Genomic DNA, 144,179 nt, shown 5'->3' with positions numbered 1-144,179 from the left:
CATGGGAACAGCACATTTCCACCTGCTGTAGAAGGTACATTTACAGAAAAACATCTCTACTGTCAGCAAAGACACATTTGTATTCAATACTGAGAACATTAGCTATGTTTACCAACAAATTTACGTGAAGAAGGGAACATTGATAATCAAAGAAATACCTATACATTACTTTGTTTTAGTTATTATCACTTGAATTTTAATTATACTCCAGATCATTTGAATTTCAGTTATAGTCCAGAAGGAGAATTTTTACTGAAAGCAAAACAGAAGTCATGCTTAATATGTTAATCCACTCTAGATGCTGGCATATACTTACTGACTGTTACATATTTTGATTAGTCATGGGATGCTTAGAAGCAGCTCAAGCCATGGGTTAGTACTTCTATAAAGACAAGGCTAGAGGAAGGTATTAGAGGTTGCATTTTTGATAAACATGCATGCTCAAGTCCAAGTACACACACACACACACACACACACACACACACACACACACACACACACACACACACACACACACACACACACACACACACACAGATATATTTATATGTACACACAATCACACACACACATGCACACGCGCGCACGCACACACACACACACACACACACACACACACACACACACACACACACACACACACACACACACTTACCTATGGAGGTCCTGTGAATACATCCAAAAATTCCGAACTTCCCTTGGTGCTATAATACATCCACAAAGTCCGAATGTATGGAAGTCTCAACAAACAAGTCCAAATATCCTGTGCAAGTCCCAGAAACATACATCCCACACTAAGAAGCTAGTCCCACTTGCGAGAGCACTATTTCCTATGGCTAGTCCCGCCCGCGAGAGAAAGCTTAGCTCCTCACTGGTCCAGCCTGTGGATGATGCAGACCGACGTTCCTCTCGTCTGTGCGGTCATCACCGCACAGACTTCTGAGCATCTGCGGGGCAGAGATGCCTTTCTCCATATCTGGACTGCTGTCAAAGCTGTCTGGAGTCCTGTCTAGGAGCTTGCGTGCGTGTGTGCATGCGCGGAATTCCAGGACTCGTAAATTTTTTTTTACCATTTTTTATTTTTTGTTTTTATGTTTTCCATTTTTTTTGTTTCTTTACAGAGGTGGGAGGGCTGCAGTCCTATAGCATGAACCGCCCCTGCACATTTGGGTTATCCCTGCTACGGTAGCCCTCAGTCAGTCCGAATACCAGAGGCTTAGTATTTCTGCATCGGTTGTTGTCACTCCAGGACTGACATCAGGTCGTCAGTGGTAAAACAGGCAGCTCATGCCATTACATCAGTTTTTCTTGCCCTAACTGTCAGGAGCCCCCAATAAGGAGCTAGGTTATGGTGGAAGAACACCACCAGTAGAAAGTAAATACCAAAAATTCCTTGTAAGGAGAGACAAAGAGAGAGAGAGAGAGAGAGAGAGACAGAGAGACAGAGAGAGAGAGTGAGAGAGAGAAGGGGGAAGGAGGGAGGTAAACCAGGACTGCAACAATGAATACACTTGAACATCTACATTTATGGTAAGTGTACACAACTGTACTATGTTCTTCGTGTTTCACTGTTGCAGTCATCACATTTGGGTTTATTCCCAAAGCTGAAGAAAAAGGTAGAGGCAGTCAAGAAGACTGGGGGCTGACTATGATGCCCTGGAAGACTGCAGTGGCAAAGCCTGCCCTAGATTTGGAGAATATAGGCAGGTGGTAATGCTTGGTGAAGGTATGAACAGAAGTCCATGTTGCAGCCTCCAGGATGTCCCTGGTGGGGACCTCTCTGAGGAAAGCTGTAGAGGTGGAGGTTGCTCTGGTAGAATGTGTCCTGACCTCCTTGGGGGGAGGTTTTCTGTGCTGTTTGTGGCAGAAATGGGTGCAATGTGCTATCCATTTGGAAATTGTTTATTTGGATATGGCCTTGCCCTCTGCTCCAATTGATCAGTTTTTCTAAAATATGTAGTCCTGTCTAGGTAGAATCTGAGCAGTCTGTGCACATCTAGAGAGTGCAGAATCCTTTCCCCCTTGTATTGAGGGTTAGGGAAAAAGGTGGGCAAATGAATGGATAGTTTGAGAGCCACACTGGACACCACTTTTTGCATGTAGGATGAGTTAGTCCTGAGGGAGACCCTGTCAGCATGGAAAATGATGAATGGCTCTGCAGCCATAAGTGCTTGTAGCTCTGATACTCTTCTAGCTGAAGTGATGGCCAGAAGCAAGGCTGTCTTCCAAGAGAGAAATTTTAACTCTGCTAAAGCTGCAGGTTCAAAGGGGGCAGGGTGAGCTTTTCCAACACAAAGTTTAGATCCCAAGCTGGGGTAGGAGCTCTTCTGGGTGGCCTCAAATTGTTAGCCCCTCTTAGGAACTGTTTGATGACAGGGCATGAGAAAAGAGGTGGCTCTGTGCTGAAATAAGCACAGATGGCAGAGGCATGAATTTTAATAGAAGAGAAGGATATACCCTTGTGTAGTAGGTCTGCCAGGTAATCCAGGATGAGAGGTAGGGTGCGCTGTGCCATTCCGGCTCTGTTAGCCTGGATCCAGATGCAAAACCTTTTCCACTTGTCAGCATAAGACTTTCTAGTGCTGGGGCGTCTGGCCTCATGTATAACATCTACAACTTGTTTGCTTAGACTGGCAGCTTGAGGAGAGGTCAGGGAATAAGCCAAGCTGCCAGATTGAGGGTCTGCAATTGGGGATGCATGAATTCTCCATTCCTCTGGGTCAGGAGTGTTGGGATCTGAGGTAGGTGCCATGGTGGCAGGGGTGACAAGCTGCACAGCAGAGGGTACCAGTGCTGCTGTGGCCAGTCTGGGGCAATCAGGATTGTCCTCGGTTTTTCCTCCCTTATTTTGAGAAGTACCCTTGAAATGAGTGGTAGAGGGGGAAATGCATAGATCGAGAGGTTTACCCACTGGAAGGATAGAGTATCCTCTTTCCAGGTTTTGCTGTGAGGTTCCCTGGAGCAGAATTTGCTGAGTTGATGATTGGAGTGGGAGGCAAAGAGGTCTACCTTCGGGGTGTCTCATTTCTGGGTTACAAGGGTGAAGGTTCTTTGGTCTAGCTGTGACTCATGCTGGTCTAGCAGGTCTCTGCTTAGGTTGTCTGCCAGAGAGTTTAGAGACCCTGGCAGGAATTGTGCTAACAGGTGTAGCTGCATGGCTGTGGCCATGTGCCAAAGGGTCATGGCAAGCCTGTACAGAGGATAAGAGTGAGTTCCTACCTGCTTGTTGATGTACCATATCACTCTGGTGTTGTCTGTTTTGATCAGCAGAGGCCCCGGGGAGAGTAGATGTCTGAAAGCTGTCAGGGCATGCTAAACAGCTAACATCTCTTTTTGGTTGATATGCAGATGTATTTGACTTGGGCTGCATTGGCCCTGAATGCACCTGCCGTCCAGGTGTGCACCCCAGGCATAGTCTGATGTGTCTGTGGTAAGGGTCTGGGTGGCGTGGCATAGTGAGAAGGGAAGTCCCTTGTTGTGGCAGCATGCTGCTGCCCACAAAAGAAAATCTTTCCTTAGGCAAGATATCATTGGTATAGGAGTTTCCAGGTCTTGAGACTGCTGACACCAAAGGCTTTTTAGGTACCATTGTAGTTCCTCATATGCAGTCTGGCATATGGAATGAGTAGAATGCAAGTGAGAGCTTGCAGGATTTTTCTTGCAGATAACTGGGTCCTGGTGGCCAGTTGAGAGAAGTAGGCTGTCAGGTAGGATTGCTTTTCTAGTGTAAGGAATGCCATCTGGGATGCTGTGTCCAGGCTTGCTCCCAGGAATACAAATTTTTGTGTGGGTACTAGTTTTGATTTCTTTTCATTGATAGTATACCCCAGGGAGGTCAGTAGGTCCTTTACAAAGGTCAAGTGCTTTAGCAGCTTTTCTTGACTGTCATCAGGCAGTCATTTAAGTAGGGGTAAATTTGAGTATTTATTTGCCTGCAAAAAGCAATGGCAGGAGACAGACATTTTGTGAAAACACTGGGAGCAGTGGATAACAAAAAGCAGAAGCCAGCAACTGTGAGCTGTATAAACTAATTTAATTAGTTATAAAAATAAAACACCACAAGAATAAACAGACCAGTTTCGGCTATGGTGTTAACCTAGCTTTTACCAGTGTAAATTCCCAAAACATCTTGAGGTTCGTTTATACACATGGAAATAATTAATCACAAAGTTTCATTGGTGAGCTCATGAATATTCATTAGTATACCAAATCATAGATATTCATTAAGACCAGGCTGGAAAAGTCCACCTAATTTCACAATCCATTTCTTTTCCTTTGCATTTAGTTTGCTGTGCCAACCAGATTTGTTAGATCTGTCGCCTATTATTTTATCAATGATGGTAAAATGTAATTTTGCTGTAGTATGTTTAAGAGTATGTTTATACAGGGCATTACTCATTCTTTTACATTTAACATCACTGAGGTGTTCAGAGATATGTAACTTAAGAGGTCTAGATGTTTGTCCTATGTAGAATGCATGACAACTACAAGAAGCCATGTAGATGATCCAATCTGTACTGCAATTTGCCAATTTGACAATATCAGAGGCGTATCAGGGTGTATCAGTGTGTTTAACATTGGCAGTTTGTTCCTGGTTGCAAAACCTTACAAATTTCTGTAAAGCGCGAACACACGACTTCGAAAAAAATGGCTGTGAGTATGCCTAACTGGATTTTTATATCCAAATAATATTTATGGACAACAAATGGTTACAAAGCTTTTGGATAACATCAGCAACTTTGTGCAAAATTAATTTTACTATCAGCCATTTGTTGGGTTTTCTACATTGTCATGGGCAATTTTTCATGATACATTAATATAGGAATATTACTCATTGAACTTTATCTTTAAACAACTTTATTTCTTCTACCTTTTTTACTGCAAAGATACTACTCTGTGTTTTGTTTGGGACTATAAAACACATGTATTTTTACCACTATTGGAGACAGATAGCATTCAATATTGTGTGGCAATTTGATTTACTGATACGGAAAGTTGTGTCATCCGTTGCAGGTTTGAAGGGGCAACTCTTTGTGATTCAACAAATACATAGGGCCGAGGGCTTTCTTAAAAACTGTGATGGACAAAAAAATGACTGTGTGCTCAATTGTTATAACGGCAGTACATCTACATGATTGGATAGAATAATACTATTCATACCAAGGCCATTATTATACCAGCATTACATTCCTTTGTTCTATGAATCAGGATTTATCGGACCTGTAAGGTGGTCAGGCAACCTTTGGACTATCAACTAACAAACGGTTTATATTTATTGGACTCATTTTGTTCAAAAAAAGATATTGGGACTAATATAAGTTTGGGACTCATATATATGATTTATGCTGACAATTAACATTGTATTGTGCATATAATAATTGTATACCTGACATGATCTAAACCAATGTTGTTTTTACTACAAATATTTTTTTTGTCTCATTAATGAATATATTTTGTAGTGATTTTGGACCTGTGATACAGTAAGGCTACATTTGGATATCTCCCTAATTGACAACTTTTATGGCAAGTATATCTAGGCCACTCACACTGACACAGTTTTGGGAATTTATATATTACATTGCAGATGCTAACAACAATATTGTGAATCATTTTGGATTTGTTTGATATACTAAGACCATTTATATGCATATTATATTATATTTATCAGTGAGGTTACACTAAATAATATTATATAACACAGTATCATTCTGTACGAAATATATTGGACCTATCTTCCCATTAGTTCATTCTACAGTGGGTGAGTGAGAGATATATATACATGTGATATATTATAAATTTCAACAAACTTCCCCACTCGATTTATTTTATTTTGGTCCAACTGATAGGACTCCAATTTAAGTAGAAAACGGGCCTTTTTGATGGACTCATTAGTAGATTACAGACAATTATATCTTATTGATTTACACATGTTTATTTAGCCAAACTTGGATTCTATTTTCTACAAACATATTGCTATTTGTTAAGGGTTGTTGTTGTGATACAATTTTATTGCAGTTACCATTATTGTCCTAGATTTGGTATTCATTCATAAGTGGATCTGGACGTAGCAAGGTTTTTGCTAATGTGAAACTTATATATATTTATATGATATATTTAATGTAAGCCGACAAGACTTATTTATGAGTACTCTTGTCAGGGCTGACTTCAACCACCTAGACATTATGAGTTCATATTGTTCAAAACTTTTGGTTTTGATTCAATAATTGATTTGTCTCACTGGCCATTATTGTCCAGTTTCCACGTATAATCTTTTCAATCACCAGGACGTGGTACTGCATTTATTTCATTTTTTCTACATTTGAAATTTGTCTTTGGCTAATATACATGTGTAAACCAGTCTTCTGACTTTGATTAAACATTCAGTTTGATGAAGTTTCATCTTTGATATTGTCTCCTAGCTACATTTGAGTCTGTGTGGCTCCTTTATATTCTTGTATCCAATATTCTCTTTTATATTCTTTTTTTATTTTCATAATGGATCTAAATCGGATTTTGGTTGGGCTTTCTTCTGATAAAGAAGACTTGGGCATTTTTGGAATAGGGGAAAGACCCAATGATAATAGTTCCAATATCATAGACAATCCCGAAACTCACTGTGAAAAGCTGTTTCAACAACTGAATAAAAACATGAGAACATTAAGGTCCAATGTATGGCATCTCAAATTATTTAAAGCGTATATGGCCAAAGGGATAATTCCCAGAGGGCTTAGAGTCAAAATTCAGCCACTAGTTACTGAAGCAGATGAACAACTAATTAGTGAATGGTCAACAATACAACAAAACTGCTCCATGAAATTTGTTGAAACATTATCTAGATATTATGAGTGCATTATTGATAGGGAAATCCTTAATGTTAGCAATTATGTGACGACAGCAATCAATATAAGGACCAACCATTTTTTTCCACCCAATTGTCCAAACTTAGCTCAGATTTACTTACCTTTGAACAACAACTAAAGGATAGAAAACAAAAAATTCCAAAGGGACCAAACAAATTATGGCAAAGGTCACCCCTTTCAACATACCAGACATGTTAGGTTTGAAGGTGGTTATCATAAAACCAACACCACCCCCAAATGCAAATGTCCTAGGTCCATTCTTAGAAAATGCAACACATATATTGATTCATTGGGGGGTGATTCTTCTTCTGGTACTGATTTGGACACACAGTAAACCTCAGACTCCCCCATCCCCAAACGTAACAATAGTGTGGCCCCTTTAGGTCTTACAAGAGGGGAGGCAGGAAACATAAAAAAATAAGAAGTTTGGAGGGCTTAATGGAACTGTTGATGAACAAATAAAAACAAATAAATAAGGGTCCTAATACAAATGTATTAAACATTCTGATGTAACATTATCTGACTCTCAAACTGCTTTGTTAAATAAAGGTCTTTCTTTTATACCTGTTTTTTTTTTGTTTCAGAAGACCCATTTGCACAAGATGTGACAGCATTTTGAAGATTGCTTAATTTAAAACTGTATTTTCATGATAAGAATTATGATGGTGTTACTGTTGATAATTTCAAATACCACAAATCTACCTTTGTCCCGCCTATGCATCCTTGTGTGAGTCTTTTTCAAAATAGTGTTGTCAAAGATCTATACTTTACATCGTGTATGACTCACCCTAAATCTAATAATCTCTCAAAGACAGATATGTCAACTTTACAGGAACTCACCAACAATAAAAATTTGGTTATCATTTCTGCGGACAAAGGTGGTGCTGTGGTAGCCATGAATTGGGCCCAATATGATGCTGAGACCCAGAGACAGTTGGACGATGCCAGATATTATACCAAAATGCCTCTTGATCCATCATCCATGTTTAAACATCAAATAGATACATTTTTGGATTCAGCAGTAGAAAATGGCATCATTACACAAAACACCAAAAATCATCTTACTATATCTGATCCCAACAGCCAATACATCTATTTTCTGCCCAAAATTCATAAAGATCCTCTGCATCCTCCCTAACTGAACCACTATCTGAATTCCTAACCAAACACCTTAAACCATTATTGAGATGGATAAGATCCAGAATTCAGGACACCACAGAATTTTTAGGTATCATAAATGATATGCAAATAGAAGACAACTGGTTGCTATGCACTTTGGACGTTAGTGCATTATATACCAACATACCACATTAGACAGAGCTAGATGCAATAGAATATTGGCTATACAAATCAGAGCTATATAAACCCGGCTTTAGCACTTTTCTTATATGCCTAACTGAACATGTTCTCACCAAAAATGTTTTTTTCTATGGGAAACAATGTTATCTCCAAATACGGGGTACTGCAATGGGCGCATCATTTGCACCCATATATGCAGATTTATATATGGCATACATAGAAGAACAAATCATTTATGATGTTACAACATTTATTTGATGGAAATTGATATTTGGCGTAGATATCTGGATGATTGCTGGATGGTGTGGAGGTCTGAAGTGGAATACTTGATGGAATTTGTTGAGTATCTCAATGATAATAAATGGGGCTTACAATTCACTATTAACTATGACCCACACAAGATTACATATTTGGATGTGCTGGTCACAAAGAATAAAGATAACACCCTCCATACAGAAGTATTCAGAAAATACCCAGAATATAAAACCTTACTCCATGCATCCAGCTTTCATCCAGCACATATCACTAAAAACATCCCCAAGTCTCAATTTATTAGGATGAGACATATTTGTTCAGAAGAAAATACCTTTGAGGTTTTTTGTAAAGATTTGTCCAATAGGTTCCAGGAAAGGGGCTACAGTATGGGTTATGTACATACAGCAAGCAATTATGCTGCATATTTAGACAGAGAAGACCTTCTTAAGTACAAACATAAATCACAGAACACAAACAACAATCTATGATTTATTACTACATATGGTAGAAATATCAACAGAGTCATTGATGCCATCAGATGACACTGAAACATTCTTCTAGCTGACAATGTTTTGTCACAACACTTATCCGAGACCTGCATGTTCTCATTTAGAAGGGGGAAAAATCTTGGATCTCATTTCAGCCACTATAAACATCATCATGACTCCATTAATAAGAATATGACCCAAATCTTAATTTCTGGAGATAAACTTGTGGGCTGCATGCCATGTGGTCATTGCAGCCATTGTAAACATGTGTTAAAAAGCAAACAATTCTCCAGTAGCAATTGCAGTACCATATATGACATCAGGGTTTTTTCAAATTGCAGTATGGATTGGATCATCTACATGGCTTCTTGTAGTTGTCATGCATTCTACATAGGACAAACATCCAGACCTCTTAAGTTACATATTTCTGAACACCTCAGTGATGTCAAATGCAAGAGAATGAGTAATGCCCTGTATAAACATACTCTTAAACATACTACAGCAAAATTTCATTTTATCATCATTGATAAAATAATAGGCAACAGATCTAACAAATCTGGTTGGCACAGCAAACTAAATGCAAAGGAAAAGACATGGATTGTGAAATTAGGTGGACTTTTCCAGCCTGGTCTTAATGAATATCTATGATTTGGTATACTAATGAATATTCATGAGCTCACCAATGAAACTTTGTGCTTAATTATTTCCATGTGTATAAACGAACCTCAAGATGTTTTGGGAATTTACATTGATGAAGGCTAGGTTAACACCATAGCTAAAACCGGTCTGTTTATTCTTGGATTTTTTTATTTTTATAACTAATTAAATTAGTTTATACAGCTCACAGTCGCTAGCTTCTGCTTTTATTTGACCGTGTGTTTTTGAGCCGTGCAATCACTTCCATGCAGGGGAATTCCTTTTGAGAGCATTGGATAAGCCAAACGGAAGCAGAGAGAACTGAAAGTGCAGTGATCTTGCTCTGAAAAGTAGGCATTTCTTGCATGATTCCCTGATTGGGATGTGTAGGTAGGCCTCTTTTAGCTCTAGAGTGGCTAACCAAGTATCCTTGGAAAGCATAGGAAGAAGCTGCTGTAGGGTGAGCATTTTGAATTTTGGTATCACCAAAAAGATGTTTAGAATGGATAAGTCAAGGATGGGGTGCCATTTGCACTCTTTCCTGGGTACCAGGAAGAGTCTGGAGTAGAAACCTTGGGCTGTCTGTTCTGCAGGAACATGCTCTATTGCCCTCATAGAGAGGAGGGAAAGGACTTGCTTTTTGGACTCTGCCCATTGGTTTGGTGGAAAATTTAGGAACCCTTTTGGGGTTGGCAGAGTGTGAAAATAAAATTTGTATCCCTGGGACACTATGTTGAGGACCCAGTGGTCGTTGGTAATGGTGGCCCAGTTGCTTGCATGGAAGGAGAGTTTTCCTACTAGGAGAAAGTGCAGGTGGGCAGAGGGAGGGGGTAGATGTGTAAAGTCATTGTGAGCTCTTACCATAAGGGGGGTGGCTTTGCACTCTCTGATTTTGAAGAGGAGAAACTCCATTGCTTAGATCTCTGCATTCCCTGGGACTGTTGTCTGGGGGGCCTGCTTCCCCTGGGTCTGGGCTGAGCTGATCCGAGGGGGCAGGAAAGGACCAGTGCTTGGAGGACCAATGCCTACTGGACCTTGGTGGCTGGGACTGTAAGAAGTCTTTAACTGTCTGCATAGATTTAGCTTTTTCTTCCATCTTTTTTAGGACCTCTTCTGCCTTGGTGCCAAATAGGTTGTCTTTGTGCAAGGGTGCATCCAATAATTTGGATTTGACATGGTCTGACAAGGACTGTTCCTTAAGCCAAGCATGTCTTCTAAGTACAGAACCAGTAACTGCTGCCCTGCAAGATGCATCTAGGGTGTCAAAACCACATTGTAAGGTGTACTTAGTTACTTGACTTGCAGAATGCATTAACTCTTGTAACTCTTTATTTTCTGCACAAACAGGTAAAATAAGATATTTTTTGTTTGAGGAGTTCCATGGTATGTTGCTGATATTTCAGCATATGGAACTGACAATATAATGCTCTAATAGCAGGAGTAGCAGACCCCATCTGTCTAATGCTCGGGAATCCCTATCTGAGGGGGTGGGATTCTTAGCTGAAGTTGCTTTGATTCCTTTAGGTCCATGAGAGATGACCTCGGGGTTAGTGGTAGGATTTTTGAAAAGAAATTTGTGAGAGTCAGGGACTCTATAGTACCTGTCAGGTTTCCTGGGAGCAGGAGGGAGGGTGTCAGGGGTCAGACTGGATTCCATAAAAACATCATCCACAACATCCAGGACAGGAGGAATGGCCAGAGGCCTGTGCTATGGAAGATCTATGAATTCCCTGATTCTCTTTTTTGACTGAGGATAGCCCTGACATTCTCATTGGAAATGCTCCCTTAAAGTAAGTAGGGTTTCCCCAAAGGAAGAGTCCTCGGGTGGAGAGGCTGAAGAGATGGAGTGCTCTGCATCAGAAGCCTCATAAGCAGAGAGGGATTGCATATCTTCATATTCAGATGCATCAAAGTCATCGGACTCCTGGTCAGATAAAACTGTTGGGGACAAGTCTCTTTTTCTTTTCTAAAGGGGTAGCCTGGCTTCCCCTGATAAGCATTATAAGGTCTTCCTTCATTTTTAAGCATTTGTGACTGAAGCAAGGAAGCAGGGGCCTGAGCTTGGGTCATTGTTTTTTTGGGTATGGTTCATACCCTGGGCCTTAGAAACTCAATAGTTTTTGAAAAAACTGTAGACACGAAAGACGTTGTCAGTCTGTGTCGAGTATTGGTCGTGCGAAGTACTTCTTGGGAAGCCGGTGCCTGCTCAGTGGCTCTGGACCCATCCAAGGTAGAGACATCCGCAGGATCTTTATTTGAAGAAGAGTCTTGTGACATACCAGACTCTGGGAGGGTCTAGTTAGCGGCCTGTGGATCTACAGAACCAGGCATCAGGGGCTGCAAAAGCTTCTCACTGAGGACCGGAGAACTGATGACTAGCTTAACGGAAGCATCATCGGCAGTTTTGGACCTGTGCGGTCTGTCTCTGTCCTTATGTTTTTTCAGAAGATCGGTTGTCGGATGGCTTACTGAAGCCATATCGGAAGTTGAGGACTGTGAGCAAAAATATCTAGCTACAATAAGGGCCAGACAACGTATAGTTCTGGTGTTGAACAAAGCACAAAAGCGACAGCGGGGGACATTGTGGTCTGGGCCTAAGCAAGTGACGCAGTAGGAATGGAAGTGTCAGTGTGGTATTTGCTTTCCACAGGTGAGACAATTGTTAACTTTTTCTGACATTGGTTAGAGCAAGAAAAAAGGATCCCCAATGGGGTATTTAGCATTAGAAGACTTCAACTTCAATTTGGAAATGAAAAACTAAGGTAGCGGCCGACCTAAACTAGTCCAAACTGCTTCTGCTTTGGGCTCCTCGGCAAGAAAGACTGATGTAATGGCGTTGGCTGCCTGTTTTTATACCACTGCCGACCTGACGTCAGTCCTGGAGCGACAGCAACCGATGCAGAAATACTAAGCCTCTGGTATTCGGGCTGCCTGAGGGCTACCCTGGCAGGGATAACCCAAATGTGTTGACTGTAACAGTGAAACACGAAGAACATCAAAAAAACTTTACTGTTTTACCTTTCATGTATGAATAGTTAAGCATAGCCAGAAATAATATACACAGTTGTGGCTCCAGCTGTAATAAAAAACAATATTTCCTAAATGCCTCCTCACTAACTCAAACTGAAGGAAAGTGGTAACAACTCTAACCATGTCATCCTTTCTTTGCTCAGATTTGTTTTGTAGAATGTCATATTTCCATCCTGCACAAACCCGTTTTATTTACAATAAAAGAGTTTAGAACTTTAATGCTGTTAATGTTTGCTTTTTTTCTGCAGTTTTCTGATTGTGTGCTGGCCTGTTATGCAGCAGATTATTTTGTTGGCAGTAAATTGGGCCTCACTCATGGTTGGGTAGTGAGTATTAATGTAATAACCACTGCCTTTTATACTGTGCCGTATAGTTATCTACCCAGAGTAAATTCCACATGGTCAGGTGCTATCACTTACGCTGATTTGTTGTAGTATTCCTGTAGTGTTACCATTTAATAGTTTTATATTTCTTTCCTTTATTACTGAAATAGACCTCTGCTGCAGACATATCAAAAGACGAATGAAAAAATGTATTTCCTATAATTGTACAAGCAATTAAGTGTTTTAGAAAACAGCAATGTGAACATATCTGTAAATGTTTCATAACAATATAAAGGACATCTAACTATGCCATTATACTTCCCTCCCATCTTTAAAAAAAAGGACCTTTATTGAATTATCTCTTCTGACATATGCAATCTTACATTTATGTTAAACTAATCAAACCATATTAACAAGTTCACATTTCCAAACATTATTTATCACATATATTGTTCTATACAGTATAATCAAACCAGCACTACATAAATTGTTCAGTTCCTTCCTTCTCTTAAACCTCATTCCACCTCCAAAAAAGTTTTTTGTATATATTTTTCCCAGAATTTCCACTTTTCTATGTAATGTACTCCTACACTTTTCTAAAAATCACACTTCCTGTTCTTTTATTTAAATTGCAATATTCACTACTTCAAGTATGGTTGGTTTTGACTTTGATTTCCATTTTCTAGTAATTGTTTTTTGGCAACCAACAGAATTAAACTTAACAAAGCTTTACCATATCTAGGCAGTTCAGATCCTGTATCCCAGCTCAGAAAATAATTTCCCTTGTAAAACTCATATGCTTGCCCAGTATTCCAGACAGAGTACTCTGTAGGAAATTTTTAAAGTCTGCCAACTCGTTACACTCCAAGAACATAAGCTCCCAGGTATCTCTTTCTTCCCCATTACACTTCCAACATTTACCATCTAACTGAGGAAAATTATTTGGAGTTGCTGGGGAATAAAAGTACCTATGCAAACACTTCCAGGAAAAAAATCCTTAATCTTCTAGATTGTGTTGCATATTTGGGAGACATACGTATATCCTCCCATTGTTTTTTTTTTTTTTTTTTTTGTGAATTGCTTATCTAATCTCTCTTTTCAATCTTTTCTGACCTCCTCTGATTCATTCCTATAGTTATTGTGTAATATTACCCCTTTTATCAGCAGCTTCTGTTCTAGACACAGCTAAAAACTCACCCAGTGCAGGTCTTTCATGTAGGAATCCCCTATTCCCTTCTTTTTGTGTATGATGTGATATCAATCCCAGATAGGGAAGGCAATCTGTAGCCTGCAGTCCAAATGTCTTCTTGGCCTCTTCCCGTTCTGTTACCTTTCCTTGTCTTATTGTTTGTTCCCAATACCTTGGTTCTTTTGCCAGCTTCCTCCAGTAAATTCCACCCCCCTTACCTCTTCTCTGTAGCCCAAACTGCAGTCATCCCTATTGGCAGAATCTTTTTCTCTATTCCTGTGTTGGCTTAGTTCCTAGTATACTTTCTGCTACTTTATGAATATAATATTCTCTATGACTGTAGTTATTCTCCATAAGGATCTGCGTTTAAAATCCCATTGTTTTCCTTATTTCTTGAATTACCCCACCTGGATTGTTCTTCATCATCATCATCATCATCATCATCATCATCATCATCTTCATCTCTTCCCACTTTGAATTATTTCTTTCTCCTTGTGCTATGTATGCTCTGTAGCTCTAAAATATCCCTTCAAATTAGGTAATCCTAAACCACCTTGTTCTTATGGAAGGTTCACCTTATCCCACCTGACTCTTGCCATCTTCCCCTCCCAGATAAAATCCTTCAATTCTGTGTTAATTACTGTCCACAACTTCTCTGGTTGATAAAAATAAGCCTGACCTCTGTATAAAACTAAGGGCACTAAAACATTTTTACTGCTTGTATCTTGCTATATATCCATAACATTTTCCTTCTTAGCAATAAGTGTATGAGTATCTTTAAGCTTTGATCAGTCAACTTACTTGATTACACACATTGCTGTATACCCTTTTCAAAAATGTTTTCAGTTTAGCTGATTAATGTGTTATGTCTTATTTGTTATCTTAATTCTCTAAATGAAGGCAAATATTCCATCTTCATGTTTTGTAACTGAAAGTCTCCATCTCTGCCTGCTATTTGCTGAATCATTTGATAGAAACAAGATGCTGATGGGTAGTTGGGGACTCCTTACCCAAAAATTCAGTGACTTCAGATTTGTGTGTGTATATATATATATATATATATATATATATATATATATATATATATATATATATATTTATATTTATGAAGTAAGGAATGTATGGGCTCCAGTTCCTGTAGGATGAGGTAAGAGGCTTTTGTCCCTTTACAAAATATAAGCTCCAATAACCGTGTAAATGCTGTATAAAACTGTTTCTCATAGTTTGCATTCCTATAGTAATTCAGCACATTATTGTGTAGCAGGTAAAGGTGATAAAGGATAATGAGGGAAACATACACAAGCGGGGAGAGTGTGTTGAGGAGATGGAAAGAGTACTTTGAGGGGTTGATGAATGAAGAGAATGAGAGGGAGAGAAGGTTAGATGATGTAGGGATAGTGAATCATGAAGTACAATGGATTAGCAAGGAGGAAGTAAGGATAACTATGAAGAGGATGAAGAATGGAAAGGCTGTTGGTCCAGTTGACATACCTGTGGAAGCATGGAGGTGTTTAAGTGAAATGGCAGTGGAGTTTTTAACCAGATTGTTTAATGAAATCTTAGAAAGTGAGAGGATGCCTGAGGAAAGGAGAAAAAGTGTTTCGGTAACGATTTTATTTTTAAGAATAAGGGTGATGTGCAGAGCTGTAGTAACTACAGAGGGATTAAACTGATCAGTCCTTCATGAAGTTATGGGAAAGAGTAGTGGAAGCTAGGTTAAGAAGGGACATGATGATTAGTGAACAGGAGTATGGTTTCATACCGGGAAAGAGCACTACAGATGTGATGTTTGCTCTGAGTGTTGATGGAGAAGTACAGAGAATGTCAGAAGGAGTTGCACTGTGTTTTTGTAGACTTAGAGAAAGCATATGACAGGGTGCCTACGGAGGAGTTATGGTATTGTATGAGGAAGTCAGGAGTGTTAGAGAAGTATGTAAGAGTGGTACAGGATATGTATGAGGGTAGTGTGACAGCGGTGAGGTCTGTGGTGGTAGTGACGGATGCGTTTAAGGTGGAGGTGGGGTTACATCAAGGATCAGCTCTGAGCCCTTTCTTATTTGCAATGGTGATGGACAGGTTGACAGACGAGATCAGACAGGAGTCTCCATGGAATATGATGTTTGCAGATGACATTGTGATCTGTAGTGAGAGTAGGGAACAGGTGGAGGAGACCCTGGAGAGATGGATATATGCTGTAGAGAGAAGAGGAATGAAGGTCAGCAGGACTAAGACAGAATATATGTGTGTGAATGAGAGGGAGGATAGAAGAATGGTGAGGATGCAAGGAGTAGAGGTGGCGAAGGTGGATGAGTTTAAATACTTGGGGTCAATAGTTCAGAGTAATGGTGAGTGTGGAAGAGAGGTGAAGAAGAGAGTATAGGCAGGATGGAGTGGATGGAGAAGAGTGTCAGGAGTGATTTGTGACAGACGAGTACCTGTAAGAGTGAAAGGGAAGGTCTACAAGAGGGTAATGAGAACAGCTATGTTATATGGGTTGGAGACAGTGGCATTGACAAAAAGGCAGGAGTTTGAGCTGGATGTGGCAGAGTTAAAGATGTTAAGATTTGCACTGGGTGTGATGAGGGTGGACAGGATTAGGAATAAGTATATTAGAGGGTCAGCCCAGGTTGGAAGGTTTGGAGACAAAGCCAGAGAGGCAAGATTACATTGGTTTGGACATGTGCTGAGGAGGGATGCTGAGTATATTGGGAAAAAGATGCTAAGGATGAAGCTACCAGGTAACAGGAAAACAGGAAGGCATAAGATAAGGTTTATGGATGTGGTGAGAGAGGACATGCAGGTGGTTGGTGTGACAGAGCAAGATGCAGAGGACAGGAAGAAATGGAAACAGGTGATCCGCTGTGGCAACCCCTAATGGGAACAGCCGAAAGAAGATGATGAAGATGATTGACCCAGAGCTGGCATTTTATAACTTCCTTTTACAAAGCTCTTCTCAAACGTCATGTCATGACTATGATAGGACATGATTGCTTATATGGATCCAGAGCTTTCATGTTTTGCCTTAAATAATACACCTTGGTGTGCTTTTTGTAGGTTCATTGGCACTTACTAGGTTATTGATATATGAGAATCTAAAGTAGGTAGATATAACTTCCACTAATAGTTTTTTAGTCCTTATTTTTTATTTATCTTTGTTTACTGGGAAAGTCTGACTGGGATAAAACTCTTTTTCAGTGCAGTAGGTGTACACACATGAGAGAAAAAGTTTCACAATAGCTTACATAAACATCATATAGAACAGAGCATGTGCATAGCAATGTTGACCATTCATTACAAATAGCCACAGGTTTGTACATAGCAGAGATATTTTCAATCACAAAAGATATGATAATATTACCTGTGATTTCTTTCAGTTAAAATGATGAAAAGAAATGGCAGCTTAACTATAGAAATATTAGAAAGTGGACGAGGAGGGTGATAATGTAATATAGTATTATATGTTAGTAGTAGAGTAGCTACGAATGTATTGTTACATTTAAGACTGAAAAGAAAAGTCATTAGGAATGAGGGAATAGTTGAGGCTGCTTGGACTGCTATAAGGAGCATTAGTTTTGGATATGTGAGGAGAGAAAGTTGTGAAACTGTGACATAGGGGGAAAGTGAGACAGTGGTTGATCTAATTAGAGAAAAGAAGAGATTCAGTCTTGTCACAGAGCCTGTGATTTATATAAAATGATATTGGATATGAATAACGCAGAGGTGGCTGAACAAGGATATGTTGGGACATTTACTTGTTGTTTCCATTAGTGAAGGACATGGGTGCCAAACCAGGGATGAATTTATAGTTTCCCTTCCAGTCATCTGAATAACTTGAAAAGAGTAAGAGTAGTACCTTTCTTTACATGGAGTGGACGATGGGTCCGTAGAAGCAGTATTCTCTGTGATACACACCTATCCAACATGTCCTATTTATGTTGCAAAAGAGATTGAGATCCCCTGAGAGGGTGTTCATGCTCCTGTTGCAACTGGGAATGTATTATAGGTCTGACAGGATAGGGCCTGTTGAGGCTTTATACATGAGGTAGTGGCCTGTATAATACAGAGAAGAAGGGCAAAGTGTTGAGATTGTCTGCATAGTTTTTATGATTTAGGCCCTTGACTTTTTTAGTGAGAAAACATTCATTGTCCCCCTATGTCACCGTTTTACCACTCTCTCTCCTCATCTATCCAAAAGGGATATTATTTTCAGTGACTGGCCTAATTATTGCTGCATACAGTGGAATGATTACATCCTTGGACCTGAATGCCATATCTTTAAGTATAAGCAGTTCAATGAAAATGTTCTTCCTTACAATAGTGGATACATGGTGATCAAAGGACAGTTCATTGCTGAGAAAGGACTCCAGATCCCCGACTATGGGATCAGCTTTCAGGGGTATGTTGTCAATGTGATAATTACAATGGAAGTCATGCTTGCTGAAGGACACTATTATACATTTCTTGGCATTTAGTTTTAGTCCATGATTTTGACACCAGCTATTTGGGAAAGGTCTTCTTGGAGGATCTTGATGTCCTCTGAGGAGTTCATGATGGCACCAAGTTTACAGTCATCTACAAATCTGGTAATCCGTAAACCTTTAAAATTTGCTTTGCCCTCCAGGAAGTAAATACTAAGGAGGAGTGGCCCAAGGAGTGAGTCTTGGGATACACCTCTAGTGGCAGATCTTTTGGAGGAGGTAGAGCCACCCATCCTAATTTCCTGGATTCTATTTTGTGAGCTATTTTGTTATCTGAGGAGTTACACATAAATTTACATTTAGCTGGGAGAGTTTATCTTCAATACCTAAATATGGGATGTTGTTGAACACCTTTGCAAGGTGTAGTGTGTACTGATTTGCCCTTATGTATTTATTTGGTAACCTTCTTGAAGAAGTTAACTGCTTATACAGGATCTGCTCTTGATGAACCCGAACTGGCTTGAGTCAAGAGTCTGTAGATTGCCTATGCCTTTTTTTTATTAATTCCATAATGATAATTTCCATAGCTTTACAAATCAAGCTGGTTACGCTTGTGGGTCTATAATTACCTGGGTCCATTGATGCCCCACCTTTGTGCAGGGAGATGACTGTTGCTATTCTCCATTTATGGAGCACAAAGCCTGTTTGGAGGTTGATATTGATTAGCTACTATGGAGATGGGGGAGGTCTTACAAGTTCTGTTTGAGGCTGACCAGTAGACAGCCAGCTGTGTTATCAGCCTCATGGCAGTAATGCTTCTGACCTTAGGGCTTTGAGGACTTATTCTTGGGAGATCTGCGGGGGTGTAGATGTGGGTATGCCATCTGGAAATATAGGAGGGGAAAGGGGTGTGATGTTTCAGCTAAATTTTTCTGCTAGCAGATTGGCTATCTACCTCTGAGTCCGAGTATGTGATATTTACTATTAGCTCTGTGCGGTGCTGGCCATTATTCTTCTCTTGAGTGGCTATTTTTACCTCATATCTGGCTTTGGTTCATTTCATCAAGGCCCAGAGTTCCTCTATAAAATTTTGCGAAAGCGTTTTTAGCATTCTGAGAGTTAAATTTATTTTTGTGTGCAATGAGGTTTTTTTTCTATTTTATTAAAGAGCCTGCTTATATTTGGGTTCCACCATAAGGGTTTATTCTTAATTTTGGTATTGTATTTACTTCATAGGGGGACAGTTGAGTCTATGCAGATGTTTACATATACATAGAAATTGGCAGCAAAGGATCCTGCATAAGTAATGGGGTTATCAGGTTGTAAGGGGATTTTGAATGTAGCCATGTCATCACTCAGTATAATTAGATTAACCCTCAAACTGTATCCGAATACTAAGTTATTAGAGGTTGCTTCAAGTTTCAGTCTTATAATGACTGTGATTGATTTATGGTCTTATTTTGACCAAGGAGGAAGTGACAATTAGTGGGGAGCAAAGCTGACCTGCACTGGTAGGGACCAAGTCCAAGATTTTATCTCCCATAGTTAGGGTGAGGACTAACTGGTCCAGAGAGTTTGTATTGATGAAGTTCAGAAATTTCTAGACATACATATCTGAGAACATATGTCTCCCAGTTAATGGAGAGGTAGTTGGAAGCTCCTTGGAGAATGGTGTTTGGCTTAATATACAGGGACTCCATATTAGTTAGGTAGAAAATATGGGCTGAGGGGGACATAAAGGGGTCCTACAGTTAGCTATGATATGATAAGGGGTTTTGTTAACAATAAGCTGGATATGGAGGAGTTCCAATTTCATTATCTTGTCTAATGTGTCTAGAGGTGAATTTTTATTTTTAAGAATATGGAGTGACTACCACCTTTAGCACCTTCATCTATCGCAGTGGGCCTAAACATGTGCTAGGCATTACAACTCTGCACTGATGGAGTGCTGTCATCTCTGTGACAATGCATATGTAAATGTTTTCCAGGGTAAGGAGTGCTGGTTTTGAGCAGCAATACCTCTATTTTACCTGGATTCTGTTTTTGTTATGCTGGAAGCTTTAGAAGACCAATGTAGCCTAAAAACAGGCACAATGGGGGTGGACAAGGATTTAACCAATATATGAAAGCCTTTGGGATAGGTGGAGTTTATCCCTTGCAAAGCAGATAGGACTGTCTACAGTCTGTTCCCAGGCAGATATATATAATCTATGACTAGCATATACTGTGTGGACGTTTGCCTATGGGCTTTTGAATTGAATCAATGTGAACCTTACATGTATATTTCATTGTGGGTGCTGCCTGTCTTTGTGCATTTGTGAGGCTGCTGAGATTACTTGTTTCTTAGGTTACATTTAGTCGGCCTTGTACTTTAGTTTCTTTTAATAGTAATAAGTAAGTAGTCCAAAATCTTTCCTTGTTGCAATACCAAGTTATATTCACATCTTAAGTTCCATATTTTTGTCTTTTGTTTCCCGAACAACTTTTCAGCTCGTACTACTTTTATTGCACTTTGTCCATGTACCTGCTCATCACTTTAATAATACTTGAAATATCATCTGGCTCTTGCTGGTTTAGATCATGGCCACATTTTTATTTGCTTTATTTACAGTTTTATTTCCCTTTAGGATCTTATTCATGTTGGAAAAAAAATTCTCTGTGTTTGTTTTTCAGCAGGTCCTTTAGTATATAAACCTGATTCACATTTTTTCTGAAGAAGTGTCTCTTGCATTTTATTCACATCTCAAATCAGTCTGTTTCTTCACACCTTGCATTGCTGATTTTGATTACCACCATTTTCTTTTTGCTTTACTAAGACAAGCATAACCAGATTTTGAAAAATATTTTACACACTTTCCTTTGAGTTTATTTGGCTCATTGTCCATAACTTATGCTGGACCTGTTCCTGTCTCAGCCATGGGTATAGCCACAAATCATATACTTGCAAAATATTTTAGTCTCTTTTCTTAACTATTATTTAAACTATTCTTATATAAACATGACTTGGTTTTAAAAACTTAGTCTATATATTAGTTAATCATGATTCTCTTTAATTACTTTGCTTTTTGGTTTCCCATTTATTAGAATTTATTAATTATGCATATATTTGTCTGTCTATATAGCTTTTCTTCTGTTTAAATATTAGCTATTCTATTTTTTTGCTGCATGTTTTCTCTTGCTTCATATGAAATAACTCCTGCCACATTTATTGAACACATCTGAATGCCAAATTGCTGCATCAGCCTTCTTTTATAAAACTCTGTTATTTCATATTTCCTTTTTGATAGCAACATTTTACTAACATAAGGTAATCAAATTTCAGACTGATACTTGAAACATTTGTAAGTGCTCCTTTCACTCATGATCATTTCACTTTTCCAAACATTGTCTGTGACATTTATTCCAAGAATTCAACCTTTTGAACCCTAAGCTATTTTGACTGAGTTCTGTGCACTTTTATTTAAACAACCTAGTTTTATCCTGCTCTTATATGCAATTATATCTCAGTATAGTCAGTTTACAATTGACATACTGAAGACAATGAGAGCTACAGGCATTTGAATGCCAAGCACTCGAAAACCACTCTTAAAGCCAAGGACTTGTGTCTTGTAGCTGAGACAGACTGCTGCTCACGTTTGAACTCAAATATGAGGTCAGGTAAGCAGCAGTGGGGGCTGGGAGTGGGAGGGAGAATTTAGGCTTATAGAGTGGGAAACAGGGTTTAGTTTTAGGGAGCAGGAAGGGGTTTTTAGTTTTAGGGAGCAGGAAAGGGATTTAGGTTTAGGGACTGAGAAATGGGGTTTAGTTTTAGGGAGTGGGAAGTGGTTTTAGATTTAGGGAGTAGGAAACAGGGTTTACTTTTAGGGAGCAGAAAGGGGTTTTAGATTAGGGAGTGGGAAGGAGGGTTTAAGTTTAGGGAACAGGAGGAGTATTTTAAGCTTAGGGAATAATTTGAGGAATTTTGATTTGGGGAGGGGGGTTGGAGTTTTAAATTTAGAGAGCAATCAGAGATTTTAGAGTTAGGGAAGAGGAGTGGAGGTTTACGGTAAGGGAACGAGGACTCATGTTCTAAACTGGGCAAGAGTTTTAGGGTTAGAGTTAAGGTTGGGGTAGGGCTATTCCACTGTATAGGATCAGGTGTGTGGAAGGCTATGTTCAAGAGAGAAATCGTGCTTGTGGGAGTTCAGGCACTTGTTTTTTTAGACAAGTGGGAGCAAGCAGGTGTGTAGCGAGCTATTAGCACATGACCACCCATAGCAGACCTCTGAAATTAGCCTCAGCACTATTTCCATTTCTGTCATTTTACTAATTATTGCTATTAACTTCTTAGTTGCTTTTTCTCATAAAGCAGCCTTTGTACCTCCACACTATAGATCATGCTTCTTTTTATTAAAAATCTTCACAGCTCAGGAGCATTACTCTTTGCATTTTCATACTTAAACAATAAGCTCACAAGCTGAATTACAGTACTCTATCACTAAAAATACTGGAATGAAAGCAACAGTTGAATACTGATCTTTGAATGGCTTACACTTCTCATTCACATCTGAACCTACCCACACTATTTATTTTTCTTTTATTTTGCTGATTTAATCATTTCTCTAATATACAGAGCAGAAGCTATTCTCCATTTTCTGTGCACACTTTTTTCTATTACCGTCACTATAATTTGTTTTGCATTTTATATACTACCATCATATCAGTCATCCTGTTACTCATATATTATGCTTTTATACAAATAAGCTCTATTTAATACTTATGCAGGCCATTCATGTATAGTAAAGTGACAAAACAAAAAACTAATTCCCTGATTTCTTATTTTTATTATTATTTCAGTTAATCTCTCTCTAGCCACGTTTGTAATGCTATCCTGCATTGAACACCCACTTTTTCTGGAATGCTGGAACCTGACATTTATCATCAATCTCTGCTGTCTCTCCTGCATGTGACTATTAAAAGAAGCTGGCAAAATGCACATCAGTTCATATGTTACTGCTACATTTCTTCCACCAATACTTCTGCTTTTCCTTAGAGCTTTAAATCATTGTTCAAACTATAATGCCCAGTCCTTGTGGATCAATGACTTTCTTTTTAGACTGTTTCTACCAACAAACCTTTGTTCAATGAGAGAAAATCCAAATACACTCCCTACACACACACACACACACACACACACACACACACACACACACACACACACACACACGCGCTCTCTCTCTCTCTCTCTCTCAAAGGGCACACTAATGAAGAGCACAGAGAGCAGTTGTGAGAGCTGATGGCTGAATGATTACTGTATGGTATTTCCACACTGGGGTTTGATCAAGCATGTGGTCTCTTATATTGGGGTTACTGATAGCATAACAAAACTAAGACATATGTCCTTGTGTGTTATATAATAACCTTATAATTGCATTTCACTTATTTATTTATATTTTGCTTGTATTAACTAGGTAAAACATGTTAGATACAAAAGTTTATCGGAGATGACAAAGAAGATTTAGCTTACTTACGTGAATTGATCATATTTAACAGTACAGAAGCAAACATTGTGAAAATCAGTTTAGTTTGTATAGTATGTCACCATTTCTAACCTATCTTACTTAATGAACTACATTGTTTCCAAAAATTATAGCCTGTATACTCAAAATACAAAGGAAAAAAATGAACACCTTATTTGTGACTTCAGCCCTATTTGTCTTGAAGTCACTGCTTTTACCAGCTTTAAAACATTGGGGCGACTTAAAATCTGGCTTGCATTTAGTTCTTGTGCAGATCACTTTTTACAGTGCTCAGTTTGCTTTTGCATGGTTACACAATCACAGTGTAATGATGGCAGTGAGGCTGTTGTAACAGGTGTGTGTGTGTGTGTGTGTGTGTGTGTGTGTGTGTGTGTGTGTGTGTGTGTGTGTGTGTGTGTGTGTGTGCATGCAAACGCATTGGGGGTCAGAAAAGTGTGCCAAAGGAGACTACTGCTTAGAATTAGACCAAGCTGTCAGGCAAAATAATTGCTACCCAAAATATAATGTTCTGGCAGTTAGTGCAGAAGACTAAAGGCCTTCTTCCTGTGCAAAAGGTATAGGGTTTGAATCTTTCCACCTTTATTTGCCTACTGTATGACCTTTAGCAACTGGGAATTAAGCTAAACTACAAACTGGTCTCCTGGCCTGCATGCCTAGTAACTATCTATGAGCTAAGAGCCACCAAAATATATTGCACTTGCAGTGATGGCAGAGCTTATAAAATAAAGGATTCAAGTCTCAATGGAAATATTTTTTCTTTTCTAATTTGCTATCTGTTACTCCTACACTGCACTTATCTGACCGAGGTTTCTGATTATTAATTACAGATGTGCATAAGTATGGTGCATATGCTATGGAACACAAAGAAATGTAACTGAGGAAGAAATCAAATGTCTTAACTAGGGTTTGAACTCATTAAAAGGAAACTATAATTACCCACACATAGCAAACTATGACTTGAATTGTGTGATCATGCATGACACAAAAACAAAGAGCAGAGAACCTAGGCACCAAAACTGTATCACAGTTTTAAAAAACCCGTTTTCAAGACTTCTTAGCATTTTATTCTCTGCTTCTACAGTTATGACCAGACACAGATGAATTACCCTCTCTGAATGTTGCTTTATCAAAATAGTCACTGATGTGTTGTCATCCATCATAAAGCATTTAACAGCATGAATAATCCCTTCATTAACAAATAATATTTAGTTATTTTTACAGTATTTCTTTGCTGCCAAAAGCAGTTATTGCAAAAGTAGACCTCATCCAACTATAAAGGAGAAAACAGGAGAAATACTGGACTACATTTATATTTGACCGGTATAATGTTATTAAAAGTTCAGACTATGAAAAGAGTGCACAATGGGGATTATTTGACTTGCAGTCTACCCACAAAACAACATCCAAGTAAGTCTTACTATTTCAGTCTAAATCTAGTAAGGCAGGCTACAGAGCTACTAACAAAAAGAAATAAAATATGCTACAGCAGAAAACATTTCTGTGATGAAGAGAGATGGGTGGGGAAGGCCCTGGTCTGACTGATTATGAATGTAACAGCCAATACAGTTTTATGCTGCTAACTGAATATCAGCTGGGCTAAGATAGCACTGTGCTTCCAAAAATAAATGATGTCTTCACTGACTAGTGAAAAGCTATAGTCACAGGAAAAGGGTACAAACATTAAGACTGAAATGGCTGCCTATTTCAGCGAATTGCTACCTCATAGCCTGTTGTTGGAAAATTGTATCCCAGGAATTGAAGCTCAGGAGTCCATCAAACGTCAGAAATTGTATTGACTAAGGTAAAAGAGATTTCCTTACTGAATGCATTTATTTTCATGTTTCAGGCCTCTCCAATTTAAGCTGGCATCTGCTTTGTAGAGACATCCCTGTGGCAGGAAGGCTTTTTTGCCTTAGCCCTAATTGTGATCCAGCCCATATGTACTGATTGCAGTGATGCCAATGCAATCCGTTTGCTCCTACTTTCATATCCATACCCACCACTGGGCGTAATCAGTCTCTGTTCCCTGTGAGATTTAGCTGTTAGAACTCCTTGCCTTTCCCAACAGTTCTTGGCCAGGCATAGTAAAAACTGCACTTTTTGTTCAAGAGAAAGGAACTGACAGGAAATGATTAGTCTTCACCCAGCGGGGCATCTGGTATTAACTTTGCTGAATTCAGGTTACCAGCTTCACAAAATACTGCTATAGACGTACCCAGAGCTACAGGTCTTTCTACTTAGCTATCCTAACTACTTTCCTCAGCCTTGTGTAACCACCAACAATCTTCCTCTTCTTCTTCTTTCGGCTGCTTCCGTTAGGGGTCGCCACAGTGGATTATCTATTTCCATTTCTTCCTGCCCTCTGCATCTTGCTCCGTCACACCAAACACCTGCATGTCTTCTCTCACTACATCCATAAACCTTATCTTAGGTCTTCCTCTTTTCCTGTTGCCTGGCAGCTTCATCCTTAGCATCTTTTTTCCCAATATACTCTGCATCCCTCCTCAGCACAAGTCCAAACCAACATAATCTTGCCTCTCTGGCTTTGTCTCCAAACCTTCCAAACTGGGCTGACCCTCTAATATACTTATTCCTAAACCTGTCCACCCTCGTCACACCCAGTGCAAATATTAACATCTCCAACTCTGCCACGTCCAGCTTTGACTCCTGCCTTTTTGTCAATGCCACTGTCTCCAACCCACACCAACAATATAAGTGTTAAAATATACCACTAAGTGAACAGCGTGTACAAGCACATTTACAGTGTACACACACACACACACACACACACACACACACACACACACACACACACACACACACACACACACACACACACACACACACACACACAAACAAACATACAATGCACCTAAAGTACATCCCTGAGACATAGGAGGAAGCCATCACAAACTGATACAGACAGAAAAGGACATGCAGACTCCATATATAAGAAGGCAATCGATCCAAGAACTGAACTCAGAAAGCAAGACGTGTGAGGCAGCACCACTAACCAGCTCTAACCCTGCATCATTTCCAAATTTTCATGTGCCTCTATTTGAGCATATTAATGAAAAACACTGGTGTGTTTAGTCAAAGATATTTCTTAAACACAGACCCCCTGGTACAAACTGAAGGCATTAATGCTGGTGACCTGTATTCAGAGATTGGCACAGGTTGTCAGATGACCCACAACAGAAAGAAGGACTGTTCATCTATTGGCCACCTTTCATACTTAGTGAAGGGAATTAGGGAGTATGGCAGATCATAAATAGAATGTTATCTAGTGGAAGTTAGTTGTCATTGTATCATTGATATGGGAGGGACACAGTAGCTGCATTGTCTTTGTGTACACCAGCCTGAATATAAGGCGCTACTGCCCCTGCCATTTTGGTTTCTAGAAGCTGAATACAGAGGGTTGACAAATGGTTGAGCTTTCAGAAATGATAGTAGGCCACATAATAACTACCATGATCACATCCACAAGCACTCAACTGCATCATATACCCTCAGCCTCCTCAGGGACTACTTGCCTTGAAGACATGCATGCCTTTGCCTGTGAAACATATTCCAGGGATAAGACATGGAAAGCTTAAAAATGCATATTAAGGAACTGCTATGACTTGATGGTACTGGGGGTCAAATCTGCAAAAATCAAACATAATAAAGAAATAAACAGCAGTTAACTTCTGAAAATCTGTGTAAACTAGTACTGTGTTACTAATTTAGAACACATAAGAATTATTGCTATAATAATTTTTCTCTAATGATCCCTCTTTCCAAAATCTAGAAATAATTCTGAACTGTACAAGTTTACAACTATGTCAAGCACTAAAGACATTCTCTGGTATTCATGAAGATAATTTGCAGATGAATAATGGCGTTCTGTGCATGACTTCGGTAAGCTGATGGTGACTACCATGATTCATCAACATGGACCTCAGTAGTCCCTGGGGGTGCACAGTCTCAATCCTAACCTCTTGTCCGGTGCAAACCACACTCCTGTGCATTGGAAGAATACTTAACACTGAAGGTAACATATTAAACTAAAAACACAAAACTCACACAGCTGCAGCCAGCTTCATGCTTTAACATGCAGCTTATGCTTGCAAAGGTATTTTGAAGTTTATTGTCTAGATCACTGCTGAGAAAGATGTGCAGGATATAGGATACACAGCAACATTACAGAAGTATATGTGTGATGCAGGAATAGAGCAGAATGAAGACATACTGATCCTGATGTTGATTTCAACATTGCAGGGTACTTTTTCTCCACATTGCTATCACACATCTCTATCTATCTCCTCTGCTAGTGAGAGTAGCAGGGCTGCCTGGTGCTTGTCTGGCACAGGCTGGTATAGAAGGCAGGGACTAGCAGGACTGGATATATTTCTGTGTTACTAGAACCTTCTATTTTTTGTGGTAATTAAACCCCACATTTGAGCTGGTTTGGGCTTGTTTGCACATCACGCACCACAGCTGCACTGTTTTTAACCCATTTTGAGGTATTCCAGCTACAAATATTCCCTAAGTAGCACTTGTGTGATCACCTAGAAGCACTCCTCTTAGACCTTCCATCCTTTACCCCCTTAGCTCTCTCTGGCCTCCCTCCCTCAGATTCTGACAAATATGGATGGACAATTCCCTGCAGTTTCTCCTGGCAGTCTGGTTGATATGGGTATCCTGAGACAGTGTAGTAACTGCCATATGTACATGGACAGCCCTCTACTATTACCACCTCGGAACACAATTTATGAGAGATGCAATTACATTAAAAACTTAAAGTCGATAGTCTCTCCCTCACAAGTCAGTATATCTGGCACTGAGAAGGTTGTCAACACAAACACCACCCACATCTACACAACACGCACCCACATATGTGGGGGTCCTCAACAAAAAACATACCCAAACAAAAGAGACTTCTAAGGCCAAAATGCATGCAAACTCCACTGCCCACCACACCATACACCACACATAGTCCGCACACCTGTGTCTCACAGCCACTAAGGCCTAAATATAAAATCAACATATTAGTCATAGGAGACTCCATTGTGAGACACACAGATGAGCCCCTCACCAGGCTGGATAAGGAGAAAGTCACGGTTAGTTGTTTGTCAGGTGCAAGAATCTGCCACAACACCCATGCACTCAAGTCTCTCAGCAACAGATACTGTTATGAATCTGTCAGAGTCCATGTTGGCATGATTGACTTGAGACATACCTCCCTGGACTACATGAAGTGAGACATGATTGAGCTAGATGAATGTGTGCCCCAAGCAGGTATGTGCCTAGCCTTAAGCAGCATTTTACCATCACCCAGAATGATGCCTCAATACAAACAGACAATGATTGACTTTGACAATTGGCTAAGTTTCTGGTGTCATTCCAAGGGGATCCAGTACCTGACAGCCTGGGAAGGCATGATCGACAGGCCACAATGCTTTGCCAGAGATGGCCTGTATCTGTCTCCCTTCAGCTTTAGGCTTCTGGCAAAGGCTCTTGCCTCCCCCATAGTGCCTTTTTTAGGCAATGCCATGAGGTCAAAACTACCAACATGAAAATTTCATCAAAACGCAAATTAAAGTTCATGCTGTTAAATGCTAGGAATCTAAACATGAAACTGCACTAATTGCAAGCATTCATAACCCTGGAAGATGCTGACATTTGCACAGTCACAAAAACCTGATTTAAAGCTGTGGAGAGCACCCTAGCCATACCAGGTTACTCATCCTATCATACATTCAGACCTCAAATCATGGGCAGCAAAGTAAAAGGAGGTGGAGTTGCAATATATATCAAATACATACATACCCCCAGGCTGGTCAAACAGTATGATGAACAGGAGACAATCCAGGTGCAGTTAACCATTGGCAAGACCCCTATTAAAATCATAGCTAGCTACAGCCCCCCAACTTTGACTCAAGATATCCATTCCACCTCTGTGGACCTCTTCGAATCTATCAAGATTCAACCCTTTACCCTGATCCTGGGCGACTTTAAACTATCCAGCCATAGATTGGAAGAACTACTCATGCCAAAACACAAATGCCCAGAGATTCCTTGATTTCATCAATGCAGATACCTTGGACCAGCTGGTCGACACCCCCACAACAGGTGATAATATCTTGGACTTGGTATTAACCAACATGAGTAACCACTGCAGCATCCCTACAGTGTCATCCTCCCTGGTAAGATCCGACCACAAAGTGGTCACTTTTGAAGTCACCATCTCCCCTGACACCCCCAGCTAGGGTAAAAAAAAAAAACTTCTCCAAAGCTGATTACAACCTCCTAAGGAAAGGTATAAATAGCTTCACAGCCTCTTCCCCCTCCATAGGAACTGGCACATATTTCTAAACCTACACCAGAGTACTATACAAGCTTTTATATAGCTGCATGGAATCAGAAATACCAGACAGGACAAAATCCTCCTCCGCAAGGAAGAGTAAACCTGTCTGTTGGACATCTGCAATAAATAAACTCTATAATAAAAGGAAAGAAATTACTGTCCAGGACCAAGAAGGAGCAGATGCCTAATTGGAAGCAATCTCTCCTTAGCCTGAACAAGCAAATAAGAGCACTAGTGAAATCTCCCATAGCAAACTATGAGTCCAAACTGGCCACATCTGGATAAAAATAAAGATAAGGCCTTCTTCATCTTTGTCCGCAATCTCAAAGGAAGCACACAGATCTGCTCAGAACTGGTGGTCAAGGACACAACATACACAAACGCCATATATATAGCCAACCTGCTGGCAGACAGGTTCAGTGAAAACTTCACTCCTGTGTCCCCCCCCCCCCCATCAGTAAATCAAGACATCCCCAGCACCTATCTCTTATCTGTAGGGAGCAAGTCATCACTGTTCTCTCAAAGGCAAAAAATACCACCTCCATGGGACCCGATAAAATCCCAGGCTGCATCCTACATGAACTCAGGCAGGAACTTACAGCACCATTAGGCATCCTATTCAACCAAAGCCTGAGTACTGGCTCCATCCCAGCCAAGTGGAGGACAGCTACTGTCAACCCTTTGCACAAAGGTGGCGCATACACTGATCTAGGAAATTATAGACCCATCAGCCTAATTAGCCTGATCTGCAAGGCCATGGAACGGATTATCATGGACCTCATTAACAAGGGCATGGCAACCTCCAAACACTTGATTCCACACAGTTTGGTTTTGTCAAGGGGAGGTCATGCCTGTTAAATTTGGTCAACTTCTTTGAGACAGTTACCAAAGGAATGGAAGAGGGGAAGACAGTGCACACCACCTACCTTGACCTGGCCAAAACATTCAATACCATTCCCCACTCAGGTATAATAGATAAACTCTCTCAGCTAGACATCAATCCTTACGTTACCAGATGGGTAGCAAACTGGCTCACTGATAGAACCCACCTAGTCAAAATAGGTGAAGCCAGTTCAAGCAGTAGACTTGTAACAAGCAGTGTACCCCAGGGATTGGTCTTGGGGCCTCTGTTGTTTGGGATATACTTTTATGAGGTGCATGCCAAAACCAGTGGGGTACGGCTGACCAAGTGTGCAGATGACTGCAAGCTGGGCATTGTCATCAATTCTCTTAGTGATGTGGACATCCTCCAAGAGGGTCTCACCCAAAAAATGACTGGTGCTGGAAACATGGCCTCAAACTGAATGCCAAAAAATGCATCATCCTACCCTTTGGGGAGAGTGACGTCCCCAAATAAGCACACAATCAGTCGTGAGGGACTTGGGCACCCAGGTTGATAGCAAACTGACTTTTGACAGCCATATTGTCTCTGTTGTATGGAAAGCTTCTACATGGCTCACCTCATTAGTAAGAGTATCTCATCCAGGGACAAGGAGGTCATAACATCCCTGTATTCTTACCATATAAGACCCATTATTGAGTACAATGCCCCTTTTGGCATGTACCTCACAAAGCACATGCAGCAGCTGGAAAGATCACAGAGGTTCCTCACCAGGAGAATCCAGGGCCTCAAACATCTACCCTTCACAGGTCAGCTAAAGGCCTTGTCCCTCTACTCAGTCTCATACAGACTCCTCAGAGGTGAGCTCTGTCTGGCATACAAAGCAATCTCAGAACCAGCCTTGATGGGACTGCTGCATATCCGCAAGTCAAGCTCCACTCGAATAACCCACATACGTGACCTCAACATGGTCTGTGACATCAATAGGACTTGTTGGCGGGACAGATTTATGTCCCAGAGACTCCCCCTTTTGTGGAATAGACTCCCTCTCCACGTAAAGCAGAGTACCTCACTAAACCTTTTTAAGTGCAACCTGGATAACTAGATGGGGAACAGAAAATACACCCGTTTTTAATTTCTCCAAGGCTTTTGGGTTTTTAATACCATGACAGGAATGGACCCCAGTCCTAAGTCAAAGTACGATTAATGTTCATGAAATTAATATTGTTTCACTCTTTGATGTCAGCCAAAAGTGCTCTTTGCAGCACCCGCAATGTGCCCACTAATGATTCCTTCTGCAATTCGTACAGTGTTACATGAATTGGTAACCTATCTAAATATCTAAATATGATTGTAAATTCTTTTTTATAAGACCTGTTGCTCCTAGTACTATTGGAACGGTCAGGGTATGTTTTTTCCACATGGCTCTCATTTCTGCCTGCAGATCCATGTATTTTATGACTTTGTGTCTCTCTGTACGCAAGACACTGTAGTCACTGGGTGTGGTGATTTCAATGATCAGTGCTACTTTTCTCTTCTTTTCTTGGACCACTATATCACCCCCTGAGATTCCACCTGTGTCCCTGCTGGACAGGGGCATCGGATGCTGACTTGTCAGAACATGGGCTAAATTCTTGGCTAGGCTTGTAAGAGACTCAGGACCAATAGTCTAGTAACTTCCTATGATCCTATGATCTATGCCTTAATCTCTCAGCACTAGTGAGTAAGGCAGATATGCTGTACTTAGCCGCCTTTCTCATTAGCACTGTCTGCTGCTGCCATGAATGATTGTGAATCACAGTCAGTATATATATATATATATATATATATATATGAGTCATTACCATATGATGGAAATAAGGGGATCTGCTGTTATGAAAACTCCTATTGAAGAGAGCTCACCCGCATCTCAATGGGGGAAGGGGTGAGACAGGACAATGTCTGGTCCTAGGTTTGCCTACACCACATGTGGGCTTTGGCAGACATATCTCTATGGTACAAAGATATTGTTCCATTTCTGGATTATCACATTTTAGGCTGCTGGTGTTGTTCAGCTGTTTTTATGCTGATCTGGGCTCTCTCTTCAAATGTTAATGTGAAACATCAAAAGAGGCACTGAGATACATTTGACTGTGGCAGAGAATGTTTCACAATGTGCCACAGCTTTGGGAATCATGTTACACTGTTTAGCTACACCTTTGCATATCTACACAGTATGCAGCATTGTAAACCGACATATGGAGGGTCTGATGCTGCTTTATGGGTTCTATACAGCATGGCTTATAGGTTTTAGCCCTATGTTATTGCATTCTATGTTTACAAACAGGATTTATTATTATTATTATTATTATTATTATTATTATTATTACTATTATTAAAGACTATCTTTTTTATACTTTTAAGTGAACCATAAAAAATGTTCATTTTACCCACCTCCCAAGAAATATACCTCCAACAGATTACAGAGTCTACAACAGTTTTAAAAAACCTGATGAATTATCGTGTGGAATGATTTAGTTTTAGGACTTGCAAACTGTAAACACATTCATTAAGTCATGCCCGTGCTGCCTAGGTGGTTGGTATATCTGTCCCACATGTCATTTTAAGGGAGGGCACAGTACCTTTAAACAAGTTTTTAAGCTTGCAGGCTGTTATTAAATTATCACAAGCATTTATAGATGGCTTACAAATTGTCTGTCAAAGTCTTATTTTTTAAAGTTGAACTACCTTTATAAAATTGAACACTTTGATAGTGTAAAAGCTGTCTATAAATTATCACTTAATGTCAGCTTATAACCTGTTAAACTGTTCATAAGAAAGTTTTGACAATTTTAAAGCTGTAATTTATTGATGGCAATTATTTGTAGAAAGGGCTACCAAATGGGTGTGTTGAGAAGGTTGCCTAATTCCCTTGCTACAGATCTGCCTCAACACACACATGAATATACACACATACACTAAATGTTTGCAGATCTGCCTGAACACACACACACACACACACACACACACACACACACACACACACACACACACACACACACACACACACACACACACACACACACACACATGAATATTCACATACACTAAGTGTTTACAGATCTGCCTCAGCACACACATACACTTGAATAAACACACATACATTAAATGTTTTGGTGCTGCGGTAGCGTTGTCACCTCACAGTAAGACATTGTCCCGTTCGATTCTCAGCTAGAGTGTCTTCTGTGTAGAGACATGCGTGAATGGGTGTACCTTCGTTGAAGGTTGTGCGTCAGAGCTGGCAACTTGGCATGTAAAAATCTACTGCCAATCATTAGCGAACCGGAGTTCCGCTGTGGCGACCCCTAACCGGGAAAAGCCAAAAGACGCAACAACAACAACACTAAATGTTTTCAAAATAGTTTTAAAAGGAAAGTGAGCTTTCCTGTATTATAGTTCAGAAGCATCATCAACATACTAATTCATAAATAAAATAACTAATTAATAAAAATTAAAATTAACTGGTTATAAAAAATGTTTCGATGTATATTCATGCAGAATATGAAGTGCATTCTATTTGAACTGCATCAGTTTCTACAGACTTTAAGTGTGGGAATGGCATTTATAAGCTTAAAGAATGCCATCATATTTACTCCCCACTTTCATTAGTGTCTTTCCCATAATTGTTATATGTGTCATCATTGTTTGTGAAAACTAATCTGTATAATATGGGCAGTGTCTTAAAAATGCTATTGCTGATCCTTTTGGAAGTTCATTACTGCTTTTAAATGTACACTGAGGTGTACAGAAGTTAAAATGTGTTTTCCTGTCATCATTGTTTTGAGGCAGTGGTGAAAGAGGAGTATTTGAAGAAAAAGTAAGTAAAAGGAATTTTTGTAAGGACTACATTCTATAATGACTTCTGCAGAATAACCAACATTTCATTTTACATTAAAATGTTTCTGTTTCTTTTTATATATATGGGTCTACTTCTGTTCTTTGAAAGCGCACTTTATCAAAGAACAGAAAACCACACCCACTTTAGGGAAAATGCACTTTCACGAATGACAGTTTACTGAAGCACAAAAACAAACAGCAGAACATGCTAGAAACACACCCCACACTACTTAACTATACTAACTCTGAAATTGCACTACTGTGAAGAAAAGGGTATATTTCCTTATCCCCACTGTACCGTGCTTCGGTAAACTGTCATTCGCGAAAGTGCAATTTCGGTTAAGTGCACTTTCACTAAAGTGGGTTCGTCTTTCTGTTCTTTGATAAAGTGTGTTAGTGTGTTTTTGAAAAACAGAAGTAGACCCATATATATATATATATATATATATATATATATATATATATATATATATATATGAGTTTATGTATTATATGTATGATTGCAGTATATCTTATGTGTATATATATATATATATATATAATTTTTTTTTTTTTCCCCTCGGTGCACTCTGGATCTTTTAATCTTACCCTTACTGCATTCAGTCTTGCCATTATATTCTGAATTTTCTGTGTACTCATTTACTCATTTTGTACATAATATTGCTGACTGATAGACCAAGATGAATTATTTGTTTTTTGAGCTTATGTCATGACTACAAAGGGTCAGTAGACTAGTCCACTTACTCAGTGTACAAACAGTAAATAAATAAATAAATATTGAAAAAGACACATGAAAATTATACCAAGAAAAGATTTAATACACCTTCAATTGGATGGGTTCACTAACTTCATTTCAAAGACAAGAATCCTGCAGTATATCTGGGAAGAAGGGAAAACACAGACCTACATTAGAAATAATATATCCAACTTTGTCCATTACAAAAATTTGTTGAGAAATTAGGTTATTGGTTATGCAGTCCAGGAGACCATTAATGAGAATAGCCCAAATTTCCAGTTGCCCCTAAGCACTGTCTGGTTAAGTGACTTGCTCAAGTTCACTCAGTAGGCAAATGAAGGCTGAGGGAATCAAACCCTGCACCACAGGAAATAGCTCATAAACAGCTCAAAATCCACTCGTCAACTGTAACATTAACCAAACAACATCAGGGGAAACATAATCCTCAATTTGCACTTTAGACAATTCACTTGTAGAAATTACAGAAAAACACACAGTTATAAAATGTTATCTTAACGGGAACACAGTAAATGATTTTGGACACTTGAAGCATTGTACATGTTTTGACAAAATCTTCCATTCTCAGCTCTTCAGTGCATTGACTTGGTATTTTCTATATAACATACTAACTCTGTGGTTGGGCAACTTGGGATAAAGAGACAAGGTAAGTTTGATTTGTATTTGCTTTTCGCTGTACTCTAACTTTGCTTAGTACATAGAGATCAGGGGTATGTTGTGGGAAAATACCTACACTGGAAGTTGCAGGGGAACAACTCCCCTGAAAAAATGCTGTTACTACTTTGAGCAATATTTTACATTACAACATTTTGGGTTATGTATTTTTTTTTTGTCAAGCTTAGACATTTAATTTCAGATGTTTTGATTCCCAATTAAACTATACTATTTCATTATGAGTACCTATTGTCACATGAAAATGCTTCTTTTACCTTTATTGGTATTGAAAGTATATGCATGGCTATGATGTATAAATCACAGTGAAAGCACTGTATAGATATCGAAGAATGCTTCTGAGTAATAACCTTGGGAGCATTGTGCAAACATGGATCGAGCGAACATGTGTCATTTACTTTAGTACTTTATTAGTAATTGTGTCTTTACCCACTGGGGGTGGTACTGTACTATTTTACCCCTCTGAACAGTAAACACATCAGCAACAGCAACTACAGGAACAGGAACAAAAGAATAGTACTGGGCAAGTAGTCACAGGGACCAAACGATGCTTAGCCATTAATACCTTAAAACTTCTTGGCACCCTTTCCAATCATTTTGAAGTGTTTTGCTTCTAAATTTAGCAGGACTATACATGATAACTCAGGGGTAAATCTGTGTCTATCCATCCATCTATTTACTTATTATTTGTTAACAAAGTGGCCTGGTACAGGAAACTTTTCAGCAACATCCTGGGCTGCAAGGCTAAGACAAAACAAATACATTCACCACAAATTCCAGAAGAACATAAGAGATAAGAGATAGATACATAGAGAACACATTTAACACTTTGAGAGAAAGATAAAACAAGATCAGGTATGAATAAATGCAGTTGATTGTGCACAGATTGTGCACAGTAAAGAAAAATAATTAAAATTATTGTTTTGGTCAGCTGTGAGAATAATATAAAAATATTCATCAAGGTTTGCATAAAGGTATTTAAGATAGTACTTTTATTTTATCTGTAGTAATAACTCATTTCATAGGCCATGAAAATTTTAAATTAGAAAGCTATCCCTCAAGGACTCTTGTTTATTTGTTGGTGTAGGTTTAGTTCTCTAGTGTGGGTGTTTATAGAGTCACTGGCTTTGTGCAAATGTATGAGGTCAGATAGGATTGGGTTGTTCATGATTTGTCTGTAGGTCATCTTGGAGCTGCTGGCAGGAAACTTGAGCATAAGTAGAGCTGTCCTATCTAGCTGAAGGACTCAAAGGCCTTTAGTTTTCTTACTTGGATATCTCTGGGGCCTTTCCAGCTAAGCAATTTGTTTGGATTTGTAAATACCAAAAAGAGGATTGTATTCCATGAGGGATCTGATAACAGAGAAGTACATTGGTATAATGACTTCATTAGAGTTTTAGGTTCATAGGCGTTTACTAGGCTAATGACCACAAGGGCCTTTTTAAACCTAGCCATGCATTCCAAATCTCTGACAAGTTCTGGTACCCTTGATAAGTATAAGCAGGTGCTTGGGAGATGAAACATTTACAAGAAGGGGCCTAGGAGATGAAGCATTTGAGATACAGGTCCAAACCAGGGATGGATTTCCTGTTCCCCATATAATTGTCCAAGTTACACTGAATTGGGTTAGGGAGGAATTCTGCTTCACATGGATGGGGAGCCTTTTCCAGATATGGGGTAGTCTCTGGGATACATACCTGTCTATCCAGCAGGTCCTATTTATATCACAGGTAAGGTTTAAGTCTTTAGAATGGGTAATTCTGGTGCTGTTTGTTTTGTGGATATGCAGGGGGTCCATCAGAGTGGGGTCTGACAATGCCCTGTATGCCAGGCATAGATCTCCCCTCAACAGCCTGCAGGAGACAAAATACAAAGATAGGGCCTTGAGGTGGTCTACATAGGACATGTTACTTACACCCTGTATTCTTTTAGTGAGGAACCTCTATGGCGTTCCATTTATTGGATATACCTAATTTGGTGTATACAAAAGGGGGCACTGTACTTAGTGATAGGGCTGATAAATCCCAAATACAGTGGAACAATGCATCCTTGGACCTAGACGCCATACCTTTGTTTCTAAGTTGCGCAACATAGAATGATTTCCTCACTACTGTAGACACATGATGGTCAAAGGCTAGATTTCTATCTATGTGTGTCCATAAGTCCTTGCCTACTTGGTCAGGTCTAAGGGGTGTGTTGTCAATATGATAGTTACCAGGGTGGATGACTTCCCGAAGGATACTTTTATGCATTTATTGGCATTTAGTTTTAGTCCATGGCTCTTGTAAAATATTATTAGCAGTAACCAGACAGACACCGTACTACTGTATCCGTTAATATTTATTTGTATTAGAACAAATTCTTGCCAAACATTTAATTCTGTCAGAGTTATTTCAACTCTATTATAACACAGCTAGACATATATAACTATAGACCGATGAACACTCAATCCAAAAACGTCACTAGAGTGAAACATACTGTCCAGTTGATATACTTTTTTAAATGTCAACTAATGTTATTTTTAATGTCCTTGTGACTTGTTCTTCTGGTTTGCATGATTTATGTCCTTCTTTGGTTCCGTATCTGAAGACTTCACAAAAAATCTCTCCACATAATCTTTGCGTAAAGTCCCTGTTGATGCAAAGTTCCTGTATGTGTCATGAAAAAGTTCATTAGTTATTTCTAGCCTGGACAGTTTCTGTTGAAATGACAAATATAAAGTCCAAGTTATTCTTGAGATGAAAAAGTCCCTGTAATGCAATGTTTCTGTTTAAGATGTCAATGTAACTTCCTTTTTTCTATAACAGGATGCCATTTACAGTAAGCCCACAGCTATATGTTATTAATATCTAAGCTGAACATTTACAGAAAATCTTAACTGTTCTTGCAAAGCAAGCCATATTATTTTGAAAACTGCTGTTCGGCCTTGCGTTTTCTTTTACTGCACACACAGTATAATTTTGGGGAAAGCATTTTAATTTATACAATCTCTATCAATTCCCCATTTTTAATTAAAACCAAGAAAATTGTAAGACAATTTACAACACAATACGATCTTCAGTACTTTGAATCCCTTGGTCCGTTGCAACATATGGATCCCTTGCATTTAAGGCTATCTCTTCAAAGAGTGTTACATTACCGATGGCTGTTAATTGATTGATACTTTTATTAACACAAATCTTAACACACATGCAAACTGTTGTAATTAAGCAGATAATGATGATAAGAGCAATTAATATGGAAGTTATAGTACCCCACCATCCTAAGAACAATCCACTTAGCCAATCTGACCATTCTGTACTCCATGTTTTCCTAACCTTTGAGGAAATTTTGGCAATTCTATCTAAATGTTGATGTATGGACTCTAATTTATCAGGAATATATGTACAGCAACAATACACCAAACAGCCGATACTTCTCTTCTCCTTTATTATGAAAGATCTGGTACCTCGGCAGTTCGCCTTCAAGGATCACAATTAATGACTGCACAATGTTAGCTTTTATAATGAATATTCAAACCACCAATTAATCAATTTTTCAATAAATTATAAAAGAAAAACATTTAAAGTGACCTTGTAAATAACAAATATCACAAAAATACATGTTTTAAACAATGCATTCTACATAAATTAATATGAATTTAATACAATATTTTTTTAAATTATAAATTATTTATACATTATTTCCAAATATTTTGTAATAATTAATTAAACTCCATCAAATACCCAATTCTAAATTTAAGCCAAAAGGTTTTAAAGTATTAAACTTCAGAATCATCCTTGTCTCCAGCTTCGTCTGTGGAACAAAACACTGCTGTTAAAAACGTGTCTTTTGCCAGAACTGTTACAACGAATCGGGCTTCCAATAGGGATGTTTCTGAAGCCACTAATGAGGCTTCTAATTCCACCTTAACTAACAATGTGAATTTTCAAAACGATAACCGTAACAAGGGAAGGAATGGGAGAAATGGCCGCAAGGGTCGAGGCCGTTACAAGTGAAGGTTTGACAACAGAAACTTTACATAGAACTTTTCTAAACACATTTTCATTGCAATGTATTAATTTATCTGATTTGCGTGTGGATAATGATATGTTGAACGTATTAAGCAAAGGGAGCAAATTTGTTCCTACTTTTTTTCCTACTTTTGCTGATATTTATTTGGAAGTTAAGGCATTTATTCGTAAACTGTTGTTGAGAGTTTACTTTAAAAAATGTGGTAATTTGAATTTTTTAAGTGAACAAAATGTTAAACATTCTGAAGAAATTGAACTTGATGACAGTTTAATGAACTTATCCATATACAACTATGAACATGATGAATGTGTTTTTGATGAAAACAATGATTGTTCAGCATGCTTTGAAACTGATAGAGTTTGTAATGCAAACTACATGACTGGTTATGGTAAACTGGAGATGCCTAAATTTAAAAATGTAAAAAGTAATTTTACACCAGCCATTTCAGTTCCAGCTATTACAATCTTCCAAAAGGTGCTTCTTAAAGAAATAGAGGGATCATTTAAGGAATTTTGTAAGGAAAAAAAACATTATAATCTCAATAGAAAGGAATGGCAAGCCTTACAAAATCTTAAGGGCTTAAAAGACCAATATATTTTCAAGTGTGCTGACAAGGGGGGTAATTGGGTTATTTTAAGTAGACCCAATTACTGTAGGATGGTTTATAGACTACTTATTAATGGTGATGAATATCAAAAACTTGAAGGTGATCCCCTCAAAATTTATAATGAAGGATTGTTATTTTTATTGGAAAGGGGAGAACGACTAGGATTTTTCTCACATAGTGACGTCAAAAAGATGTATATCAAAGATCCTACCACACCTATATTGTATGCTTTACCCAAAATTCATAAAGATTTGGCTGAGCCTCCTGGGAGGCCGATAGTTTCAGGGATAGGCTCCTTTATGGAGAATGTCAATATTTTTTTGGACTCCCAGTTAAAAGTTCATTTAAACAAGGTCAGTGCCCACATTAGTAATACTCAAGATTTGATTGATGTCATTTCCAAGATTAGTTGGTATTCCGATTATTATTGGGTGACTATTGACGTCAAATCTCTGTATACAAACATAGACAAAAGGTGGGGACTTGAGGCTATTAACAACACATTAGGTGAGGGACCTAGGACTAATTTTTTGATTACATTATTAGAATTTTGTTTAACCCATAATTACTTCATGTTTAACAATGAATATTTTTTACAAATCAAGGGCACAGCAATGGGGGCAGCTTTTGCCCCCGTGTATGCTGTTGTATACATGGATTCCTTTGAAAAAAGATTTATATATCCCACTGAATTTTTTAAGCACAAGGTAGTTTTATACAAGCGTTTTATTGATGATTTAATTTTTATTTGTAAGGGGGATATGCATGAATTTTGTGACTTTTTTGAAATTCTGAATGACAACGAACATAATCTTTCATTCTCTTATGAAATGAGTAGAAATGAAATCAACTATTTGGATTTAACTCTGTTCATAAGAAATAATGTAGTAGAATTCAGACCTTTCAGAAAGAGCACGTCAGTTAATATGTTTTTGCATGCTTCCAGTATGCATCCCCCCCATTTGCTAAAAGCTCTACCTTTTGGGGAATTCAAAAGAATTCATTCACATACTAGCATGAAGAGTGAGATGGGTCATGAATTAAATGAGGTTTTTGTGAGATTAGTGGAAAGAGGGTATGATAAAAAACAGTTGTTAGATGCCATGAACAAAGTTATGAACAAGAACAGGGACAGACATTTCATAAATTTTGAATCTGATATTTCTGATCCCTTAAAAAAGGAAAGAAATGTGGAGGATCTATTCTTTGTGACCAAGTACACAACTTTTTCTGAAAAATTTGTTTCTCTAGTGAAAAGATTTTGGTACTTGGTGAGTGAGGATGAAGGCATAGGTGAATTTTTTCCACACCACATCACATTTTCTTTCAAAAAAGGAAAAAATTTAAAGGATCTATTAAATAACAACTGCTGTAGTAAAAAAGTTCCCCGGGCCACTAATGTAGGAACATTTAGATGTAATTCTTGTAGTCTTTGTGATAAGGTTATTAATATCATCTCTATCAATAACATCAACCATACCCCTAGACATTATTTTAATTGTAAATCCACCGGGGTAGTATATGCCTTAACTTGCAGTTGTCATAATACTTGGTATATTGGCCAAACAAAGAGAATGGTTAGAGTTAGGATTTTGGAACATTTGAGAGATGTTCGAAATTCGAATTTATTGAGCCCTGTAGCCAAGCATTTTTTGGAAATTCATGAGGGAAAGACTGATTGTTTAAAATATGGAATTTTAGGGAGGCCCTTTACTTTTAGTGGTGAAAACATCTCTAATAAACTTTTAGAGCTGGAGACAAGGATGATTCTGAAGTTTAATACTTTAAAACCTTTTGGCTTAAATTTAGAATTGGGTATTTGATGGAGTTTAATTAATTATTACAAAATATTTGGAAATAATTTATAAATAATTTATAATTTAAAAAAATATTGTATTAAATTCATATTAATTTATGTAGAATGCATTGTTTAAAACATGTATTTTTGTGATATTTGTTATTTACAAGGTCACTTTAAATGTTTTTTCTTTTATAATTTATTGAAAAATTGATTAATTGGTGGTTTGAATATTCATTATAAAAGCTGACATTGTGCAGTCATTAATTGTGATCCTTGAAGGCGAACTGCCGAGGTACCAGATCTTTCATAATAAAGGAGAAGAGAAGTATCGGCTGTTTGGTGTGTTGTTGCTAATTGCCTTTTCTGTTGCTGTGTTTTGTCTATATATATACAGCACTCTGTTTTGATTAAAGCACAGATACCCCCCTGACTGGCCAGCAAGTAATCCAAACCCATTCTGTTTTGGAGGACCATTGTCCTCATTGCTACCATCTCTTCTGTTATATCTGAGATATGTTGCATTTGCTAATACTTCCATTAACCTTTCAACCTTTCTTAATTCCCATATTGCCTTGGCAGTGCCATACCAGAGAAAAATTCCAGCCCCTGAGATGACACCATCCCCTAAGTCCAGCTGTTTTTAGTCTTCTCCAAGTTTGGAGAAATCATTATGAACCTCTCTTTTCTTTTGGTGATTTCTAACCCTCTCTTCTGGCAGTGTATGTGTGATTCTCATCAATCGAACTGCAAACCCAATGTAACAAGATCCTTGCCAGCCTACTGGCAGCCATTTATATGCATTTTGTCCACATACAAAAAAGAAACCGCTTGTCAAAATTGTAATATTTTCTTGGCCTATTAGGTTATTCATAGTTCTATTTTTAAAAAAACTCTTTCATGTCTTCCTTAAAAGAAGTATGTATTGATTCCCAATCTGTTTTTATTTTATCAGCTCCCCCATGATACTCGAGCTTATCTCGTGACCATAGGTGATGTAGGATGATGGAACAGTTGCAATTACTAATACCCACCCTTACTGTCCCTTTCTGTTGAAAACAAAATATTCCTCTTTCTGCCTCCATTAATTGTAGATGTTCTTTTTTGACTGGCTGGTTTATAATCTTGTTTTTAAAAGATCCTTTAAACATAAACCATGTATCAGTGATATTTACTGGAACTGCGTGGAATGGCATTCTTCCCCTGTAAGTAATGTGGCTACAAACCCAACAATTTGATTTATTATGTGTTTTTGCATGGCCAAAAATGTATTAACTTTAGGTGCCCAAGCATGGTGCCCCTGTTCTCATGACTTATTATGTTGGAGTATTTCCCCCATTTTTTTCTTCATAACCTTTTTTTGTAACAGTTCTGGGATGCATAACTTCCCTTTTTGGTCTTATTTGTATTTTTTCTTCTTGCCATATCGTTTTTCCTGTTCTCCCCCAATAGGGTGAAATCATCCTATACTTTGTTATATACTTGGTTGCATTTTTTTCTGTAGGTACATTTATTTTACTAATTGATTTACTAGACGGTTGTATTTCACACCATTCAGTTGATTTCTCATAGCTTTTTCTTGCTTGTTTTTCAAAATCTTTAGTTATTTCTATACTATACCAAGTATATAAAGCATATACTACTATCATGAATACCATGGCTACTCAAATACTTATAGGTACTCTACAACAACTTTTTTTTCTTGTTTCTTCTGATCACTCCTTTTCTGTGCTTTCCTGCATAAATGTATTTTCCCATGAGCTTTCTTGTTCTGGTGGAATTTCCAAATTTAATGGATGTTCCCATATTGGGCTCTCTTGTTCTAGTTGAATTTCTGAATTTACTGGGCTCCCCTGCATCTAAAAATAAATTTTAGAAAGAATATTACTTTTCTATTTCTGTCTGTGGCTCTTTATTAATTTACACTAATCGTTATGAACTAACATAGTGTATTTCTTTTGTCTGTTTTCTGGGATTTATTTTTTCTTTTTCTATCCTTTGGACTCTGCACACTTCTTCTTTTCCCAGTTAGGGGTCACCACAGTGGATCACCTGTCCACTCATGATTGGCAGTGGAGTTTTACGGTGTCGAGTTGCCAGCCCGGCGCCCAACCTTCCACAGAAGGCACACACATGCACACACTCACACCTAAGGCCAATTTAGAGTGTCCAATCCACCTACAGCATGTCTTTGGGATGTAGGAGGAAACTGGAGCACCCGGAGGAAACCCATGCAAACACAGGGAAGACATGCAGACTCTGCACAGAAGGCACCCCAGCCGAGGATCGAACCGGAGAACCTCTTGCTGTGATGTGGCAATGCTAACCGCTGCACCACAGTGGCTGCTCTATCCTTTGGACTCTGCACACTAATGGTCCTTTTTGCTCAACTACCTCATAAGGTCCCTGCCAATTACTGTCCCATGGTCCTTCTCTCAAGAAGTTCTTTACAAGGTCTTTGTCCCCTTTCTGTAGAACCATTTCTATAGGAATGTCTGGCATTTCTTTCCACAGATGGTAAGCCTGTTCCCTGGCAATAGTATTGCATACCCCCTGTATGTCTTTTAACCATTTCTGGTGTTCTACTGCTGTCAATAACGGTCGGTTTTCTGCCGTTTCTGGGTCGCAGGGGAGTGTTAGGGGCATTTTTCTCCCAGTCATTACTTCAAAGGGTGAGATTCCTGTTTTACTGTTAGGGGTTGCCCTAATGCTCAGTAGAATTCCTGGCAGATGTCTTACCCAGTCCTACCTTTTTCCAGGCATGCTTTTTTCAATCTCTCTTTGACTGTTCGATTCATTCTTTCAACAATCCCATTGGATTGTGGGTGATATGGAACATGAAACCTGTGCTGGTTCTCTAGCTATTTGCACAAATGCCACATTATTTGACTTGCAAACTGTGGTCCATTGTCTGACTCTATGATTAGAGGCCATCCCCAATGGACAAAAATGTTTTTCCATAGTGCCTCTGCTGTAGTTTTAGCTGTCATACTCTTGATGGGTATTACTTCTACCCATTTTGAAAACACATCAACTACTACTAATAGGTATCTGTATCCTCCCTTTGCAGTGGGGAGGGGACCTGCATAATCCACTTGAATAGTATACCATGGCCCATCTGCCAGTGGCACCCTATGCAATTGAGGTTTCTTTATACTGGCATTGATTTGTAAACAAACCAGACATCCCTCTAAAACCGGTTTACACAACTTTTTTTAGACATGGATTCCACATCTTCTGTTTAACTATACTCCATAACTTTTCTGTGCCTATGTGGCCCAAAATTTTGTGATTGAACTCGACCAATTGCTTGGCCAAATCTCCTGGGAGATAGGGTATTTTCCTTCCGTCTTGCATTGGATATACAAAAATGTCCTGATTGTCATCCCCTTACTGGATGCATTTATCTAGTTCTTTGGGAATCCCTTTTTCTTTCTGAAGAGTTGCTAAATCCTGTATTTCTACTGATGCAAATGTTTTAACTGACAGTTCTTGATTTTTATGTTCAAACTGCTCATGTGGTTCTAACCAATCACCTGACTCTGCCACTTGTTTTGCTTTGGCATCTGCCAAAGCGTTTCCTCTAGCCTCTTCTGTATTGCATTTTTGATGTGCTTTTATTTTTACAATACTAAATTTTCCTTGTAGGCCATTTTGGGTAATCAATGCCCACAATTTCTGAAATACCAGAGTATGTTTGAGGAGTTTGCCAACACTGTTAACGAATCCCCTCCTGGCCCAAATTGCCATGTGTAAACACAGTGAATTTACCACATAAGCACTGTCTCTGTAAATGTTGACTGGCTCAAAATGTTGTAAAATATATTTGACTGCTTCTAACTCTGCCCTTTGGGCTGACATGTAGCCTGGCAATTTCTTCTGGATAGGCTCTTGTCCATCTCCTGGGATCACCACAAATCCTGTTAAATATTTCCCATCTTTCCAAAACCTGGCCCCATCTACATAAGCTGTGGGTAAGCCGCCTTGAAAATGTGCATTCAATGGCGAAATTTCCAGACGTTGTAAGCTTTGAACACAATTACGAGGTCCTCCCTTATAGTTAGCCAAATCTGAGAGATAATACTTGTCCCCTGCCTGAATTTGGACATTCTTTGTACTGAATAAAGTCATCTATTTTGCAAAAATGGTTTGACTCACTCCCTCTGTAATCTTATTCATTTCCATAGAATTCAAAAGAATCTTTATAGACTGATGTGGTGTCTGTACAATTATTTTTGAAAAAACTGTCAAGTATTCTGTCTGTTTAATTCCCCAATATATGGCTAACAATTGTTGTATGCATGGGTGATATCCCTTTTCATCCGGGGTTAACTTTCGACTGCAGAAAGTCACTGGTCGGAGTGTCTTTTCTGCCTTGCTCCCATTTTGTTGAGGCCAATACTGCAGGAGGACTACCGAGATAGTCTCACTTCCTGCTGCTGCCTGTAAAATGTAATCTTGCTGTCCATCAGGTGCTAACATTTCTGTAGCCTGTGTCAATTTCTTTTTTAGTAGCTCAAACGCCTGTTCTTCCTTCCATCCCCAACTTAACCGGGGTTCTTCTTTTTGTTACACTAACATTTTATATAGGGGAGCGGCAGCCACCACATAATCCTCTATAAATTCTCTGTTATAATTCATGATACCTAGAAATTTATACAAATCTGGAATTGTTAATGGCTGAGGTAATTCCAAACTTCCTTTCTCTCTTTCCTCACAAGGGGATCTGCCAGTGGGATGTACAATAGTTCCCAAGAACTTCATCTCTTGTGAAAAGACCTGAACTTTTTCCTTGTTGACTTTGAATCCTGCATCTTGCAAAGTACCTAGAACTTTTTTAAGTCTCATGCTGCTCTATTGTCTCTGACTGTATAAGAATGTCATCAGTGTAATGACTGACACTATCATCTGTCTCTAAGGGCTTTAAAACCTCCCCTACTACTTGGTGAAAAATTACAGGACTATTTTGAAATCCCTGTGGCAGCCACGTCATCACATACTGTTGATTGTCAAAGATAAAAGCAAACCATTGTCAATCTTCCTTTTGTAAAGGAACTGCAAACAATCCATTAGCTAAATCAATAACTGTAAACCACTTACTTTGAGGTTCTATCCTCGCTGCCAATTCCAGCATTCCCGGAACCAGGTGTACGAGGAGTTGTAAATTGATTGACCTTACGTGAATCAATAACTAATCTGTAGCTACCATCTTTCTTTTCAACTGGCCAAATTGGTGAATTTGTGGGACTGTGACCCTTTTGTATTATGCCTGCCTGTTCCCATTGTTCTATAGACTTCTTCATATCCTTTCCTGCCTCTTTGGGAATTATATATTGCTTCTGAAAAGGAGGAATGTAATCAGAAGGATTGCCTACACTCACTGGTACTGCTAACTTACCACACTCTATCTTTGTTGTAGCCCACAAGGGCTGAAACTGTGATTTGATTTGCTCTCATTTATCCTGCAGTTGTGAATGTCTCTTGGTAATGTCTTTTTTATAGTTACTTATGTCAATTACAAAGCAAGGAAATTGCTGAGCTGTATCCCAACTGTCTTCCATTGTGGCTGACCATAAAACCTTGTTATTGAAATCAATTACTATTCCCAGTTTGCCGAGAATATCAACCCCAAGAATTGTTGTTCCGCAACTGGAATTTATAAGAAATGTACCCTGTATTGAAGATCCATTTTCTGTGAAACATATTTTAACTGGCTTACTGCTTATGGCCATGCAAGTGCTGCCATCAAAGCCTTGAATGTAAGATTTTTTTAAACTGATTTACAGGTAACTGTATATTAGTGACTGAGACTGCTGCCCCTGTATCAAGCAGGACATCTTTCCATAGTGTCCCCTTCACCCATACGTCCAGTAATGGGCATCCGTCCTTTCCATGTTTAAAATTTGTGAGAAAGGTAACTTGGGTGGAGGGGCACACCCCTAATCGGAGTCATATTCATTCTGATCTACTTTGCTGGATATATCTCTGATTACACAGACTGCATGTTCTGATCCCTGTTGATTGTTAGTGTCTTCCTTGTCTAATGTGTACTTTGTACTTTCAGTTTCATGTTTTAATTCCTGACTTGCACCGTGTGTGGGATTATATGGTGGATTTTCTGTGCATTCCACAGGGTATACTTTATTCTTTCTGCATCCCTCTGTGTTTGTTCCTGTGACTGATTCTCCCTTAATGTATTTTCTTTATCTTGATTTCTTTCCCTATTTTTGGGTTTTGAAGAAGCACTATTATCTGCATAGATACCCTTCCATCTTTTATAATATGGACAACCTTGTTTAATGTGGCCTTTTTTCTTGCAAGTAAAACATATCACCTGTTTTTCTGAACTTCGTTGTGTATCTGTCTGTAACCCTGGTGGAGCAGAAGCTGCTCGTGTTCCCCCTGTTTTTGTTCTTTCATCAGACCATGTATTATGACTCCTTCCTTTCCCCACGTAGTCTACACTATGCTCTCCTTCTACAGCAAAAATGTTATGTGTATAAAGTTTTCCATCATCTCCCATTGTCTTGCCTCTGATGAGTTTTTGGACTACTTCTAGGGTTTTTGATCCTAAGCCATATATATGCTTAATGTCACCTGAGACCCCCTTCACTTGTTTTAAAAAGGTATGTATAAGCAACTGCTGCACCTCTGGATCTGTCATTTGGTCATCTGTTTTACCATATACAACCTGGTATGCAAGCTTAAAGTGATCACTTTGTTCCATTAATTTGTCTGTAATGCTAATTTTAAAATAATCAAGTAATTCAGGGGTCAAAGTTTGATCCTGAGTATATGCTTTGAGAATAGCTGCCATTCTGGCTGTTCTGCTGTCTAGAGAACATTTCTCAGTTTCTATGTATGACTTTAAACATTTTGGGATGAATGCAAAAAAACATCTACACAGGACATCAGTCCATGTAGACCCTACAGTATACGTTAACCATTCTTCAAATGCCAATATGTTGAAAAAGATACCTTTTTTGTCTTGCTGCTGAGGCAGTGTCTGCAATAAACGACTGTTGATAAATTTCTGCAGGGGAAATGACTGCCATGTTGGCTGTGCCCTGCCCACATCTATTGGTCTACATTATACCTGTAATAAATCTTGCTTTACTTGCACTAACTGCTGTTTTAAACCTTCCAATTAATTTGTTAAAAGTTGATTGTCATGCTCTAAACTTTGAATGATTGCTGAGCCATAGGTTGTAGATTGCTGCTTTATTAGCTCTGTTTGAGCCTGGTCTAACTCGTGCTTTAAAGCTTGATTATCTGCCTGTAGATGGTGTATTTGTTCTGTTACACTGTCTTTGGGTAAATGTTTGAAAAGCTTGTAAAACTTGTTTTAAAAGCTTGGTGATAACCTTAACCATGTCAAGATGTTTATCTTGTGCCTTTGCAAGATCCTGTCTATATCCTTGTGAAAGTGGCTGTAGAGCATCATCTAATTGCTTAGTATCAGTAATAGTATTAAGTAACCTATTCCATTCTGTACAGTAAACTTCATACATATTAACTATATCAAATGTTTCCATAATGTTCAATCTCCCCAAGAAATCAGTGATTGCTTAAACTACATCAGATAAAGGCATAACTGCAGAGGGTTGTGGTACTTGTTTATCATCTGAAGAACTAGCAACATCAGAAGAAAATGTATCCTTTGTAACAACAGGATAAATCTTGTTAACTGTCTTACACATTAAAGTTTAATGACAAAATAGATTTGTGGAAATTTGCAGTCACATAAAAGACAATCTGTTTGCATAACCTTTGCTTTAGAAATGTATTGAGAATATTTATCCATTTACAGAGATAACTTTTGCCTAACTTTTGTGTAGTAAAAATGCCTGACTTACATTTTATGTCTGATATGGAAGATTCAATCCATGATTGCAAATATAACCAGACCTTATCATGTGTATCATTTTAAATTAATTTGCACAGTTTGTGGGCATTTTAAGATAATGTCATGTATGGCATCCATGTTATAACTGTAAAGAAGTTACCGTATTTTTACGGAAGACAAACAGGTGTACAGGCTGAAGTCAATCTGGAAAAATATGGTGTTTCTCCACAGGTGAATTGTCGGTGGTTCGTTGCAGGACATCTTCTACGGCATCACGCTGTATCCACCAACGAAGTACTGGAACTGTTGATCTGTTGAAACACTGGAACTGTCAATCTGTTGAACTCACAAAAACTTTAAGGCCTTTATGAAAAAATAATTGTTGGTAACGGATAAAAAAAGGTTGTGGCCAGTGGGCTAGGTTTCTGGCCAGTGAGCTAGGCTCGCCACTATAAAATATTATTAGCAGTGACCAGATGGACACCATACTACTGTATCCATTAATATGTCTTTGTATTCGGACAAATTCTTGCCAAACAGTTGATTCTGTCAGAGTTACTTCAATTCTATTATAACACAGCTAGAAATATATAACTATAGACCGATGAACAAACACTCAGTCCAAAAACATCACTAATATACTGTCCAGTTTATATACTTTTTAAAATGTCAACCAATGTTATTTTTAATGTCCTTGTGACTTGTTCTCCTGGTTTGCATGATTTATGTCCTTCTTTGGTTCTGTATCTGAAGACTTCACAAAAAGTCTCTCCACATCATCTTTGCGTAAAGTCCCTGTTGATGCAAAGTTTCTGTATGCATCATGAAAAAGTCCATTAGTTATTTCTAGCCTGGACAGTTTCTGTTGAAATGACAAATATAAAGTCCAAGTTATTCTTGAGATGTAAAAGTCCCTGTAATGCAAAGTTTCTGTTTGAGATGTCAGTGTAACTTCCTTTTTTTCTATAACAGGATGCCATTTACAGTAAGCCTACAGCTATATGTTATTGATATCTAAGCTGAACATTTACAAGAAATCTTAACTGTTCTTGCAAAGCAAGCCATATTATTTTGAAAATTGCTGTTTGGCCTTGCATTTTCTTTTACTGCACACACAGTATAATTTTGGGGAAAGCATTTTAATTTATACAGTCTCTGTCAGCTCTGACACCAGTTGTATGTCTGTGTCAGCCATTGCTGGAAAACATTTGTGTTGGTGTGGGATTCAATGATAGCTCCTAATTTGCAATCATCTGCAAATTTAGTCATCCTGAAGCCACTGACATTGGGCTTGATTTCAGAGAAGTAGATGCCAGAAAGAAGCAGACCCAGGACTGATCCCTGAGGAATTCCTCTTGTGAATGGCCTTTTGTAGAGGTGAATTCCCCAGTTCTAACTGCCTGTGTCCTGTCTGTGAGCCAGTTGGCTATCTACTGGGTAACATATGGGTTTGTACCTAACCTCTTGAGTTTTGTCAACAATACCCGAGAGGGGTATTGTGTCAAATGCCTTGGCCAAATGGACAGGCAGTGTGAACCATTTTGTCCTCATCCATTGCTTTGGGTCCTTCTCGAAGTCCACCAGGTTGAGTAGGCATGACCTGCTCTTGACAAAACCAAACTGGGTTGGGTCCAGTGTCTGGAGGTTTACTATGTCATTACTGATCATTTCCATGATAATTCTTTCCATGGCTTTGCATATGAGACTAATGAGAATTACTGAACTGTAGGTTCCAGGGTCTGTAGATAGCCCACCTTTTTGCAGAGATGACTGTTGCTGTTCTCCATTCATGAGGCATGAAGCCTGTTTGAAGGCTTCATTAAATAGCAATTCCAGACAGCCTGGTAGTTCATATTTCATGCTATTTAAAAGGCATCCTGGGATATTGTCTGGGCCCATTCATGCAGTGTTCTTGGCCTTAGAGAAAGAGCATTAAGGACCTGTTCCCTAGTGACAGCAGGGGAGTTATATTTGATGGTATTTCCTGAGGGAAGGTTGAGGAGGAGAGAGGAGTAAAGATGGAGCTGCATTTGTTAGCCAATAGGTTTCCTATATCTTCTGGTTCAGCATAGGTGGCTTCATTTATGAAGAGCTCTGCGCACAATTGTGTATTGTCTGAGGTTGTGGACATAGCTAAAGAATGCCTTGTGGATGTCCTTGGCCTTGGAGGCTAACTTTACCTCAACATTGGTTTTAGTAGACTTTATTTGTCCTCTGAGTTGTTTGTTTAGTTTGATAAGAGTGATTTTATCCTGCTGGATGCTGCACCTCCTAATTTTTGCCATGATTTTCTTCCTTCTGTTATACAGCCTATTGATTTTGTGATTCCTCAAGAGTGGCTTGTTTTTTTAAGTTAGTTCTCTACTTCTTCCTGGTGAGTGCAGCTGCCTCTATGCAGCTATTAACATGCTTGTATAGGGTTTCTTTGAATGATTCTGCATAGGCATCACTTTTCTCAGGGTTTATGGGGGCTTGAAATTTTACCAGGTTATCACTTAATAGCAGCAAGTTAGCCTTTTAGTAGTTACTGAATATTCTAGGGTTAGCTGGGGTCCAGGGTTAACTTTTACTTCAAAGGAGGTCATTTTGTGATCTGACCTTACCAGGGAAGACATTACACTACAGGATGTGCAACATTCACCCATATTAGTTAGGACCAGATCCAGTATGGTTGCAACCTTGGTTGGTGTATTGACAATCTGGTCCAGGGAGTTTATGTTTACAAAATCTAAGAATCTCTGTGCCTGTATGTTTGGTGTTGTATAACATTCTCAGTTAATAGTGGAGTAATTAAAGTCACCCATGAACATGGTATTGGGTTGGATGGTGAGTGTTTCCAATAAATTTAGATACTTGATATGGGTTTTCGGGGTCTTACAGAGGGGCCTACAACTTGCAAGGAAGTGGTATTGGATTTTGCCTATGGTTGTTTGAACATGAAGAAGCTGAATTGAATTGTCATGTTTAACCAGCCTTGAAGTATATTTATTTTTGATGTAAATCGAGACACCTCCACCTTTAGTCCCTGTCTGTGTAGTAGCTGGTCTAAGTGTGTAGAAGGCATTATAACCTTGCACTGTCAATGTGCTCTCTGCAGCTGCAAACCATGTCTCAGTGACCACACAGGCATCAGCATTCTCTAGGGTGAAGAGAACTTCTAGGGAGTGGAATTTTTTTGTTTAGATTCCTAGCATTGGGCAGTAATACCTTCACATTTTCTTGGGTTTGAGTTACCATGTCGGAATCACTTTCAGTTTGGCATTGCTTAAAAAAGGCACTATGGGGGAAGACAATCCTTCATCTAATATGCGAAAGCCCAGAGAGAAAAGGTGCAGAGCATCCTTGGCAAAGCAGCGTGGTCTGTTGACCATCTCCTTCCATGCTGACAAATACTGCACCCCCTTAGAATGACACCAGAAACTGAGCCAACAATGCTAGGCTCATACCAGCCTGGGACACATATTCTGAAAGCTCCATGATGTCTCTCTTCATATATTCTAGGGAGGCACATCTCAGGTCATGTACACCCACATCTACTATGACTGAGTCATACTGGTACTTGTGGTCCAATGACCTGAGTGCATGCATAATGTGGTGGATCCTAGCCCCTGATAAGCAACTGACTGTGACTTTCTCCTTACTCAGCCTGGTGAGTGGGACATCAATGTGTCTCATGACGGAGTCTCCAATGACTCGAATATTAACTTGTGTGAAGCATTATGGCCTTAGAAGTACAGGCTCCATGAGATGTGGCTGTATGTGTTGATGTGGATGTTGTTTTGAAAGAGTGCATTCGGGGCTGCTGAGGGTATTTGTTATGTGTACTTCATCTAGGAGGTCTTTGGGGTTTAGGAAGGTTACATTTAGGCTCCCTAGCATATGTGGGTCTATATGTCTGCTTTGAATTGTGTGTGATGGGTGCAGCGTGTGTACTACTGACAACCTTATTGACATTAAGAGTACTTTTATGCGAGAGCTTTGCCTCTAGTGACATTGTGTAAATACATCTCTCACATAACATATTAGTTTGAGAATTAACTGGTTGTCAGTAAACATGAGGTTATTTCTACATTGCCCTAGGATGCCCATATTCACCAAGCTAGTAATGGAGATAGTAGGAAAGTTCATATCCATGGCAACAGACCACTTTTTATTGATTAGGCAGTTGGAGTGAGAAAATAAAGTAATGCCAGGAATATCTGGTTTGCAACTCTGGGGGCAATGCGTGTCACTGCAAACTAGTTATCCTGCGTTCAACTAGGAATTGGTGAAATTTCAATCATGCTTTTAGAGGAAGAATGTCACTCAAGTTGACTGTGTCTATACAGGGAACTGCCAAACACTTGAGGGGAAACTAATATGTAGATGCTGATGATTTATGGATAAATGATTTAGGCAGATAGTCTGAAGTTAGAAATAAATCAAGCAGTAGATACTGAAAACAATGAATTAGCTTGTCAAAAATTATGAAAGAGGGAAGTCGTGTGAATTGCTACTGTCTGGCTACTACTAGTGCTGGTCTCACCACAGCTTCACTCTGCTGGGATACAATGCTCCTTTGCTTCTTCTCTCACCAGAAGTGAAACATTACCACCAATCCCAAGTTGGGAAGCAGGCCACACAGCCTGTTTGGTGATCCACAGTCTTGTCTCAGATGATGCAAGGGTCTGTAGGCTTGTTGTAGCCTTTACCTAATAGATGCCTTGACTAGCAACCAGACCAATCAGAAACAACAAACACAGACATTCACTCCACAACCAAAAACAGTCAGGAATCAATGTACTATGCTCCTTCTTTCACCAAGAGCAAAACAAAAGCACTAATCCCAAGATGACATCTGAGAGGCAAGAAGTAGGCTCAACAATAATTCGTGGTCTTGGACTAGATGTTGCAGATTTTAAAGGTAAGATGGAAAATGTGTTAATATCTTAAGAGCTGCAGTGTTCACTAAGCGGTTAGATATGAAAGAGGGGATAACTTAAGTTTTAGCTATCTAAGTGGAGAGCCACTCATTTTAAAAGAGCAAGATAGATTGGAAGGGTTTGAGCACTTTGTATTCTGGTTCTATGGAATACAATGGGCCTCTTGAATGTTTTATTGTTTGAGGGTATTCAGGGTATGCTATTGCGACTACCTGAAGGGATGTATGAAACCATTGGATTGTTTTAGCAAACCATTACGCCTCTTAATGACAAGCATTTTAGAAAATTGTTGTTACATTATTTTTTTGCTAATATTGGAAACTGCATTTATTTAGTGGATGGTTTAACTATCCTTCATTGACATTTTGGGAAATAAAGTTTAGATTCACAGTTGGGAACAGACTAGTGGGAATAGAATTATTGCTCTTGTTTCCTGTTTGTATATACCTAGTGTATGATTTGACTAATTGTCATATTGGGAAACAATAGTGCTTAATTCTACAGTTTGCCAGTGATTTGGACTTTTTGTGAACGGACAAGTTGTAAAGGAGTTACTGCTCTTGTTAATGAACAAAGTTCTATACAGTGAAGAATATATAGGTTATGATTTATAGATACTGAATATTTTTGACACTATATATACCTTTTATGTGATTTGGACATACATTCAGCCAGGTTGTCCATAAAAAACGAGAAATATTTCACTGTGAGAATTCTGTAAAGTGTATAACTGCCTCTTGAATGTTTTATTATTTGAGGGTATTACATCTGTATGTGAATACACTGGGTTGTATTTATACACTTGCCTATTATTTATAGTGGTGCTGTATTGTTTCTGTTTCTGTCTCCACTGTTTCTCCCACCCACCCTCCTTGTTCTTGTCTTGGTGTTAATCTTGGTGGCTTTGAAACTTCCCGCCCTTCTTGTAAGTTTGTATTTGGATACTCCTTCTGGGCCTATCTCATTTACTCAGTCAACTGCATGCAGTGAGATCATATTTTGATTTCAGGCACTCCTACTGTGTACAAAGAGAGCATTTGAGAAGGACAATCCCTGTAGTCTCTTAAACCAGCTGTGTTCCCTCCCTCAAAAAAAAAAAAAATATATATATATATATATATATATATATATATATATATATATATATATTCAGCTGCTCTTACTGTAACTGTCTTAGTTGCTGTTCTGCAGGCTATCTGTTCAGTTGTTCTTACTCTGCACTTATTACTGCTTGTTAGCAGCCTTCTAATGTAATGCCTTCTGCACTTGTTTTTTAGTCATTTGTTAATTTAATCGCATTTAATTAAACTGTATTTGCCGTAATACTGATATACGTGTGCTAGCCTGCTCTGCATTTTAATTGTATTTACTGCTGTTTTAGCTGCTTTTCTGTAAAAATAAACAAATAAATAAATAAATAAATTAATTAATAAAAATTCCTAGCTTGTTTCCTGCCTTTCCTGTAACTTATCTAGTCCAGATACAGACTTGCTGTATCCAGGACTGTTTGTAAGCTCCTGAGCCCCCCAAGCCTTTCTGTGTTGGAGGGAAGCTTTCTAGCTTATCAGTGGGAGTGGTAAGCACTAGGTAGCCTATCTACCACAGGAGAAGAGGTTTCTGGCCCAGAAATTATAGTTTATTGGCCGTTTGGGAAGCTCTTCCATCTCTTTCAACCTTCTGATTCAAAAGCTTGTGTTTGTGCTTGTTTCCTGCCTTTCCTGTTACTAGTCTAGTCGAGGTACAGATTTGCTGTATCCAGGACTCTTTGTAAGCTTCTGAGCCCCCCCCCGCAAGCCTTTCTGTGTTGGAGGGAAGCCTTCTAGTTTATCAGTGGGAGTGGTAAGCATTAGGTAGCCTATCTACCACAAGAGGAGTGGTTCCTGGCCCAGAAATTGTAGCTACTGGCCGTTTGGGCAGTTTTTCACATCTCTTTCAACTTTCTGGTTTAAAAGCTACACTTGCACTTGTTTCCCACCTTTCCTGTAACTAGCCTAGTCCAGATACAGAGTTGCTGTATCCAGGAATGTTGGTAAGCTTCTGAGCCCCCGCAAGCCTTTCTGTGTTGGAGCCCATGTTTGTGCTTGATCCCCACCTTTCTCGTAACTAGTCTAGTCCAGGTACAGATTTGCTGTATCCAGGACTGTTTGTAAGCTTCTGAGCCCAAGAAGAGATACTCTGCAAGTAAGACCCAGATGCAAGGCAGGAAGCAGTTCAAGTAGACAAAAGACTGCCAGCACCAAATTCAATGTAGAGCATCAAAAAGCATCCAAAAACGCTGATAAATAAAGTATATAAACTTTTATTAAATATAATAAACAACCCAGACCTTTGGATGACTCATGCTATATATATATATATATATATATATATATATATGTGTGTGTGTGTCACTTCACAGTTACTATTCTTTTATTCCCGCTGAGGAAAGCCTGTTGGCTGAAACCGGTCTGGGTAGTTTATTATATTTAATAGAAGTTTATATACTTTATTTATCAGTGTTTTTAGAGGCTTTTTGATGCTCCAAGCTTCTGAGCCCCCCCCCCACCAAGCCTTTGTGTTGGAGTGCAGCCTTCTAGCTTATCAGTGGGAGTGGTAAGTACTAGGTAGCATGTCTACCACAAGAGGAGTGGTTCTTGGCACAGGAATTGTAGTTTATTGACCATTCGGGAAGTTGTCCATCTCTTTCAACTTTCTGGTTTAAAAGACCACATCTGCCCTTGTTTCCCATCTTTCCTGTAACTAACCTACTGGAAAGCACTAGAAAGCCTTAAACTGATATAAGCCTTCTAGCTTAAAAGAGAGACTTTGGAGTGATTATCAGTTTTCTGTATTTTCTTGCTGTACTTAACTGTTTCTGCCTAAACGCTGATTTTCCAGCACTTATTGTGATTTAAAAGCTTGTTTTTTCAAATATTGTACTTATTTGACTGCCTGCACTTTTAAAAAGTTGTTTTTTGTTTAAATAAATTGTTTAACTGTTGTAGGCTACACACTAAAGTGTGATAGCCTTTTCTGATCGCTTACAGTCGTTTAAAGCTGTTTTAATTGTACTTTTTACTGTTTTTGCCTTATCTTTTCAAAAAAATAAATAAATAAATTTCTTGTTTCCCACCTTTCTAAGCTAGTATAGTCCAGTTTTCAGGCTAGTGCTGAATTCAGGGCTGTGTTACAAGTTTCTGAGTTGCCCATACCTTACCTGGATAGAGGGAAGTTTCTCTGTTCACCTGTGAGAGAGGGGAACTTTGAGTAGCCATCTGTCCCTGGAGGAGTGGTTCCAGCCCAGAAGTTAGTAGTTTAAAAAATGCGTTGCATGGTTTTGTGCGCCGGACAGCACCGGTTAGCTAGGGTTAAATTATTCCCAGCTCCACTAAGTCTCCTCTTCAGTTTTTCACTTGAAACTTTTCTAACTCTCAACCTAAGCACTCAAAAAGCATCTTACAGTCCAGCACTTGCTCAGACCTAATAGCAAGCACTAATATACCCCAACACTTGACTGCCCAGCAGGGCAAGGCTCTTTATCCACCCCTCACCAACCAAGCGACTAAGCAGCTCACCCTACTATTCAGGCATGACCAAAGGGCAACTTCAGGTGTACTCTCCAGTCCAGCTGGTGAATCTGGGTATCCTGAGGCAATGTTACAACTGCCTCATCTACACAGACAGCCCTCTCTCCTACCACAAAACACTAACATATGTGAGAGATGCAATTATACAGCCAAACTGGTGGCTAAGGTATCTCCACCCAAAACTGGAACAGACAGTCATGAGGAGAAGGTAAACACTTGCACCACACCTCCAGCCTCACATAGACCTACTAAACCAGCACTGGCAAAAAATACACATAAATAGACAAAATCATACTCGGAGGCTCTAAATAAAAATCTGCAAAAGCATCAGAGAGCTCCAAAGCAGACACCCGCAAAACCTGCACCTCCCGTCACAAACCAGACAACACATAAAACACAAAATCAATGTGCCACACAATCACAGCCCTTATGGTGAAATAACATACCTAACACACTAGTAATAGGTGACTCAATCGTCAGGCACACTGATGCCCCACTCACTAGGATGGACAAGGAGAAGGTTACTGTTAGCTGCCTGTCGGGAGCCAAAATCCGTCACATAACACAAGCACTCAGGTCACTCCAGAACAAGTACAAATATGACTCTGTCATTGTTCATGTTGGTGTGAATGACCTGAGCCGTACCTCCCTGGACTACATGAAAAGAGACATGGAAGAGCTCTCTGATCATGTAGCCCAGGCGAGTATGACTCTGACCCTGAGTAGCATCCTGCCCTCACCAAGAATGATACCGCAGTATAAAGAAAAAATGATCAATTTCAACAATTGGCTAAGCTTCTGGTGTCATTCAAAGGGGATCCAGTGTCTGTCAGCCTGGGATGACATGCTCGACAAGCCACGTTGCTTTGCAAGAGATGGCTTGCACCCATCACCCCTTGGCTTTCGAATACTAGCCAAGGCTCTTGCTGCCCCCTTACTGCTTTTTTTAGGCAAGGCCCAAAATTCAAACCCACCTCCGTAAACAGCACACGTAAAAAATTGAGGGTTATGCTACTCAATGCCAGGAGTTTAAATCTCAAAATGCATGCGCTCCAAGCACTCCTAAGTATGGAGAATGTTGACATCTGTGCAGTAACTGAAACCTGGTTCAAGGCTCCAGAGAGCACTCCAGCACTACTGGGCTACAACTCATACCACACATTTCAGCCACAGAACACGGACCGAAACACAAAAGGAGGGGGTGTATCCATATTCATCAAGGATACTCACATCTCTAGGTTAGTGGCGCAGCATGATACCTCTGAGATCATCCATGTGCAACTAACATCGGGCAAATCTTCACTGCAAATTGTGGCCTGCTACAGATCACCCTCCATGACCCAGGACCACCACTCCGCCTTTCTGGAGACACTGGAAAACATGAAGGTCCTACAGAACACCCTGATCTTGGGAGATTTCAATTAACCTACCATTAACTGGGAAAACTACTTGAGTACAAACTCCCAGGCTCAGCGCTTCCTGGAATTTATCAACTCAAATGCCCTGGATCAGCTGGTAAACTCCCCTACCAGAGGCCACAACATATTGGACCTGGTCATCATCAACATGGGTGACAGGTGCTCCGTACCAGAGGTCAACCCGTCACTGGTTAGATCAGACCATAAACTAATCACCCTGGATGTCCACACCCCACCACCAGCCCAACCAAGGAAACCACAGTGAAAAACTTTTCTAAAGCAAACTTCACCTTACTTAAGGCAGAGGTGGTAAGTTTCACAGCCCCCATGCTAAAGGATAACACTGCCCAAGATGCAGAATCCTTTACAGTTGCACTCTATGAGCACCTACAAGGATGCATGGATCGTGCCATCCCTAGCAAAACCAAGACTCACTTCCCTAAGAGAAGGAAACCAGTATGGTGGACCCCTGCCATAAACAGGTTATACAACAAGAGGAAACTAGTTCAGAAAAAAAAAACTAATCCCAAGAAGGAAAGACATCCCTGATCAGTATCAGTAAGAAACTAAGGCCCTTCATAAAATCATCCAAGGCTAACTTCGAAAGAAAAACAGAAAAGGATTTGAAAGATAACCACAAAGCCTTCTTTAACTATGCCAAGAATCTTAGTGGCAACTTGCAGATATGCTCTGAGATGGTGCAAAATAGCACAAAATATACTGAACCTACTAATATTGCCAACATACTGGCAGATTGATTCAGTGCAAACTTCACCTCCCTCTCACCTTCAAAAGGGCACACAACAATACCGGAAAAGTGTAGTGTCCCGGAAATCACAGAAGCACAGGTGAAAACAGCCCTTTCAAAAGCTAAAAACACAGCATCAATGGGGCCAGATGGTGTCCCAGGCTGCGTCTAGCACAAACTACAAAATGAACAAACCCCCCCACCTAAACATGCTGTTCAACCTCAGCATCTCCACAGGCTATGTGCCCCATAGAATGGCACACAGCAATGGTTATTCTGCTCCACAAAGGAGAGGCCACAACTGACCCTGGTAACTATAAGCCTGACTAGCCTGGTCTGCAAGGCTATGGAGCGCATCATCATGGAACTCATTAACAAAGACATTGGGAAACTCCAAACACTTGACCCGACCCAGTTCGGCTTTGTTAAGGGCAGATCATGCCTACTAAACCTGGTTGACTTCTTCGAGACAGTTACCAATGCCATAGATGAGGGAAAGGTGGTTCACACAGCCTACCTTGATCTCGCCAAGGTGTTCAACACCATTCCTCACTCTGGTATTATAGAAAAACTCACCAGCCTGAACATAAACCCCTACGTCAAAAGATGGGCTGCCAACTGGCTTACAGACAGAACTCACACAGTAAGAATAGTGGGCTCCAGGTCTGACTCTAAACCGGTCACAAGTGGTGTCCCGCAAGGCTCAGTTCTGGGACCCCTACTGTTCAGCATATATTTCTCAGAAGTACAGGCAAACACAGGAGTACTATGGCTAACCAAGTTTGCCGATGACTGCAAACTGGGAGCCATAATTGACTCTCCGGCTGACACGGACATCCTCCAAAAAGGCCTTACTGAGACAGACACCTGGTGTCAAAGTCATGGCCTCAAGCTAAATGCCAAAAAATGCATAGTCATCCCATTTGGGAAAAACCAAACACCCACAAATTACCACATAGGTGGCAGCCCCCTTAATACAGAAGAGGTAATGAGAGATCTGGGGACCGAGGTAGATAGCAATCTCTCCTTTGACAATCATATTGCCAAAGTAGTTAGGAAATCCTATGTGGCCCATCTAATTAATAAGGGGTTTGCATCTAGAAATAAAGAGGTTATAGTTCCCCTCTACTCATCACTCATCAGACCCATTATAGAGTACAATGCCCCATTGGGATGTACCTCACAAGACACTTCCAACAGCTTGAAAGACCACAAAAGCACCTCACCAAGAGGATTACTGGTCTCAAACATATGTCCTATGCAGCCTGACTGAAAAAACTCCGTCTGTACTCAGTGGCATATCGCTTACTCAGAGGTGATCTCTGACTGACTTACAAAGCCATGTCCAACTCAGAACTGATGGACATGCTCCACCTAAAGAAATCCAAGTCACTGAGTGCCACGTGCTCTAGTGAGCTAAACCTCGCCACAACAATAAATAGAACATGCTGGAGGGATAGATTCCTGTCACAGAGACTCCCCATGCTTTGGAACAAAATTCCTAACTACATTAGGCAGAGCCCCTCATTAACACCCTTCAAGAGAAGCCTTGATGAGTGGATGGGTGACAGAAAGTACACCCCTGGGATCACTTTATTGGCTCTGCTTGACAGAGGCTTAGTTAATTAATCAATGGGGCAGCAAAAGCAGACATACTCTGGCTAGGCTTATAAATGCCTCGGGCAGATAGCCTAGTACCTACCTATGAACCTAATACATCCTAATTGGGACTTAACACAATTGGTTTTTAGCCATATCACTTGGCATTATTAATGTACCTAAAGGTATGTTTACATTTTGCTTTAGATAATTTGGGAAAATGTTATACTAGGTATGCTTAATGCAGTGTCAACTATATAGAGGAAGTATTTATACTCCCTGAAATTATTGCTCTGACATTTTAGGGCTTCATCGGGTCAATTGCACCTTGTCTGTTTAGTCACCAGTGTTCGCTGTTTTTTTGAGCAACACATAGCTTATAATATTTTGAAGTGAATCCCTGGGCCTTTGCTGGTTGGTTGGTGTGTGGCTGGTCCTTCAGTTTCCCTCCTTTGTTGTGCCATTATTTGCACCAATTGTGTTCTGAGTAGCCTTTTTGTTTACTGTGGTACAAGTTAGGGGCTTATTGTCATGGATTTGAACATATTGTTGGGCCTTTGTGCTGATCGGGATGACATTAGAGTGTTCGGTCTGAGTTCAAAAAGTGATGGCACAACTGCAATAGGCCATGTTGATCCAGTTGATGGCTGTAACATGCTCTTCAGCAAATTAGGCAAAGATATGAAGACCTTATGTACAAATATCTGGCATTTAAAATTGTTCAAGGCCTACCAGAATAGAAATATTAAACCAAGGGGGCTGAGGGTTAAGATTCAGCCTTTGGTGGGCAAACTTGATGATATTTTGATCAGAGAGTGGAATATGACACAACAAAAAGCATCTATGGCCTTTGTTAACATATTGACTTCCTATTATGAAAGGATTGTGGAACAAAATATGAAAGACATACGATGACATGCTGGACAAGCCACGCTGCTTCGCAGGGGCGGGCTTGCACCTGTCACCTGGGGGGATTCGATATATTGGCAAAGGCTCCACCCACCCCCCCTTGCCTTTTTTTTAGGCAAGGCAAAAAACCTACCAGAAGTCTAATCTCCCAAATGCACTTTTCGAGGCCTTCTTGCTCAGTAGAACCGATGACTGGTGGCAACGCACGATGCATCGGAGACCATCCATGATCTCATCATCACGAACATGGGAGCACAATGTTCAACACCGAAAGTATACCCTCCCTGGTGAGATCAGATCACAACCAATCTCGCTGGGTCCTCCCATCCCACCTGGAACTCAACGAGGAATTAAACCCACAGCAGTTGCTGGCGCCATGTCAGACTCGAAAACACATCGACACAGATATCTCCAGAAGGGTCTCACAGAAGCGGATATAACTGGTGCCAGAGCAGGCCTGGCCTAAAAATGGTTACCCCTAGCTACCCAAATAGGTGGCAATCCACTGAGCACAGAAGAAGTTATCAGGACCTGGGGACCCAGGTTAGATAGTAGTCTCTCATTCGACACCCATGTAGCTAAAGTAAGTTTAGGAAGACCTTCTTGCCACACCTTATCATGAATTCTCATCTAGATCTAGGGAGGTCATAGTCTCCCTATACCAATGATTGAGTACAATGCCCCATCGGAATGTATCTGACCCGACACTCAGCAGCTGCTGGAGAGGCCCAAAAGTTTGTCCTATGCTGCCCGACTGAAGAACTCCAGCTCTATTCAGTGTCGCCCGCCTGCTCAGAGGTGACCTGCCTAATAATATGCAAAGGCCATGTCACCCCAGAGCCACAAGGGCAGACTTTATGAATGATGTCCAACGATTGTGTGAGGAAGTGAAAGATTTTGAGGGTCAGTTACTATACACCAACAACTTGAGTGAACTCTCTAGGGAGCTCTTATCATTTGAGAACCAAACAAAAGAAAAAAAAGTTGTGCAAATTTAACATTGATGTGGAGGACTATGACAAGGACAGGCCCTTTGAATCCCAGAACAGCGTCGGATTTACAGAGGGCAATCAATATGGGACACATACCCGTAGGAAAAGACCTCGCTCCATTCTTAAAAAAACAGGTCAGGGTCTTAGCACTTCAGGAGAGGAATCCTCGACTACTGACACTGATAATATATATGTCAGTGACTCCCCAGAATCTAAGAAGGGGTGGGTTCAGGATCCCCCTTTAGGGGTGAGATACACAGGGGGGACGCAAGCACAAGGGTAGACATCATAGAAAATCTTTTGCAATCAATGGTGAAGTAACTACTGAGTATCCCAATGTACATAATATTTCAAAGCATACACTGTCTTCTGATCAGACTCAACTTCTTAATAAAGGGCTGAACTACATCTCTGTTTTTTTTTATTGATGAAAACTATTTGGTTAATGACATTACAGCTTTCTGTAGAAAACTGAATTTAAAATTATTTTTTGGTACACAGGATGTATCTCAAAGATCTACTGAATTCCATTTTCACAAATCCAGTTTCGCTCCACCTATGAATACACGTGTCCATCTTTCAACAAGCAGTCCTAAAGGATATACACTTTCAGTTGTATTCATTTCAGGTATTGAGACATAGGGGAGCAACAAGCACTTAAGGAACAAGACAGAAACACTGATATTACCATCCTACCGGCTGACAAGGGTGGGGCAATAGTAGTCATGGATTCCAGTTATTACTGGGCTGAGGGAAATAGGCAACTTACTAACCCTCAGCATTATATGAACATGCCTATTGACCCCACCCCGAATTTCAAGAAAGCAATTGATGAATTCTTGGAAAAAGCGGTGGATGAAGGCATTATCAGTGAAAGAGTTAGACAACATCTTACTTTTAGGGAGCCTGGTAAGCAATACCTATACCTTCTGCCCAAAATTCACAAAGATCTTAACCAGCCCCCTGGAAGACCGATTGTGTCGGGAATAGGTTCTCTTACTGAGCCTCTATCTATGTTCTTGACTCAATATTTACAGCCACTATTGCAACATGTTAGAGCTAGAATTAAAGATACAACTGAATTCCTACAGATAGTGTCCGATTCCCAGTTAGAGCCCAATTGGTTGATGTGCACCCTAGATGTCAAGTCGCTTTATACCAGTATCCCTCATTGGGCAGGCTTGCAAGCCTTGGAGTACTGGCTTAATAGGGTAGAACTTTATACTCCAGGATTTAACACACTACTTGTGTGTTTGACGGAACACGTCTTAACCAAAATGTCTTCTATTTCAAGGGTGAGTGTTATTGGCAAACCCAAGGTACAGCTATTGGGGCACCTTTTGCCCCCATTTATGCTGATCTGTTCATGGGTTATATAGAGGAACAGATAATTTACAATGATGACCATAACATTTTTTTGCCAGAAATTGAAATATGGAGAAGATTTCTGGATGATTGTTAGCTGGTTTGGCGAGGAGACATTGACTATCTTATGGAATTTGTGCAATATATTAATGAAAACAAGTGGGGTATGGAATTCATTTTAATGTATAGTAGAGAGGAAATCAATCTCCTTGATGTTAGGATTTTGGGTCTATCAGATCATACATTATGCACCTCAGTATACAGAAAATACCCACAATATAACAACTTGTTGTTTGCGTCTAGCCTTCATCCTAGGCACACTATCCAGAATATCCCAAAGTCTCAATTTCTGAGGATCAGAAGAATTTGTTCTTCTGAAGACTTCAATACCTTTAAGCAGGATCTTACTAGCAGATTTTTTGACAGGGGATATAGAGGGAGTGAAGTTACTGGAGCAAGCAATTGGGCCACTAACCAACAAAGTTCTGAACTTTTGCAATATAGATCTAAAGAGCATAGAGAGGGGTCAAATACTATATGAATGGTGACTACATATGGCAGGAATGTGGGTTTATTGAGAAATGTAATTCATAAACACTGGAATATTCTTACAGCCAATGATGAACTCGGCTCCATTTTACCCGAGAGATGTCAGCTTTCTTTTTGAAAAGGGAAAACCCTGGGATCTCACTTTGCTAATTTTAAGAAAATCCATAGGGGGGATCAGGAAGGACAACAACTCACAATCACAGGAGACAGGCTTGTGGGTTCATATCCTTGTGGACATTGTGTATTCTGTAAACACATGCTTAAGACCAAACAATTTACGAGCAGAAACACGAGCCTATTTTTTGATATACTTTTTTTGCTAATTGTGGGTCGGACTGGGTGGTTTATTTGGTCAGTTGCACTTGTTCTGCATTTTATGTGGGGCAGACGTCGAGCTCTTTATGCTGTTGCATGTCTGAACACCTAAGTGACATACGTAACCAAAGAATCACACACCATTTATACAGACATTCTCAAGTACATACAACAGCTAGGTTTACTTTTGCAGTAATAGATAAGGTCATGGGTAATAGATACTTCAAAACAGGATGACACTATTTTGAATCAAAAAGAAAGGAAATGGATTATTAAATTAGAGGGGTTATTCTCACCAGGTCTGAATGACAAAATGTGATGTATTTATTCATTTCTCTTTTTGCTTCAAAATTTTTTGCACGAATTATGGGTGGAAGTGATATCATAGGAAATGATGGGGCACTGAGTGTATTTAAACTAATGAATATGTATTTGGATATCACTGATAAAGGCTACTTGCCGAAACTGGTCTGGAATGTGATATAATGTGATATAATTAAAACATTATTTTTGTCCTTGTGGTGCTGGCCTCTTTTATTTTGGATATACAGTGGGATGGCCAATAAATTAAACAGCTGAAGGGGAGTGATTTCACAAAATGATAGTTTTGTGCCTACTCACAACAGCCAATGAAAGGGGAGAGGGAAGGAGATATGTGATCAACTTAACATAAGGGGCAAGTAACTAGAAAGACAGTTGAGTTTAAAAACACAACAGTGGCAGGGTGGTAAACCTTAATTTATGTGTGTGACTCACACAAGAGACACAGATGTGGTCTCTTTCCTAGTTTAAATATGCAATTAAAAGCAGAATACAAGTAAAACAATGTAAAGAAAACAAATCACAATATATAAAACAGAAGAAAGCAATAAAGTAATACAAAATAGAAGAAAGCAAAAGCAAAACTAACCTTTTCCTCACAGCAAGTTGTGGCTGAGTCTGGGTAAGCTTTTCCAGTAAAGCCTTGAAATGTTTTATTTCACCCCTTAAATAGAAGGTTTTGTTCTCAGCTCCACTCTCAGTTCACATATAATTAACCTGTTCTAATTTCTATGTGACTCACAAGAGACACAGATGTGAGTCTCTTTCCTAATTTAAATATGCAATTAAAGCAGAATACAAGTAAAACACAGTGTAAAGAAAAGAAATCACAATATACAGACTAGAAGAAGACAGTAAAGTAATACAAAATGCAAGAAAGCAAAAGCACACTAACCTTTCCCTTACAGAAAAGTGTGGCAATGTCTCTGTGAGCTTTTCCAGTAAAGCCAGACACACTCAGGAGTGCAGCACCCCCTTATGCTGCACTGCATTGTTAGCACTCCATATCCCTAGTGTGTGACAATAAAGCCCACAGCCTTCTGTACCAAAGGTGAGTGAGCTGCCTGTTGTACCACTGCCACATTTAGTATACTTTCCATGGAAATTAACTGGGCCAGACAGAAGGATTTCCTAACTTTGGCACATGATGATTGAACGAGAGAGCTGTTCAGACAAGTACCCACATCTCTTATGACTGTGTTTATCTAAAGAGTACCACTTGTATCATATGAACTGAGAACAGATTTTTGATGAACGATACTACTTTGTCTTTTTTTGCACTTAACTTCAGACTGTTTTCAGTACACCAGATGTATGCATATTCTGTCCCTTGCTGGAACAGTTTGGTATCAGTAGATGAGGAAATAATAACGCCCAGCTTGCAGTTATCAGCAAACGTGGTCAACTGTATTTCTGGGATACTGGCTTGGATGTCTGCAAAATAAATCCTGAAGGGGAGAGGGCCCAGCTGCATCACCTTAAACAGCTTTCTACCATGTTTTAATTTTTATGATACTTGTGGAATTATCCTTGTTGGATTGTAGCTGCAAACATGAAGTTGTTCATGTAATTGTTACAGCAATTGTACTTGGCTTTTTATTAATACTTTTTTGGCTGCAATAACATGCTAATTGGCAGAGCTAGTCATGTGGCAATTTAAATTCATTATATATGCCTTTATGTAATGTTTATAACTCTTTTGATCATACACTGATGAAGCTGAAGAGCGTATCTCTGTGTTGTAAACAGCAATAAAGGCCAAGACGTCTAACACAAACCCAGAATCCACTGAGGATGTCCAAGGAATTGGGATGCTTGCAGCAATCACTTTATTAGGGCATAAAAACAATAAAAGTTAAGTGCTTTCATCCCTTTCAAATCAGGGACTTCCTCAGAACTGAAACATTTCCATAAAAATGTCATTAAATAACCTCACCTTAGTCAAATGACAGAACTACTTTCTTTTAATTGGATACATTCACAATAAGCTGATAAAAAATTTTAAAAAGATTTTTAAAACCTTCCCAATTCAACATAAAAACAAAAGATTAAAAACTGATTTCATGTTTTTAATTGTGTCATTTAAACCTGTTGGAGAATTGGCATTAAACCTCAATTGCCACCAAAGAGCAAAGTTGCAAACTGTGCTTAATTTCCCCTTTATAAAAGGCACTGCAGTCCTCAATGTATATTAGCCCATTAGTACCACAATTGGCATAACATTTAATGGATATGGCTGGAAAATGCACAATAACCAATAAATCTCCTTCTAAAATAAACCCACACTGGCCATACATGTTACATTTGTGACAACCCTGTCTATTATTCCTAGCTGGCAAAGGAACTTTGGGACCCTCCAGCGTTTTTTTTTAATATTTGTCCATTTCCTAAAAATCACTTTTGGGGTACTCCCCATAATCTTACTGAAATCACAGGAAAGGGTAAAAATATACCAGTTATTGTTAATAATGTCTCAAACAGGGTTACAATCAATACTATAAGTAAGAAAGAGACAAAGTCCTGTGCAGGCTATAATGTTCCTCTATTGATTTGTGGGATGGCCCTATTCCCCAACAATGACAAATATATGCGGAGTTCCTTTTCTGAACTACTTCAACAGCAATTATATTTAACAAGATATTACGGTACCCTCTTGTCAAGATCATATATATCTCTTAAGCTGTATAGCTTACAGTGCAAGTCAGTGACAGTTTCCTTCATTGTCATCAAAGGTTTCAACTAATGTCATACAATAGTTAACTGGTTTTGGAAGTGTTAATATAGCTATTGGAAATGGAAATGTAGCTATGGGAATGTAGGTCACTTGGTTTTGGAAATGTTAATGTAGCTATGGCTATACGGGTCACGTGGTTTTGGAAATGTTATTGTAGCTATGGCTATACGGGTCACATGGTTTTGGAAATGTTAATGTAGTTATGGGAATGTAAGTCGCCTGACGCAGCCTAAGCTAACAGGAAGGGCTCCTTGCTGCTTCATGCAGCAGCACAGTGAGATGCTTCATGAGTGACGTTTCCGACATCAATCAACAATCATTCAAATTGGGGGAATAACCCTGATGGCAGGATGTTTTGAAAACAGCTTGGCAAATGAACTAAAATGATTTTATTTTCTTCTTTTGTATCTTGGATCTTCTCAGAACTTTGTGCACAAGCATGCAAGGAGTTCCGAGCACTAGGAAAAGACAAAAAGTTGACTATTACTGTAAAATGGTTCTTCGTGACTTTTTAATTCTGTTTCTTTTTCTTTGTTTGTTTTTAATGGGTGGGGGGGGGGGGAGTGCAGCTCAGCAGCCAGTACTACAAACTGCTCTTGGCCCATGTAGCTCAATCAGTTTTGAAAATATGAAAGCAAATACAACATGAATAACAGTGATAACCTCCAATGCAGGACAACCTAGATTAAGAATCCTAATGTTGTTTTATTTCTTACACTGTGGTATTTCATATGCTGCCTATTATTAACTGGCAAATCACATAGTTAAGGTAGCCAGACCCCCACAAATATCATGTCATAAGGAGCTATGGGTAAAATGTGGAAGTATGAAAAAAGGGGCTGTAGGGGTGAATGAGTTTAGAGAGAGGCATATAAAAGGCAACAGTATTCCGAGTATATATTTGCACAGATATTCACCTTCTTCTGCACACCACCATAAGTCAATATGGACATCAGCAATCTATTAACCAATATTTTGCGGACAGCCAACATACACCGAAAGAGGTTACACAAATCATTTCTTTATGTACTACAGTACAGAAAAGTAAAATTTGTCACACTATGCTTTACAGCATTGTTCAACATGCATGCCTGTCCTTTTAAAAAGCAGCTACCACAACTTGGAAAATTAATATTTAATCCATCAGCTCAATAAAAACAATAAAACAAAATAAGAAATGCAAAGTTTGAGGAGCCCTTTTGGGCTGTGCCCTTCATCAGATAAATTGCTCACATTTAAACACTCATGGTGATTTGGCATATGGTGAGTAACATCAGGGGTGGTGATATAGTGAATGACACTGAATATGAAGAGGCCAAATGGATAACAGAACTTACAGCACACAGACATCCAGGGGTTAATGATGTCATTCCATTAAAACCTCCCTTAAAAAAATGCGGGTTCAGTATTGAGCACAGATTGGTTGTTACTCCCTTTAAATGAATGTTTGAATGTGAGCAATTTATCTGATGAAGGGCACAGCTGAAAGCGCTCATCAAACTTTGCATTTCTTGTTTTGTTTTATTGAGCTGTTGGATTAAATATTTGTTTTCCAAATGGAGGTAGCTGCTTTTTTCACATTTGGTTTGACTGTAATATTATAGATGATATATTGTGGCACCACCTTCTGCAACTGAACAATTGTATCTCCCACTTTAATGTAAACATTACCACAATGCTAATTCTAACAGTTAAATGCTCAGCTATACAGTCTGCTGGTTGTACACTTTAAAATATCACATTTACATAACATTACTGTCACTTAACCAGAGGCTGCACTGAGTTTTGTGGTACATGTAAACATATATTCTCCAGAGTATTTGTCACATGCATAGAATCATAGGAGGTTACTAGGTTAATGGTCCTGGGGCCCTTACAAGCCTAACCAAGAATTTATCCCCAAAAAAGAAATCTTAGTCAGCACCTGCCACCCTTGTCAATGAGGGCAAAGATGGAACCCTTGGGACAAATTTGTGGTTTCCCATCAACTCATCAAGGTTGCGTTTGAAGAGGGTCAGTGAGGTGCTCTGTTTGACATGTATAGGAAGTCTATTCCAGAAACAGGGCAGCCTCTGGGAGACAAACCTGTCTCTCCAGCAGGTTTTGTTGATGTCACATATTAGATTTAGGCCTATCAAGTGGGTAATATGCGAGGAGTTACACTTACGGATATGGAGCATCTCTAGTAGGGCAGGGTCCAATAGTGCCTTGTAGGCGAGACAAAGATCACCTCTGAGCTATCTACATGCTAACAAGTAAAGTGATAGTGATTTCAGCCTGTCAGCAAAGGACAGGTGTTGGAGGATATGGATTCTCTTTGTGAGATATTTCTGTGGCCTTTCCAGTTGGTGCAGGTGCTTGGAGAGGTACATACCAAACAGGGTGTTATACTCAATTATAGGTCTAATGAGGGAGGAGTAGACCTACAATTGAGTATAATGCCCCATTTGGTATGTACATCTCCAAACACCCCACCAGTATCTGCATAGTTCAACAGCAATGAGGGTGTCCATGAGTAGCTCTTGAAACATCTCAGGATGGCAATGACTGTGATTTACGGCTATGCTGTACAAGTATGATAAGCAAATGCTTTCAAGATGGCCATATAATCTAATTATTCTAACCCCTCTCTCTCTTTCCTTTAACAGTTGCATTCCCCACTTCTTCTGTTGAGGACTGTCAAACCCATTGGCTTTTACTGTTGCTTGTAAATACTATGCATATAGAGTTGAATTCCTTTGTCTTTATGAGATGACTGTGAGACTTACCTAGCTCTTACTTGTAACTACCATGTAAATGCCATGCAACTCATTAGTCTCTTTTGAAGCTGAAGACCGTATAATACATTGTTCTCTCCTACAGCTGTGTCAAAACTGCTTTCCAAAAAACTGCTTATTGCTTTTGCCTATTTCTCTAAAATTTGTAATTACCCAGGCTATCCTTGAAATTTGGCCACCAAGTTCAGTGCACTACTCCAGTTAACACACTTAAAATAAATACTATATACATGCACTTCACCTATTATTCTATTTTCCTATAGGCTTGTCATGGCTGTATTTATTCACATAAACATAGTCTGGCATGTTTGTTTAATCATTTATACAGATTTGATGCTATTGTATTGTTTCCAGATTACTCACTTGAATATGAAAGTCTCTTTAGAATATACAGTATGTATCATTCCCAAGTTAAGGACCATGTTGACTTTTGGAAAACATCCCAAATACCTGCTCTATGATGCACAAAAATCTATATGCACTTGTCACATTAGCAGAAAAGACTACACAAAACGGACACAGATTTGTTACCAGAAAAAAATGTTAGAAATGCTTTGAATGTATTTATAAGAAAGACAATATGCACGGGTTAACATCTTAATTTATTATAAAATATGTCACATCACAGTTCATTATAGCAATTCTTTAATTCAGACAGATGTCACTATGATAAAAGTTTACATAATTATTTTCTCTCAGGTATGTTAAAACTGAACAGTTGTCAGAACCATACTGAACAGCAGTTAGCCTTCTTTGTTTCACATTGTGCATGCTTTTACAGTTGTTAATGATCTGTTGAGGGAGAGTATGACTAGTTTGCATACAAAGGTACCACAGCTATTCTCTCCAACTTAATAACATAACTATGGCAAAACAGGTTCATATTACACATGAGGACAACATGAACTACAAAGCATCACGTATGAGATGAATTCTATGACACAGCAACCAGGTAAGTATTACTGACATGAAAATCACTTGGTCAAGGTTCATTATTTAGTAACTCCCCACTGTGATCAACGTACTGTTTTCACAAGATTTCTTCTGGTTTGATGTGACATCTTTGGATGCCATGGCACACACCTATTTAGCTGACATTTAGTGTAAGCAATTTCAGTTTCATCAAACCCTTTCTGTATGAACATCATACCTTAATAATTTAGATGGTAATTTGCATTAAGTAGTGCTTGATGGTCTCTAAAGCTCTGGATGTATTTGATCCAAACTTCATATGAGTAACCAAATTCTAGTTTTAAGTGTTTAACAGTCTATAGCTCTTTATGGCTTCCTTGTGATGATCTTACAGTTTACAGAAATCTCCGCTTTAGAAACAATAAAAATTTCCAACTCTACTTGTTGCTTTTAAGAAAGAAGTTGATGGTTGTAGAGTACAGCTATTATTTACAGTCAGCAAACACATTTTTTGTTAATCTGTTTCCTACTTAAAAATCATTTGTTACTTACAAGGTACATTTCTAAGTTCATGGGTATCTCTGTCCCATGCACACTTAATTCCCATAACTCTTTTGGCTTCTGATATACTTTCTGCTGACCAACAAATTCAGCTCCAATTTAACTCCCCTCTCTCCCTCAACCATCCCCCAGGGAATGCCATCAAACAATCCCCACCTCAGCTATTGCTAGGCAGCAGGTCCTAGATGTCCTCTCAAAAGCCAATAATACTGCATCAATGAGCCCCACTAAAATTCCTGGATTCCTCCTAAATAGCTTGAACCATAACCTATTTAGACCACTGAAGTCACTGTTCAGCCATGGCCTCCAGTCAGGCATTCTAGCACACAAATGGTGAACTGCAACAGTAATCCCGCTGCACAAGAGCAGGCCAGCAACGGACCCGTAAGTCTGACTAGTCTCATATGCAAAGCCATGGAAATAATTAATAAGGCCACAGAAAGCATTCAAACACTGGATCCAACCCAGTTTGATTTTGTCAAGGGCAGATCATGCCTGCACAATCTAGTGGACTTCTTTGAGAAGGTCATCAAAACAATGGATGAGAGCAAAATGATACATAGTGTCTACCTTGGCCTGGATAAGACATTTGACGAGATACTTCACTTGGGCATTGTAAAAAAATTCACAGATATAGATATAAACCCATATGTTACATGCTGGATAGCCAGCTGTCTCTCAGACAGGACCCAAGAAGTTAGGATAGGGGAGATCGCCTCCACAAAGAGGCTGGTCACTAGTGTAGTCCCACAGAGCTCTTCCCTAATCCTATAAAAGAGAAACCTGGGACAATGGTTGGGAAATTGGAAATATACCCAGAGTCTAGCACCTATGTCTCTAATGGACAGAGGTAGACTGTAAATATTGCCATAGCTTACATATATCCACTGAAATAACCTCTATGGCACATAAATATGTGGGATACAATGGGAGATGCTTGCCTAGGCTTATAAAAGCCCCAGTGGTTATTAGCCTAGTATACACCTGTGAAAATATGAGTAAATATTAGATAATAAAACACAGCACTGAAAAAATACTGCTGCATTAGTTCATTACTTAATAAAATAAGGCTTTCATACAGGGTACTATAATGTAGCATTAAAACAATATAGCAATGCTACGACAAAGTTATTTGAAAGTTTCAATAGTCCTTGCTCTTATTCTGCCATTATTTCACTTCTACCACAGTTCGGAGATGAAAAGCACTGAAGTAAACTCTACATGCAACAGTACGAGTCCTTTTAAATATAATCAAAATGACCATTTTCCTACATTATCAAAGAGGCCATTTTCCTGTACTTTAGCACAGATATTCTACAGCATGACTTCACCTGCTCAATTCATCTTCTTCTCATCCCTGTTCCCAACTCTAGAATGGCAAATGCACATTATATAGCATCTAAGGTGTCTGCAGAGATGGTTTTCTTGGATTTATGTGACACATTATCTGTTAGCTAAATTAAGCAATGGGGTAGTGGGAATTTTTCCCTGACCCACTTCCTTAGAAAAGTAAATGAAATGCAACAAAGAAACCAACTTGACAATACACATCTGAAATTGTTAAAAACATATAACCCTGGGTCCGATCTGTGGCACAGAGGGATAAAGCCCTACCTAAAACCCAGAGAATCCAAGTTTGATCAGTGGTTCAGATGCTGAAGGAGTTCATAGGACGTTACTAGGCTAATGGCCTTACAGCCTTTACAAGCCTAGCCATGTTATACCTGTATTTCCTGATTGACAATGATAGATAGTTTATATTTGCAGTGCAAGTCTATGATCAGAATCAACTGCCCCTGTCCATAAGGAACATAGGTGCCTTTACGATCTCCCATCCAATTGTCCAAGTTGTGCTTAAATGAGGAGCTCTGCTTCATGTGAACTGGGAGTTTATTCCAGAGGAGCAGCAATCTCTGGGAGACATATCTCTCAATCCAGCATGTCCTGTTAATGTCACAGGGTAGGTTAAGATCCCTGGAGTGAGTGAATCTTGTCCCATTTGCTTTGTGGATATGCAGCATTTCCATTGTGGCTGGATTAGAGACTGCTCTCTAGCCAGGCATAGGTCACCTCTTGGTAGCCTATAACAGTGGCGGATTCAGGAATTTGCAGAAGGGGGGGCGCAGTATGCAAAGTAGGCTACGAGGGGGTAGAACACCAGGGATTGGGGGGGGGCGGCTGTGGATAGCTCACCTTAAAGGACAACAATGGGAGTCTATCATTAAATGCTCAAATTCTCTGTCCTTTTTCTCCCTATTTATTGTCCCTGCTATGAATAAACAACAACACAGCATTTAAAATATTTTATATCAACTGTTTCTCTCTGCTAGAACAGTACCTTACTGTACTGTGGTGGTTTCACTTTAAAAAAAAAACTTTTATCCCTCCCAGCAAAAGCTTGTTGCAGTCTCCAATTCATTTATGTTATCAAGGCCACTGAATACATGTAGGTTTCTGACCAGTTCCCTCCCCTAACTGACATCACTATGACTGTCCTAAAACCCACCCATGATGTGATGTCACAGCTCCTAGTCCTTCCCTACATAAAGTAAAGGCTAGAACAAGGAAACAGTACAAGTGAAGTCTCCTGCTGTGAGCTGTCAATCACAGCAGGTAACAGCTCAAATTACCCTTAGCACTTTGACAGCTAGGGAAGTTAGATAGCACCTTTATGGCCTAGCCTATAAAGTGATTTAATTTCAGATATTTTTCTAAAGTTTGATGGACTGAAGTTAAACCTTCAGTTTCCTCTATTAAAACATATACATTTAAACAGTTACAATAGTGCATGTACATTTGTGTTCTCTCCAGTAAGGCACACTGTGATGACATTTCAAACACAAGCATTTTACAAATTCCTTTCCAGCACAAATGTCTGTACAAATCAGTTTGATACACACATGACATACAGTTCTAATAAATTTGTAAAACCAGCAGCTTGTATGACCTATAGTTCTAATAAATTTGTAACATAAAGCATCTTGCATAAATCAGTTTGATATTCACAAATGACATATAATTATTTACAAATTTCCAGCTAGCTGTGCTGGCAGTACCGCCTTTCATCACAAGAACTTCATAAAGTACAGTACTGTCACACTGTACTGTTTGACATAACATTTTTTGAATGAGCTTTCCATGCACTATTGTTGTATGCTGGATTTCATTCTCATTTATACTCTACTTCAGATATTAAAGCCACAAAACGTGTCTAAATCTCTAAATTATAGCTTAAACAGGATGAAAGTTTGATCTGTTCTCAAATACTCTGGGGGAAAAAAATCACAGGTAACAGCTGTACATACCTTCTACTGTTTTGACTGACCAATAACCAGAGCATTCTGCTGTTAACTTCTCCGCTGCCAACTTTTTTCTTCTTTCAGTTCTAACCTTCTCCACTTCTTTGATCACATGTACACAAATCAAATCAAGACTAAACAGTTGTGCAGTAAATAAGCTACTGCAAAAGCTCCAATTCATTGGCCACCTAAGTTGAAAATGTCTTCAGCCCACGTATATGAAACTTTCTTTCACCCTCAAAACCAAATTCCTACTTCATATATTTTAGCTTTTCCCAATCTACTGCCAGATCCTATCTTCTATCAAACATTGCAAGGTCATCATCTAAATGTCCAGAAAGTATGCATGAAATCTGACACTAAAACATTAGCTAACCAGTCCACACAAGCTACAGTACAATTAAATAAAGTTTCCCTGCCTACCTTAATTTAGAAGTGATGTGAAAAAGCAAGCTACACAAAAGGTTTTAACATTGTATAATAACTTTGCACACCAAGCTGCAATAGACAGGGGGCCAGATTCAATAAAGCCTACAGTAAAAATATGTGTAAGAACATTCTTATTACATTTTTATGCTTTCTAGTCACTCAGATTACACCAAGTGTACATATAGTCTACACTATGTGGTAACTTTTATGAATTCTTGTCAATATTTAAAGCTGCAAGAATATCAGTAGGAAAACTAAACTTAGGAGGAAGAAGATGTGAGTTATGTCTGTGTTGTCTGTTCACTCAGAGTGATGCACACTTAGTGTAGGGGTTATTGAATCCCGGGGAGGGAAGTTCATTGTTTCAGCAATTTAAAAATGAAAGACAGATCTTAACTGTAATCATAGAAATATTTGAAGACCCCCCCCCACACACACACATATAAATATGGCCTTTTTGTGTTTTACAGTAGTCAGGACCAAGCCACAGAGAAACATGTAAAATGCTAATTTTAATGATGTTCATACTATCCCAGAATGAAAATGCTAAATATAGTTCATTTTGAAAGGTCTAAAACAGTTATGCCAAAACTGTACCTGACCCTGTGCCACCTAGGAACTGTTATTCTCTGACAGTCTTTATAAGCCTCAAGGGGACTCTACTGAGACACAAATGGGTATAGAAAGGAAAGAACAGATGACTTTTGTTATAGTCGTACCATTCACAAGCAATTTAAGGGACTACAGTGAAGTTCATTTTGTCAACAGACAAATCAGTAACAGCAATCATAACAACAATGTACTGCAAGGAGAGCAGAGATTGCACTCTGATAATAGGAAAAAGACTATCAGGTAATCACCACTATAGCATGAGACCCAATCTTAACTGTTAAGCTCCCCCCTTCTTAACTTTTTAAGATTGGGTCTCAATGTAGAAAATATGGTACCAGCACTGACCAACAAATGACAGTGGCAGAATAAAATAGATCTGATTCTGCCTGCTGTTTGTGCTGGTAATGTGTTCTTCATTATAAACTTAGAAAGTTCCTATAATAAAATGATTTATGTTAGCCTGCATTTTCTAAAGGATATGAAGTTTAAAACTCAAATATATGTCATCATTTAGTGACTTAGTCCTCAGTGATTCGTCATAAAATGACAGATTTTTTGAGGAACAGACCAAATATATGAAGCAAAAAAATTGGAACATTCTGCAAAAATCTGGATAGTTGAGAGGCACGGAAGGTGAGTGAGTACAAACATAAGAGATGAGTTACACCGTCTTTCTGACAGCACTTACTGCTTGAAAGAAGGCAAAACATTTATCTTTTTCCCCTATAACTAGTACTACATGGAACACATAAAGCTCTGTGTACTACAAAGAACTATGATCGGTTCTGTGATCATAATCCTTAGTTATATGTTCTCGACTTGGATGCCAAGATTCACCTTTCAAGCTTCACTGTCAAGGTGAATTTCTTGGCATTGAACACTATATAATCTTTATTGGTGAAAAGAATGAGAAGACATACAACAGCGGTAATAAAATCTAGTTATAAAACTGAATACAACAGTAGCTGTGTAGATTGCAGAGAGCTAACAGAAATGTTAGGCTAAGCAACAGAAATTAGAAATCTGAGGATGAAGGTCAAGTAAAACAGTAATGTTTATTTATTAATAGAAGATCAGATAATAACCTAAACAATATCCAGTAAATATAATTTGGGCTGGGAAAAGTTGTTGGCATCAGCAAATCCATTGTAATAATCAAATGAAGGCTATATATGCAGACAAAAGTTTTCATTTGGTCTAAATGTGAGAGGAAATCAAATGACAAATGAAGGAGAAACCAGTAAATCTTATACTTCGCTGTAATCACACAACAAGTAAAAGTTAATATTTGTTACAGTAAAGATGGATAAAGGAGTACAGCTCGGGAACTAATGATGCTAAAAGACAGACAGTACAGCACAATGTTTCCACAATATAAGCAATAAGTTGGAAAATCTATCTGCCCAATACAGTTAGGTAAACCAATAAGGCTTACCAGCACGCAATTAAAAACTAAAATCTATAAAATAGTTGAGGCAAGAAAAATTCAAGCGGCAGGAGACTAAAGTCTGCAACAAATGAGATTATAGCTTTCCATTGCAATCACATCCATTAATCCCTACTGGACTTACTTAACTGCAGTTTAAGTTCTGTAAATTTACTTTTATGGGATTCAAGCACACTTTCAATTTTCTAAACCAACCAAGTTAGAAGCGGACAGCTGGACACGTGATAAGTACTTTTTACTGCCTTTTTCCTTACTCAAAATAATGCTCATGCCCTTGCCCGCCTCACAATCTTGTACTATTTTTTGACATCCTGCATGCCTATGCGTGTGGAGTGTTGTTGCTATCAGGCAATTCTGTAAACAAATTCTGTTTTAAAGGAGCTACTAAAAAAAATGTCACCCTGTTATTTTAACACCAAATTAATGTTTGTCCAGGAAATACCAGACAGTTGATAGATACTGGGATATAACTGTGAAACAAAAAACACCTGATAAGCTACCTATCTTAAATTAGCGTTTTTGCACAATGTGCAATCATTTTATTTTGACTAGGATGGCTTCCCCAGGGTCCCTGTGCTTGCTCTGTTGGTACCTCATTCACATAACTTATACCGGAATGCCACAGTGCATATGCCAACTGATGTCCCTGGCAAATGGCCACACAAAGTAAAGTATAAAAAAGCATGGATCGACCTAAAACTTTAAATCTTTCTAAGAGAAAATCAAACATTTATATATATACACACTTTTTTGTTATTTATTTAATTTCTGTGAATTGCTTCCTTTTCAAGCTAGTGCCCGGGTGATTGTCCCTCTCACCCTCCCTCTCCCCCTTCTATGCTACTGGCAGCATGTATTCACCCAAAGGAAATAATTACATCTCACCTGTTTTTTTTTTTTTGTTTTTTTTTAATTAACTTTAACTATTTTCCGATAACCTCCGAAAAACCTCCCAGCATGCTGCTCTCTCCCTCTGTCAGTCTTGGAGTGTCGTTTGTCACATGCTCACAGACAGTTGTTTTTCCTCCCACAAAGTCCTCTAGCCTGAACAAAACTGTCAGTCACGCTGGCAGCACAACTGCAATCAGGATCTAAGAATGAGCATGTCATCTCATCAATCTAAAATCCTGAGCAGCTCTCCTATTCAGTACATCTTCCATAGTGACTTGTGATGGTAAAGGCATAAAAAAAGCTTCTCTAACTAAAATGGGTTGAAAATGTATCACCAAATTAGAAACAGTAAGAGGAATACTCCCTCAACTGTGTACCTGTTTGGTGGTACATTTTCAGATTTCAACACATAACAGTTATAAAAGCTTTTATACATGTGTTCTAGCAAAAGGATAAATCCGCCACTGTATAAGATACAGAGTACAGTGACAGGGCTTTCAGTCTATTCACATAGGTTATGTTTTGAAGAGCCTGAATTTTCTTGGTGAAAAACCTCTGTGGTCTCTCCAGCTGCTGCAGGTGTTGCAGGTGTCTGGTGAGGTACATACAGAAGGGAGTGGTCTGAAGAGGGTTTACTACAGAGGAGTTATAACATCCTTAGTCCTGGATGTGATGCCCTTACTTATGAGATGTGCAACATAGAAGGCTTTCCTTACCACTGTGGACACATGGTTATTGAAGTTTAGATTGCTATCAACCTGTGTTCCTAAATCCTGCACCACTGGGTTGGAGCTTAGGGGGTACTGCCTACATTGTAATTTGCAGAGACTTCCCTTTTGTCAAAGGGGATAATAATGCACTTTTTTGCATTTAGTTTTAGTCCATGGCTTTGGCACCAGTTGTTTGCCTGTGATAGCCCCTTTTGTAATATGTTAATATCATTAGGGGACTCAATGATTGCACCCAGTTTGCAATCATAAGCAAACTTGGTAAGCCACATGCTTTCTACTTTCACCTGGGCTTCCAAGAAGTAGATTCCAAACAGCAGAGGACCCAGCAAAGATCCTTGTGGTACATCACTAGTAACTGATCTACTACTAGAGGTGAAATCCCCATCTTTGACAGAATGTGTTCTGTCAATGCGCCAGTTAGCTCTCCATCTAGTGAAATAAGGGTTAATCCCCAGATGGGAGAATTTCTCAATGATACCTGAGTTGGGGACTGTGTTGAAGGTCTTGGCTTAGTCAAAATAGGTGGTATGTACTGTTTTGCCTTTTTCCAGGACTTTGGTGACATTCTTGAATAAGTCCACCAAGTTTAATAAGCACGATCTACACTTAACAAAGCCAAATTGCATCAGGTCAAGAGTTTAAGGTCTCCTCTGTCTTTGTTAATAAGGTCCATGATGATTCTTTCCATGGCATCGCAGATAAGGCTGGTTAGGCTTATGGGGCTATAGTTCCCTGGGTTGGTTGATGGACCCCCTTTGTGCAAGAGAATTACTGCCGCTGTTTTCCACACTGCTGGAATGAATCCAGTGCTCAGGCTGTGGCTAAAGAGGATGCTAAGTGATTCTGCTAGGTCCTGTTTTAGATGGTTTAGTAAGCAGCCTGGGATGTTATCTGGTCCCATAGAGGCCATGTTTTTAGCCTTGAAGATCATGGTTATGACCCGTTCAGCTGATTTCTCACATTACTGTTCTGGAGGATGGGGTTTTGAGATTAAGACTAACAGAAAAGAAATCCCCAAAATTTACTGTAGATGATGCCACTTATCCAGTGATTGAGTTTCACCCCACAGAAGTGAATGGGCTGTCACCCTTCAGAGAACAAATGGGTCAATGAGATAGCTAGACGAAAAAATAGATGGTCAAAGTAGTGGTCAGGGCCAAAAAATTATAATAACAATAATCACAATAATAATACAATTCTTGTACCATGGCAACTGAAAGACAGATGTTTCGTTTCACGTTCGAGTTGTTTTTTTATGTTTCAAGAGAGCAGGTGGCTGTAAATTACATACAGGCATATAATATTAGTATTTACAAAATTAGTAAACCACTTTAAAAATAAAGTTAAAAACAACTTGAACATTATGGTTGATACATAAGAAATATTTCTTAAAACAGAGCTGAAAGATGGTATATACAGACTACTCTTCTTTGTGTGTGGACGAAAAATATTACAGCAGACATCCATCCTTTGTTCTATAGTAAACACACACCCCAGGAGCAAGCTAGCTTCACAGCTTTGTAAATTAATGCACACTGTATTATACTTCACTGCATTTATGCAATGCTTCCAATGTACTTCTGGAAGATAAATAAAAGGCTGAAAATCTGACGCCACATATAACAATATAACCCATTTAAGCAAATCAATTCATTAGTTCTTTCAGCAGAGATGTAAGACAAGCTTGACCACATACCCAGATACTTCTCCATATTCTTCCTTTGTTGCCCATTGTCATAATAAATACACAAATTAACAGAGAAATAAATATGCATCATGATGCACATGTGCAGATGTGTGTAAAACGTTAACTAGGCGCGCAAGTGCACACACACACACACACACACACACACACACACACACACACACACACACACACACACACACACACAAAACCAATAAAAAATTGCTCATGGTCATTTCAAATTCTGAGGTAGCATTACAACAATATTTAAGGTAAACTCCTGATTTCTTTAACTTTTTCTCAGCAGTTATCTTGTTCTTGATTTATAGGACAAGAGAAAGAAATTAAAATAAATTAAAAAAAAGAAAATTCAACTTGAGAATATGGATAAGTAAAAAGATTTACAGTACCCACTGTATAAATCAAAGATCAAGAAAACACTAGAGTTTTGCTAGACCTCATATAATGTGGAGTAGCATGGGAGATCTCAGGCTTGGAAGGACTGGGTTTATACATTGGTCGAATATCCTCCCAGCTCCTACTATTGAGTGATGCCCACTCTAACAACTGCTGGGAACAACAAAGGAACACACAGGCAAGTGTTACCACATCAGCTTCAGCACCATGTGTAACTGCAGGGTATTCTTTGAAATAGTGCCTGTAGAGTTCACTAAGTTTATATTGGCCTTTTCTTTTGGGCTTTGGACCACACTTTTCATAGATTTCCTTCAGTGCCTGGTATGTATCTAGGCAATATATGGTACCTGCAAGGTCTGCATTAAGCCGCAGAAGTTCAGTTTTTAGAAGTGGAAAGTCATATTTCAGTCCAAAGTGAGCCACCAAGCAAATTGGAGGGGTCTGTTTCTTCAAAAATGCATTAAGCAATGTCACTGTTGTATCGTCAAAGCCTTGCTTTTGGTTTTCTGTCATGTTCTCATTGCTGAGGCCTGTGAGCTCCACTGCTCGCTGTGAAACCAGCTTCTTGGGATTCATACAGAGGCAAAGCTTATCCACTATTCGTGGCATTTGAGGCAGTCTTCTATGGTCCAGCAAGGTATTCACAACAGAGTAGCGATGTACAGCTATCAAGCAAATTTCCATGATTTTAGGGCGGTCTTCCCCAGTGCCTGTGGCTTCTGTGTCTATAAAAACAAACGTCTGAAACTGAAGACTGTTGGACATTTTGCTGAGGGACCTAAACTCTCACCTACAAATGAAGAGAAACATGGAATTAAAGCAAATACTGACAATGTACATGCACATTTCTACAATAGTAGTTTAAGTGCTCCTCTTGATTTGTTACCATTGTGTACTATAAATTCACTTACAGGGCTGTAATGTTTTGATAGAATAAATATTCACTGCCAGTTAGATATTAAGCATGGGATATGCAAATGCAACTGTCCCAGGAAAAAAAAAAAGATAAATAATTTTTTTAACTACAGCCATTTCCAGGATAATTTTTCAGCCGCCAAAGAAAAGTGTGAACTCTTTCTGGTGAAACTATTAGATTTTTTACAATATCCTGCCTATACTGAATAATATAACATACTCAGCACGTATCCTGCCTATACTGAATAATATAACATACTCAGCATGTATCCTGCCTATAGTGAATAATATAACATACTCAGCACGTATCCTGCCTATACTGATCAATATAACATACTCAGCATGTATCTTGCCTATACTGAATAATATAGCAATAAGCGATGATGTCGGTGAGGTATATTGAAATTTACCCATGACTGACGTGGTTTAATCACGTGGGGAAAGCCTGAATGATTGCATAAAGCCAACCGTGGGTAAATTTCAATATACCACAACCACGGAGTCGGTTATTGCTATTACACAATGACATTATTTAAGAAAAAAATACTTACTTTTCTTAAATAATGTCTTTGTATAACACTGCATCACTGTTCTTCCATGGCTGGTGGTATGCTGCTTCCTTGTGTTGATGTACTGCGCATGCATATGGGGCTTATGTTCCCACACATACCCAGTACATCAGTGCTCGGAAAAGTAAGCAACAGAGAAAAGAAGATCTCCGTTGTTCTACTTTTCCTTTCTTTTTTTTTTTTAATTAAAAAAAAAGGTTTGGGAAGTTTAGGGTAGGAGACAGACAGAATGGAGGAACTACAAGGGAAATCAGGTATGCGTCTTTCGTTTTAAACAACGTACCTAATTTCCCTTGTATTTTCTGTATGGTATCTCTCTCTTATGTCCGGAGTCCGGACTACAAATTTTGTTTTTATTTTTGTTGAAAAAAAGTTAAAATTAAAGAATATACCAAAGGAAAAAAGTCCGGGCGACCAGACCTTTTTCCGTTGGTATATAAAACAGGCACGCTGATTAGGCTGGCCAATCAGCGTGCTCGTTTTAGAATGTTAATGGCCAGTCAATGTATAATATAACATACTCAGCATGTATCCTGCCTGTACTGAATAATATAACATACTCAGCATGTATCCTGCCTATATGAATAACATAACATACTCAGCATGCTATGAAAACACAATCTTCTTGCAAACCAAGGTACAGATTGACCTTTAGTCTGCTGCTATAAATACATATAGCACTGTCACTTAACACTACATCGGTCAATTTTACGGAATTGTATTTAAAAAGATATACATGTACAACAGAAGTAAAAGATAGATTTGGCAATCTATCTATATACGTGTGTGTGTGTGTGTGTGTGTGTGTGTGTGTGTGTGTGTGTGTGTGTGTGTGTGTGTGTATTACGCACACACTATACATGCATTTATTAATATAAATTTTAATCTAGCTTACTGTTTCCAAAATTACACCTGTAACATGCACAAAAAGGAACACTACAACCAGCATTTCTGAAATGATGCAATAACCTTTTTTAATCAAAATAACATGACACTGCAACTGAAATAAACCTGATGATTACCAATCATTACTGATTACTGTTTCATATCAAGCCTATGACATGGGATATTGAATTAGAGTTTCTTATGTCTTGCCCACCCTGTCACTCAAGAACAGAAATGGAACTGGGTAGATGGGATGCCAGATGGCACAGAAAGACTCAAATATTACAGGACTGCTTGCCCTCTTTAAGAGTATCAACAGATACAGCTTGCAACAAGTCTATTCCTCATCAAAGAAGCCATCAATTTCTGGCTGGTAATAACATCTTGAAAGTGAAACTTTTATATAGTTACTGAAAGTCTACATGCCTCTGGGCACTAGAAAAGAAGTTTCAGGATAAAGCTTGGCACTCCATACAGCATGCACTGTCACTCTGGCTCTTTTACAGTTCTGTAGGCTTTGACTTGTAGGAAAGCAAGCAAGACGTTAGAGAGTAATGGAGAGTGTGTGCTCTACCACAAATGCAAGAGCTGAATATACTGGCAAATAGCCACAAATGTACCAGAAAACAGCAAAAGAGGAAAAAAAAATAATTGAGGAAACTATTTGCAACACATGGTGGTGAGGTGATTAGGATTTAACAAACATTTAGAAAGAAAATATCTGGTAATGTACACAACATAGCACAGTTTTACTGCTATGTTTAGGTTTTGTAGTTTAACAAGTCTTGTAGATATAATTTAAAGTGTGCTAACTAAAGACATTCTGAGAGGAATTCTTGCAAAATACTTAAGTGAGTTGACCCTCTGTATCAATAATCCATCAAACCTTTGAAAAGTGCACTACTTATAGCACAATGCTAACAAGCTCAAATGCAAATAAAGCTTAATAATATTCATTATGACCTATGTGCATCAAAGTATCCCGAGTATAGTATCAGTTTTCTAGTAAAATTGTGCCATACATGAATAAAAAATATGCATGCTTAATAAAAAAAATCAAATAAAGCCATTTTGGTCACTGTTATTATATGACATAAGAGAAACAAAAGCTATGTGCTCACCATAACGATGCATCTGTGGTATCTGCTTTCATCCTTCCTCAACCATTGGATTTCAGATCCGACTGTGGTGCCGACTTTAGCCACTTCTCAGACTTTGGATCCATAGCTCAATCTCCTCCCCCTTACCCATAATCTCCTCCAAATCCCACATTACCTCAGACTGAGTTTACCCCCTTGATAATCGATATATAGAAAAACAGACCCATAGATAGAAAACTCAAACAACATGAAAGCAAATGTATCTGGAGCTCAGTCAGGAAAAAGACCAAGAGGGTATGCTTCCAGGTCATACCAGGAAACCATAGCAGTATCTTCTACCAATTTGAGAGGGAAAGGAGGGAGGGTAGGTTGAGAAAGGAGGAAAATGGACAAGACAGACACATCATTATTTTGAGTACATAACTTTTGTATATGATGTTGTCTTTTTCATCCAGAGTCCCCAGATAGTATCAACCCAGGTTGGTCTCATGGAAGGATATTCTGAAATATGGCAGAACCAAATGCTGCCCTGCCCCTAGAAAGGATATCCAGCTTGCAATGAGCTATCAAGGTATGAGCACAGGACCAAGTGGCAGCAGCAGCAGCACAAATGTCATCTGTAGAAGTTCTGGATAAGAAAACGAAGGGAGTGGAGAACGACCATGTAGAATGAGCTTGTGGTAGTCTTGGTAAAGTCAAAACTTTTTGCTTATAAACATGAGAAATTAAGTCAGTGAGCCACCAAGCTAAAGTGACCTTATACACAGACTTTTCCAATTTAGCTTTTGAAAAGGAAGTAAACAACTGATCAGATTTCCTGAACGTTTTTTTGTTCACTGGAGATAGAACCTCAGTTGTCAGTTGTCTGTGTATATTCAACAAATGGAGCACATATTCCACTTTACTGGAGAATTTTAGGAAGAAGAAGACTGATCAATTAACAGACTAGTTATGGGCAAATTCTGATGCTACTTTCAGGAAAAAGGAGATGTTGGTGTGAAGAGCAACCATGTCTTTATGAAAAATATATAAGGTGCCTGGCAAGACAAATGCGTGGAGTTCAGATACTCAACTAGCAGATGTAATAGTGACTAGAAAAATGGTCTTGCAGAACAACAATTTCAAATCCCTTTTTGCCATGGGTCCAAAAGGAAACTGAGCCAAAGCCTGGAGAAGGATTATTCCAAGGAGAAGTGGAATCCTTGACAGGTTGTCTAAATAAGAATGTACCTTTTAGGAAACCTTTGCATAGTCTATGGGAGGCCAAAGATGAATGGTCTTTACCTACATGATAATTGGCGATCTGTACCTAAATTGTGGAATAACTTGCTCCATTATGGAAAATGGAAGCCAGAAAATGTACCACTAGAATGGGTGCTGAAAAGGGATCCAGGTATCTCTGACTGACCCATACAGAGAATCTTTTACATTTAATCTTATATATCTTCCTAGTGGAATCCTTTTGGGAAGATGTAAGGATGTGTAAAACTTGGGAAGGAAGCCTGGATTGTCTAATTATCATGAAAAGTGGAGAAACCATGGGGTTAACTTGAGGGCTTGTATGTCCTGGTGAGGTAGTCCAGATAGGTGAGACAGCATATCTGGAAAGGGTTCCAGTCCTCAAAGAAAGTGTATTACGCGAGGCCAAAGGAAGGGGAACCACACTTGTCAAGGCCAGAATGGGGCAATGAGGATCACTTTGCTCTTCTATTGACATGCTTTCTGTAAAAATTTGGATATGATCGAGAATGGGAGGATAAACATAAAAGAAATCAGGGGTACAATCATGAATCACAGCATCTCTCAGCAACTCCCCCTGGGATCAGGGCAAAATATCTACTGCATTTGAAATTGTGGGTAGAGGTGAAGAGATTGCAGCATGGTTGGCCCACTGATGAGAAATCTGTTTTGCCACTGAAGCACTGAGAGACCAGTCATGAGGCAGTACAATAGATTTGCTCAGTCTGTCCGCTGAAATGTTGTGCACTGCCAAAAGAAATCAGTTGGAAGACATCACCCACTGCCACACCCTCACTGCCTTGCAACACAAGAGGTAAGAATGGACTCCCCTCTGTTTACTGATGTACCAGACCACTGACATGTTACTGTCTGTACGGTAATCATCTCTACAGGGAGAATGTCCTTAAAGGCCTGCAATAATTCCAGGAGAACTGCCCTCATCTCTAGGATGTTGAGGTGAAGCTTGGTCTCTAAGGGGAACCACATGACTTAGACTGTCTCTCCCAAGTAATGCCCTCCACCCAAGGTGGGAAGGATCTGTGGTCAGTATGGCCTTGGGCAAAGGCAGCACAAAGAGGTGGCCCTGAGAGACAAATGGTGCATGAAGCCATTAGAAGACATGTTGCTTGCATATATTTGTGATTAGGATAAGAAAGGTCATGGGATGTTGATTCATAAACCACTATGCTGCCAGTGTCCACAGTAGCACTCTCATATAAAATCTTTCCAGAGGCATAAGCATTATGGAGGCTGCCATCAAACTGAGAAGCTGAAGAACCAACCTGACCAGTGGTGACTGGAGAGACAACAGATGCACATCCTGATGCTGTAACATAGACAGTCTGGATTGAGAAACTCTTGCCACTTGAGAAACTATACCCAGATGAGCACCTGTGAACTCCAGGGCTTGAGTGGGGAACAGATATTTGTTGTAGTTAACTGTGATGCCCAGGTATAAGCACAGTTGAAGCAGGTAGTGTCTGGTGCATGTCAGTGGATGCCTAGTGGAAGAAGTGAGGAGCCAGCTGTCATGGTAAGGAAACACACTGAATCCCAGCAATCTCAGGTGAGCTGTAACCACTTGGTGAACATCCAGGGGGCTGTGGTGAGACCAAAGAGCAGGGCTCTGAATGGAAAGTGACTGTCCCTGAGCCAGAAGTAAAGGCATTTCCTGGGCTGCATGTCTATTTTGATGTGATTGGATGCGCTTGATAGATCTCCAGGTTGCACACTATCCTTCTGCAAAAGAAGAAGAATGGCTTGAACCATGACCATTCAGAATTGCGAGTTCTTACCAAATTGGTTCAAATGGCATAAGTCCAATATTGGCCTGAGGTCCCTGGTTTTCTTTGACACCAAAAAGAATCTCAAATAATTTCCAAACTCTCACTGGTCTGCTGGGATCTCTTGGATGACTCTTTTTGTTAGTAGCTTTTCTATTTCTAAAGCTGCTTTCCTTCTCTGATGGTGTGGTACATCTGGATTTTTTCTTACATGTATGGGGGATAGAGGGAAAAGAGAATCTAATAGCCTCTGGTAATAATTTTCTGCACACATACATCTTTGAGGATGGACATCAAGGCTTCTGGGTGCAGAGATAAGTGACCCTGGACTGCCTCCACAGTGCAGCAGTCTGGCAACAGCTCAGGAATGCTGAATATGCTTTGCAAAAAAAGGATCTCTGAAGTCTTGGTTTTTGTGTGGATGACAACTGCCATTACAGTTCCCCCCTCTGCCACTGGTGGATCTATCTCCATAGGAGTCCTGGGAAACATCTTACAATTTTCAGAACTACATTTTTTTACCCACTTTCTGGTTCCATGAGAAGATCCTCTGAGGGACAGAAACATTTATCCCTATGGCAGACAGAGTTTTCCCATCCTGCTCACTCATGGAGAGGGTCTCTTTACCCTTGGGTGCAAATAAAGTAGATTCATTAAATGGTGGACTGAAGGGCTCAGCAGGCACAAAGGTGCATCCAGGCATAATGGTAATGCTTGAACCTGCTGTTCTGGAAAAACCCTCCATAGCATTGGAGATCAGCCACATAGAGGCATTTGATAGGGACTGAAGGGTGGCCATTTGTGAACAGATGGTCTTTTATCTTCTGCTGCCATACGCGCCAATAGAGATTTGGAAGGTTCCTTAGTCAAATCCCTCTGGAACCTTATAAAGTATGTCAGATAATTCAGTGACCATAGGGCAAAGGTCACTGAAGCAAAAATTTGTTTCCTGCATCTGTCCAAGGCAAGGTCCTTTTTGTTAGTTGCCATAGCCACCATGGCATCAACTGGGGGACTGTGCTCCAGGGGCACCGTCCTTGAGTGAAACTATGTACTTGTCTGGCTTTTTTGGGATAGGTTCTGTCATACCTGGAGCTTTCCAATCCCAATATGAAATGAGATCCACCATTTTGCCTGCCGGGGGGGATCACCCAGGATGTAGCTGAGCCGATTCCGAAAGCGTCAAGAAACACCTACTCAGGGGCGGAGCCTAGATGGCCAACTGAGAGCAGTGAATTTTGAGAGCTCCATAAGCTAGTATAATAATATAGGAAAATGTTATTATTTTCAAGTTTAAAATGTCAGAAATTTATTGATAAATTACTAAACTACATAAATATAAATTTTGGTGGAGATGTACAAAAATTCTCCTGTCAAGTAACTTGGAGATATGATGAGTGGGTCTATATTACAACCGCAAAAGTCCTAATCAGCGAATACGGAATCATCGACACATATTACCTGAACCACGAATACACCAAACACCCTAAACCGCAAAATTCAAAATCTCGAACAGTCATAGTTGTCCAACCCCACCGTGCGCTACATACTACCTACCCAAACAAAATAAACCACATACATACACTAACCAAAACCCTACTTCTAACCCTACACTAAACCTTACATACATTACTATCTATGCACTTACCTTAACCCCCACCCTAACCCTAAGGTCTGTAACTATCGCATACTTGCCTTACAGAGCTATACCCAAACAAAATAAATAACCCACACACATACACTTAACAAAACCTACACTAAACCTTACATACATTACTATCTATGCATTTACCTTAACCCGCACCCCCTAACCCTAAGGTCCGTAACTATGGCACACTTACCTTATGGAGCTATACCGCAGAAGGGCCAACCATGGCGATTCGACATTTCGGATTACACGCTTCAGGACGATCAGCGTTTTCGCGTTTTGACGTATACGTGTTGACGTTTCTGTATTCGGGTAAGTGGACCTTCGCGATTTTAATAGGGAACCATATTGAGTCACTGAATATGAACAACTCAAGGAATTCTCATCCAGATGCTGCTACGAAAAAAGAACTGCAATTGATGACATCTGCCTTACAGGAACTATCTTTGAAGCTGGATGGCTTTAAAAATGAATTGGAAAACCTCAAATTAAATTCTCAAAAAAGACTGATACTATTAAGGAACTATTACAGCAACACCATACAAAAATAACAAATATAGAGACTTCTCTAAATGACACTGAAGGGAGACTCGAAGAGGAAGAATTCCAAAAGAATTTCTGCTTAAACAGAATACATGGCTGCTTAACAAAATACATGACTTAGAAAACAGGGAAAGGAGAAACAATGTAAGTATCTTTGGTCTGCCTGAAAACACTGAAGGAGAAGACATTATTTCATTCTTAACAACCTGGATTCCTGAATTTTTAGACTTGAAAGAGGGACTTTTATTTGAATTGAAAGGGCACACAGAGCACTGAGGAAACCTGCTTCTAACTCAAGAAATACTCCATCTAGATCCATAGTTATAACATTTCTTTCATTTCTGGACAAGGAACTAATATTAAAATCTGCTTGGAGAAAATCACCCTTAAAATACAATCACAGCCTGATAAGGTTTGACAATGATTATTCTTCCAGAATACTAGAACAAAGGAAAAAAGTCTGGCCAATAATAAAACTGTTGAAACAAAACAACATTAAAGCACAGCTGGCCTTTTCAGCCAAGATAAAAATACTTTTTTCCAATGAGATGAGAACCTTTAATGACTTAGAAGAAGCTACTATATTTATCAAAAACAGCAACATAGTGTCTATCCCAGAAGAAATGGAATGGATGGCCACTACTCTTAAAAGAATAAAAGAAACAAATCCTTGGACAGATACTAGAAAGAAGAAACAAAAAACTGATTCCAAGATAGCCGTCCCAAAAAATAACTCTTACAACTACATCTCAAAGTATCAACTGATATGGTATATCACTTGTCATCTGTTTTTATTTAAAAAAAACAGGAGGGTTTCTTAAACAACAGAGAAACAGTTATGATTTATTCAGAATGTTCAAAGAGTCCAGTAATTCTTCACAAACAAAGTTAGGTCAAGATGGGTTAATATTTACATTATATATAAGCCAAACAAAGCAACATATAATATAAACATAGAAGTTTCTATTCCCCTACTTGAACTCAATGAACACTTATCTTGTTAATTTTTTATTGATTTTACTTATAATAATTTAAGTAATTAATTAACTAATTCATCAAGGTACCATTCATCAGAGTTCAGACTCAAATGTAACAAATTAACATCATATATAATAGCAGTAACAGTAGAGTGCTTTGAAAAAAAAATGCTGTCATGGAGACTAATGCCTTCTTCAGTTAACGTATGATTTAGAAATGTCATGTATATCCTGGTTGAATAATAGCAGCAAGCTCTTAGTACAAATGTCATCATTATTCTGTCTAAATATAGTTAATATCAATTATGGCAGGTATCATAGCTTCGAGTGCTGTTTGATCAATCCTGATATGGTGTGCGTGGATGCGGCCGTGTCTGGCAGCTAGTACAAATGTCATTATTATTCTGTCTAAACATAACTAATGCTTGTGTATTAGGAAGAAACATTTGGTATTTTAGCCTGGATCCAGGGGAAGGGGGTGGATAAAACTGTGATTTGGGATATTTTGGCAGAGAATAGTTTTGTTTATACATCTGCTGAGTGAGAGGTGGCAAGGCTGGAAGAATGTGTTATCTCTTGTTGTGGCGGCTTGTTGGTAAGTTGTTTTTTTTTTTTTAATCTGTTTGCTCACAGTTCTTTTCCTGGCTGCTGCCTTGCTGAAAGAGAGGGAATTTGGGCTTGAAGTTGCAGTGAAGTGAAGCTTTGCTTCAGGTGCATTGTGAGCCTGTGGTATGCAGTACACAGACACACCAACAGAAACAGATGCTCCCATGTTGCTATGGTAACAGAGACAGAGTGAATATAATGCTTAAAGACTCTGAGGATCCTCCGAGATGATTTTCGGCAATGTTTTTGGTTTAAAAAAAAAAAAATATATATATATATATAATAAAAGGGCTGTTTTAAACCATATGTACACATATTGATGGTCTCTCAACACTTCATTTAGCTCATTAAGTTGATTCTTTATTAAAAAAAAATAATAATAATAAGCACAATTTTATATTTTTATGTATTTTGGTCCAAACACATTAAGGACTTACATAAGAGTTGAAGTCTGAGTTACTGTGAAAGACTAAGAGCACTTGGTCTTGTGCAGAACCCTTTGCAGTGGTATGGGAGGTGAGCTTGCTCGGACATCTTGGGCATATGGGAATAGCTGACTCTAGGGGTATTTGGGGTTGCTAGGAAGTGCAAGAGAGTCATTAGATTTCCTTCGTGGAAATATCTGTGGGAATGGAAAGTGTGTTGAGTGGTTCACTGGCAGAGTGGCCACTGCATGGAACAGGCTGGTAAAATGGAACAGGACAAATATTGGTTTGGATATTTTAAGAACAGCCTGGAAACACACCACATGAACTAGTGAATGGTATTCTGGCAAACTGGATGGGTAATGTTGCCCGTGCTTGAAGTACTGATATGTGTGTATGTAAGGATGGACATATAACAAATAAGAAACTAGAAGGGTCTTATAATTTAAAGTCTATGGATGGTATAAACATGCTTGGAAGGAGCTAATAATATGAATAAGCATTACAGCTTGTGGTCTCTCAAATAACTAAGCAACAGCCCAAAAAAAAAAAGAAAAACACAATAGTTATGTAATGTAGGATTTTAGTAAATCTAGACATAAAATATATAATTGTCATATAAGATGAAGCAGTCTGCTGAATTTAGATATTAAAGTCAGGATTTAATGACATGGGCTTGTGTATCATAACACTACTGTCTTAACTTGTCATAAATTACATACACTACATTGAACATCAAGGGGAAGTATGATGATTTTCTTATATAAGTAAGTATGCTTAACAAGTCATGTAATTTCTTTAATTTGAATTGTATTTTTTGCAACCCATCTTGACCATATATAATACTTAAGTGGTTACCAAGGTAACTAATGTTTATACATGACATCAAACTGACAAAGGTGTTCAAGAGAAACAATAGAAGCCTGAACTTGAAATGTTTTCTTATATAAGTAAGTATGCTTAACAAGTCATGTAATTTCTTTAATTTGAATTGTATTTTTTGCAACCCATCTTGACCATATATAATACTTAAGTGGTTACCAAGGTAACTAATGTTTATACATGACATCAAACTGACAAAGGTGTTCAAGAGAAACAATAGAAGCCTAAACTTGAAATGTTTTCTTATATAAGTAAGTATGCTTAACAAGTCATGTAATTTCTTTAATTTGAATTGTATTTTTTGCAACCCATCTTGACCATATATAATACTTAAGTGATTACCAAGGTAACTAATGTTTATACATGACATCAAACTGACAAAGGTGTTCAAGAGAAACAATAGAAGCCTGAACTTGAAATGTCATGGAATGTAACAATCATATTCTCAACAAATAGTATTCAATTGACAATAGACACTAATATGGGCTTTTGTATAATAACAATACTGTCTTAACTTGTCATAAATGATATACACTACATTGAACATCAAGGGGAAGCATGATGATTTTCTCATATAAGTAAATGTGCACAACAAGTCATATAATTGCATGATGATTTTCTCATATAAGTAAATGTGCATAACAAGTCATATAATTGCATGATGATTTTCTCATATAAGTAAATCCTCCCAAAGGTGCTGCCAGAAGGCTCTGGCAGCTGGTAGGTCATTGGGTCTGTTAAGGACTGACCTCCCTCACCTGAAGACTGCAGGAGAACTCCCTGTTCTAGGCCTGAAAGAGCCCTGAGCTCTGCCTACCACGCTAGATCTACCCCTAGACTGGGAATCATAAGAAGGATACGCCACCCTAGCAGGCCAATTTCTCTAAACTTTGGAGGCTGAACCTGCAAAAATCTTTAACAGTCTGCATAGACTTAGCTTGTCTTCCATTTTCTTTAAAACTGCCTCAACAGGAGGACCAAACAACATCAGATTGTAAAGGAGCATCTAAAATCCTTGTTTTAACATGTTCAGACAAATTGATCCCTAGCCAGGCGTGCCTGAAGAACTGACCCAGTGGCAGCCACCAGCAGGCCTGTACAGCATCAAAACCACATTGCAAAGAATGCTTACCCACCTGTTCAGAAACATGTACTAAATCTTGCAACTTTACAATCAATACCTACCCAGAGCATCAACCTTAGATTAATTGTGAAAGGAGATAGTTTTGGTATTTCAACATGTGAAACTGGCAAAAGCCCTCATAAAAGTGGAAGAAGTATAAACTTTCTTTCCCCATCTATCCAAGGCCCTAGCCTCTTGTCTGCAGGGATTAACAACAGAAGCCTTACACCTTTAGGCCCCTGGCTAACAGTTTCTGGGTCTGCCCTAGGACTCTTAAAGATACTTATGAGCTTCAGGCACCCTGTACCTATCCGTTAACAGGAGCAGGAGGCAAAACAGGATTAAGAGAAGCCTCTGAAAACATCTTCCACTACATCCAAAACAGGAGGTATAGCCAAAGGCCTATGCTGGGGTAAACAAAATTCCCTAAGCCTTTTCCTGGAATCAGAGAAGTCCTGACCTTCCCACTTAAAATGCTCCTCATGGAATGAAGAGTTTTGAAAAGAAAAATCCTCAGGAGGAGAAGAGAGTAGAATCATCCACATCAGAATCAGAATAAGGATACTCCTGAAGTCTTAAGACTCTGACATCTGAAGCCTGCTCAAAATCCAGCTCAGGCTCCACCCTAGGTCTTATCAGGAGGGGCATAGAACCCTAATCAAAGTAATCAAATCTTCTGCCATTTTAAGCATATGCTTCTTGGGCACAGTACCTGAAGAGCGGTAACACCAACTGAAGCTAAACCTGGCCTGCCCCTGGGAGAAGCCTTGAAACAGAAGGAGAGGCCTAGCCATAGGAAGGGAGGAGTAGTAACCTGAGAAGCCCCTCAGCTGACTGCCTCCTGAGAGGCCACATCTGCAATACAAAGTCTCACCCTGGGACAAAACCTCCGTGGAGCCACCGCTCCACCGACACCTCTAAAGAACGCCGACAGCGGTTCTTCCTAGGAACGGCTTTGGTTTGGATATTTTAAGAACAGCCTGGAAACACACCACATGAACTAGTGAATGGTATTCTGGCAAACTGGATGGGTAATGTTGCCCGTGCCTGAAGTACTGATATGTGTGTATGTAAGGATGGACATATAACAAATAAGAAACTAGAAGGGTCTCATAATGTAAAGTCAATGGATGGTATAAACATGCTCGGAAGGAGCTAATAATAAGAATAAGCATTACAGCTTGTGGTCTCTCAAATAACTGAGCAACAGCCCCAAAAAAAAAGAAAAAAAAACACAATAGTTATGTAATATAGGATTTTAGTAAATCTAGACATAAAATATATAATTGTCATATAAGATGAAGCAGTCTGCTGAATTTAGATATTAAAGTCAGGATTTAATGACATGGGCTTGTGTATCATAACACTACTGTCTTAACTTGTCATAAATTACATACACTACATTGAACATCAAGGGGAAGTATGATGATTTTCTTATATAAGTAAGTATGCTTAACAAGTCATGTAATTTCTTTAATTTGAATTGTATTTTTTGCAACCCATCTTGACCATATATAATACTTAAGTGGTTACCAAGGTAACTAATGTTTATACATGACATCAAACTGACAAAGGTGTTCAAGAGAAACAATAGAAGCCTGAACTTGAAATGTTTTCTTATATAAGTAAGTATGCTTAACAAGTCATGTAATTTCTTTAATTTGAACTGTATTTTTTGCAACCCATCTTGACCATATATAATACTTAAGTGGTTACCAAGGTAACTAATGTTTATACATGACATCAAACTGACAAAGGTGTTCAAGAGAAACAATAGAAGCCTGAACTTGAAATGTTTTCTTATATAAGTAAGTATGCTTAACAAGTCATGTAATTTCTTTAATTTGAATTGTATTTTTTGCAACCCATCTTGACCATATATAATACTTAAGTGGTTACCAAGGTAACTAATGTTTATACATGACATCAAACTGACAAAGGTGTTCAAGAGAAACAATAGAAGCCTGAACTTGAAATGTCATGGAATGTAACAATCATATTCTCAACAAATAGTATTCAATTGACAATAGACACTAATATGGGCTTTTGTATAATAACAATACTGTCTTAACTTGTCATAAATGATATACACTACATTGAACATCAAGGGGAAGCATGATGATTTTCTCATATAAGTAAATGTGCACAACAAGTCATATAATTGCATGATGATTTTCTCATATAAGTAAATGTGCATAACAAGTCATATAATTGCATGATGATTTTCTCATATAAGTAAATGTGCATAACAAGTCATATAATTGCTTTAACTTGAGTTGTGGTTTTGTAACCCATCTTGACCATCCACAATACTTAAGCTGTTACCAAGGTAACTAATATTTTATACTTGACATCAAACTAACAAAGTTGTTCAAGGGAAACAATAGCAGCCTGAACTAGGAATGTCACAGAATGTAACAATCACATTCTGAACAAATAGTATTAAATTGACAATAATCACTCAATTTAACCTTTGCTGATTATACAAAATAAAATGTTGCCATTTAAATCTAAAAACTTTCAGTATATGTCATAAAATAACAATTTATGAATATGGAAAGGGAACTTGTAATCGTTAATCATAATAAGTGAATTTGTTGTTTTTAACCTATAATTTCACTCATTTTATAATAAGAAATAACAGATATGAAAATCCTTATGTGTAGGAAATGGGGGAACAGGGATGCACTGATAATTAAAATGCACTAACTTTCATCAATGTTCATATAAAACAAACTTGATGCTTTAAGTAAGTTAGCAACAAACAAAGCGATTACTTAAATGCTGGCAAACAATGAAATATAACTTCTGATATGTCTAGCAAAATACAAACAAATTACAAGCTCAAACCTCTGCAAAAGGTTGCTCACACCACCAGAAAAGATCCAAATAACAAGAACAAAATGTGAGCACAACAACACAGCCAAACAGAAAATGTTCAAGTCCAAATTATTATCCAAAAATTTATTATAAAAGGATGAGTGCTTTTGTGGGGTTGCTGCTTCGTCAGATCCAGTAACATTCTAGTATATTTGGCAACTTCTGCACAATGCAATTGTTTTTATGTAGGGAAAACCAAATGTCAGTTTAAGGAACGTATTTTAGAATGCCTTGGTAATACAAGGAATCATGTTCATACCAATAAATTGGCTGTACACACAAATACAACGGGACATAATGTTTTTTTATTTCAGAGCCCTACAACAGGTTATTGTTAACAGCTATTTGGAAAATTTGGAGGCAAAATGGATTATAGCCCTGCATGCCCATAAAAATCTGGGCTTGAATTCAAGTGTTCTCCTTAAACCAGCACTAATTAAGAGATGTTAGCTTAACTGTTTACAGGAAACATGTGATTTTAACTTGTATAAATTGACTGACTGTTTTAAAGTTTATATTATTTATATCCAGTAAAATACATTGTATTATAAACATTAAGTATAAATATTACCATCTATTTATATTGAGTAATACGTTTTGAAAGACTTCATTAATAAGGGTGAATATGGTAATAACTGTGTGCTATAATCTTTTACTGGAGGTTTTATATATGATATATCCTACTTCACTATGATTGAATTGCTTGTTCATAGGTTGGTACTAGACTATCAGCCCTAGGGCCTATACAAGCCTAGCCATAAGAATTCCCTGGCTAGTTCTTCCCACAATATTTACTTCCCTGGACCCCTGTTCTAGCAGGGTGACTGATATGATCCCGGGTGAATTTCCTATCTCCCATACAATCATCAAGGTTCCTTTTGAAGAGGGCCAGAGGCGCTCTGCTTGACATGTATGGGCAGTCTATTCCAGAGTCTAGGGAGTCACTGGGTCAGGAAGCTATCCCTACAGCATGTTGTGTTCATTGTGATGACAAGAGTTAGATCTTTGGAGCATGTGGCTCTGAGGGATTGGGATTTCTTTAAGTGTAGCATGTCCAACAGCTCTGGGTTTAACATGGCCTTGTATGTTAAGCAGAGATTGCCTCTGAGTAGACAATATGCGACAGAGTATAGCTGGAGTTTTTTTTAGATTGTCAGCATAGGGCATCTGCTTTAGGCCTCTGATTCTTTTAGTGAGGTATTTCTGCGGCCTTTCAAGTTGTTGCAGATGTCTTGAGAGGTACATACCAAATGGGGCGTTGTACTCTATAAAGGGTTGAATGAGGGATGAGTACAGTGGGACAATAACCTCCTTTTTTTCTGGATGAAAAACCCTTAATGATGAGGTGTGCCACATAGAAGGATTTCCTGACTGTTGTGGTGATGTGGTTATCGAAGGTGAGACCACTGTCCACCTGTGTCCCCAAGTCTCTTATCACACTTTTGGTGTTTAGTGTACTGCCACCAATGTGGTAATTCACAGGCACATATTTTTTCCCAAAGGGGATAACTATACATTTCTTGGCATTGAGCTTAAGCCCATGGCTCTGGCACCAAGCGTCTGTTTCTGTAAGGCCCTTTTGTAGAATATCTACATCATTTGGGGATTCAATAATGGCTCCCAGTTTGCTGTCATCTGCGAACTTTGTTAGCCAGAGTCCCTTAGTGTTGGCCTGTACTTCAGAGACATAGATGCCAAACAAGAGCGGTCCCAGAACTGAACTTTGAGGTACTCCACTTGTCACTTGTCTGGAGCTGTATTTGGAGTCAGCTACTTTTACAGTGTGGGTTCTGTCAGTAAGCCAGTTGTCAACCCATCGTGTGGCATAGGGATTAATGCCCAGCTTAGTAAGATTATCTATGATTCCAGAGTGGGGGATGGTGTAGAAGGCCTTGACGAGTTCCAGATAGGCTGTGTGGACCACCTTACATTCATCCACAGCTCTGGAGACTGATTCAAAGAAGTCAGTCAGGGTCAGGAGACAAGATCGGCCCTTCACGAACCCAAACTGGGTGGGGTCCAGTGTTTGAAGACTGTCAATGTCTTTGTTTGTAAGTTCCATGATAATACGTTCCATGGCCTTGCAGATCAGGCTTGTCAGACTGATGGGGCGGTAGTTCCCAGGATCCAAGGTGGATCCCCCCTTGTGGAGTGGGATAACTGTAGCTGTGCGCCACTCAGTGGGTATGAAGCCTGAGGTGAGGCTATGATTAAACATGACACTTAGGTGAGGTGCCAGTTCATTTTGTAGTTCATGTAGTACACAGCCTAGGATGTCGTCTGGTCCCATGGATTCTGCATTATTAGCTTTGGAGAGTCCATTTTTTACCTTTGTGGACGTTATTACCGAAATTTGGAAATCTTTCAGTATTGAGATGGGCCCTTTAGGGTGTGAGAGGGGGGTGAAGCTGGCAATGAATCAGTCTGCCAGGATATTGGCAATATAATTGGGATCAGTATATTTAATGCCATTCTGTTGTAGCTCAGCGCAGATCTGATCATTGCCATTTAGATTCTTGACATAGCTATAGAATGCCATGTGGCTGTCTTTGGAATCTTTGGCAATTTTATTTTCGTAACTAGCTTTGGAGGATTTTATGAGGGATCTCAGCTTCTTACTGAGACTGGTAAGGGAGTTTTTTGCATCCTGGGAATTTCCTCTTTTCTGCAACAGTTTCTTCCTTTTGTTGTAAAGTTTGTTTATTGCAGGGAACAACCAGATTGGCTTCCTTTTTTTTTGGAGGAGAGCATCTTGGTTACATTTGGGATGGCACGATTCATACACGAGTGGATGTGCTCGTACAGTGCCTTAGTGTAGGATTCAGCAGTCGAACTTTCAGTTCCCGTCTGCATGGGTGTCATAAAGTTTGTCACTTCTAACTTGAGTAGCATGAAGTTGGCTTTGGAGAAGTTTTTTACAGAGGTTTTGTTTACTGGGGGGTGGGGGAGGGATGTGGATGTCAAGGGTGATTAGCTTATGGTCATAACTCACACACGAGGGGGTGACTAGCTTATGGTCATAACTCACACACGAGGGGGTGACCATAGGTGTAGAGCATCGATTTCCCATGTTGGCAATGACCAGGTCTGGGATATTGGAGCCCCTGGAGGGACTATGGATTAGCTGATCCACGGCATTGGAATTTATGAATTCCAAGAACCGTTGGGCAAAGGTGTTGGTACAAGAGTAGTTTTCCCAGTTAATAGCAGGGTAGTTGAAATCACCCAGTATTAGGGTGTTTGGTTGTATCTTAATATTTTCCAGTATGTTTAGAAAGGTGTAGTGCAAATCTTGGGGCATGGTGGGGGATCTGTAGCAAGCTACAATTTGGATTGCAGTCTTACCTAGTGTTAGTTGCACCTGGAGAATTTCAGACGCATTGTGTTGAGCAGCTAGCCTGGTGGTATGAATATCCTTGGTGAATATGGACACTCCTCCACCTTTAGTGTTTCGGTCCTGATTTGGTGGCCGAAAAGTGTGGTAAGAGTTGTAGCCTGGTATTGCAGATGTGCTCTCTGGAGCCTTGAACCAGGTCTCAGTTACTGCACAGATATCGATGTTCTCCATTTTTAGGAGTGCCTCTAGCGAGTGCATTTTGAGGTTTAGACTTCTAGCATTGAGTAGCGTTGCCTTCAGATTTTGCATGCTTATACCTGTTATGATGGTGGTTTTGTTCTTTGAACTTTGCCTAAAAAAGGCACTATAGGGGTGGCAAGAGCCTTAGCCCGTAACGTGAATCCCAGGGGCGACAGGTGGAGACCATCTCTGGCAAAGCATCATGGCCTATCAATCATGTCGTCCTAGGCAGACAGATACTGGATCCCCTTTGAATGACACCAGAAGCTTAGCCAATTGAAGTCAATCATTTTGTCCTTATACTGTGGTATCATTCTGGGTGAAGGCAGGATGCTACCAAGGGCTAGGGTCATACCTGCCTGGGCCACATGATCTGAGAGCTCTTCCATGTCTCTTTTCATGTAGTCCAGGGAGGTACGTCTCAAATCATTCACTCCAACATGGACAATGACAGAGTCATATTTGTACTTATTATGGAGTGACTTAAGTGCATGCGTTATGTGGCAGATCCTGGCACCCGACAGGCAGCTGACTGTAATTTTTTCCTTGTTCAACCTGGTGAGTGGGACATCAGTGTGCCCGACTATAGAGTCACCTATGACTAAAGTGCTGGGTACATTGTCTTGCCTTAGGGGCTGTTGTTGGGTGGCACACTGGTGTTGTGAGCTATGTGACACTTTGGTTGTGATTGGTGTTTGTCTGCATTTCAGCTTCGGAGGTCCTTGTTGCTTGGGCAGGTTACTGTTAAGGGACTCTGCATATGAGGGCTTAGTGTTGCTATGTGAGGGTGTTGATGGTGTGGGTTTACAAGGGCTATGTGTTGCTTGAGGTATAGTGCAGGTTTTAACCTTCTCCTCTTGACTGTCTAGCACAATCTTGGGTAGAGAGAGCTTTGCTTCCAGTTTGGCTATGTAAGTGCATCTCTCGCAGGTTGTAGTGTTGGGTGGTAGGAGGAGAGGGTTGTCTGCATGCATGAGGCAATTGCTGCATTGCCCCAGTATGCCCAGATTCACCAGGTGGACAGAAGAAATCACCGGAAGCTGACCCTTGGACATGCCTGGTTTAGTGCTTTTTTTTTGTAAAGTACAAGACTGGTTTTCCCTTACCTTAGCAATGTACTTTGCAATTATAGGCTGTTTAATGCCTACAATTAATTTCTCCTTATTAACAAGGAGAGTTGAGTGCTTGTATCACTTTACGGCTTCCTAGTGCTTTCCAGCAGGTTTTAGAGCATGTGCTAGTCACAGGGATGCTTAAAGGTAAGATGAAAAAAATGGTTTATCCTAAACACTGCAGTGTGCACTAGAGGAGTTAGATGTGCAAGTAGGTAACTTAAGTTTTACCTGTCCAAAAAGTTAAGTTTTAGTGGAGAATCACTATTTTTTAAAACAGCAAGATAGATTGAAAGGGGGTGGTCACTTTTGTATTCTGGTACTATGGAATACAGTAGGATGGCCAATAAATTTAAATAGTTGAAGGGGAGTGATTTCACAAAATGATAATTTTGCGCTTACTCACACAAGCCAGTAAAAGCAGAGAGGAAATGAGATATATGGTCAAATTGTCATCTATCTTTCATGTAAATATTAATTGCTTATACAATAAGTAGACATTTATATTGTATTAAAATTCGGTCTAATCTACAACTGTACTATATCTGTTCAAAATAATATAAATATTGCTTATTCCTATCACAAATATTCTCCATGATAATTCAATTTATGGAGCTCAGATGTTCTGGATTGTCAAGGCATGAGTGATAATCTGATGGACTTAGGTTTATCCATCAGATTAGGAATGATTTTCATTCCATGGCTAGTGCGGATCTTAGTTTTGTTAACATTTATTAATTTAAATTTATTTCACAAAAACATTTTTAGTATGCCTGACCAAAACATTACTTCACTGGTAAACACTCAAAGTATAAAACTGATAATTTCCTTTAAAAGCTCAAACATATACTTATCAGAGGAAAATGTTTAATAGTCATAATAAAACAAAAAATACATAGTCTAAATAACCTATCTTTAAATACCAATGGCTTAAACAATCATAGCAAGAGATCAAATCTACTGAAATATTTAAAATTGAACAAAGCACAAATTGTCTTCCTTCAAGAATCTCATTTCAAAACAAATGACAATTACAAATGGAATCCTATGGAATATATGATATTGCCACAATCCACTTATAAGACAAAGACAAAAGGAGTAACAATTTTATGGAAAACAAATGTGATTAACCCACAAATTATTTATAAGTATGAAGATAAAGAAGGCATTATGGCATTAGTAATAGTTAAATATAATAACAGAATATGGACCCTAGCCAATCTATACTGGTTCCCAGGCATTGGCACATGAACTGTTAAACAACACTTGGATTTCATTTCCAATAATTATAAAGGCAACTTAATATTAGAAGGAGATTTTAACTGTACATTTGATATTTCTGAAACTACAAAATAAAATACCACTACTTACATCTGGTGTATCAAAAGCTTTAAACAAGTGGGTAGAATAATTTCATCTTGTAGATATTTTTAAATTTAAAGAAGATAAATCCTTGTTGTTTTCCCATCAAGATCACAGATTTGGTACCCAAACTAGAATAGATAAAATATTTGTTGCCCATGACTTACACTCTAACATTATTAATTTCTCAATTACTCCCTGCCCCTTTTCAGACCACAATTCACTGATACTAAAACTTCAAATTGGGTACACACCATTAATCTTTAACCCCAGAATTCCAGCATATATAACTAAAATTAAAGAGTTCAAACCCTGGTTATTATCTGAATTACAGTTGTTTTTAGATACTAATTACACCACAGAGATAAAATAATGATATGGGATCATTAAAAGCTTACATATATGGTAAAACCCTAACTTGGTATAAACAAAAATCAGAGAATGGGATTCTGAATTATTAGATCTACAATCCAAACTTTTGCCAGTAAAAGCTGAAAAAAATCTAAATCATTTGAAGATGAAAAAAAAGTAGAAGTATTAAGCAATAAATACAATGAAATTCTAATGCATAAAACTAGTTTAGCTTTAGAAAAACTAAAAATTAATACCTTGGCCACTTCTCCCAAATATCTACATAATTTATCCACAAGAATCAAAACACAATCAAAAGCTAATAACATTAAAAGTATCTTCCATGAAAAGAAAGTGAAAAATGTCTTGGATATAGGTGATATTCTTGATGCCTATAGAAATCACTATATGGAACATTTAAAAAAGGAAAATATACATATCGATCAATTAAATCTAGATGAAATATGTTCCAATATAAAAAAAAAACAGAAAAATTAAAACTAGATCTGCAAGCACCCATATCCTACAAAGAAATTACAGATACAATAAAAGAGGGTAAAATAATAAAGCTCCAGGTATAGATGGCATAATTATGGAAATATATAAACTTTTTCCTTCAAAGATACTATCCCTCGTCCATAAAACTCTATTAGAAATTCAGTCACAAGCTTTAATACCACCCTCTTAGAGATATTAATCACACCAATCCTAAAAGAAAACAAATCCCCAAACCTCTGCACCTCATATAGACCTATATCATTATTAAATAATGACTATAAGATATGTATGACAATATTAACTAAAATAATGAAAATACCACTATCCAAAACAATAAATACTGCTCAAACTGGATTTATGTATCATAGACACACACAAGACAATATTAAAAGGATAATTTCTCTTATAGATTATGTTAAGAAAATAAAGAAATACTCATAATTGGCTTAGATATAGAGAAAGCATTTGATTCCCTATTTATTCAAAATTCTAATGCTATTTGAATTTCCTGCATCCATTGTTCATCTCCTAAAGAATATATATATCTATATATCTATATATCTATATATCTATATATATATATATATATATATATATATATATATATATATACACATACATACAAATAATTTATTGCATGTCAAGTTAGGTACTTATACCTCTGAATCTATACATATAACAAAAGGCACTAAACAAGAATGTCCCATGTCACCGATTCTATTTGCTCTGGCTATTGAAATATTGGCAGATTCAATTCATAACAACATAAAAATCAAAGGAATAAATGTTTATAAATAATACAATTCTAAAGTAATGCTATTTGCTGATGACATATTACTAACATTATCTAATACAAGAGAGACATAGAAGAATTAGGATATATTAATTGACAAATTTCACATGACTTCAGGACTCCATTTCAATAAATCAAAATCAAAATGTTTATTTTTAAATAAAAAAAAGAACTGCATACTAAGGGGGATCACATCATAGGGAAACAAGAATCTATCTTAAAATATCTAGGAATTGAGTTATGCAAGGATAATAATGAATTAGTCTCAAAAACTACAATAATATCATTAATACAATTAAAATCTCTGTGGAAAAATGGAACAAAATAATATTAACATTTGAAGATAGACTACAGTTAATAAAAATGGTTTTACTGCCCAAGATCTTATATATAGCCTTGGCAATACAACTGTTACCAGAAAGGAATATACTTAAAGAAATAAATGCACACCTAATAAAATCTTTATGGTTTCCCAAAAGAAACAGAAAAGTTTTAATACATCATATCACACCATGGAAACAGGGAGGATTACATTTTCCTGATATAGAAACATATATAAAAGCATCAATATCTAAAACAATCTCAGACTGGATAAGTCCAAATTACTCTGCAAATTGGAAAGAATTGCTAACTGTAATATCAATAAATTAATTTGATTTACAAAACAAAATTCAAATAACAGATAAAAAGAATTTGCCATGGCACATATTATGTAATAGTATGCAATATAACATAACCAAACCCACTAAAACTTGTATGATCAATTATTACATTGACTAATTTAGGAAAATTATTAATGCAAATATAGATTAAAAAATCTGGTTTGATCTTTTAGGGCTATTTATAGTCACAAAGAACTTTCCACATACAATATATAGAGAAATTATTAATTCCTGGGAACCGAAAGGATTTGTTTGTTGGCTCCAATTTATCCAAGAACTAAAAGTTTTAGATATGAAAGTACTAAAAACAACATACAAAATACCACAACAGGACTGGCTAACTTTACGGAGTATTCTGTCACATTCGCAAGATTTAAGTAGAATAATTAACAATTCTTCATTTAAAGAAATACCCACATTTATGAAATACATATATGAAATCATATATAAATGACTGTGACATGGGAAACAGTATTTAAAAAATGTACAAAATATTGATAAACTATAAAACAACACCCAAAACTTCATATTGGAAATATATAACAAAAGGACACTCAATACAGTTAACTGAAGATATTAAAACAAATATCTTATTATCGATAAAATATATATCCTTTACACAATACTGGAAAGTTTTTAATTGGAAATGCTTGCACAGAGCATTCTTAACCCCAAATAGAATCAGAAAATTAGTTCTTCCATAAAAGGAATATGTTGGAGATGTGAGCAAGTACACAATGCAGACTGGAACCACATATTCTTTGACTGTGTTAAAATTAAACCATTTTGGAATGGTATTAATAACTTTCACAAGCTTTATTTAATGAATCATTTTAATTAACTAAACCTCTTGTATTATTAAATGTGAATGAAGGTCCTCACTTGAATACGTCAAACGTATCTAGTATGGACTATACTTGCAATTTTAAGGAAGTGTATAACAAGAAGATGGAATACAAACACAATACCAACTTTGGAAGACTTCTACAGCCTACTGAAGACCACAGTATTATTGGAAATTAAAATTAAAGAACTAAGAGTTTATCCAAAGCCATTTATCAACAACCCTTGGGGAAAAGTCTTATCGTTGATTGACACTATACAATAATTGATCATGACATGACTCTGATAATGGATTGGACATACTTATAAAGTAACTGTATACATTAAGATTTATAGTGTCAGGCTAATAAAAATAATGTACATAGCTATTTAAGATGTTAGGTATAAATACTATGGAATTCATTCAAATGTATATAAAAAATAAAAAAAATGAGAAAAAGAAACACCTACTCCCTAGGAAGGGGCTTTGGAGACCAACCACCTTTCTGTCTCAGAAGCTGTAGAATCTCAGGGGTGACTTGGGGGACCCCTCCCCTTCAGTGTCTTTTGTTAAGGATTCCTGCAGGAATCACCTCTTGCACTCGCACTTCTGGAAGTCTTCCACAGGGCGGATTGTCTGAGGAAAACCTGGAAGTCTGTTGGGAGTCCTGTATAAGGACCATCATGAGACTTGAATGGAGTGACTGCCCTGGTGGACAGAATGAGCAGACTCAGAATCCATGGCAGACAGCCCTGGTGGACAGAATGAGCAGACTAAGAATCCATGGTAGACAGCTGTGGAGAGGGAGGACCTGAGGGGGGACAAGGATATCCTATCTCCAGACATGTGGAGAGTTCTCTTCACTGCCTCAAAGGCAGAAGCCAAAGGAGAGCCCAAGACTACCCTAGTAGGGGCCAAAGGTACCTGACTAGGGAAGCCAATGGAGTCTCTGTGACTCTGCCTTAATGCAGAAGTTGGAGCTGGACTAAAGCTGAAACTCCAAGGGGAAGGGATGGCTCTGAAAGCCTCGGAGTCAAGCCCCTAACCCAGAACTGGAGAAAAAGCTACAGCTCTGAGATCACTGTCACTCTGACAAGGTTGGCACTGGTTGGATGAGAGAAGATACTGGAGTCAACAAAGGCCAAGCCTTCGAATCTGACCTAGAAAATCCCGGGAGTCTTGGGTCCGATATCTACAAAACCAAGGGACAGAATTAGAGTAGGAGTAACTAAATGTATTTAGGATGGTCCAAAGCTCACAGATCCAATGGAAGGAGACAGGAGTACTCCCAACTGAATCTCAGTACAGAGAATTTTCTTATCATTCTGTCCACATCTGCTTCTGACACACTCCTGGTAGACCTGAAGGAGAAGGAGGTGGATGGAGTTCTAGAAGCTCTATGTGGTGTTTCCTGTAGGAATTGTGAGTATATCCTTGAAGAAATCAGCTCCAGAAATAATGTTGGTTGTCTACAGGGAGGAGACTTCACAGTAGACAGTGCTAGATCTGAAGAAGTGGATGGATCTATGTTCTCTCCACTGTAACTGTTTATGTGCCGCATACCACTGTAAAAACATGTCTCTTGTAATTTGTGTGTATACTGATCATGTCTAAATAACTAAATGTGTCTGTATTTTTTCTTTGTGGAGCTTTTCTCCTCGGGCCTCTGCTGAAAAAGGGCCTTTTCGGCTCAGTCAGACACCCCCGGTTAACAAATGTAAAATAAAATAAATAAATAAAATCTAAGGCCTTCGATATTTTGGCAGGCACAGCCAATGGTGGAGCTGAGTGACAACGGCGGTCAAGAGAATATTTCCTCAGCTCTCTGGGATTTTCTTTGGAATTTTCCATTTTCTCCCCCAGAGATATTCCACTAACGTCTTTGTGGAGGGAGAAGCTCCAGATAATGAAGAAGAGGAAGATGTAAGTAAGTCTTTAAGTACCAGCTCATTTCTGCACTCAACCAATGCTCTGTGGTTGAAACCAAACAAAGTTCACATTCAACCTCAAGAAGCCCAGCCCCTAGACAACAGATGCACTTTGAATGGGCATCAGAGTTAGGGATCTTATGTCTGCATAATCAGTTCATTTTAAATCCAGTGGGTTTGTCTGGCATGGTGTAACAAAGCCAAAAACCAAAACAACAATACCGTAGGACAAGACAGCAAAAGGCAATAATACCAGTGATGGTATTCAGAAAACTCCCAAAATGCAAGATAAGGAAATACCAACAATGATAATAAAATTACTAGCTAACCAGTAGAGAAAAGGAAAAACAGGGGAAAAGGGAAAGGTACGAGGCCTAGAAGGAAGCAAAACACTGACAATTAGAGGCACAGTGTAATGTATAAATACATATCTTTTTTTTTAATGGCAGAAAAAGAGCAAGAAAGAGTCAGAGACTCTAGCAATAAAGGAACTATTAATCCAAAAAGTGAGTGTCACTTATCTCTTAACAGCTTGAGCCACATCTATCCCATTTGATGGCTGGAAGCAGCAAATCAGATCTGAGGTAATGTGTTTGGAAGGGATTACGGGTAAGGAGAGGAGCTTGAGCTATGGATCCAAAGTCTGAGAAGTGGCTGAAGTCAGGTCTGCGGTCGGATCTGAAACCCAATGGTTGAGGAATGGATGAAAAAGACATCAGATACTGGAAATCTGCATGACTGACAAATCCACTACAGAAAGAGAAAAAACAGTACATCTGTACAATAGCCTAATCGACAAATGAGTGTTATTAGGCCTACTATGTAGTATCAATGTATTCTTCATCCAAAATTTAAATATGTATTACTCACATTAAGAGGTAACTGACAGGGTGGAAAAAACTACCTAAATGATTCATGCTGTTTTTAAAGTTAGTCATCAGTCTGTTAGTTTTCACCCACATCCGTCCCTCTGCTGTGTTCAATGGGCACTTGTAAGTAAAGCATTTTTGTAGCTTTAAGTGCACCATACACACACCACATTCAGTGGCGGATTTAAGTATTGGCACAGGGGTGCACGCTGCCCCCTTTTTAAAGTTCCAAAGTTATACAGCAAAAAAAAAAAAAATACAATGCACCGTTATTTCACTGAAACTGGAAAATATGGTTTCAGCTTACCATCATTTTGCTTCTCATGATTCACGCATCAGAGATGCGATTGGAGATTGCAGTCAGGTGATCTAAATGAAGATCCTGCACTGCTTCTCCGTTGTTGATTGAAGGCATGTTGGCTGGTAGGACATACACAAGCTGAGCTGGATGACCTTGATTACCACCTTCCCCTAACATAGCACTAACATCTGGGCAGAAGTCAATGAGCCCTACAGGATTCCACATTGATGTCCATAGCTTGCACAATGTCTAACATGTCTAACATTCCGTAATTTTCAGATCACTTAATACCATTCTTTCTGGAAAACGTTAATGAAAAAATATGCAAATACTTTGCTGCTAAAAGTTACAAAGTTTTCTTTTTACTTTTCTGTTTTAAAACAACTGTCGGTCTGTTTTACTGCTTGCCTCTAAAGACAACCATTAAAATACAGGTGCAGGGAAGTCTTGCCCATTGAACATTCAGACTTTGTCACTATCCTGTGTGTTACGTAAGTGACCATCTCCATCTCCTCAGCTTTAAACCAAGGGCTCCTCCTTTGAGCTTTAATACTGCAGCAGAATTCTATCTCCACAGGGCGATTTTCGGCGAGAAATGCAACGAAAGTACTCACCAGTAGACAGTGATAAGGGTTGCTAAATCACTCAGATGAGAAATTCCAGTACTGCATTAATGCATGCGTTATTTGTTTAGCAAAGCTGTAACAGATGTCAGAATCATTTTCTTTTTGTAGTTCAGGTCCTTACTACACAGCTTTGTAGAAATTTAGGTCGGAACAAGTGGTGAATGTTGTATGGTTTAAAAAGTGTCGTGAACCTCCAGTTAGTCACATTTCAGGAAGATACATTTTATACAGGTGAGTGAATTGTGTGTAGTTTATTCCTCGTATCTAAACTGAATACACCGACTAAAGGAAGAAGGAAAAGTTATACTAGACAATAAATCACTACTACATTTGATAATATTCTTTGTCTTGAAAGTGTGCTGGGAAATTGTCACAGATCTCTTAACTGTCCCTGTTTTAAAGGGATGCTCCTGTCATACATCTCATATGTTTGTGTGTGTTTTATATGGGTTACCTTCATTTCGTCGAAAGCTCATTTGACTGACAAACATTTTAGTTGGACCAAATGACTGAAACTTCATTTCCCTGACACTTCATTTGACTGACAGTTCATTTGACTGAAAATTGGTACTGGCAGTGTCTAGAGCCCTGTAAGGCAAGTAAAAGGAATATGTCCTTTTCCCCACTGTAGTGCGACCTGGGAGTTAGTATATATAGTTGGGGGGCACAGCCCCCCCATTTACTTTGGTTTTACTAAACAATATAAAATCAAAAGCAGAGAATATAACATGAAAGTAAGTGGGGGGCTGTGCCCCCCAACTATATATACCAACTCTCCAGTGGGAAAAAAGGACATATTCCTTTAACTTGCCTTACAGTGGTCTAGACACTGCCAGTACCAATTGTCCGTGCAATGAACTGTCAGTCAAATGAAGTGTCAGTGAAATGAAGTTTTAGTCATTTGGTCTCAGTCAAATGAGTGTCAGTCAAATGAGCTTTCGACGAAATAAAGGTAACCCATACAGTGGACATAAAAAGTGTATACACCCCTGTTAAAATGCCAGGTTTTTGTGATTGAGACCACAATAAATCATTTCAAAACTTTTCCCACCTTTAATGTGACCTATAACCTGTACAATTCAATTGAAAAACAAATCTGTTAGGGGAACAAAATATAAAAAATAAAAAACGTACAATAATCTGGTTGCATAAGTGTGCACACCCTTAAATTAATACTTTGTTGGAGCACCTTTTGATTTAATTACATTGATTTAATTACAGCATTCAGTCTTCTTGGGTAGGAGTCTATTAGCATGGCACATATTGACTTAGCAATATTTGCCCACTCTTCCTTCCAAAAGTTCTCCAAATCTGTCAGATTGCAAGGGCATCTGTTGTGCACAAGCCCTCTTCAGGTCACCCCATAGATGTTCTATTGGATTTAGGTCTGTGCTCTGGCTGGGCCATTTCAAAACTTCTTTTGTTGATTTGGATGTATGCTTGTGATCATTGTCATGCTGAAAGGTGAAATTCCTCTTCATCTTCAGCTTTCTAGCAGATGCCTGAAGGTTTTGGGCCAAAAGTGACTGGTATTTGGATCTGACCATAATTCCCTCCACCTTGACTAAAGCCCCAGTTCCAGCTGAAGAAATGCAACCCCAAAACATGATATTGCCACCACCATGCTTCACCATGGGGATGGTGTTCTTTTGGTGATGCAAAGTGTTTTTGTGTCAAACGTACCTTTTGGAATTGTGGCCAAAAAGTTCAGCCTTGGTCTCATCAGACCATAACACATTCTCTCACATGCTTTTGGGAGACGATGTATTGTTTTGCAAATTTTAGCTGAGCTTGGATGGTTTTCTGTGTAAGAAAAGGCTTCCGTCTTGCAACCCTACCCCACAGTCAAGACATATGGTGAATATGGGACGTTGTTGTCACATGTAGTACACAACCGATACCTGCCAGAAATTCCTGCAGCTCCTTTAGTGTTGCTGTAGATCTCTTGGCAGCCTCCCTGACCAGTTTTCAGCTTATCTTTTCATCAGTTTTAGAGGGGTGTCCAGTTCTTTGCAACATCACTGTTGTCCTATATTTTCTCCACTTTTTGATGACTGTCTTCACTGTGTTCCATGGTATATCCAATGCTGTGAAAATTTTTTTGTACCCTTCTCCTGACTGATACTGTTCAACAATGATATCCCTTTGATGCTTTGTAAGCTCTCTGCGAACCATGGCTTTTGCTGTAGCAGGTACCCGAGTAAATGTCAGGAAAATCCTACTAGGACAGCTGAACTTTATTTGGGGTTAATCAGAGTCTCTTTAATTGATGGCAGGTGTGTACCCAAGAAGACTGAATGCTGTAATTAAATCAAAAGGTGCTTCAACAAAGTATTAGTTTAAGGGTGTGCACACTTACGCAACCAGCATATTGTACGTTTTTTATTTTTTATATTTTCCCCTAAAATATTTTTTTGTTTTTCACTTGAATTGTCCAGGTTATAGGCCACATTAAAGGTGGGAAAAGTTTTTAAATGATTTATTGTGGTATCTTTTTTTATATCACAAAAACCTGGCATTTTAACAGGGGGGTGTACACTTTTTATATCCACTGTATATATCTATGTGTGTGTGTGTGTGTGTGTGTGTGTGTGTGTGTGTGTGTGTGTGTGTGTGTGTGTGTGTGTGTGTACACACACACACACCTACATACATGCAGTGATATGACAGTATACTCACATTCATAGGATTATAATGCCATATGGCACAAAGACAGATCCTGTCTGACTACATAATATCAAATATAAAATGCTCTTCAATGAGAAAGTGTGTTAAGAATTGCATTTGATTGTTACTTAGCAGCAAATAGCTTTGGTCACTGTTATTTATTTATTTATTGACATTTGATTACTGGGAAAGTCCAACTGGGTAGGAGCCCATTTTCAGTGGTGGCCCACAGAGAAAAGCTACAAAGTATTACAAAACATTTTAATAATAATAACTCTACAGTCTTTAAAAATAATACAAAAAATGAAACAGTTTAATAATACCAAATTAGACATAACAAGAAAACATTGGTTAAAAGAGACATTGGTTAAAACAGATGCAAGTTATATGATAATGACATAGCTGGAGAAATTTTAGCCAGTTTATTAAATTAAGATACTATAATATACAAAGGAATTGCCATATGAAGTGAGGGAAAGGCAGGCTTATAGTATATTTATAGAGGAAGTCATAGAAGAGAAATTGATAGAAGTAAGGAAGTGAGAGAAAAAGTAAGAGTAAGGAGATGTAAGGTGTGATGCCATCACTGCTACCAATATGTGATGGGCACCAATATGTGTCGTCCCCACGCTGGGCCAGCAATCAAGGAGCCTGATCCACTGACACTGGAGAGGGACGTGCACTTGGAATACAAATGGTACACTCCATACTTCTAGATGTAGACATCTCTGCATCAAGTACACTTTCCCTTAACAGCACACAGGGAACACACTCAGCCCAGAGTCTGGATATCTCTATATCTGTCTCCCTCCAGATCCCCAATAAGTCACCCCACTGGTACAGCTGTAGGGTTAGGTCTTCAGCTGAGTGTCCAAGCCAAGTCCACCAGCACCCTCTCTGTAAACTCAGTGCTTTGTGTCCCTGCCCCAAATAGTTGACAAACATACTCTAAGATTTAATTTTCACACACCTGGGAAAGACTGGCACAGGTTTACTAGCTATGCTTCCTTCTGCCTAGACTATAAGGTAGATTCACTACCACCAGACACTCCACAACTAACTACTCTAAGGCTCTTAACAAAGGGTGTCCAATTATACTGTGTAATATTAATACTAATACAACTGGTAGTAATTCACTAACATGGCTAGGCCTTCTGGAGTGGCCCACACAGTGTCACCAAATAAATATGAGTACTCTCAAATGTTAATACTTTCTAAAAATGACCACCCACAATGAAAAATTTAAATATATTTAATAATAAATAATAAAAGAACCGTTTTACACAGGAATTGAACACAGAGGGCTGCAGTACACATCCAAATGTTTATGACAGTGCCTGGAGGCCTCTCCTCTTTTCAGTGAGCTAATGAAGAAAGTCTCTGACCCAGACACAGGATCTCTGGTCCTAATCAGCACTGTAGGGGGCCTTTTAATGATTTAACAGCTCATTTCCATTGTTGTTGTTGTCTTTCGGCTTTTCCTGGTTAGGGGTCGCCACAGCAGAACTCCGGTCCGCTAATGATTGGCAGTAGATTTCCACGAACGCCGAGGTGCCAGCTCGACGTTCAACCTTCAACGAAGGCACCCCCATTTACGCATGTCTTTTGAACACCCACCCAACTGCGGGGAGGACATGTAGACTCCACACAGAAGGCACTCCCTGCACTCCAGCCGAGAATCGAACAGGAGAACCTCTTGCTGTGAGGCAACAATGCTACCGCTGCACCACTGTGGAAGTACTAGCTCATTACTGGTTAACCTTTGCTGTGCCAGTGTCCTTTATTAAAACATACATTTAATTTAGTTACTGTAATAGATGTACATTTCTCTTTATTTCAGCAGGAAGCACTGTTGATACATTTTAACATAATTAACACAAGCAAAGCTCACAAATAACATTTTCAGCACAAGCGTCTGTACAGATCAGTTTGATATGCTAATGACATAGATACAATTATTTACAAAATTCCAGCTAGCTGTGCTGGCACAAGTCATACATCTGCTGTCCTACTTCTCCCTGGCATGGCTGGCAGTACCTCTTATCATCACATACAGTATGAACAGGTATTTGTCCACATTTAGAGAAATTGTTTACCCTGGTGCTGAGCAAGAACACAGCCAACTTTTGACTAGGAAGTCTTTCAGAGTGGTCTGAAAAATGAGAGGGAGGGTATTGACCTGATACACAGAGATAAGGAGTTCCAGTCCTTATCAACATGGTATGAGTAAAGACAATGCCCAGCAGATTTAATAGGTTTGTGGACAAACATAAGTTTTTGGTCTTTGGATCATATGACCACCTAGGAACATAGTTGTGTTGATTGTTACTTAGTGCTAGACAAGCAGATGAATTCTGGATAATTTTATTTTATTTATTTAACATTTGTTTACCAGGATAGTCCGACTGGATACATGTCCATTTTCAGTGGAGGCCCAGGGAGAAAAGCTCCACATAGACAAACTTACATAGATTACACAGACGTTAGCAAACAATTATAAAAACAAAGTGATTATATACAATGGGTTAGTAGTGTTCCCTAGTAGGGACTCACAATTCTCATCAACAGACAATTAAAAGTAAGAGTCATCAGATTGGAAGCACAGCTTGGTGATGTAGTTACAAGTTATGATAATTGCAGAATACGCTTTTAGTTTTTAACTTAATCAGGGTTGGTACATGGGCATAGCCAATTCACTTTGAGATGCGGTTTGAGGTTTCTTTTTTGAAGCGACTTTTGGAGGATTGTAGTGTTATATAGTTTGGCAACGAATTCAAGGTTTTGCCAATGAACTTCACAAACAGGGATTCACCAGCAGAGTTATTAGCTTTGTGGGTTTGGACCAGTAGTTTATTGGCTGACCGTAGGGACCTTAGGTTGCTATATGGCTTAATAATATTTTTAAGTGAGGGGGTATCCTCAGGGTGGTACAAAATTTTGTGCGCTATTAAGAGTTGATTGAATTGAATTAAGCTGGGCAGTTGTTTAAGGTTCTGGAAGTGGTGGGTTCTATAGGTGGAGCCAGTGGCGAATCTGGCAATATGATTGTAGCTATGGGACAGCTTACCTAGTTCAGATTTGTTGAGGTTTGAGAGTACAGGCGAGACATATAAAAGAGTAGAAAGTAGGTGTGATAGGGCAATTGCAGTCCTAGCCAGTGGGGTTAAAAATGTTTTGTTTCTATGCAGTGATCCAAGCTTCGTATTGATGGTCTGTATGGTTTTGTTGACCTGTAGGTCAAATTTGAGATTATTGTCTATGATAACCCCTAGCAATTTGATGTGATTATCTGGGGAAATAGTGGTACCATTGTTAGATGTGACAGAGAATGAAAGTGTGGTGGATCTACTAGTGGGAGAGAAGAGTAGAAGTTTAGTTTTATTGGGGTTCAGAAGTAGGCATTGGTTGGTGAGCCAGTTCTCGATAGTGTTAAATGTATTTTGGGTTAAGATTTGCAAGTCAGATGGGGAGGTGGCTGAGCAGATGAGTAGAATCATCTGCGTATTGAAAGCAAGTGGCTTTAGGGATAGCAGTGTGGAGGTTGTTGATAAAAATAGAGAAGAGTAGTGGACCTAGTATGAACCCTTGAGGGACACCAAGTGTGAGAGGTAACTGGTTGGAGAGTTTGCCCTGCCATAGTACCGTCTGCTGTCTACCAGTCAGGTAGGACTGGAACCACTAGATAGCAGGCTTGTTGAGGGAAATAGATTTTAGTGAAAGAATGAGAAGTTCATGGTTGACCATGTCAAAGGCTTTTGATAGGTCAAGAAAGAGGGCAGAGGTTAGCCTATTGTCATTCCTGTTTTGGTTTATGGCAGTAGTAAGGGAAAGGATGGCTGAGGTGGTGCTATGGTATGGCCTGAAACCATGCTGGGAGTCAGATAGTTAAGTTATTCTGTGAAAGATATTGCATTAGTTGCTTGTGTACACATTTCTCCATTATTTTGGCTAGTGGGGAAAGAATGGCAATGGGTCTATAGTTGGATATGTCTGAGGAGCTACCACCTTTGTGGAGTGGGATGAAGTGAGATATTTTCCAGAGGGAGGGGATAGCATTTTCGGATAAGGTTCTGTTGATGAGGATAGATATGGGATATGCAATGGCATTTGCAGCTATTTGTAGGTACTCTGCAGGGAGGAGGTCAGCAGTCAGGGTGGTAGGTTTTAGTTTTTTTAGAAGTGTTTTGATAAAACTAGTGGATATTGGATGGAAGCTAAATTCTGGGTGATTATTAGGTAGATTAGGCATGTGGTTTAAGTTAGAGGTAGTTAGTTGATTTGCTAGGATTGGATTGTTTCAGTGAAAAAGTTATTAAAGGCGCTAGCTATGGTCTCTGGGGAACTACGGGTTTAGTTAGCTGGGGTTGGGGTGGTGGAATGACCTGGACAAAGTAGTTGATTTAAGCCTGCCCAGAACTTTTGAGGGTTGTTGTGGTGATTTTGTAGGAGATTTTGGTAGAAGCTTTTTTTATCCAGTAAAATAGATTTGTTTGTATCATTCCTGAGTTGATGATATTTTAGATGGTCAAGTGGGGCTTTGGTTGTTCTCCAGCTGGCCCAGGCTCTGTTTCTAGTTTTGGTTTTAGCTTTGGTATCGTTTGTGAGCTATGGTGCAGTATTTGATCTAGTTTTTATTGTACGTGCTGGAGCATGGGAATCAAGGATACTTAGGAATTTAGCGTTAAAGTGAGCTATGGCCTCCTCTAATGTTAGATATTTTTAGATTTGACCAGTCAACTGCTTTTAATTCATTTTGGAATATAGCAGCATCAAAGTTTTTCCTGTTTCTAAATGTTTTATATTTGGGCTGGATCCTGTAAGTCTTCTAAGTACAGTAGCATGCAATAGGAATGCTTACAAATGTAATCAGAACATGAATGACCTCTGCAAAATGGTTAACAGGATGCCTGTCAGATATTCAACAATTAAAGCTCTACCTTCATAAAACAAGATAAAAAAACAAGCAGTTTGTAAGTTAGAACATTAGCTAGCTCTCAAAACATATAGGAGTTCTGAACAGCAGTTACAGCTTAGCACCATCAAATACCTCAGTAGTTAACAGTAATAACTAAATAAATCAGCAGCTAACAGTAATAAGAGGACAGTAATGCAAAGTAACTTACTTGCTGTGCAGGCACAACGAACAGAGGGGTAGGGAAGATACAACAGCTACAAGATGAAATGAATGTGAGTCAGGTAGTAGAGAGTTTGATTAAAGATGGCACCCTAGGAGGGGGCTGACTAATGAAGATAATCAGGGGGTGGGGATGGGAGTGGCAGATAGGGAGAATGGAGAAGAGAGCAGTCGGGATAGGATTAACCAGGAACTTATGGATCCCTCCCCCACAGGGAGAAGGGATGAAAAACTATCAGTGTAAGGTGAGGACTGACTCTGAGAGTTACCTTGGGCTTTTGGTTTGTATGATTGTAAGTAAGAAATGTTTTTGGCTGTACTTTAATTTGTTTTATTCTTTTTTAATTTTACACCAATTTTCAGGCTAATTTTAATTGGATCCTATGGGTAAACTAGCAAATGTAGTCAATAAGGAGGGAGTGAAATTACCAAATTAAAAAGTAAATGCTTGGGACTGGAACACTGTGTGAGTGTAAGGCTGATTCAAAGTAGTATAGCCCAATCTAGTGGCAATTGGCTACATCTATTCACTGTTGTTGTGCATACACCATTAAGTCTCAACAGTTTACAAAAACTAAATTGTAGTTCACCTATTACAATTGAAAAGCTGGAGGGAGTCAGGTTCTTGCTTCCCAGAGGTTTTACTTAGTTGAGATAGCCAGCTTCAGTGGAGAAGGTAGAAATTGCTTTATGCAGTGAATCCCAGGTGGGGTGGGGGGGGGGGGTCACTCAGGAAAGAAACCCGTGCAAACTATTACAACTGAAAAGCTGGAAGGAGTCAGGTTCTTGCTTCCCAGAGGTTTTACTTAGTTAATTTTATAGGTGGTAAGAAGCTGTGTATATGTTACTTGATGGGGCAGTTATAACCAATTTAGGATTTTTAGTGCTATAATGTGGTGGGTTCTGAAAGGGGTATTTGCTGCAATTTTAGCAACTTTAATATAGTACTGTTCAAGTTTTGATTTTTGTGATGCCTGGAAGTTAGTAAGGATGGGAGCACCATAAAGACGTGTGGGGAGGAGGTAAATAGTGTCAAGTGCAGCTTTAGTTGTGTCGATGAGAACATTTTGGGTTCTATAAAACAACCCTAGCTTTTGATGAATTTTTCTTATGTAATATTAATATTTCTTGGATGTATACTATTACAAATACTCATATCTAATTCAAAAGGGCTTGTAAATCTAAATCTATACTATCCACTGCATTTGACTGGAAGCCTAGGTAACAGTCCATCAGCCACGAGGGAGGAAGAAGATGATCATTCACTGTTATTTTGTCTTTCTCAATATACATGTGTGTTATACGCATGTATATATGTATCTTGTCGGTCTGTCTGTTGGTGAAGGCATTTCCAGGCCAATAACATCATGAACCTGGAGAGCATACTGGGAGAAAAAAAAATAATTGGGACCAGGATCTGGGAGAGACCAGTAGGCTTTATACAGTTCTGCACATCGGCTTTCCACTGAACTCATATGCAAGCCATCCTTTTTGAAGGAATTGAAAGTGAGCAGGGCATGAGGCCACATTCTAGAAGGTGAATGAATAGTTGTAAAACCTACCTGGAAGCAGAATAAAGCAACTAATAAAAATGGTGTTGGAAGTGTGGAAGCAAAACTACACACCACCTCTGAGTTCCAAAACTCTATAAAGATAAAATGGACAAATGAATTCTAAAATGAAGATTCTGTTAGGAAAGATCAGAATCTACCCTGGCTCCATGCCAGAGAGAGATAATGCCTTGTCTACAGCATGGGTGACCTGACTTCAAGCAGTGGCTTAGCTAATGGAGGAGCCAGGTGTAGGAGGATGGGAATGACCAGCTGATGTTTGCCTACCCATCCTCAGGGGAGGGAAAGGATCACTGTCTGCCATTCCACCATCAGTAAGTTAAATCTTTCATGTAATGAAAGATATATGAATGGGGGGAAACGTGATTGTATCAAGCCCAATGGTAGCCCTCTTTAGCATGTGTATGCATAAAGATTATATGAATGCATATGGAACTGGCCTTTTTGGCACTGGCCTCTTCCAGCACACTTCTGTTGGGTTTGCTGTGGACCCACTCAGAAACACATCTGATACTGGATCCAGTATACTATATTTTATAAATATTGAAGATGAAATTTTACTCTCATAGCTGTGAGGGTCTTGTTATATCATTAAGGTGCCTCTTGACCTTTAGGACATAATATGGCCTTTTGGTACACCCTCCTAGTACCCCTGTAACAAACGGACAAAAGAGAGGGCTACAGATTTTCCACCCTGTGCCCTAACAATCATTTCAATATTTTTCAACATTTGTTAAATCAAGCTTACTTGCCTATTTTAGGCCTTCAGAAAGCATACCACCTGATAGAACCACAAGCCTGGATACCTACCCGATCTAGTTGTTTCTTGAAAGTCATTAAACAAATGGCACACTTTATTCTAAATGGCAACAGATTCCAATATAACTCAGCTCAACAATGAAGTTATCTTTTTTAAAATGTAATATTAAAACATGGAATCTTTATAAACCCATTGTAGTTTCTGGTAATGGTCATCTCTGACTTTATTTCATCTCCTAAATTAAAGGCCAGTCTATCTCTATGTACACAGCTCTACATCAGGCTTAAATCTCCCCTTATTATCTTACAATTAACAGAAAATAAAAACAGTCTTACAAATCTATTCATATAGCCCAGATGCTTTAGTTGTGCAATCTGTCTCGTGTAGCACTTCTGGATACTTTCTAACCAATTCTCTTGAATCATCTTATGAAGCAAATGAAAATGCTGTCATCTGTGTTAGCATGTCTGGCAGGAGATTTGTGCATATTCTCACATTAACTTGTATTGTATGCCAGCATGCCTAACTGTAAAAATGTAGATAAGTTTTAAAATATTGAGTATATCCCTTTTTAAATAGCATGTTTAAAGAATTTGTTAGTGTTTTGATATATTTCTAATTGTGCATGTTTGATAGGGAGATTCTAAAGTACTGTGGAGTATCAGCTGAACAGTAGCTGATGTCATTAGAATGTTCCTGGTTGCTATGTGATTATTGTAACAGCTGATTGACAAGAAAAATAACTTTTTCAAACAGCTGACTGTTATTTTTAAAATAAAATACAGTTGTGGCTGTTAAGCTGAGCAGTTAGTCAAGTGCTGAGTAGTTTAAGAAGAGTTGCAGTCAGTTACAGTGCTGTGCAGTCACTGGACACCCAGGAGAAAGAAAACTCACCACAACATGTAAGCCTACCTTTGCCTTGCTGTTATGTGTTAGATTAGATCAGAGACAGTATTCTATAGTTAGACTAGGAAAGCTTAGTTATTCAGATAGTTTTTCTAGAATGATGGACTTCTATCCCAAAGTTTAGTTTTATATTTCTGGTGATTGAATTCTGGTGTTTATTGAAAATTATGGATTTACATTCTTGTAATCATTTTGCTTATTATTAAATGTTTTTCATTGCTTTACATTGTGGCTGGAAATCAGTGTTTTTCTTTAGATTAGAGAGTGTTTATACCTGTTTGATACTCCCCAGGTCCCCTCAAAGGCCTGGTCGCTCTGGTCATAGCGATCATTTATTTTGATATTTAATGTTCATAATTGGACACCCCTTTAGAAGGGCATGAATACACTCTGATTGGTAGCAGCATTACTGTATTATTTTGGGGGAGGAACATAGCTGTAAATCTGTGTCAGGCTTTCCCAGAATTGTTTGGATGTGTGAGTTTTAATTTATTTAAGTGTGAGTGTATCAGAAGTCTTAAACTGGGTCACATTGCTCTGAAATGTGTAATAAGGAGTCACATTAGGGGTGGACAGAAGTATACAGTCCAGTCCCAGATTTTAGAGCACATTCTTATTGTGCTCTTAGGGGAAAATTGTGAAATATTACTCCTGTTTAAGTGACTGTCTCACACTGGAATTAGTAGTGAGGACTGACGCTTCATAGTTACTGAACCAGGATAGTAAGGGATGTCACACATTATACGAACAAAATGAAGCACAGTATTAAGTATAAAGCCTAACCATTAACTTACACAGTAGAATTAAGATAGTACTATCCCTACTTACAATTGAGTGGAGACTATCTTTTATTACTAAATAGTATCTCCTTATAACAGCTCTTGGACTATCTTCAAAGGAAAGGTTGATTAATATCTGTAAATTCCTTACAGTGCTCACACTTTTCAAGATAGCACTATTCAAAGCATAGGGGTAGTTGACATTGTTATATGCAAAATGAATATTTTTTTATTAATATTAAAATCAATGTAACTGCTTGTGACCAATGTGGTAAAACATCCAGAAAGCCTCGTAAGATGAATTGCACAGATACCACTATAAAACCTACTTTAGGAGAGTTGGCGAATTTACAAACCCAAATCATACCACTTGATGGAAAATCAGACATAAAAAGAGAACAAATAGGGTACCAAAATTAACTACTGAGGTTCTCCCACTTTCAAGATCTTACTATCAGAAAAGTCACTCTTTATTCTAACCTTACAGTTTCTGCCTTTCAACCATCCCCCACTGATCCGTCTAACCCATCTAATAAGATAATAATTAAAATTAACCATTTTCATTAGAGCTGATATTTGATCATGAGTAATAGACTTCTGCTAGTTTCTAATACACAAAAGCGGTGGAGCCAAAAACTTGTATGTGAAGGGTTTTAAATGGGGAAGAGGGAACTTGCACCTTGTTTTTTGGAGTAGAAAACTTGATCATGAGGATGGTTGGAAGTCTGTCACCATTCAGTGATTCCTGATGGACTGTCTTGATCTTTTTAGATTTCATTGCTAGCACTGCTGGTGTAGGTACTGAGGAATCTGAAGCCTCAGCTCTAGCTGATAGGGTTGCTGCTGTCAGCATTCAACAACCCCTGAGTTTTTACATTTGCCTTTCTGGCTCAGTAGTCTCTACTTGCATTGAAGACATAGGCTAACTAGGTGGCCACCTAGGGCGCTGCTCTAGCAGGGGTGCTTTTCCAGTAATTTGGATGTTGTAGGTGGACCAGGATGGGCACAGATAGTGTTAGGGGGCACTGTGGAGACCTTTTGCCTAGGGCAGCAGTTGACCAAAGGCCGGTCCTCACTGGAAACTCAATTTTAGGAAGTGGATTAAGTGGTAGGTTTTATATCTGTAATAATACATAAAAAGAACTGTAATTGTGTCATGTGATACAGAGGATATCGTTAGTGCCAAAAATCCTGGTAAATATGCTTCTTATATGTGGGAAGTGCAAATTTATAGCAAATAGTCCCTGGCACTAAACTGTTCCCAGAGGGTAGCCCTATGGATGAGGGGGTCATTTTAATTGTAGTATCACAAAACTTGTGTATTTTGTTCAGTGTCTGCTTATGCCATAGTTTATGTGGGCAGGATAGTTTGAAAATTAAGTACTAGAGTGGGAGGACATCTAGCTATACTTACAAAAAATGGAGCACACTGATTATGCTGCGATATTTAGAAAAACAAACCAGTTAAGCACTACAGTGGTGCGCAACCTGACCTTAACAAATTCAATAACAAACCTCCTGCTTATGTTGTTAAGGTCAGGTCTAGTGCCAGGCAGTAAAATCTGCCTGTACTGACTAGCGAATGACAGTGGGAGAAATAAAAGATTGATTTTGCCTGCTGCCTGCACCAGTAATATGTCCTCAATTTCTCAAACTCAGTTTTTAGAATAACAGGAAGTATTAGCATCCATTTCCTGAAGGATACAAACTCTGAAACTCAAACGGATATCATTATTTAATGACTTCAATCTTCAGTGGTTTATTCAAAAAACATAGATTTTATAAGGAACAGACCAAAAGTATGAAGCAATAATCTGGATGTCCTGTGAAAATGTAACAGTTGAGAAGTATGAAAGGTGAGTGTAAATGTAATGGACTACATTACACTACTTCTCTGACAGTACTCACTAATCATTTTATGACTTTGAAAGCTGGGAAAACACTTAGCAATTTTTCCCTGCAAGTAGTAGTACATGGAGCAGATAAAGCACAACAAAGAATTATGATCGATTCACTGATCATAACCTTCAATCATGTGTTCCAAGATTCACCTCTCGAACTTCACTTTCAAGGTGAATTTCTTGGCATCCATGTCTTGAGCACATAATAAGCAGGTTATGATTGGCAAACTGATCATAATCCTCTATGTTAAGAATACTCTTGCAACATATGTGGTGAATTGCCAATCTTTTGAAAAGTTTATTTTTATGCTTTAGAGCATGTGGTGGTATTCATGTGTTAGAAGAGGCGATCTTGAAAAGGCAATGTCTTAAAGATGTAATTATTTTTCAGTGCAACTTAAAGTATAATCATTTAAAGCACTAAGTTTACTGTGTTCTGTATTTATCTTTGTTTTTATGCATGCCTATATGGTTTGTATTTATATTTTACTTTATTTTACATTTGTTTACCGGGAAAGTCCGACTGGAGACTGGACACAGGTCCTTTCTGAGGGGATGCCCGGGGAGAAAAGCTCCAGTAGATAATACAAAAATGTACAAATGGTAACAAATAGCACATGAGAGAATTACAGAAATATTTACAAGAACACATACACAAGGAAGAGTTAAAATACTTTTGGTATATACAGTTCTTATATAGACATACATAACACAGTAATATAAAAGATATAACAAGCTACCCTTGACTAGCAGTCATTACCATTGGTCATCAGACTTGAGAATGTACAATCTGGTGAGATGGAGGATTAGTTTTCCTACAGCTGTGTTCAAATTATAGGTAGAGTGTACTACTGAGAGAGAGAGAGAGAGAGAGAGAGAGAGAGAGATTTGTTAATGGGGCTGTGATAAGGAGCTATCCAAGACCATTACAAGAACAGAGCCAGTTATCTATTAAGTATGATTTCAGGAGCTTTTTTTTTTTTAATTGGGACATACAGCAGTTGAAGTTTATTGGAATTGGGACTTTGTTCTATAGTTTAGGAATGCAGTTTGAGAAGAGTGATTCTCCAGCTGAGTTGTAGGCTTTTTTAACATCTAGGAGGAATCTGCTATTGGTGCAGAGAGATTTGGTAGTGGTATAATGTTGTATAGGATGTTGTAGAGCAGGGATTTTATCAAGTTGATGTAGTATTTTGTGGGCAAAGATTAGTTGATTGAAGTGTAACAACTGTGGAAGTTCAAGCCACTGTAGCTGTTTAAGAGATGCACAGTGATCAGCCTTGAATGAGGTATTTATAGCAAATTTGGCAATTTTATTGTAACAGGATTCCATTTTGCTAAGATCAGTTTTGTGGAGATTAGTTAGGATAGGGGAGACGTATAGAAGGGCTGACAGGAGGAGAGTGCGAGTGATAGTTGTTTTGGTGTTTGTTGTTAGAACTGTTTATTTCTATATAGAAGACCTAGTTTCTTATAGACCTTTTTGATGGTTTGAACTATGTGAATATCAAATCTCAGATTATTATCAATTTCTACACCTAACAGCTTTGTGTGAGTTGAAAAAGTGACAATGGTTTTGTTCTTGGATAGGATGCTGAAAAATAGGGGAGATGAAGGAGATCGGGTTGGGTAGAAGAGAAGGACCTTTGTTTTCTTGAGATTTAGGAAGAGTTGGGAGTTGATGAGCCAGGTATCCATGGAAAGAAAGGAATCTTGGGTTGTGGAATGGAGGTCTTGTAGGGTGGGGGCTGTGCATATCAGGAGTAGAATTGTCTGTGTATTGTATTACAGAGGCGTGATGTGTAGAGGTGTGGAGCTGGTTGGTGAAGAGAGAGAGAGAAAAGTAGAGGCCCTAGGATGGAACCTTGTGGTATTCCCATGGAAACTGGGAGAAGAGGAGAGAGTTGGTGTTCCCATAGGATGGCCTGCTGATGTCCTGCTAAGTAGCTTTGGAACCAGTTTAATGATGAATTACTAAGGTTAAAAGAGGAGAGAACTTGGATGAGTTTATTGTGGTTGACCATATCAAAGGCTTTGGACAAGTCTAAGAATATGGCAGCTATGAAATTTCCAATATTATTGTGCTGGTTTACTGTGTTGGTGAAGGACATTATGGGTGTAGTGGTGATAGCCATGCTGAGTGTTTGATTAAAGTTTGTGTGTATGAAGGTAGTCCATGAGTTGGGTACGTACGACCCTCTCTAAGATTTCAGATAAGGGTGACAGAATAGCTATTGGATGGTACTTGGTAAGCTCAATTGAGTTACCCCCTTGTGTAAAGGTATGATGTGGGAGATTTTCCAGATGGTCAGAACTATGTTTTCTGATACTGATCTGTTGATGAGTATGGCTACTGGGTATACTATTGTTTCTGCAGTAATTTGCAGAAATTCTGCTGGGAGGCTGTCTGTGGCTTGGGTAATTGGTTTCAAAATTTTGAGTAATTTTAATGGTATTTACAGATATAGAGTAAATTGGTTGGGGCAATTCTGGGAGTCTGTGTTGTGTTGTACTGGGAATGGAGCTGAGTTAATGGGGACAGTTTGAGGGGCAGACAGTGCTAGGATAGTTTCAGTAAAGTATCTATTGAATTGGATTGATAAATTGTTAGAGGTACTGGTTGACTTTGGGGTGGGAGATTCTCATTTACCTGGTTGAAGTTTATTATTAATTGCAGCCATGAACTTTTGAGGGTGACTGGAGTATTTTTCTGGGTATTGTTGTAGAAGTTAACTTTATCAAATTTTACTTATTTTTTAGCTTTATTTTGGAGTTCTATGTATGTTTGTTTTGGGCTCTGGGTTTTGTTTTTGTGAAAGTAATATCAGGCTTTGCCCTAGTCTTGAGTAGGGATCTGCACCCTTTACTTAGCCTGGGGGCATAGTTGTTTTTTACTCTAATCTTTCTGGGGGGTGCATGATGGTTTAATATATCAAGGAAGGTGATGTTGAAGGAATAGACAGAATCTTCTAGGAGTAGTAGTTTAAGTGGTTCCCAGTTGATGCTTTCTAGAGTGGAGATTAAAGTGTTTGGGTTAAGTGTTTTCTTCTTTCCGATTAAGTGATAGGTAGTTTGGTTGGGTTGGTGTGTGCGGGTTTGTAATAGGAAGGTAGGCTGATGGTCACTTATGCCATCAGGTAGACAGCCTGATTGTGATGATTGGATTTTAGTTAACAACCTCACCCTATCAAGGATAGACTGTCGTTTGGAAGCTTTGGCAGTTCTAGTAGAAGATGTGATGAGCTGGGTGAATCCATGGAGGTTACCATGGAATGTTGGGTTCAGTGATGAGCAGGTTAGTCAGACAATGTTGAAATCCCCCAGACAATGTTGAAATCCCCCATCAGGATTGTTTTCTGAGGGTGGGAGTTTGAGATCCAATATAGTAGGTGTTCAAGTGTGGGAATATTTCCCCAGTGGAATATAGCCAGCTATGATGGTAATATGTTTTTTGGGGGATTATTTTAGTTTGGCGAAGATTAGTTCTGCGTTACTAAAGTCAAGGAAAGGTACGTCTAAGCAGTCAAGTGTTAGGTGGTATTTGAATAAGATTGCTATTCCCCCTCCCCTTTTGGTTGCCCTGTCTTTATGCAGAATATTATAGCTGGTGGCTAAGATTTCATTGCTATTACTATGTGGTTTTAGCCATGTTTCTGTTAATGTAACAATATTAGGTGAATAGAGGGAATGTAATGCGTGCGGGTCATGGATCTTGTTTACTATACTTCTAACATTTATATTGAGGAGGAGGAGGGTGGAATTCTTGCTGTGCAATACTGAGGGGTTGTATGTGAGGTTGCTAACATCTATATTACGCTGGGTGGAGGGACCAGGATTAGGGTGCATGTCCCCTGATCGGTTTAGTTCCCTAATCAGGTGTAAGGTAAGTTTGTTTTGTAGTTTGGTGTGTTTTAGATTGGACAGGGATGTGGGAATTAGTGGAATGAATTTGAGTGGTAATCAATGAGATTAATATGGAAGAGTTTTGGAGCTATTGAGAACATGATTTGGTTTTGTAACTGCGGTATTGGAGACGTTTGCCAAGGAGGGGGATTACAGGGATGTAGAGCTGTATAATATGAAATAAAGGAGTATAATATCAATAACTGTAAGGTAGTTATAATGTCTGGGGTTGGAGGAAAGAGCGTCTTCCTAATTAGAGGGATGTTGTGGGGATACTTTGTCATTTTAGAGGTAGCTATGGAATAGGTATTGTAATTGTTGGTTATTGGGCTTTCTTAGTAGTATAACATTTGTTGTAGAATGTATGAGAAGCACCAGGTGGGGGTAGTTAATTTGATTGAAATAAATGGTAAGTGAGTGGATGGGGTGGGTGTCTTACTTCAAGGATAATAATGATGTCTGGTGTCTTATTGGTTGCTGTGATTGGCCGATGTGGTGTGGGTGAGATTAAGGGGAGCATAAGTTTAGGTGAAGTGGGGGTGTGTGGGAATGGGAGTAGGGAAGGGGAGCGGAGAGTGAATGGAGCAAGATTAGCCAGGTATGAAGAAAAAACATGGCCAGAAAAAACAATCAGTCAACAACCTTGAACAGTCATATTTTGATGCCTGTTTGTAATTTAAATGCTTAGTTTGAATTATCTATTTAACTTTATTATTTTACTGCTGTTTTGTCAACTCTTTCTTTCACAAAGCAGAGTGTGCAGGTAGATGTCCTGCAGGTTAGAGTCAGCCAGCAGGGATCAGAAGTTAGAGCTGAGACTATGGCAGTCCACTTGTGCTGTTCACAACTGCCGAGATTTGGTGGGGAGCACTAGCCTGGATGTGGACTAATCAGATTACTGGGGTTTTCAGTTTAGAATAGTTTGCAAATTTGTTAAGTATTGATTTGGGGGGGGTGCAAATGAAAAAAAAAACAACAACCCTGCTTAGAGTACGCACCACTATAGCAGTATATATACTATAACATAATATACATATATGTATGTATATATTTATTGATTGTTGTTTTAGTCAAGGTGATGTTTCATTCATTGCTATTTAAGTGAACTAATTGATTTTTATTACTAGTTTAATGATGTTCCTGCCATTGTGTGGAATAAGAGCACTTATTGGTTATTATTTTAATAAATATACTCTGTTCACTACATGAAGTAGTGGAATAGTTTGCCCTTTTAAACAGACAGAAATATAAAGGGGTGGCACTACCCTTAAACTCTTACTAAAGAAATCTGTCATTTATTAATTTTGCTGCTGTTCTGGATAGAGGCATAATCACAGAACTTGTTTCCCGGTTATTAGCTTGGTGTTGTCCCTTTAAAAGAAAAAGTAATGTAAGTACATGGGGCTTAAACTATCCACTAGAAAAATCAGTACTTTATTAACTTCATTGGTGTCCTGCACTGAAGCAGGATCTGACAACTTGTTTCCCTAGACATACCATAAAATAACAGGCATTTATTATTGTCAGGGGTGGCAGCCCCATTATTTGCATTTAAACATGCTCTGTCAAACTGGACAATACATAGCTAAATAAATTAAATAGGTTTGCTTAGTCAACAACTTATTTCCTTTTTAGTTCTACCCCTGAAATTAATTACCTTAAATATTTGGCTCATGAATTTTCAGTAAAAGTTTCTGGACTGTAGGACTTGTTCAGGTATGCAGTTACAGTCATTCACTACTACTACCGTAAAATACTTCTTTGTGTGTTTGCTGCAAGTCCCACTTATTTAATCTTAACCTTATACCCCTGCATTTCTGGTCTTCTCAGTGATGGCCATGTGGCTAGCCAACTTTTTTGAACCTTACCATCTTTTTAGAAAGGACGTTCCAATCACCTGACACCCCTTTGTTGAAATAATATTTCCTGCATTTCCCCTGAGCTATCTAACTTGCATCTTTAAAGCATATATCTATTATTTAAAAGGATATAATCACTTGGATCCCGTTGGCACAAGTTGCATACACACATGAATATGACTATTCTTTATTTACTTTTGGATCATATGCATGCTGCACAGTAACTGCACTAAATACATACATATCTAACCATATGTATCTATATTTAACATTCTCACCTGCTGTGGCTGTAATGTACTGTACTGACAGAAAAATAGCAGTGTAACACAAGATCACAATTTAAGTTCTGTTGTGCTAACTTTACATTAGGGAGATGTTTGTGTTGAAACAAAAGTCATGAATATTAAGTAAGCACAATACTGAGACTGTTAATGAATCTCACGCACAAAATTCCCACAAAACAACTGCAATACTGCTTATTGTAAGCAAATAAGTACAGTGTCAGGTTAGATGTTACTTATTTTTGGGGAAAATGTGATTTACATCCTTGTTTGCAGCCGTAAACATTCTTCCCCCACACTATTTTTCTTTTTCTTATATTATTGTAAATTTACAATTAACATGGCATGTGTGGTTCCAAAGATTTAGTAATTGGTTGAATTTAGAAGCTTTATTTACTAATAAACTGTTACATATGCATATATTAAACATATTCATTTGTCGATGCCTCTAATATGCCCCCACTTTAATAAAAAAAACACAATTTCATTTTTTTTCTTAACAACTTGTTAGTACTACTTGTAACCCACCTCCCTTTAATCAAACTGATTAAAAAAACATAAAGCTTGTTGCTACTGCTTGGAAGGGTAATGTACTTAATCTCTAGTTTAAGAAAACATTGATAATTCCAATTAATGAGAGTGTGTGGGGGTCACGGTCCAATAAAGTGGCAAACATTCTATTATATGGAAGAAATGGCTAAAGGAATTAAAATGTGCCCAGTCGATAATGTGCGCTTCCAAATGAAACTGCAGCACTCCCTGAACTGTCCTCAACTGCTTAAGGAGGAGGAACTAATTGAATGTGTGATTCTAGGATGCCTGCTTCTTGGAAATAACATTAAGAATATCACTGCACTGCAACACAAGTGCTTGCAGAGGTGGGACAATTATTTGTCCACTACCGAGTTTCATTCCAAAATCCATGTTAACCTCTAAGGGTTAGAATACATTTCTAACTAGATGGGAATGATTTGAAGGGAAACACTCTGGGATGGAATATGTTTCTGATTAACTGGGAGGAAATTGAAAGTAATCTCTTGAACAGCCTAAATACACCTGGCCATTATGACAGTCTGTTAGTGTAAAGCAAAACATTTGACAGAGCTTTACCTCCTTTTTCCACTACAATAGCCTGCTTGTACTGTGTACGACTTCAGCTGTATTTCTCTTGCTATGACTCGTTTCTGTCTTCTTAAATGGATTAATCAGCACTTTCAACAAATTACTGTGTTTTAATCACCTTTCAAACTTAAAAGCACGTTTTGGCAAGCTGTGCAAGTTGTAAGTTGAGTTTGTGGTAATTAAACTCCGTGGAAATGGGAATTGTCTACAGTACTGGGGAAAAAGCATTATATGGCTAGAGCTTTAAGCTATTTCCAGCCTCCTGGTATTTTACATTACACAGGCAGTTAGCTGCTTTGGTCTTTTAGACTCTTGGAAGCTTGTTAGCTAAAAAGTTTTCCTCAAGCTAATATCAGACATAGCATGTGTACTCCAGTTTGCATCCAGGGTAGTACTTTTAAAGCACTGCACTTACCTCACCATTTAAATCAGTTTTGTGTCCCACTTAGCCAATATTACCTGTTGTGCTTTTAAACTTGGAAACTTTTCTGCTGCTTGTTCCTACGGTATATCTGGCCATAGAATCTCCTCCCACTTTCATCTCCTATGTACCTGGCCCTGGAAGCTCATCCCAGTCTCACCTCCTATGCTTATTTTACTGGGCACTGGCAGATGAAACTGGGAAGGCCCTGCCTTTAGACTGTTAAAGCTTGAGTTAGCTCCTATTTTATATGTTATCTGTCTCTTACTACAGTTGAAGTCACCCCTACTGCACAAACACAGAAATTGTTGGACTTCAGCAATACAAACACCCTGTAACAATTAGGGTACCCTAGTGTGTTTTTGCAGTAGTGGTGGTGTGGGTTTCCCCATTTATAGCTGAGATAGTTTAAATCACTTAGGAAAATAGTATTGTGTTCGATACTGAGTAATTCCAGTTAATTGCTTTCCTGAGTAATAGAGGAAGTTCTATAGCTAGCTAATATATGGTTATGTTCTAATGGTTATTTGGACATGAAGACGTGCTAATGCATCATGCTACTTTACCAGCCTTGATGCGATTTTTTTTTTTGGATGGAGATTGAGACACCTCCACCTTTTTCCCTTCCTACACAGCAGCTGGTCTAAATGTGTGGAAGGCATTATTACCCTGCATAGCTGGAGTGCTCGCCACCATTTTGAACCATATGTCAGTCATGACACATGTTGACATCATTCAGGGAGAGAATGGCTTGTAGGGAGTGGAGTTTCTTGTTTTGGCTCCTAGGATTGATCAGTGTGGCACCTTCACATTTTCTTGCTTCATTATGTAGGTAGGTATATCACACTGGCACGGTCTAAAAAATGTACTATGGGAATGGTCAATACCTTGGTCAGTAATTGAAACCAGAGAGGGGACAGATGCAGGCTATCTCTGGTGAAGCAGTGTGGTCTGTTGATCATATCCTTCCAGGCTGACAGATATTGGGCCCCCTTTGAATAACACCAAAAACTAAGCCAATTATTGAAGTCAAGTATTTTTGCTCATGTTGCAACAGCATCCCCCACTAGGGGGAACATCTTTTATCTTGCCCTTACTAATATACGAGCATCTTTCACCATCCCTTGTATATCTTCATCACTTGTTAGGTCTGATCAAAATACAGTCACCTTCGAAATAAAACTAAAACCAGAGCCCCATTCCATCTAAGGTATCTTTAGAAATTCCTCCAAGACAAACTACCTACTCCTAAGTGACACATTGGCAAGCTTCAAATCTCCATCAAACCCAGTTAACTCCACTGAATACATGGAAACATACACCACCACACTATACCAGCATGTAAAACGCTGCATAGGTGAAGCTGTACTCTGTAGAAGCAAATGCAGGGGCAAACCCCAGCAACAAACCCCCATCATGGAACCATAATGTTAAAAACTTTGCAATAAAAAGGAAGAACTTTTGAATTAAAGTAAGAAGAACATTTCCCAGAATGATATATCTGTCATCACTGAGATGAACAAGCAAATCAGAAGCTTAATACAATCCACCAAAGCCAAGTTTAGGGCTAAAAAAACACCACAAGCCAAAGACAATCATAAGGCCTTTTTTAATTATGTTCATAATCTCAGAAGCACAACACAGCAGACTTGGGCAATTACAGACCTAAAAGTCTGTCCAGCCCCATATGCAAACCCATGGAAAGACTTACTGTGGAAATAATCAATAAAGTAATAGAAAACAAACAAAAATAAAATAAAAAGGACATAGGGAAACTCCAACCACTGCATCCATCTTCCGTCAAGGGCAGATCATGCTTACTCAGCCTGGTGGAATCTTTTGAAAAGGGCACCACCAATGCAAAAGGATAACAGCAAATCAGTACACACTGCACACCTTGGCCTGCCCAGAGCTTTTGACACAATCCCTCATTCAGGCATAGAAGAAAATCTAAACAAACTGGAAATAAATAACTATGTCACCCACTGGATTGCCAAATGGCTCACACCTGGGATGCAGGAGATAAAAATAGGTGAAGCTACCCTCACAAAGGGAACAGTCACCAGTGGAGTCTCCCAGGGTTCGGTGATAGGAGTCTCCTGTGGCCTAAGATTAAATGTTAAAAAATGCAGTATCATCGCATTTTACAGACAATCCCTTCCCTCAACATACTGCATTCCTAAAACACCGCCACAAAATGAAACTGCAGTAACAGACCTTAGAACTTGGGTTGATATCTCCTTACCTTTTGATCATCAAGTCATAATAGTAGTCAGGAAAGGACCAAAGAACTATTATTCAGATTTAAGAAGGTCATTATACCCTTATATTCAGCTTTGATGAGTCCATTTACTGAGTACAATGCACCCTACAGGCTATACCTCACTAGACAGATCAAACTAGAAAGGCCACAGAGGTTCCTAAGTAAGACAATAACAGACCTAAAAAAACCCCTGAGTTACCAGAAGAGTCTAAAGCACTATTCCTTTATTCAGTATCTTACAGACTTTTGAGGGAAGACCGATATATAGCCTGCCGTGTCATTGGAGAACAGGTTGTGTCTGATCTTCTGTTTATCCACAAGTCTAACATTTCCACTAACACCAGAAACAGGGACCTAAATCTTCACTAACAGATAAAATGTGGTGGAGAGACAGGTTTATGGTTTAGGACCTATCCCACCTCTGAAACAGGCATCTCCTGCAGGTTAAACAGTGCGATTCATTAGCATCCATCAAATGAAACCTGGATGTTTGGATGGGTCCTCACGAATTTACCTCAGGATTGACTGGCCTAGCCCTCCTTCATAAAGGATGTATGGCCTGAGGATGACTACTGGCAAGGAGTATATACAGTCCTAAGACTAAACTGGCTTGAAATTTGTATGAATCTATGAACCTATGGAACATGCTTGACTGGTTATGTTTTATATATATATATATATATATATATATATATATATATATATATATATATATAAATGGAGGGCTTAGTTGATCTATATTACAGTCATAAAGAAATGGATAAAGCAACTATCAAACAGTGCCTGTTGTTTACCTTAAAATAAACCAACAAAATTATTCTTATTTGCATTGTCTTACTGATACTACAAGAGACATACAATTAAACTTGTCTATTCTCTGTCCACACACCACAAACAGTAACTTGAATCCCAGTCCCCCCACAAACTTTCATGAGTCAACAGCACACTTAGCATAGATGAACATAAGCCTATAGCAAATGTTTACAACTGGAAGGATAGCAGTAATACCTTTAATTGAATCTTTTCTAAAGATAGTTAGCCAGATGCCTCTTTATATTACTAAGTAGTACTACATCTTCATAAATAATCAACCAGGTAAGAGAGTCAGGGAAGTTATAATATCAGCTGAAAAACAATTATAACTCAACCCCAAACTACCAGCCAGTAATAAAGCCACATGTGATAGTAGTCTTAACTGGGCAATAAAAGAAGAGGCACTTGGTGGCAATACAAAACTGTTCACTGCCACAGTATACATCCAACCCAATACTCCACAACATAACACAAGATACTCTAAACTGTATATAATCCAAAAGCAAACAACATAAATTTGTAAAATTCACAGACTTAAACCTTGACAGGAAAAGCCAAATAACACAACTAACCAGGGCTCTAGCAGTAAATAAACTGACCCAGCATGTGAGAAAAGGTACCATTCCAAATCCAATAACAGGCAACAATCCAGTTCTAGATATAGTTTTCACAAACATCAATTCATCCACAATCTCCTGACAATCAGCCATATCTAATAAAGTTTTCACCTGCAATGAGTGACCACTATCCAGTTCTTAATAGCAGAGGCATTACTAGGGTGGAGGTAGGGGCAACTGCCCCAGGTGGAAGTTGCCAAAGGGCATGATTGGCTGGTACTGCACTACCATCACTCTGAAATACTACTGCACTTTTGGTCAAGACTGAAGATTTTCAGCCCTCTCTGTGTGGGGTACTTAGCTGTAGCAAGCTGCTTGTTACATTTGTGCCAAGAAGTTTGCTACATTTTTTTTTGTCCTCAACTTAAAGTTGAGAGGGGTGCCAGATTGGGGAACTATACAGGGCACCAGCTACAACACCTTGCTACACCTCTGACACGCCAGGAAATTCAAACTGCAGAACTACCACCCAGACTTATATTAATACATACCATTCCTGAAGCCAGTAAATCCTTATAGGAAACAGTGCTACAACTTATAAACTGGGAACTGGTATAATGAGAATCTACCTTGGAAGCCATAACCTATTAAAACGTAAAAGTACTTTTAAATTTTGAGATCACACAAAACAGGAAACTAAGTGACTGCCTCAACCCAAAGGCTGTACTACCTCACCACTGCCTACTGCTCTAGGTCTGGGTTGGATACTGAGTGTGTACACACTGTGTGGGGCATGTGAGATTTGGTACTGCACACAACAAAATAAACAACATAAACAACAATAAAACAACAACATAAATTAAACTGGCTCGAGCTACCTAACCTTCTTCGTCTCTACCAACTTAAATTCACACACAATATCATCTTCCATCCTGCCAGTTGCCCATCCTTCAAGGAACTTGTTCCCTACTCATGCATACAAAGTCTAAGATGTGCAGACAGAAACTTTCTCACAGTAAACAAAGCTAACAACACTCACAGTGAAGCCCTTTTCTCAAATCAAATAGCCAAATTATGGAACTCTCTACCCCACTCCCTCCTAAACACACCTGAATCTACCAGTTTTAAACAACTACTATCTGAACATCTATCCAAGAACTGGCATTGCTCCTGTGCCAAACCTGACTGACAAGATATCTATAACTCTCTTGACACACTGTCCACTCCCTCAACTCATTTTCTCCCTCTCCTCAGTGTTTATTACTACTCAAAAATAAATATATAAAGAAATGTCATTTGGTCATAACTATTATTTGACACACTACTAACTTTTTTTCTCACAGTGATCTTCACTGAAATGCTTGTGTTTTTTCTTTATGAACCTGTATCTACTAGAAAAATGTATTGAATACTACTTTGTATTGACTAACTAGAAGATATGTATTCTGCATCTTACTGTATGTGTACTATTGTACTATTTAATTATTGTATATTGCTTGTATTTCTGTGGAGCTTTTCTCCCCAGGCCTCCACTGAAAATGGGCTTCTGGCTCAGTTGGACTTTCCCGGTAAATAAATGTAAATAAATAAACAAGGTTTACCCTTTTAAGCTATCATTTTGCATCTGTGTCACCATAGTGATGGTTATGTTCACGTAGGTACAAAAGTAACCCTGCCAAATGCTACAGTGAATGCTTTTTGTAATAATACAGTGTTAGTGGTGCAACATGTAGCACACTCACTTTTGGTGTGGAAGACTGTGGGTTCTATTCCCGTATGAGGTAGCTGGATTGCTGACAGTGCAGTGCAGTATAAGGGTGTGCTGCAGTCCTGAGGGTATCGTCCTTTGGATGAGACTTTAAACTGAGCTACCATTGGTGGTAACTCATGTAGATGTAAAAGATCCCACTGTACCTACTGAAAAGAGAAGGGGAAGTTCCCCAATGCCCTGGCCAAATTTACCATAGTAGTATAAATAAATATAAATACCACCTCATGTCACGCCTGAAAAGACACCAATAACCTAGTGGGACTAACCCAGTCAACAAAGGATAAATAAATACAGTTAGGCTCCAGGATCCACTGCCTTATGAATCTTTAGATTTTTCAGGTTTGAAGGACTTTTCTGCTCTAAATGAACTGGGATTAACAGTCTTTTCCAGGGCACTTCTATATGCATGCACTCTGTGAATATACCGAACAAAAATATTTAGTTAACAGCATTGCTTTTCCCCTGTTCTGATGCGTTCCCTCCACTCTTTTTAGTTAAGCTTCACTACCCTTCCCATTACTTGTTTTCCCAATATAAAGACTGAAGTGCGCCTTTCACTCAGTGCGTTCTTTTTATTTGCTTGTTTATTTTTATAAACTGTACTGCTGTCTGGGCTAAAAAAAATATTAACCAAGGAATGAATCACTCTAGGCATTTTAAGAGATAATGATGAGGAGATAGCTCTGTAAAAATAAGTTTGACATGTACATATCTATCATCACATTCTGCTACTTTGAATTACTAACATTAAATTCACAAAACAGGAACTAGGAAGTGAAATTCATACAGCACCAACATATGCTGTTAGAGTGCTTTAAGTCAGTGTCAGTATCTGTGGCTTAGCCGCAGTGAAACAGGTTTGTTTTCACTGCACTTCTTCAATGTAATAGAACAAATATGGTTTACTATACTTCATATAATGAACTAGTAACCTTATACATAACTGAAAAAGAAAAAGCTTACCTTTCCAGATGTTTTTGTTGTTTTCTGCTGTATGCTTCTAGCAGCATCTGTAACAAAAGTACGTGAACAACATGCTCGGGCAAGTTCCAGAAAGGGAGGAGACACCATTGTTAATGTAATGTGATCTTTTAATCTTGAGAGCACTTTGCTTGCTGGGATATGTAGTTTTTTTCCCAGCATCCACAGAGAGTTGCTTCAAGTAAATCAGTACACTTTCTTTCCCCACCCCCATTCCTCTCAAAACTGGAACTCTGAAATGTGGAGAAAAAGTTGTATTTTGTATATGTTATAGTATACACCGAAATAAACATACAGAACAGAGGTACTTTTTAAAGTAATTGCTGATTTACTTTTTTTAGGTATGTCTGGAACTCGGTGTGAAAGAAAATCAATATAAGGGAGTGAGACAGGGTGAGGGAAGGTAGAACCATTATCAGGTCCTTTCTCTGTATTTCATCGGAATGGCACTAAATAATAACCTATATCCCTTATAAATGTCATTATATATTTCTTTAGTGCAAGGAAAAGAGTCAGAATAGAAAATCAGAAACATGGTACTTTTTAATAGGTCACACAATCAGTTTAAAAATAAATTAAAAATAAGTTCTACATGATCCCTATAACTGTATTTGATAAGTTATTATGACACACAGCTTATATGCAAATGATAGTACCCCTAATATAAAGTGAATATATTTAATTAGTCCTCATGGTTGGTTAGTTTTCAAACTTAAACAAGGAAGAGGCAAGGTAAATCATACTGTCCATAAAGGCCATCAGTATTCGGATGGGAAAACTGTATTCTGAGGCAATTTCATATCCTGGCACTCATTTTTACATCCTTTTCAGTGTAAAACTAGCCAACCATGATCTACTTTAAGGACAATAGGTACAGCCTGAAACCTTCAATCACTACTATATTTATTATACTTTATATATATATATATATATATATATATATATATATATATAATATTCTGTATAAACTTATGATCATTACTTCATAGGTGTGTACTAGGCTAATGGCCGTGAAGCCTTTACAAGGCTAGCCCATAGGATTACGCTGTTCTTATAGGTTCATAGGTTCATAGGTGGGTACTAGGCTATCTGCCCGAAGGCATTTATAAGCCTAGCCAGAATGTGTTGGCTTTCGCCGCCGACTTAGATTAGTTCCCTGTGCCTCTGTCCAGCAGAGCAACTGGAGTGATCCCTGAGGTAAACTTTCTGTTTCCCATCCACTCATCAAGGTTTATTTTGAAGAGTGTTACCAAGGAGCTCTGCCTAATGTAGATTGGGATCTTGTTCCATAGCATGGGAAGTCTCTGGGACAGGAATCTATCCCTCCAGCACATCCTATTTATTGTTGTGGTGAGGTTTAGATCCCTAGAGCATGTGGCTTGAGGGGATAAGGTTTTCTTTAGGTGGAGCATGTCCATCAATTCTGGGTTAGACATGGCCTTGTATGTCAGGCAGAGATCACCTCTGAGTAGGCGGTATGCAACCGAGTACAACTGTAGTTTCTTCAGTCAAGCTGCATAGGGCATCTGTTTGAGGCCATTGATCCTCTTGGTGAGGTAATTCTGCGGTCTTTCCAGCTGTGGCAGGTGTCTTGTAAGGTACATCCCAAATGGGGCGTTGTACTCTAAGAGGGGTTTGATGAGTGATGAGTAGAGGGGCACAATGACCTCTTTTAATCTGGATACGAACCCTTTTGTGATTAGGTGGGCCACATAGAAGGATTTTCTAACCACTTTGGCAATGTGATTATCAAAGGTGAGATTACTATATACTTGGGTCCCCAGATCCCTTATTACGTCTTCCGTATTTAGGGAATTACCACCCATGTGGTAGTTTGTGGGTACTTTGTTTTTTCCAAAGGGGATGACTATGCAAATTTTGGCATTTAGCTTGAGGCTATGATTTTGACACCAGGTATCTGTCTCAGTGACACCCTTTTGGAGGACGTCTGTATCAGCCGGAGAGTCAATTATAGCCCCTAGTTTGCAGTCGTCTGCGAACTTGGTCAGCCACAGTCCTCCTGTGCTTGCCTGTACCTCTGAGAAGTATATGCCAAACAGGAGGGGTCCTAGGACTGAGTCCTGGGGAACGCTACTTGTAACCGGTTTAGAGTCGGTACTAGCTCCCGCAACTCTCACCATGTGGGTTGTGTTGGTGAGCCAGTTGGCAACCCATCTTGTGGCATAGGGGTTTATGTTCAGGCTGGTGAGCTTGTTTATAATACCAGAATGGGGAATGGTGTCAAATGCCTTAGCGAGGTCTAGGTAGGCTGTGTGTACCGCCTTTCCCTCGTCTATAGCCTTAGTAACTGTCTCAAAGAAGTGCACCAGGTTTAGGAGGCATGATCTGCCCTTAACAAAGCCAAACTGGGTAGGGTTCAGTGTTTGGAGGTTCCCAATGTCTCTGTTAATGAGTTCCATGATGATGCGCTCCATAGCCTTGCAGACCAAGCTAGTCAGGCTTATAGGGCGATAGTTTCCAGGGTCTGTTGTGGCTCCACCTTTGTGGAGCGGAATAACCGTTGCTGTGCGCCACTCTATGGGTATGTAGCCTGTGGAGAGGCTGAGTTTGAACAGTGTGTTTAGGTGAGGGCTTAGTTTGTCTTTGAGCTTATGTAGGACGCAGCCTGGGACACCGTCAAGTCCCACTGATGCTGTGTTTGGCTTTGGAGAGGGCTGTTTTAACCTGAGTGTCTGTGATTTGAGGGACTCTACATTCTTCTGGTATGGTTATGGGCCCTTTTGGGGGTGAGGTGGGGGTGAAGTTTGCACTGAACTTGTCTGCCAGGATGTTGGCGATATCGGTCAGTTCAGTGTATTTTGTGCCATTCTGCACTAACTCCGAGCAAATCTGAGCATTACCACTTAGCTTCTTGACATAGCTAAAGAATGCCTTGTGGTTATCTTTGGAGTCCATGGCAATTTTTCTTTCAAAGTTCGCCTTGGATGATTTTATGAGGGATTGTAGTTTCTTGCTGATACTGATCAGAGATGTCTTCCCTTCTTGGGATTTTACTCTTTTCTGTACTAATTTCCTCCTTCCATTGTATAGCTTGTTTATGGCAGGAGGTCACCAGACTGGTTTCCTTTTCTTGGAGGAGTGAGTCTTGGTTTTGCTTGGGATGGCACGATCCATGCATTCTTGTAGCTGCCCGTAGAATGCATTAGTAAAGGATTTTGCAGCTTGGACAGTGTTATCCTTCATTATGGGGGCTTTGAAACTTTCCACCTCGGTCTTAAGTAACGTGAAGTTTGCTTTTGAAAAGTTTTTCACGGTGGCTTTCTTGTCCGGGGGTGGGGGCAGAATATGGGTATCCAAAGTGATTTGTTTATGGTCAGATCTAACCAGGTTGACCTCTGGTGTGGAACTCCGGTAGCCCATGTTGGTGATGACCAGGTCCAATATGTTGTCACCTCTGGTGGGAGTGTTGACCAGTTGAACCCGGGAGTTTGAGTTTATAAATTCTAGGAAAAGTTGGGCAAGGGAGTTAGTACTTGAGTAGGTCTCCCAGTTAATGTTTGGGTAATTGAAATCACCCAATATTAGGGTGTTTGGTAGGACCTTTATATTTCCCAGTGTTTCCAGAAATGTGGAATGGGGGTCCTGGGATATGGTGGGTGATCTGTAGCAAGCTACAATTTGAATTGCAGTTTTGCCCATTGTTAGTTGCACGTGGATGATCTCTGAAGCATTGTGCTGTGCCGCTAACCTGGAAGTGTGGGTATCCTTGATGAATATGGATACGGCCCTGCCTTTTGTATTTCGGTTTGGGTTCTGTGGCCAAAATATATGGTATGTGTTGTAGCCTTTGATTGCTGGGGTGCTCTCTGGAGCCTTAAACCAGGTTTCTGTTACTGCACATATATCGATTTTCTCCATACTGAGGAGTGCCTCGAGTGCATGCATCTTGAGGTTTAGACTTCTGGCATTGAATAGCATTACCCACAGTTTTTTGTTACTTGTGCTATTTACAGCAGTGGGTTTGCCTTTTGAGCCTTGCCTAAAAAAGGCACTATGGGGAAAGTACAGAGGAATCTTTG

The 144,179-nt window shown here is 38.9% G+C and overlaps 1 protein-coding gene across 1 annotated transcript; it reads right to left on the bottom strand.

Moving 5' to 3' along the window:
* Positions 1 to 81,613: 81,613 nt before the first annotated feature.
* On the bottom strand, positions 81,614 to 140,219 carry TREX2 (three prime repair exonuclease 2). The gene is made up of 2 exons (XM_044060466.1): positions 140,122 to 140,219; positions 81,614 to 84,762 (listed from the first exon to the last, which is right to left on the bottom strand). The coding sequence occupies exon 2, from the start codon at positions 84,735 to 84,737 to the stop codon at positions 83,985 to 83,987; it is 753 nt and encodes a 250-aa protein (XP_043916401.1). The 5' UTR covers positions 84,738 to 84,762; positions 140,122 to 140,219; the 3' UTR covers positions 81,614 to 83,984.
* Between the last annotated feature and the right edge of the window lie 3,960 nt (positions 140,220 to 144,179).

The sequence above is a fragment of the Protopterus annectens genome, chromosome 1.part0 (genome assembly GCF_019279795.1).
Source record: "Protopterus annectens isolate FY-2018-M chromosome 1.part0, PAN1.0, whole genome shotgun sequence".
Lineage (NCBI taxonomy): Eukaryota > Metazoa > Chordata > Ceratodontiformes > Protopteridae > Protopterus > Protopterus annectens.
This window is presented reverse-complemented; position numbering and strand designations above follow the sequence as displayed.

Bases quoted from the DNA above. Each gene is read 5' to 3' on its own strand.
- TREX2 (XM_044060466.1), bottom strand. From the start codon at position 84,737: ATGTCCAACAGTCTTCAGTTTCAGACGTTTGTTTTTATAGACACAGAA.